Source organism: Moschus berezovskii, chromosome 16 (assembly GCF_049115385.1).
Source record: "Moschus berezovskii isolate FMDL1 chromosome 16, NW_MosBer_1.0, whole genome shotgun sequence".
NCBI lineage: Eukaryota > Metazoa > Chordata > Mammalia > Artiodactyla > Moschidae > Moschus > Moschus berezovskii.
This window is the reverse complement of record NC_142475.1, coordinates 60,124,571-60,268,749: the sequence shown is the minus strand read 5'-3', so window position 1 is coordinate 60,268,749 and position 144,179 is coordinate 60,124,571. Positions and strand designations below refer to the sequence as shown.

General features: G+C 43.9%; 1 pseudogene; it reads left to right on the top strand.

The window, feature by feature from the left end:
* The first annotated feature begins 78,809 nt into the window (after window positions 1-78,809).
* LOC129560019 (centromere protein O pseudogene) lies at window positions 78,810-133,523 on the top strand (annotated as a pseudogene).
* The last annotated feature ends 10,656 nt before the right edge of the window (window positions 133,524-144,179 follow it).

The following is a 144,179-nucleotide window of genomic DNA, read 5'->3' as shown; positions in this document are numbered from 1 at the left end:
CACTGCTAAAATGTGTTCAGCCTAAGTTTTGAGAGTCGAAATGAATCGCAATGTGGTTTTAAGAATTGTGCAGGGCTAAGAAACCATCCAGACTGACAAAAATAAAAGCTTAATCCTGCTCGTTTGAAGAATACCTTAGATGAGCCCATTCAGCTGGAACCTTCTAACAGCTTAGAGAAATAAAATGCCTTTGTGGCCTTCCTAATCCATTTTTAAATTTTTGAATAAAATTAATAACATAAATACCTAGGAGTTTCCAGCTGCGTTCCTTCCTAAGGATATAAGATTCTCATATATTAATATATTCCCCATCTGTTTTTGCCAAATCCAGGTGTAATTTATAAACATAAGAATGACTATGTCTGTTTTGCAGATGGAGGATTTGAGACCCAGAGTAGGTACAGTTACTTGGCCAAGGACAGGAAGCTGTCAAGATTACTGTTACTTTTTCATTTGTCCATTGTTATTAGCCCCCTTCCCAACCCAATACTTTGGCCACCTGATGAGAAGAACCGACTTATTTAAAAAGACCCTGAAGCTGGGAAAGATTGAAGGTGGGAGGAGAAGGGACGACAGAGGATGAGATGGCTGGATGGCATCACCAACTCAATGGACGTGAGTATGTGTGAACTCCAGGAGTTTGTGAGGGACAGGGAGGCCTGGTGTGCTGCAGCCCATGGGATCACAGAGTCAGACACCACTGAGCAACTGAACGGAACTGAACAACCGGAGAAAACTCTTACTGACTGAGTGGTGTCTGGCCGTGTGGGGTCTTGACTGCTGCACGTGCACTGTGTCCAGTCGCAGTGAGTGAGGGTCCCTCTTTGTGGTGGTGCCTCCTGTCAGCCAGGACTCTAGGCACATAGGCTCAGTAGTTGTGGCTCGTGGGCTTAACTGCTCTGAGGCATGTGGGATCTTCCCAGGCCAGGAATTGAACCCATGTCCCCTGCATTGGCGGGCGGATTCTTAACCACTGGACCACCAGGGAAGTTCTCTGGGAGAACTCTTGATGTATTTACTCCAAGCTCTCTCTTTCTTAGCAACTTGCCTGGTGCTGTTCCCATATGCAAAATTCACAAGAGAGTTCACATCGTAAGCAGTAATACCTGGCCAAGACCCCCATGTTTGAGTTTGATCATGGGCAAACTACTGACATGGTTCCGTCAGCTCAATTCTCCCCAACTGAAACAAATATTTTACAGACTTGATTCTTTTTCTCAAGGTTTCACTCACTGTAAGGAGTTTTGTATCATTTGAGGAGCACTAAGAGTAGTACAAATGTCCTCTACCTGAAAAGGCAGAGGCTTTGACCTAGTTCAGTGGAAGTAGGGACATTGGAAAGAAGAGCTCTGCCCACTCGCCTCATTTGTCATGTGAGTCTACTTGCCATAGCAGAGCGCAGAGAGATATGTTTAGGAAGTGGGCAAGTCTGAGTTCAAGTCCTCACCCTTGCTAGCTATGGAATGAAACCCGAACTGAGATGCTTAATCTCCTGGAGTGTCTGTTGCCACATCTTTGAAAGCATGAGTGGTAAGACTCACAGGGAGGTATTATAAAGTGAAAGTGTTGGTCGCTCAGTTGTAGTCCACTCTTTGAAACCCCATGGACTGTAGCCCTCCAGGCTCCTCTGTCCATAGAATTTTCCAAGCAAGGATACTAGAGTGGGTTGCCATTTCCTTCTCCAAGGGATCTTCCTGACCCAGGGAGCGAACCCACGTCTCCTGTGTCTCCTGCATTGCAAGCAGATTCTTTACAGGGAAGCCTGAAGTATTATAAAGATTACCTGAGATCAAGGGTAAATGGCCTAGTAGGCATGTAAAGCATTTGTCAGTATTCTGTGCAACAGTGAGATGCAACTGCCATATTATCTGATGACTTTTCTCCGTGGAGGCTGAGAGAAAGCCAAGCTCCAGGCAAAGGATGCCCTGTACTTTGGGCCTGAGGCTCTCCAGGCAGGATGCACTGAAATAGGCACTGGTTAGAATACGTTCTACTAGAGGAGGATGGAGCGTCGAGCCTGGAGAAAAATAAATGATGGGCACAGAGTGAACTCATCTCTGGAAGGAGATGGTCAGGTTCCAAAGAAAAGGTTGGGATTTAAAGTTGTTCAGAAACTCCTCTCTTTCCACTTTCCTCCTCTAATACCCTCTCTGCCACCTTCCTCCTGTTCCCCTTAACAGAGCCTCATCCTCTCTCATTGAAAACAGCCCCATCAAGACCTGCTAGATGGTGGACTTCCCTGCTGGTCCAGTGGTTAAGACTCCATACTCCCAATGCAGGGGGCCTGGAGTCTGATCTCTGGTCAGGGAACCAGATCTCTCACGCCACAGCTAAAAGATATTACGTGTCACAACTAAGAGCTGGTGCAGCCAAATAAATATTTTTCTTTTAAAAAAAGATATTTATAAAAAAAGACCTGCTTGATGAAGCAGATCTGGTTCCCAGGAAAACACAAAGAACTAAAAATCACCAAAAAACAGTCTCCATCTCATGAAGAGGCTTCCTTGGTGGCACAGATGGTAAAGAATCTGCCTGCAAGGTGGGAGACCTGGAGTTGATCCCTAGTTGGGAAGATCCCCTGGAGAAGGGAAAGGCTACCCAATCCAGTATTCTTGTCTGGAAAACCCTATGGACAGAGGAGCCCAGCAGGCTACATACGGTCCATGGGGTTGCAAAGAGTCAGACACGACTGAACAACGGACACACACACATCTCACGAAGAACCCGGGAAATAGCAATTCAAACATGAATAAGATGCCTGAAGAAGGCTTAAAATGGGGAGGAAGGCAGCCAGAATGCTTTCTACACAAATATAACTTCACTTGCTTAAACTTTTAATATTGAATTCGGGTATGCCTCAAGACATAAATAATTCAAATCACAGGTTTTTTTCTCTTTCAAAACTGAAATAAACTTAGGTACAAACAAATATACCTATAGCTCTTTAGCAGAGAGGGACTTCCCTGGCAGTCCTGTGGTTAAGACTCTGCACTTCCACCGTAGAGGACATGGGTTCGATCCCTGGTTGGGGAGCTAAGCTACACACCACACAGCCAAAATAAATAAATAAATAAAAAGATAGAAGAGGATACCAATGTAACAAAAACACAAGCAAGGATCAGATTCCTAGTGTGGGAGATCAAACGTTAAGGCTGGAAACAACTTGCTTGAAGTCTCTCCCAGTTAGCCAGAATGAAACTGGAGCAAATCTCCAAGGACATGGGGCTCCTCTCCACTCTGATTTTCCACTGTGCTAACAAAAGACTGCATCTTGCAGGGTACTAGCTGGTCCTCCTCCTTCCTTACTCCTGCTACACAAACAGATCCAAATGAAAATGTCATTTGGATCAAAATATTCGAGATACACTAAGACATCTAAAATTGCACACAGATCAAAGTATATGAAGTCATAGATTTCCTGGCTTCCCCTCAAGACTGTCATCAGAATAATAAAGAAGCCATTTGCCACCTCCCACACTAATTCCACCATAATCAGAACATAGTCATATATTTGCCTTTGCCAAATTGGGATTTGTGAATTATGAGCATAAGTGGGAGCAGTAGTGGCTGCCAGGGGTTCAGAGATTGAGGCTTATATCATTTTGCTGTGATGGGTTGGGGACTCCTAGGCTTTAACCTAACTGGAAAATGACCAAAGGTCAAAACTCTTTCCTTTGCCATCTAAAACCAGGTAGCCTTCAGCCTGCTGGAAAAGTCTTCCCTAATCCTACCAGCTAAAGAAATCTCTTCTCTGTTCCAGACATACACACTGAGGTCTTGCAAGGGACTTCTCAATAACAGGAGATGCTTTAGAATAATGAAAAGGCATTGTTCATTGAAATTAGAAAACCTAAGTGTAGATTCCTGGTCCTTCGTTCACTCATCCGGACTGAGCAGTCTTACTGTCTCTGAGATCCAGACATGATGCAAATGTCACTCCCTGTGAATGTTTACATTCAGTGGTTAATTTCTGCTCCCTATAATGAAACAAACGCTACCCCTCCATGTTTATGTCAACACATCATTTGATGGCCATTTGAGGACAGAATGTGATTTCCAGGCTGTTGTCTGAAAGCAACCGAGTACTGTAGTTGAATCAAGGAAGAACCAGGAAATTAAGCCACACACAGAAGTCCATGACCACAGCAGGTGGGGGCACAGCAGGAGGAAGACAGAACCTGGGTCTGGACTGCCATGGAGGAGACTACAGACCAAGGATGCGGATGTGACTATGGCTTCCACTGGAGCATCGACAGTCTGGAGGAGCCACTGAACAACCGCAGCAACCCAGTACTGAGGAAGCGACTCCTGCCTTGCAGAGAGACACGGTGCAGGTGAGTGGTGTCGCGCAAGCAGAGCAAGGAGTCTAAAGGCCTTACCTTCATCAAGTTCTCGGACAGCCTGAAGGTTTACAACCAGCACTTCAGCCCCAGTGATACCAAGACCGTAAGGATTTCATTAAGCAAGCTAGATCACTTGGTGACCAATGACATGTTGAAGAGAAATAATTTATATGAATATGTATCATGTTCTATTCTCTTCTCATTCCACTATAAAACCAACCTTTGTTGAATATCTCTGTATTACATATATGGGTTGCTTTTTTTTTTTCTTGGTGAATCTTTTTTAAATGATAGACCTCATTATTTCTTTTTTTTTTACTTACCAGAAAGGATATAATCTCAGATATGTGTGAGATAAGCTTTGATGTAAGAAAAATGAACAGATGAATAAACCATGATGCCACAAAAACTGTGGATTGAATCCCAGCTGAGTCTTTAGCTGGCTTTATGGCCTTGGGACAATGATTGATCTCTGTGAATCTGACTTTCCCTTATCTATGAAAAGTAATAATGGCTACTTGTGCTTGTCTCTCAATTAAAAATCACTAATATGTGCTAGGGTTTCCCAGTTGGCACAGTGGTAAAGAATCTGCCTGCTAGTGCAGGAGGTGTGAGCTCAATCCCTGAATCAGGAAAATCCCCTGGAAGAGGAAATGGCAACCCACTCCAGTATTCTTGCCTGGAAAATTCCATGGACAGGGGAGCCTGGTGGGCTATAGTCCATGGGTTCTCAAAGAGTCGGACATGACTGAGCACACACACACAACAATATTTGTGAAGTTTACCTCCCATAAAGAGAAGCTTAGAAAAACAAGGTAGGGGAAGGAAGCTTTACTCTGAAGCCAATGATGGCTCTCAGAGCCTCTTTAAGACCAGAATGGAAAAGACATTTAAGAATCCATGGATGCTCTATTCTTCCTAATTCTCTAGGGTCTAGGTGGCTATTGTCCATCCCAGAGAAAGGGCTCATGGCACTTACCTCCAGAGGCACAATAACATGGCAGTTACACTTGGCTTCTCCTTGCCCGTGTTTCATGTCTGCCCTTTTCCCCGTGAACAACTGCTGATTAGCCCTCAACTTTCCTGTATAAATTCTTGGAAAATTTCCAGTGTAAATTCCTGCAAGAGAGTATCTGTTTATCCTGATAAGAATCTGATTATCTGATAAGCCACCTGGAGCTTCCCAGGTGGTGCAGTGGTAAAGAATTCGCCTGAGACATGGGTTCGATCTCTGAGTCAAGAAGATCCCCTGGAGTCGGAAATGGCAACCCACTCCAGTATTCTTGCCTGGAAAAGTTCCATGGACAGAGGAGCCTGGAGGGCTACAGTCCATGGGGTCAAAAAATCAGATATGACTGAGCACACACAACACACACACACACACAACTCCCATCATCTCCAGTGTAGTCAAGGAAGGGGAAACAGGGCTCCAGAATTCGCTTCCTCTTGCTCAAGGAACAACTAAGGATCAATTTCTTCATTGGGGAATGTGGGTGTTGCAGGATCACAATCTATTTGTCAAGTACACCGGTGAATAGGCTGTTATAATGGACCACATAAAGTGCCTGGCTCCTAATGGGAACACTATAAAATGGAATTATTACTATTTTGAACAGACTCAAAATTAGATTCCAGCTCTCAGAAAACTAATAATCATGTGATTGATAGCTAACACTTAATTGAGTACACTATATGCCCCTGACTTTTCTCACATCTCTTTTAACCTGCACAATAACTTGATCCTATTAGTGTCCTTCCTCTAAAGAAAAGGAAATTCAGGCTCAAATGATTTATGTAACTGACTTAAGGACAAGAAGCTAATGACCTTGAATCCAGAGCTCTTCCATTAGAGCCCACATCTAAGAACACTGCCTGAAAGTAATCAGAAACACCTCTCTGGAACCTGAGTTCCAGGCCTTCAGCCTTACCTAAGTCACTGAAACTCTGGTCCTTGGTGTCCCAGGTAATCAATAAAAAAATGACCCTCAATGTTAATAGACATTGGGCTTACAGTGAGAAAACCTGGCCTCCAGTTTATGACCCCACGCTTCTGGGTTGTGTAACTCACACTAACCTCAAACTTTTTGAGCCTTACTTTCCTGAGCTGTAGGTTGGAAACGATATTACATGCTCTGTCGGCCTCACATCAAGCAGTGAGAATAAAGATGAAATACTACTTGGAGGAAATTGCCTAGGAACCATTTAAGCAGTATATGAACGTGAGTTGTTATTATTATCAGAAGTCCATTTGGACTCACATTTTATCACTTGAAATCCTGCAGTAGTATTCTGTTTAATGATATTGTTCAGCTAACTTTCAATTATTCATTCTCTCTCATATAAAACCTATTGACCACCTACGGTAGCCAGGGATTGTGAGAGGAATAGGAACATAACGCTGAAAAGGGCAAGAGCTCTCTTCTCAAAATGCTCACAGTGTGGGCGGAGGCTGAGGGTGGGAAGTGGGCAGGAAACAGGTGATTTCTGGAGCAGTTTGGAAAATGCTGTATCAGGCGGTAGAAACAGAGCAATGTGGAAACACAGATGAAGCAGGGCGGTCTGCCTGGGGAGAACGCTTAATTTAATCAGCGTAGCATCTCAGCAGGTTGGATGGCAAGTGAGAAAGGTGGATGAAGACAATTAGAAGGTGACAGATCGGCCCGAATTCGCCCCCTCCCAACCACCTGAGCGTCTGTTCTCTTCTTTTTCTAAACCTCGTGAGTTTTAGCTGGAATCGTGGCTGCCTGGCAGTCTCCACTCGCCACCTCCCTTGCAACTGAGTGTGGCCGTGTTAACAGTGAGAGGGGAGCCCAAGCCACGAGCACAACCTCTAGTTCATCTCCTTAAAAAAAACCAGGTGGGCACTTCCCACACTCCCAAAGGAGGGGCCCAGGTTGGATCCCTAGTCAGGGAACTAGATTCCACACGCCACAACTAAGGGCTAGCACAGCAAAATTGTTTTTTTTCAATTTTTTGTTTAAATAAAACCACTTGGACTGGAATGTGAATGTGGAAGAGGAGTCAACTTCAACCACACAGCAAGGACAACAGGGAGGAAACATCAGAGCAAAAAGATGAAAGAGCCCAGGGAGCTGGTGTCCTTGTGAAGCAGAGCTGCCCCCACAGCAGCTCAGGACCACTCACTTCTGTCTGTTTCATAAGAGAAAAACTAGCATCTTTCTTGTTTAAAAGACCTTATTTTTTAGTCTTTTGTTTTTTTTTAAAGATACCTTAACTGGTTACCCAACAGGAACATGTGAAAAGTTCTGGAATCATGAAGAGATAAGGCAGCTGTGTTTAGGAAGTGATCAAAAATGTAGTTTGGTAGCCACATGGGGACCCAAAAGTGTAGGTAGGTTTCTCTGGGAACGTGAGGTGATCCTGGAGATGTAGATTTGACTTGAGATTTCAGGACAATTATTGGTCAAACTTGGGCTTTTCAACTTAGTCCCTGGGACACATGGGAGCCAAAGAGTGCCCTAATGTCTCCTAAATATCGTCTCTCTTTAAAAAAAAAAAAATATGATTATTTATTTGGCTGCACTGGGTCTTAGTTGCAGCATGGGGGATATTTAGTTGCTGAATGTGGGATCTAGTTCCCTGATCAGGGATCAAACTCGGGTCCCCCACATTGGGAGCATGAAGTCTTAGCCACAGGACCACCACAGAAGTCCCCTAAGCATCTTCTCTTGAAAAGCCAACAAAAGAGAGAGTACATTATGGGAAAAGGGGGAAAGGAAGGTAGGAAAGGAGAGGAGGGAGGAAGAGAGAGAGGAAGTAAAAGAAAAAGAATACTTTATAGAGGCAGAAATCAGAACTGCTAAATCTTAGGCATATGGACTTCTGTAAATTCCTCTGAACCTCGACTTTTTCAACTTTAAAATGGAAACAGTAACAGGCTTGCAGAATTATTTTAAGGACAAAATAAATCCGGTAAATAAAGTATGTGACAGATGTTAGAAACCCCAAAATTATTCTATTATCAATAATCCTAGTCTTCTATTTCTGGAAGTTCTTCCTATTGTCCCACAGAGCTTTCTGGGTCTGATGTCAGGGCCTCACAGTAGCTGCTGATTCCACTTTGTAGGACACACTTCCCCCATCAAAGTTTGCCTCACCCTTGTTTTCTTTTAAAGATTTTTTATGTGGACCTTTTTTGCACTAGTGGTAAAGAACCCGCCTGCAATTGAAGGAGACGTTAAGAGATGTGGGTTCCATCCCTGGGTCGCGAAGACCCCCTGGAGGAGGGCACGGCAACCACTCCAGTATTCTTGCCTGGGGAATCCCACGGACAGAGGAGCCTGACGGTCTACAGTCCATGGGGTCACAAAGAGTCAGACAGGACTGAAGTGACTCAGCATTTTTAAAGTTTGTATTGAATTTGTTACAATATTGCTTCTGTTTTATATTTTGGTTTTTTGGCCATAATCCATGTGGAATCTTAGCTCCCTGACCAGGAATTGAACTGCACCCCTTGCATTGGAAGCTGAAGTCTTAACCACTGGACCACCCATAAGTTCCAGTTTGCCTCACTCATTTTATAGACATCTCTCCCTTGACCACCCAAAGCCACTGCAGCCGCTCAGCCAAACTCAGCATCATTTGCTCGTTTACTCTTCCCTCGTGAATGGATCTCTTCAACCCCATAACCATCCTGTTTACTCTCCCTTGGATGAGTTCTAAGTTGACTCCTTTCGGCTGGTACTGAGATTTGCATGTGGTGAAAAGTGAACACAGAGGTGCCGTCACCCAAGGACAAGTGTATGGGAGGAACACCTCTAACCATCTCCCTCCCTCTGGCTCCTGCTCTCCAGGTGGGATTTCTCTGGATAGGAAGATGCAGATGATTGGTCCCATCCTGCTACAGCCTTCATTCAAATGACAGAATCCTGGGTAACAGGGAAGGTGTTTACGTATACACAGTTGACTCACAAATTCAGGGGTTTCAGTGGAGACCTCAGTGTAACTGCTTGCAAGGGATGCCTAAGACCTGCTTTGGCAAATGGTGATGAAGATCCTAGACTAGCAGATCAGGTCTCTGAAACATAGGTATTTCAGGCACCAAATTAAGCAAGGAGGACCCTCCAATGCATTGGGCCAGCATAGGAATGCCCCAGAATGGCCCTGAATTGGATGTGCCCTGAGGGAGCTTGATGAATAGAGAGCGCCCTTGGAGAAGCTCTGCTGATGTCCCCAAATGCTCCAAGCCTTGGTGCTGGGAAATTTCATCCAAATTCCTTTGTGGGAAAAGCAGTAAAACTAAAAGATTAAGCTATTTTGGGAACCTGAAAAGCTTTAGTATTTTTTGAGAGGCCAGGTGGTATGAAGCTGACCGAGCAAAACATAATCCCCATAAAAACAAAACTCTGGGCAGAAAAAGACTTGACCCAGGCCTTCTGACTCATGTGCCTCCTCTTTTACTGCTAGTGAAATGAGAGGATCCTAGGGACTCCCCTGGTGGTCTGGTGGTTAAGAATCCAGCTTCCAACACAGGGGATGTGGACTCAGCCCCTGAGAGCCCATAAGCTGCGCGGCAACTAAGATGGAATGCCACAGCTGGAGAGTCTGAGCTCTCAACGAGGGGAGCCCACACACCCCAGCCTGAGAGAAGGTGCAGACCACAGCAGAGTCCCAGAGCAGCCGAGATCCGGGGGTGAGAGGGCCCCGTAACTGTCTTTGGAACCGTTCTGGTTTTCTCAAAGATAGGAGGATATCGGCCCCTGATATGTACCTCAGCACTAAATACACCTAGACAGCATACTGAACAGTAGAAACTTCACTTTGTTAATAAGGGTGCATATAGTCAAAGCTATAGTTTTTGTACCCCATGTGAGAGTTGGACTATAAAGAAAACCGGGCACTGGAAAACGGATGCTTCTAAACTATGGTGCTGGAGAAGACTCTTGAGAGTCCCTTGGACTGCAAGGAGATCAAACTAGTCAATCCTAAAGAAAATCAACCCTGAATATTCATTGGAAGGAATCAATATTCATTGACGCTGAAGCTTAAGTTCCAATGCTTTGGCCACCTGCTGCAAAGAACTGACTCATTGGAAAAGACCCTGATGCTGGGAAAGATTGAGGGCAAGAGGAGAAGGGGATGACAGAGCATGAGATGGCTGGATGGCATCACCGACTCAGTGGAAGAGGGAATTCAATACAGCTAGAATGAAGATGGTGTGGGGTGATGGGGAAATACGTGAGATGACCTAGGGCTTGGGAAAGAGATAGGACGCCTGCCGTGACAGCACTGATGCTAAGCTAAGGACATGTTTAGAAAGAAGCATATAAGGATTTTGAGGGAATAGCAAGGCAACTTATATTTTCAAAATCGCACACCAGAGACTTATTTAAGGAGAAAAAAAGGCTGGAGGCAGAGACCTCTCAGGAGTTAGTACAACTGTTCAGGTGAGATAGGATGCGTGCTGATCCAAGCTAACTCTTATTCATGCTCCAAAAGTTTGGTGTCTTCTCTTCCAAGAAGTCTTCCCTCTTGCTTGAGTCATCCTCATTCTCAAGACACATGGCACATAGCTATCTCATACGAGGGCAATTATCTGTTTCAGAGTCAGTCTTCTCCAAGAGACTGAGTGGCCCGTAAGGGCAGGGGCTGCATTTTATTATTCTGTACATTCCCAGTTCCTTGTAAAATGCCCAGCACAGAGTGGAAACAATGCATGCTTGATGAATTGACTACAGTCTCTTGGGGTAGAAACAAGGGCAGGACAAGTCCCAGTACTAAAGGAGCGGGTGTAGGATGACTATCAAAGCAACACCTCAACAATTCAGGCACAACTGCAAAAACAAGATACTTCATAACTGAATTGGAAGATGATATTGGAAGGGCTTGGTTCCAAGGCAGAAAACTCAAGCGGGAGGTTTGATAGTCAAGGTCAAAGTGATATGCGAAGTATGTGATCTGAGCCCCAGATTCTCACCTTGAGCTTTGAAACGCCCTCCTGCAAACCCCTAAGACTGCAAGTAGGAGTCAAGGAAACCCACTGACTTGGGAGAAGGAGACAGAAGCAGGGAATAGGAGAGGGCGGACTTCTGGTGGCCAAGTCCTTCCTGCATTGTCATCAAGGCTGTACTCATTAGTGTTGGGAGGAACAGTGGAGACATTTCAGAGAGAAGTTCAAAAGGTGTCATGGGGCCCCTGAGAAAGTGGGTGGGGTGTGGGGAGGAGAAGTGGAGCTGGTATTTCTCCCCTTTCTTTTTTCCCTGGAGTGAGACACTGTCCAAGCTGTTTGTCACCCAGCATGTGTCAGAACAGGCCCCTCAGTTACAGCTCACACCACCCTGACCTTCAAACACTGCTTCTCCTCCCCTCAGTATAATGGTGATTATAGTACAAACAATTAGTGGTGAACATTCAGGATGGATCCTATTTGTAAAAAATATTTATTTGGCTGTGCCGGGTCTTAGTTGCAGCATGTAAGATCTTTAATAACAGCATGAGAAATTTTAGTTGGGGCATAGGGGATCTAGTTCTCTGGCAAGTGTTCAAACCCAGGTCCCCTGCATTGGGAGTGCAGAGTCTTGGCCACTGGACCAGCCAGGAAGTCCCCAGGATGGATCCTTTCAATGTACTTAGAGCCTGGGCTCACGTGGAAGCTTATTAGAGCCTGAACTAGGGCTAAGGTTCCCATAGTCTAGAGAAACAGGTAAAAATCCAGCTGACAGCCCCTAGAAACAAACATCTCTGAATTAAAGGACTGGTCACATGTGCAACTATCTCCTCTCCTTTTATCTCCGCCAAGAGCCTCACAGCTACTTCTTCATGAGTTGCAGAAGAACGGGGGAAACGGAGCTGTGCAGACTGAGCTCTGTGGAGAAGGATGTGGTCCTCATAAGACACTTTTAAGCACCCACTTCTCTGAGCCTGTTGTTCAGTCGCCAAGTTGTTTCTGACTCTGCGATCCCATGGACTGCGGCATACCAGGCGTCCCTGTCCTTCACCTTCTCCCAGAATTGGCTCAAATTCATGTCCTCTGAGTCAGTGATGCCATCCAACCATCTTCTCCTCTGTTGTCCCATTCTGCTCTTGCCTTCAATCTTTCCCAGAATCTTGGTCTTCTCCAACGAGTCAGCTCTTTGCATCAGGTGGCCAAAGTATTGGAGCTTCAGCTTCAGCATCAGTCGTTCCAATGAATATTCAGGTTTGATTTCCTTTAGAATTCAAGGTTGAATCCTATATGCTAGAGAGCATTGAGAGATAGTTAAATTTTCCTAGCTTCTGTAAGCCAGATCTGTTCTACTCTGCCACCAAGTAACAAAGGGCTATCACTGATTCTAAAAAGGACCAAGTCCAGGTAGTGAGAAAACTAGAGCCAGAACATCTTATTTATCTGACAAATATATATCAGTCAACTTTTGCCTCACCCCAGCCAATCCTATGAATTCTAATTCCCAGTCAGCTAGCTAAGCATCTTTTAATAGCAACAGTGCAAAAGGATCCTTCGAAAAAAGTCACTTTTTATGAAAACCAAATAAGATGTGAGTAATAAAAGAGGAGTTGATTCAAACTCTCTGCCAGCTGCTGTGAGATTTCAATACACTCCTGACCAATGCCTCTGATGTCCAAGCATAAGGACACTGCACTGATTATTGGGCCTGATTTCTATTCTGAGAGGAGCTGTTAATTTCTTTCTGTTTCCTCCAGTACTTTTCCATTTCTCCGTCAATTACTGGAGGCCAGCCTGCCACTGTTATTGTATCAAAGAATTTCTGACCACCGTCCTGCATTCAGAACTTTTCTGAGAATGAGAAAGCTTTTTATTATTTGTCTGGATTTTTTTAATGATTGTCATAGTGTTGGCTTTGTTAGTAAAGGGGGTGATGGTGGTTCAACTGTTCAATAATGACTGATGACTGAGCAGCAGCAGTGTGGCATGAACCATGCTGTAGAATGGATGCAGAGCCAGCCTTGCGGTGAGGCAGCGAGGGTAAGAATATAATGGAACTGAACAGAGGTGTTGGCACTGGTGTGCATGGCGGAGCTCGTGGCGCAGATGGAGTTGGGATGATTGCGGCATAGCTGTGCTATCAGTTGTGATGATGGAGATGACAGTTGCAGAAGAGACTGCTTGTGAGGCAGATGTGATGTGATGGTGGTGACCTTGAGCGTCAACACTGGTGGAGCTACCATGTTATACAGATGATGGTTATAAATGTAGCGATGTCAGCAAGCGTAACAGGAAGAAATATATAGAAAAATATATCTGTATCTATAATATATACACATAATATATATACAGAACATATAATATGTTGTTTCTCAAATAATATTGTTCCCCAAATGTTTTCCCATTTGTCTTCTCGGCCAAACTAAAGCCAGAGACAAAGAGTAGCTTCTGTTTCCTCAGAAAGATATTCCCTCCACTGGATCATAAAAATAGAAAACGCACGTCAAAGTAACCAAGCCCTGGATGCATCATTAGCTAGAACAGCTAACAAGTTAGAAGTTGTCAGATGCCATCTGTACTGATGGAATTCTAGCTTAAGCCATCTTCTCCTCAAAGTTCTTCCAGAAAGAGAGAGCACTGGGGAGGGAGAAGAAATTCTTATAGGGATTAGAGGGTGTGGGACTGAAAAGACCTTGTATGGGAGTCCCAAGACTACTTACTCCCAGGTTCAGGGATTGGCTGGAAGGACTCAGAAGACTCAGAAACAGCTGAACTTGTGCCTAAGATTTATCACAGTGAAAGGATACCATAAAAAAACAACAAAAGGAAAAAATGCATCAGGCAAAGTCTAGAGGAAATAAGATGCAAGCTTCCAAGAGATCTTTCCAGTGAAATCATACCGGACATGCCTAACTTCTCCTGGAACAAGTTGTGCCATCTCATGTGAAGTATTGTCTTCAGGAAACTCTTTAGAAAGTCAGAACCCAGCGTTTTTAGCAGATGGTCATGTAAGCGCCCTCTGACTGCTGTTATTGCTGCTGTTCAGTCACTAAGTCATTTCCGACTCTTTGTGATTTCATGAACTGCAGAGCACCAGGCTCCTCTGTGTGTTGTGTCTCCTGGAGTTTGCTCAAATTCATGTCCTTTAAGTCAGTGACTCTATCCAACCATCTTATCCTCTGTTTCCCACTTCTCTTCTTGCCCTCAATCTTTCCCAGCATTAGGGTCTTTTCCAATGAATTGGCTCTTCGCATTAGGTTGCCAAAGCATTGGAGCTTCAGCTTCAGCATCAGTCCTTCCAAGGAATATTCAGGAATTGATTTCCAGACTCCAGGGGGAAAAAAAACCCCAGATGTTCAAAATAAACTACATTGTTTGTCCAAATTGTTTAGACACAATAAGCCATACTAACACAGAAAAAATTTTATGTCAATATAAGAAACTGTGTAAGTTCTGGCAGCTCTATGGTGGGGTTAATGATGACCTCCTCCAAGAGGGTTTATGCCATATCCAGGTCTGCTGCGCCCAGAGCCCCTGCCCCTGCAGCAGGCCACTGCTGACCCTGACCTCCACATTCAAACACTCAAAGGCAGGTCTGGTTCAGTCTCTGTGGGGTCTCCTGGTATGCACAAGATTTTGTTTGAGCCCTCTGAGTGTCTCTGGCAGGTATGGGGTTTGATTCTAAACGTAATTTCACCCCTCCTACCATCTTGCTGGGGCTTCTCCTTTGCCCTTGGACATGGGGTATCTTTTTTAGTGGGATCCAACATTCTCCTGCCAATGGTTGCTCAGCAGCAAGTATTAAACATATTAAAAACAGCATATTAAGAAGCAGAGACATTATTTCACTGATAAAGGTCTGTCTATTCAAAGCTAGGGGTTTTCCAGTAGTCATGTTTGGATGTGAGAGTTGGACTATAAAGAAAGCTGAGCACTGAAGAATTGATGCTTTTGAAGTGTAGTGTTGGAGAAGACTCTTGGGAGTCCCGTAGACTGGAAGGATATCAAACCAGTCAATTCTAAAGGAAGTCAGTCCTCAATATTCATTGGAAGGACTGATAATGAAGCTGAAGCTCCAATACTTTGGCCACCTAACGTGAAGAACTGACTCACTGGAAAAGACCCTGATGCTGGGAAAGATTGAAGGTGGGAGGAGAAGGGGACGACAGAGGATGAGATGATTGGATGGTGTCACCCACTCGATGGACATGATTTTGAGTAAGCTCCAGGAGTTGATAAAGGACAGGGAAGCCTGGCGTGCTGCAGTCTATGGTGTTGCAAAGAGTCTGACACGACTGAGTGACTGAACTGAACTGGTAAGAAACTTTATCAACCATGTTCCAAGACACCAACCTAGGGTCAGCTATGCAAGCAGCTTTCTATGAATAGATGTCTCATCTACAATGTACAGAAGAGATGTAGATGGCAATGGCTGAGAACCAGCATCACCCATACACAGAAGGCTGGTCTCACAACCTCACAAGACCTTTGCAAGCAAAAATGCAGATGCAGCAGCAGTGTCCTTGACCTCGTTGGGTTGGTGGATAATTACATAGCCCTGGGGATCTATTTCCACTGATTAAGAAGAGTCCAGCTGCATCACAAGCAGATGTGTTGCTCATTGGGGTGACTATAAAGTGATGAGTCCTCTAACAAAAACAAATCTAATTACCTCAGAATTGCATCTCATAAAAGAAGTGTTTGCAAATCCAGTCTGGTTTTGTCATTAATTCATATTTGAGTTGCAAAATTTAGAGTGGTAAAATAGAAATTTTACATCAAAATCTGGTTTTTACTATTTATTAGCTAGTTGACTTTAGATAAATCACTCTGGGTCTCAGAAAGTTGCGTGGTTTCTTTGGGGGCTTGGCATTCAAGGTCAGAGAATTGGGGTAATCTGTCTTCAGGTCTTGCTACACTCTTTTCATTAGTGCCATCAAGGACCCTCTCTTCTGTCACTTTAAAATAAACTTCAGTTCTTTTCTCTCTTTCCAGTTCTACCCACCAGCAGCCCCATGTATAAATGTGCTTGAAAGAAGTGTATGTATCTAAACGTTCTCATTTGTAAAATGGAATATATTGATAATAATACAAGCATTACTGACCTTGTTATGTTTTTGCAAAGGTCAAAAAAAGATGCCTAAAAACACTCATCATCAGAAGCATCATGTAAATATTAATAGTGATTGTTTTTCACTCACAAATGGCTCCTGACCTTTTTGTTTTAGGTTTCTGTATCTTCTCTTCTGGGCTTCCCTGGTGGCTCAGTGATGAAGAATCCACCTGCCAATGCAGGAGATACAGGTTTGATCCCTGGGCTGGGAAGATCCACTGGAGAAGGAAATGGCAATGCACTCCAGTATTCATGCCTGGAAAATCCCATGGACAGAGGAGCTTGGCAGTCTATAGTCCATGGGGTCACAAAAGAGTCAGAATACAACTTAGTGACTAAAACAGCAACAAAAATCATCTTTTTCATCCCTCTTGGCCCAACACAAACATTGGGACAGGACTGCTGTGTTCTCATCTACTACAAGTTAAACTGTGCCACCCCCTAAAAAAAGACATGCTCAAGTCCTAAGCCCCAGTACTCGTGAATGTGAACTTACTTGAAAATGCATAGAGTCTTGCCAAAGTGAAAAATTAAAGTGAGATCACACTGGATGAGGATGGGCCCTATTGCAATCACTGGCACCCCTACAAAAGAAGGAAATTTGGACAGAAAGACACAGAGAAGACACACATGGACAAAGCCATAGAGGAAGAAATTGAAGTGATGCATCTGCAAACCAAGGAATGCCAAAGACTGCTGGCCACCACCAGAAGCCAGGAAGAGGGCGTAAGGACCCTCCCCTAGAGTCTTTGGAGAGAACATGGCCTTCCCATCAATTAGATTTTATACATTTAGCCTCAAGAAATGTGAGAGAATACATTTCTTCTGTTTTAACTCCCACTGTTTTGTGGTAATGTGTTATAGCAGCCTTAGAAAATTCCATCCCATCTCACCACCATAGCACTAAGTGGTCTTGGCCAAGACACTTCATTGGGCTAACATATGCTGTGGTCCAGAGGAGAGACAGTATGGATTAGCTTTGAGTCTGTGGGCTATGGAAATATTGAGTTGGCCAAAAAAGTTCATTCAGGATAACAAGGAAAAACCCAAAGGAACTTTTTGGCCAACCCAATAGTAGGACCAGAGCCATGCCTTGGAAAAGCCAAAAGAGAAACTCCAAGAGTGCCCTCTTTAGTGTGCAGAAATGTGGCTTCAGGCCTGTGCTTCTAGGTTTATGAATGAGAACCAAGGCAGCAGGTGATGAAATCCCTCAGCTCTGGTTATATAGTAAGTTAGTGGCAGAGCAAGGGAAGAACCTGGTGTTTGGCCTCCCTAAGTCTGGGCTTTCTCCATGATACACAGGGTGCCCTTTTCTGTTTGGCCCCCAACATCAGGAAGATGCAAGAACAAGGATGGCAAAACAGCCCGTTCTGTGCTGGAGCAAGGAAGCCTGCTGCTAGGGGAGCGATGTGTGGGAATTCTTAGTGGCAATAAATCATCTCTCCAAAGTCAGCGCCAGCAATAAAGGGAGGGAGGTTTTGGCAGTGGTCAGACCGGTTGACTCACTGTGGTTTAAGACCAGACCCGGCTCTCCCATTCATTTTAACTCCAACTCAGTTTGGAGGGATTTACGACCACGTTGTATGAACCTGATCTGAGTTACAGCTTGGCCTGGTCATGTTCGGGAGTCAAGGGCAGAACGTTTCATTTTCCAGACTGTTGAGTTTCTTTTTAACTCTCCTTCCTTGAAAACATAAATAAAAGCATGACATTGAAAAATGATCCTGCATTTCCTGATGGTTGAATCCTATTCAGAACTTCAAAAAGAAAAACTGAACAATCAGAGAAATAACCTGAGAAGGCCTGCGTGTGTGCATGCGTGCTAAGTCACTTCAGTCGTGTCCAACTCTGCAACGCTATGGACCATAGCCGACCAGGCTCTCCTGTCCATTGGATTCTCCAGGCAAGAATACTGGAGTGGGTTAGTTACCATGCCCTCCTCCAAGGGATCTTCCCAAACCAGGGATCAAAGCCACATTTCCTGTGTCTCCTGCACTGCATGGAAAAATGAACCAAACTCTTGTGATATAAGTTTTAGATTAATGTCATCTGAGATTGAAATTAGAATTCCTGGCTGAAGTATTCCAGGCTAGTGATGGTACACCAAAGAAATGAAAAAGGAAATGTTTGAATGCAATGGAAAGATGCCTCTATCAGCCTATTCAGTATTAGTGGAAATGTAGAAATAATTCAAGTGCCAAGCAATAATATATCTACGTGGCCACTTGTTCATTAATAATTAAGACCACTGCGAAAGGGTCAACTATCTGAATTTTCCACAGTGTGTCCATTGCTGCCCATTCCAGCTTCTTTATTTATTCAGTGTTTTCATCACCCACGTATATTTTTTGATATATTTATTTATTTGGCTGCACCAAGTCTTAGTTGCCGCATGTGGGATCTAGTTCCCTGACCAGGGATCAAACCCAGGGCCTCTACATTGGGAGCACAGAGTCTTAGCCACTGGAGCACCAGCAAAGTCCCAGAAGTGGCTAGCCTCTCACTCTAGCTCCTGGGAGCAGTGTTCAATATAGGATTGTTTGTTTGTTCTTTGATGTTTTGAAATATTTACTTTTGATGAAGAATGTTAGACCTAAAATGATTCTAGGAAAACTCATTTTCAAAAAGTAATTTTAAAAACAAATATAAACTAATGGATATCTATGTCCATTAAAAAATGTTTTTGCTATATAAATATTAAAAAATTAATAGAATAAATAGAAAAAATTAATAGAATAAATATTTTATAAGTAGTTGTGTATTTTAATGCTTTTCCAAAGAATGTATTATTTTTCAATTTAAATGTTACTTTTTAAACATTTCAACATCAAAAACTATGCAATTTTTTTCAAGGCAATATTTTTTAATTAAAAATAATTGATATATACACAGGCAGAATGACCAAAATACTGTGTGTGTGTGTGTGTGTGTGTGTGTGTGTGTGTGACAGAGAGTTAATAAGAATATACAAGGGAAATAATTTAGTAGGATTATTATTTCTTTCTTTGTTCCTGTCATCAATTTGGTTTTATACCATTTAGAAAGGCTTTTAAATTTTGGTTGCATTTTGTTCAAAATAAGCTGGCACTATTCAACCAACCTATTAACAAATGGATCACAAAAGCTTCCCTATTTTAAGATGCTAAGAAGACAATTATTGAAAATAAAGCTTGCAAGCATTAAGACATTGATATTTATACATAATAAAGAAGGAACTGAGCAAAAAACATAAGATGAGAACTTCAATGACATACAAAACTTAATTTTGGAATTCTCTGAATGTTTTAGGGCAATTTTGTGCATGTGAAGTTTTGTTTTTGAAACACAAATTTCTAGAATTAAAATTATTTAGTTTTGAAAAAGATGCACCTTTTTTTTAGATTTAAATTGCCCTCTAGGAGCTTCATGTCGGTTTTCACCAGTAAATACTGCTTAAGAAATGTCTCTTCACTGACGTAGAGAACAGACTTGTGGATACAGTTGGGGGAAGAAGCGGGCGAGACAAACCGAGAGAGGAACACTCACATATGCACATCACTCTGTGTAAACTAGTAGCTACTGGGACGCTGCATTCAGCACAGGGAGCTCAGCTTGGCGCTCTGTGATGACCTAGCCTAGTTGGGTGGACTGGGAGGGAGGGAAGGAGGCTCAAGAGGAAAGAAATGTATGTATACACAGAGCAGAGTCACCTTGTCGTACAAGAGAAACTAGCACAACATTGTAAAGCAGTTATACTCCAATTTAAAAAAAAAAAGGGAAAAAGGAAGTCATCTCTTGAGTTCAAATTTATCCTCAGTGTAGGACTCCCTTTGCCCAATAGTTTCCCCAAGCTACCAGTCACATGGCTCAGTACAGCTTCTTCGAACACAAGGAGTCAAGGGTAGAGAAAGGCCAAACGGATGTTTAGGGGAAGTCCCTTCTTCATAGCGACAGAGTGGAGAAAATGACCTTCCCCTCCGACACGCTCTGCACCCAGCTTCCTCCACATGGTGGAAATGTGGCACCAGGAGCCCCAGACTTCTACCTGCCGAGTTTGGCAACTCCAGGAGAACGAAACGTCTTCCTCCCAGGGTCCATGCCACAGCCTTCGTGCTTCCCCTCTGAACCGCCCTGCTTCCCTCCGTGTCTTTCTGCTCCCTCTGACGTCTGCCTCTCAGCTTGCACTGAATCTGTGTCTCACAGGCTTTGTTTCTCTTTGCCCTCCTAAATTTCTCTAACGCTGTCCCTCTTCCTGTCCCTCAGTCTACCTCTGTCTGCCTGTATCTTCTCACAGTGTGGGAACAAATAAAAAGTCAAAACCGGCACAGGGTGTCTCAGCAGCCCAGCAGCTGATGGAAAATTTTTCCATCCAGCCAGATCCAGCTCCATCAACTGGGTTTATGCATCCAGATTCCCAGACCATAGCCTCCTCCGCCCACCTAGCAGGTGATGTAAGACCTTGGAGGCCAAGGATACTAAAAAAAACTGTCACTGTTCCAACAGCTAATGGTCTATGAAATGAAAGTGCTTGGCCCACCTGCTCCACGCGGCCACCTCACAGTGAGAACCCTCTACTGGCTCAAGCCAACCCTGAGGAAAAGTAGGAGGAGACTTGTCCCAGATCTGAGTCAACAGAGATCAGGAGAGTCTGCTGAATGCAAATAGCTCAAGCCAAGATTTTTCCTTCACCAGTGCCATTGTTCTTGCTATTGTTTAGTTGCTCAGTCATGTCCGACTCCTTGAGACCCCACGGACTGTAGCCTGCCAGGCCCCATCATCCTTGGGATTTCCCAAGCAAGAATACTGGAGTAGGTTGTCATTTCCTTCTCCAGGGGATCTTCCCAACCCAGGGATACAACTCCCATCTCCAGCATTGGCAGGCAGGTTCTTTATTGTTGAGTCAATGGTGACGCCCCTCACCAGTGCCAGGCGACATTCCAAATATGCCCAGAGTATGAGGTTCAAAGAACTCTAAACTGTCAGAAGACCTGGGTTTGACTCACAGCTTTGCTACCAAGTGACTGCAACCTTGGGTTGGCCACTTGCCCTTTCCGGACCACCATGTTCCCATCTGTAAAAGGAAGTACACAAATGTGATCAACTAGTTCTACAGTCGGAGAAGGCGATGGCACCCCACTCCAGTACTCTTGCCTGGAAAATCCCATGGGTGGAGAAGCCTGGTAGGCTGCAGTCCGTGGAGTCACGAAGAGTCAGACACGACTGAGTGACTTCACTTTCACTTTTCACTTTCATGCTTTGGAGAAGGAAATGGCAACCCACTCCAGTTGTCTTGCCTGGAGAATCCCAGGGACCGGGGAGCCTGGTGGGCTGCCGTCTATGGGGTCGCACAGAGTCAGACACAACTGAAGTGACTTAGCAGCAGCAGCAGTTCTACAGTGGCTTTAATTTGCAAGATTGTTGCAAAGAGATTAGGCCCATTCTGATTCCCTGTAAATTAGGTATCTGTTGCCTATACACAAGCATCTATAGTGCCTTTTCATAGGATGAAGGAACCAAGCAAGAAATAATAAGGGCGGGAGAGTAAAGTTATGAAAAGGTATGTACTTCTCCATTCTTAAATAAGTATGGGACTTCCCTGGCGATCCAGTAGCTAAGACTCCAACTTGAAACACAGGGGGAGACACTTAGGAGGCAGACACTCCAGGTTCCTTCTATGTGCAACACAAATACCTGTTCTTGAGGACACGTCCCCAGACTCCTGTTTTATCTCTATTTTGGTGGATTAAATGCATAGTTCATGATGACAGCCCCTTTTGGCTCAAACTCCTGGTTGGCCCAAAATTCCCTTCTCAGGGAATCAGCATTACCAACGTCTTTGTTCAAGGGAGGCTTCTGATTAAACCAAGAAGGAAATATGACCCAAGAGATCCCATCACAGACTTCCCTGGTAGCATAGTGGATAAGAATCCTGCTGCCAGTGCAGGGGACATGGGTTCAGTCCCTGGTCTGGGAAGATTCCACATGACAGGGAGCATAAGCCCGTGCACCTCAAGTGCTGAGCCCATGTGCTGCAACCACTGAAGCCTGCAGCCTAGAGCCTGTGCTCTGCCGCAAGAGAAGCCACCATGATGAGAAGCCTGAGAACCGCATTGAAGAGTAGCTCCCGCCACCCCACCCCCCACCCCCAGCTGCAATTAGGGAAAGCCTGAACAAAGCATCAAAGACCCAGCACAACCAAAAAAAAAAAAAACTAGTTAATGATTTTTAAAAAAGAGATCCCGTCAGTAGTTTGGCCAGTGATTGTTGAGGTCGCCTGGAGTAAAGGACTGAAAGAAGGAAAAGATTAGCAAAGTCATCATGGAAGTCCCATCTGAAATTTATGGCAGAAGTTATTAACAGAGCTGATTCACCAGCCACAAAGGAAAAGAGGATGGGGCAGAGACATGAGAGAACTGGAGGTACTTAGAGACACAGACCATCTAATTCAAGAGGAAGACAGAAAACAGTGGTCCCTGCATCCAAGTGGTTCCTGGCAGCATCCCAGGTCAGCAAAATTCCAACCTTCAGGAGTCCATGCAGTGATCTCTCTCTTTCCTTTAGTGGCCTGAGGAATAGTGTCCCTGGCAACCCGCAGAATGTCATCAACACACATAAATGAGGACATCATGCTGTAAGCACTGGCATCAAATTCTTTTGATGTTAAGCATACAGGCAGCCAGTGATGGCAACGGTATGACCTCTATGTATGTGAAACCACACTTTTGGGCAACATAAAAACCTTTGTATTAATTATTTCCCCCAAACCTATAAAATCTTGCTTCAGCAAATTTAAAGAAAAACATATAGACCATTAATTAGTCCAACTCTTCATTTTACAGTGAATTTTTTGTAATTTAAAGAAAATGTAAATAAAACGCTGAATTTCAAATAACTTAAGCAGAGAAATATCTATCCTGTTTTTCATAAATAGCTCTTCTGTAAGCCCTCCAATCACATTCCTCCTCTTTGAGGGGATAGGGTACATGAGATAAAGCATGGTACACTTGTGTTCTGGAATCAGAAAAACTCAGTTTTGTTACCACTGACCAACAATTGTTTCTGTCCCTCTTAGAGTAGCCCTACTTCTTTTAACATATTGCTCTCCCCACTCTTCCAGGCTTATAATCTCAATTGAAATCCTCTAGCGCCCTGAAGAATGGGAAGGTAAAAGGGAGGACACAAGACCTTTGTCTAGCCAAACATAGGACCCAGTTTTCCTGACCACAGTTTTTGGTCCAAAGGTAAGCATATAACCTGAGCAAAGCCAATCAGAATCATTTCTTAGAATGGTTTAGATTGGAACATGAAGAAAAGGTCCCTAGATTTTCAGGTCACAGAGCTGGAAGTATATGAAATGAGGTTTTGCAATGGATGTCTTTCCTCCAAGTGAGGATAAATGGAGCAGAGAAGAGAAATGAGGGAGTAAGCAAACTATCTTACTCGAGTCTCTAAAGCATGGGACCATAATCCAATGCATGCTTAAGTGTTGTCACATATAGATTTCTCTTTCCTCTGTTAATTCCATATCATTCTGTAAAGTTAGGAACTTTATCTATGTCCATAAATGTTCTGCTTCAGGTAGACAGATGATAGATAATTGACAGATAAAAATATATAGATGTATAAATATGAAATATTTATGTGCTCCTCTGTGTAAGTGTGAAAGGATAGATGTAGGGAGTTATGGGTCAATTAGCAGCTGTGTCATAAAGGACTGATCATCAACACCCGTGGTCAAACACATAAACTGGGTAGAAAACAGATTCCAAAAAGGTTTAGAAGGTGATACACTGGTCTGTAGCATTTCCAGAGGAAAGTTGATTTGCTGATGGAGTCTCCTTTCTCCAGGAAGATGAAGCCTGTGAATAATGAGTCTAATTATCATGAAATGGTACAATAAAGTAAATGGCAAAAAGAAGTAGGATATCCTGTGAATAAGACTTGATGGTCGTGGGAGGCAGAAAGGAAAAAAGGGAAAAGGGAGTTCTCTGTCTGCATTGCTGGGCCAGCAGTGCTGTTCACTGAAGTTATAGACCATGAGCTCCCTGGAGAGGCAAAGGCCACAAGTGGGAATAAAGAGAAGATATCTTCTGATCCACTGATTCTCACTAGTTACCAGGGAGGCTAGGAGACCACCTGTGGATAGACTGGGAAAATCAGCTTCTGAGAGAGTTTGATTTGCACCTAGTAGTTTGAGGCCTCATGGCACTGTGCTGCATGACTTAATTCACTAGCAGGAGTCTAGGTCAGATGAGACAGCCCAGAACGTCCCAACTATCCAGGCTCATTTGATTGTTAACAGTTAACAGTGTGTACATGCTCAGTCGCGTCCGATTCCTTGCTACCCCATGGACTGCAGCCCACCAGGCTGTCCATGGGATTTCCCAGGCAAGAACACTGGAGTGGGTTGCCATTTCCTTCTCCAGGGGATCTTCTCAAACCGGGGAATAAACCCATGGCTCCTGAGTCTCCTGCATTGTCAGGTGGATTCTTTGCTATTGCGCCACCAGGGGGGCTGTGTGATATGTAAATGATGTACTTTGAATCCCAACACTTCTGTTTTTTTAGATTTGTGATCTCAAACAAATAAATTCATCTCTTCAACTGTGTTAGGGCAATAATGTGAGAGAGCTCTGGTAAAAAGTGAATATTGCACATAACTCAGACCTAGCACAGAGCAGCCAAACAGTGGCCCTTTGTTCCCTTCTTCAAGTGTTTCTTCCACTCCAGAAGGCAATGTCTTAGTCACTTACCACTCCCATTTCCTTCTCAAAGTAGATGGCAGTTCTCCCTTTCAGTACAGAATTATTGGCAGTTTAGCCTCTCTCTTCCTCCTGTTTCAGGTTGTCAATGGTAGTGTCTGAATTTTTCACTGTGAGTCAAAGCTCTAATATTGGAAAGGCAGTGGCCATGGCTTTATTACCACTCTCTCTCCCATTAGAAGATGACAGCGAAGGTTTTACGAATAAGTTCCTAGCTAATTCCACGCCAGCCGCACATGCACCTGTGATGAGTTCAAAAGCTAAAAGGCTCATGAAGGAAAGATAGGACAAGATGGCAGCATTGCCCAGCGAGCAATCAGTTCAGTCGCCCAGTCATGTCTGACTCTTTGTGACCCCATGGACTGCAGCACGCCAGGCCTCCCTGTCCATCACCAACTCCCGGAGCTTGCTCAAACTCATGTCCATTGAGTTGGTGGTGCCATCCAGCCATCTCATCCTCTGTCGTTCCCTTCTCCTCCTGCGTTCAGTTTTTCCCGCATCAGGATCTTTTCCAGTGAGTCAGTTCTTCGCATCATGTGGCCAAAGTATTGGAGTTTCAGCTTCAGCATCAGTCCTTCCAATGAACATTCAGGACTGATTTCCTTTAGGACCCAGAGACCCCACAGAGACTGAGGCAGACCTATCTTTGAGTGTTTGTGTCTCCTGCAGAGGTACAGGTCAGCAGTGGCCTGCCGCAGGGGCAGGGCCTCTGGGTGCAGCAGACCTGGATCACACTGCATGTGGCATAAACTGTCTTGTAAGAGGTCACCATTAACCCCACCATAGAGCTGCCAAGCAAACGACCCACAAACTGCAGAACAATTATACCAAATAAATTCTCCCACTGTTAAGAAAGTTCTAGGACCCACAACAGATTTCCCAACCTGGGGATCTGGCAAAGGGACTGAGAACCTCAAAGGAATTTGACTTTGGAGGTCAGTGGAATTGGATTATAGAACTTACACAGGACTGGGGAAACAGACTCTTGGAGGGCACAAATAAAACCTTGTGTACACCAGGACCCAGGAGAAAGGAGCAGTGACCCCACAAGAGACTGACCCAAACTTCCCTGTGAGTATCCAGGAGTCTGTGGCAGAGGCATGGGCTGGCAGCGGCCTGATGCAGGATTGGGGCACTTAGTGGGGCAGTGCGTGCATGTGATCTTTTGAAGGAGGTCACCTTTATCTTCATCACCTCTACCATGGTTTGGTCTCAGGTCAAACAACAGGGAGGGAACACAGTCCCACCCATCAACAAAAAATTGGATTAAAGATTTACTGAGCATGGCCCTGCCCATCAGAACAAGACCCCATTTCTCCCACAGTCAGTTTCTCCCATCAGGAAGCTTCCATAAGCCTCTTATCCTTATCCATCAGAAGGAAGAAAGAAAGAAAAGCATGATCACAGAAAACAAGCATTATAGGGTGACCTTTGGGTTTGTCTGATAGGGAAAGTCTGTCATAAGGAACAGCTTCCTTCCACAGACAACTGGTAGAGTGTCACCATCCAGAAGGGGAAGAGCATGAGGGGACCCCCAAAGGAGAGAGGAATTAGAGAATGGACTTAAGTGTCAAGGTGAGGTTGTTCTACAGTTGGGAGAAGAGTCTCTGGGTCAGAGAGCTCCGAAGCCCACAGTGGATAAGGGGCTTTTAAATACTTAAGTTCTTACTTATGGCTAGAGATGTTGGGTGCAGTTTCACGTGGCAGGCAGACCAGACAGGCTCCAAATGGCTAAAAACATGCATCTGCACCGTATTAAAACCAATTGAATGGAATTTCCTGGCAGTCCAGATATTAGGATTCAATGTTTTCGTTGCCATGGCCTGGGCTCAATCCCCAGTTGAAGAACTAAGATCCCACAAGCCATTCAATATGGCCATAAATAAATAAAGTAATTGGATGTGCAAGAATTTTAATTCGGTTCTAGCAGGCTTTGAGTTGAGGCATTCCTAATAGGACTAACTTGCTGTGAAGTGAACATAGGGGTGAATACCCCAGGGCCATCTTTATCACATTATTGTTTTCAGTGGTTCATAGTCCAAGTTTTAGATTCAGAGCATTGTCCCTATTGATAAGAAGAAAACTTCTTGGAAATGTCTATTCCTTTAGGCCAAGAAAGGTCAATCAGAGATTGTAACCCATGTTCCGTACCTTCCTGCCATGCCCCAGAGACTGCTTTGAAATATCACATGTCCTTTTTTGGCATTCCCTGGTGGCTCAGAAGGTAAAGCACTCACCTGCCAATGCAGGAGACTTGGGTTTGATCCCTGGGTCAGGAAGAGCCCCTGGAGAAGGGAATAGCCACCCACGCCAGTATTCTTGCCTGAGAAATCCCACGGACAGAGGAGCCTAAAGGGCTACAGTCCATGCAGTTGCAAAGAGTCGGACACAACTGAGCGACTGACACTTAACCTTAACTTATATGCTTTTTTGCTGTGAGGATTCTGTTTGCTCTTTATCAAATTCAACTTTATTCCAGTGTTTCTAAATCTGGGGATATTACTTTGTAATGCCCAGGGCCCAACCTGGACCAGCTAAATGAGAACCTCTGAGAGTGGGGCCTAGATGTCAGTATTTAATCATCAATTTTCTGATTGGCTGATGGTGAGGGAACAGGGTGGTGTCATGAGAGTCATGGTTTTTCCAGTAATCATGTATGAATGTGAGAGTTGGACCATAAAGAAAGCTGAGCGCCCATGAATTGATGCTTTTGAACTGTGGTATTGGAGAAGACTCTGGAGAGTCCCTTGGACGGCAAGGAGATCCAACCAGTTAGTCCTAAAGGAAATCAAGTCTGAATATTCTTTGGAAGGACTGATGCTGAAGCTGAAACTCCAATACTTTGGCCACATGATACGAAGAACTGACTCACTGGAAAAGACCCTGATGCTGGGAAAGATTGAAGGCAGGAGGAGAAGGGGATGACAGAGGATGAGATGGTTGGATGGCATCACCAACTCGATGAACATGAGTTTAAGCAAGCTCCAGGAGTTGGTGATGGAGAGGAGAGCCTTGCGTGTTGCAGTCCATGGGGTCGCAAAGAGTCGATTACCGTTTAGTTCACTGAATTCTCTCTGAAAGAAGACAAATATAGTCAAATTCGTATCATGGTATCTTATTCATTTGTTTATCTCAATGGAAGTGAAAACACTTTGACGTTATCTTGCTCCATAGCAAAGTTAAGGGCATCTTCTGAGTTAGTGGCTATTTCTTGAAGGAGTTGAAATGCAGAGGGAGCCATTCAGAGCACCGGCCAATGCTCCATTCCCCTTTTTTTCATTCTCCATCTCATTTCCTGTTACAGCTTCTCCTGGGAACAATGGCACAGACCCAAGGCCAAGGCTGACCTCAGCTAATGCCTCCCAGCTAATTTCCTTCCCCTCAAGAGTGCTATACCTGAAGGAATGATACAGGAACACTTGCAGAGGTACATAAACAGACTTGGGACTTCCCACTAAGAAAGGCTGTTATTTCTTGGCCATTCCCAAGTTCAGTAGATCATTAATTCATAGGCAATACTCAACACTGGGGCTGACAGTGAAACTTTTTTCTGAGTTGTAGCAAAAAAAATGGAAAAATAAAAAGCAATCACATACTGTTTCTGTCATAGAGATACCACCTACCAGATCTTTCTTCAGTACCAGGATACGGAGATGAATAAAATCAGAGCCTGCCTTCAAAAATCTATGTGGAATCTAGAAAAGTGGTATGAGTGATTTTATCTGAAAAACAGAAATAGAGACACAGATGTAGAGAGCAAACATACGGACATCAAGCAGGGAAAGAGGGTTGGTGGGATGAAAAAGGAGATTGGGATTGACATATATACACTATCGATACTATATATAAAATAGGTAACTAGTGAGAACCTACTGTATAGCTCAGGAAAACCTTCTCAGTACTCTGTGGTGACCTAAATGGGAAGGAAATCCAAAAAAACACATGTTTATGTACATGTGTAGCTGATTTACTTTCTTAGTACAGTGGAAACTAGCACAGCATTGCAAAGCAATTATATTCTAATAAAAATTAATTTTTAAAAATCTACAGCCCTCAAAAATCTACGGGGAAGATTGTGGTTTGGAGCTAAACCTTCAACATCTAGTAGAGAGGGTGGGTTGCCGCCCGTGGTGGGTCACAAAGAGTCGGACACAACTTGGCTACTGAATAACAGAGAGGGTGCGGGCAGAGTGTGTTCTCTTTTGTAGAATTTGCCAATTTCTATGATCTAAATGGGGCCTCCCTAGTGGCTCAGCCGGAGAAGGCAATGGCAACCCACTCCAGTGTTCTTGCCTGGAGAATCCCAGGGACAGGGGAGCCTGGTGGGTTTCTTTCTATGGGGTCTCACAGAGTCGGACATGACTGAAGCAACTTAGCAGCAGCAGCAGCAGCAGTGGCTCAGCAGTAAACAATCTGTTTGCAATGCAGGAGACAAGTTCAAACCCTGGGTCAGGAAGATCCCCTGGGGAAAGAAATGGCAAAGTAACCCACCTCAGTACACTTGCCTGGGAAATCCCATGGACAGAGGAACCTGGAGGGCTACAGTCCATGGGGTTGCAAAAGAGTCAGATATGATTTAGAAATGAAACAACATGATCTAAATATTCGTGCCATTTCATTCGTCCTCTAGTTTCCATTACCTTCATCCAATTTTCATCCATCCCCAATCAGTGCTGTTCATGCAATGTTGGTTTCTCCTACAACAGGCCTCAGGATCAGTCTCCATGTTTGATTTTTGCTTACATCAGCCATGTGACTAAAAGCAATAAAGTATTTTTAAGAGTAGTCATAGGAAGTCCTGAACAGAAAAGTTAAAACTTGGAGCCTGAGGCAGTTTTTTGTGATGCTAATAAAATATAAGCTTCTGGGTACCTCCCTTGCCTGTGCTTCTAAATATACGTATATTTGCATACCTAATTTTGTATTCAGAACTCTGTATGCTTGTTTTTAAAAGACCAGACTAAATTATATAAACTTTAAGCTCAATCTCTGTTTGATCTTGTCAATCTGTTTCTTTAAGGTGTACAGCATATGCACAGGAGCTAGCCCACTGTTCTTTCTCATAAAACACTGTGGATCGTGTTAAAATGCAGGGTCTGACTCAGGAGGGAAGTGCAGGTCCTGTGACTTTGCATTTTTAATAAGTTCCCAGGTGGTGCTAAGGCCGTGGTTGCATGGACCACACTTTTCATAGCAAAGTCTTACAATAGAGTCTATACAACATTGGCCACAGAATCTAGCAAAGCTGTTAACAGGCCCTTCATTTGAGATGACACCACGAAGGGTAATTTCACTATCTGTTTTTTCACTGGGCAAAGTAAACTATCAGTGTTCCATTGTCTAATCTTAACCATGTCTTCTCTGCTTTCTAATTCAATGTGTTCAGATTCCCAGATTTCCTTTTCTGAGAAGGTCTCTTGACTGCAGTCACGCCCTATACTAATTCAGAAGTGAGTCAGAGTAAGTGGATGAAATACCAGAATTCCCTTCAGGGAAAGCAGGAGGGAACTTTTTTAAATATTTATTTATTTGCTTATTGAGCTGTACCGGATCTTTAGTTGAGACATGCAAGATCTTTTAATGCAGCATTCAGGATCTAGTTCCCTGAACAGGGATCGAACCTGAGTCCCCTGCATTGGGAGCACAGACTCTTAGCCACTGGACCACAGGAAAGCCCCAGAAGGGAACTTTTTATAGGGCCAGGCCAAACAAAAATCACTCAGTTGTGTCTGAATCTTTGTGACCCCATGGACTAGAGCCTGCCTGGTGCCTCTGTCCATGCAATTCTCCAGGCAAGAATACTGGAGTGGATAGCCATTCCCTTCTCCAGGGGATCTTCCCAACCCAGGGATCAAAGCAGGGTCTCCCACATTGCTGCTAGATTCTTTACTATCTGAGCCACCAGGGAAGTCCTATTATAGCACACAAAGTAATTTACTGAAGCCCTAGACTTAAGCACGTATGTATTCTAACAGAAACAACCAAGCCAAATGAATGTTTGCATTGGAGATCCTCACATCTCAGCTGCCCATCACTCAGCATTTATGATGCTAGAGACCAGAAGGCATGTCAGTCCTCAGATCCTGGAGGACCAGACACCCCTATCGCCACATGAGCCAAAAGTTGTACTCTCCCATGTCTGACTGACACCTCATCACTGTCCCTTCCAAGTCTCAGCCCATCTCATTCACTCAACAGAACCAAAGTCAGATGCAGAACCTGGCCCACAGGTGTTCCAGAAACATAGTGTCCAGCTTAGTAGTCCCTTTAGAACAGAAAGACGTGGTAGAAAGGAGTGAGAGTGAATGTTGAATGAGCCAGTCTTCAGAATCAGACAAGCAACCAATGGGCTTGAGTAAATTAATGGATGTAATCTGATTTGAATTACTTACTTGTGATTCCTGATCTCCATAGTAATGTCAGCTGAGAGATGCTGACTCCAGCGTTACTTTTGCGTGACTGTTCATCTCTGTAAGGTATAGTACAGGCTGAGGCAGAAGAGAAGAGACGACCTCAACGGAGGTAGGTTACCTTTATTCAGGCAAGGAGGTGCAACAGTCGGCCTGATGACCAGGCTGAGCATGAGAGGGATCAGGGAGGCTTCATATTTAAAGGGAAGTTTGTGGAAGCAGTAACGGAAACATTAGTCAGGCGGGACGTTTTGGGTATTCTTTAGTTGAGATGGCATTTGTAGTTGAACAGGGGGTGGGAGTTTTTGGGCAGGGGGTGATAAGTCCCAGGTTGATAAAACCGGCCTGGAGCATCAAGGTGGGACCTAAAATTCAGTTTTGTTTTCTCTGAAGTTAGATGATTAAGCAAGGGCCTTTGAGACTGTTTTTTTTTTTTCTTTTCTAGGCCCAAAGATTCTTTTAATCTCTAATCTCCATTACCCATGGGTTACAGTCTGAGTCCCCTTACTTCAAAATCCCAGGAGACAGAAAGATTTTTCACTAGCTAGACAATAAATTGATTCTTCATGGGTCAGGTGTCCAGCTCAGCTTTAATTTGCTGTAGCTATGGAGGTTGAACTGGTCAAAATCTGACTGCCTAACCCTGCTCCTTCTCCTGGGAAGGGGAATTTTCTTAAATAAAGAGACCTTGAAATAAGAAAACTACCCTAGAGTCTGTCAGCTCTACGTCTGAGGTAGGTTTTAAAGGAAAAATAGGCATTCTCAGTAGTCATGTGTGGATGTGAGAGCTGGACCATAGAGAAAGCTGAACACCCAAGAATTGATGCTTTTAAACTGTGGTGTTTGAGAAGACTGAGGGTCCCTTGGACTGCAAGGAGATCAAGCCAGTCAATCATAAAGGAAATCAACTCTTAATATTCGTTGGAAGGACTGATGCTGAAGCTGAAGCTCCAATATTTAGCCACCTGATGTGAAGAACTGACTCAGTGGAAAAGACCCTGATGCTGGGAAAGATTGAAGGCAGGAGGAGATGGGGATGACAGAGGATGAGATGGTTGGATGGCACCACCGATTCAATGGACATGAGTTTGAGCATGTTCTGGGAATTGGTGATGGACAGGGAAACCTGGCATGCTGCAGTCCATGGGGTCACAAAAAGTCAAACAGGACTGAGAGACTGAACTGAGCTAAACTGAGGCATTCTCAAGATGGACAAAGAAGCAGACCATTGGGGTAGAGCAGTGTGTGCATAGTTAGTCGTGTCCATCTCTTTGCAACCCCATGGACTGTAGCCTATCAGGCTCCTCTGTCCATGGAATTTTCCAGATGCAAGAATACTGGAGTGAGTTGCCATTTCCTTCTCCAGGGGATCTTCCCAACCCAAGGATCAAACCCGTGTCTCTTGTGTCTCCTGCCTTGACAGGGGTAAACCTACCACTGTTCCACCTATAGAGCAGACAGATATGCAAAAACACAACAGTTTAAACTATTTTATTGAGTTGGTCAAAACATTTGTTCAAGGTTTTCCATAAGACATAGTGGAAAAACCCAAATGGACATCTTGGCCAACCCAGTACAAGTGTTTTGTGATGACCTGGTCTTTTCTTCCTTCCGTATATTTGCTGACGTGTGCCCCAAAACTCTACAGGCAAGTATCAGTCCTCTTTCCACTGCCTGCACTCAAAAAAATAATTAACTCGTCTCAACCACATTCTCTTCATCTCGCTAGTTCTTCATTAGCCTCGGATTATTCTTAGGCATATTATATAATTTCATTGAGCTTCCCTCCTATAAAATGGGGAAAACAGAACCTACTTCTGCTAAGTTATAGTGAGAAGCAAATGGCATGATATATGTGAAAATGCCAACACTAAACCTTAACAACACTGCATAAATAGAATTTATTAAAATGGTGATAGTCTCTCTAGCGCAGATATTTTCCCACAGCATTAAAGATTCCTTTTGGCATCTCCTAATTAATTCCTGTGTTCCCCTCAGGCAGCAAAGGACACGATGTGAGATGTGGCCCCAGAGAGCTCCTGTCTTCACTGGCTCAGCAAGTTGGCTGCAAAGCTTGGCCTGGGTGCCAAGGTTTTCACCTTCCCACCCTCTGCAGGGCCTCACCCACACTCAAGTTTTGCTCCTGTGATCACTACAGCTGCTCACCAAAGAATAACCTGAAAAGCAGGCTAAGCTTGGGGCCAGCCTTGCACCTGCCTTGGGTTTCTACTGAGAGTCAAGGAGAGTTAAAACTGGTTGCAGGGAGAAGTCAACTCTGATTCCATGTTGGAACTGTTTCTTTGACTTGCTTTCCATTGCTTCTGTTATTATAATCATACATAATGTCCTGCCTCAGTGAATCCTGCCCCTCTACCTGACTGTTAAAGTATCTTTGTTCAGAACCCTATCCACCTATAGATGGCAGGAAGGAAATAATTAACACATTCCCCTGCCTGAGGCTTACCATTCTAAGAGATGTTTGCAAGCTTATTGGCCTTTTTGCTTTGTTTCCTCATTTCCCCCCATCTCTGATCTATAAAAGAAGCTGGCATCCAGACCCCTGATAAGATGGTTACTTAGAGACATTAGTCTGCCATCTTCTTAGCTATATTCCATACCTCTGCCTCCTGTCTCTGATTCCTAGGCCTATCATGTGGCGAGCAAAGTGAGCTTGGACTCAGTAACAGAAGGACCTTAGATTCTTTAATCTTGCCTTCACCCCACCTTTTCCATTTCTCACATGATGGCACCCACAGTCTCTCAGTTACTGAAGCCAGAAGTCTGATCTCTTTCTTCCTTTCTTTGTCCATCCACCCCTTGCCCATCAGCAGGTCCTGTTAGCTTTACTTGCAAAGTGAAGTTGCTTATTCGTGTCCAACTCTCTGTGACCCCATGGACTATAGCCCACCAGGCTTCTCCATCCATGGAATTTTCCAGGCATGAATACTGGAGTGGGTTGCCATTTCCTTCTCCAGAGGATCTTCCCAACCCAGGGATTGAACCCGGGTCTCCTGCATTGTAGGCAGACACTTTACCATCTGAGCCACCAGGGAATTTCGCCTGCAAAGGATATCCCAAATAGAATCAATTATGTCAAGCTCCCTGGCTGCCCGCTGGTTCAAATCGAGTCATCATCTTGTCTGGGCTTCTGCAATGCCTTTCTAGCTAGGCTCTCTGTCGATGCTTACTCCTGCCATCTATTCTCCAAAAGAAGCTAGGGTAGCTTCTTAAAAATTGTTTCAAAGCATCCTGTTGAAAGCGGCAATGCATCCTATCATAATAAAATTAAAATCTATAATCCTCACCATGGTGGCCCCTGCTTCTCTCTGTGGTTTCTCTCTATCCACACCTTTCAACCACAGTCTCTTTCCTGTTTCTCAACCTTAGGCCATTGCACTTTGAGTTTTGCATGGCTCCAACTTGCACAGAGTAGGCAGTCAAGGAGGCTGGGATGGGTGGGTGGATGGATAGATGGATGGATGGATGGGAAATAAAATAGCCTCCTGTGACCTCTGTGATTTTGTTCTCACAAACACCACTATCGGTGAATGGGAAGCTCGAGGCACTTGGATCAATAAAGTCAAGGGAAGTCGGATGATTGGGGAATCCAATTTTTAACAATGCTGACAATGAGAGGCCAGATCTCAGGCAGCCCCTCATTTTTCCTGGCAACTAGAGCAGAAATATTGAGATCTTCCAAACCAGAAGCCAGAGCCTCTTGTTCAAGGAAAAAAATTGTTAAAGCCGAGGTAAGTCAAGATGAGCTCGGGAACATAGACTTTTTCCACCAGCAGCACTTCTGGTCCCTCTTAATAAACCACTAGATTGCAGGCTTGACAATGATAGAGCTTTGGAGGCTCCAAGAAGCCATTATTCACTTATCAATAAAATAGGTAGAGAACACTGATCTCATTTCTCAGCTGCAGAAACAGTTCAAAATGAAGAATCATCTGAGTTTGAGCTTCTACTTGCTGTTTTTTCTTTCCTGAAGCAGAATTTATTTCAAATTGGAACATTTAATTGCCTTCTAGCAACATGTTGACTCATGTCATGGATCAGAGAGAAGAGTCCAGAATCATAGCAATTACGAGTTTCTGTAACAACTAGTCACAATTTCACAAGAACCCCTACCCCTACGGCCTCTCACTGTCCCTCCCCAAGCCCTCATGAGCCAGGATTGGACACCAGAGGAGTCCTTCAAATGGCAAAGCATCAGAGTCTCATATTAACAAATCAACTTCCTTTTTCTCCTTCAGCAAAGGATATTCTTTGCTCACTTCCTGGAGTGGAAAGGCAGACTGAATGGGCTTTGAATTCTAACTCTACTAATGTCTGGCTGTGTGGCTTTAGAAGAGTCAATTTTCCTTCCAGGGATCATGTATGAGAAGGGGATGATAGTGGAGCTAGGAGGAAGAAATATGAGAATCTATATATAAAAGCACTTAACACGGTTCCTATGGAGAAGGAAATGGCAACCCACTCCAGTGTTCTTGCCTGGAGAATCCCAGGGACGGGGGAGCCTGGTGGGCTTCCGTCTGTGGGGTCACACAGAGTCGACACGACTGAAGTGACTTAGCAGCAGCAGCAGCGTATAGCAGGTACTTTATTAATGTAGCCTTCTCTCCCACACCCTAATATCAAGCCCTCCTTTCAAAACCCAAGCAAAAGCTTGGCCAGGCACGTTGTGGTCCAGTGGTTAAGAGTCCACCTGCCAATTCAGGGCACAGGGTTTGATCCCCAGTCCTGGAAGACTGCTACTAAGTCCGTGCGCCCCAACTACCAAGCCCACACTCTAGAGTTCGTGCTCCTCAACAAGAGAAGCCACCACAGTGAGAACCCTTCTCATGGCGACTAAAGAGCAACACCCACTCACCACAACTAGAGCGAGCCCACACACAGCAGCCAGGACCCAGTGCAGCCAGCAATAAATAAAATAACACAGCTCTTCCACTCCTAGTAAAGCATCCCTGTGAAATGAGCTACCATCCCAGCTGGGTCTTTCTGTCCTTATGAACGTAAGGCTAATGAGCAGTCATGTGACAGCAGCATCGCTCAGGAGCCAGTCTGCCCATAGACTCACATCGCCACTTACATTCTGTATAACCTGCGACAAGCCCCGTGAAGTCTACATGCCTCAGTGTCCCTTCTGTAATAATAGCGCAAACATCCACATAGGATCGTTGTGAGTATCCCAGAGTTATATGCCATGTGCTTAGAACAGTGCCCAGGGCATAGCAAGCCCCATACAAGTGTGGATTGAGTTTGTATGGCAACTTGCTCTAAAGGTCTGCTTTATTGAAATGCCCCAAACCCTGCTGCTGTCTTTCATCTTTCTTTGGGACGATGATCACCTTTCTGTAGCCCAGGGGTAGTAGCACACCCCTGAGGAGAGGTGTGGCACAGGATCGGGGTGGGTAGGGGTAGGGGTGGGGTACAGCTTAACGATACAGAGGGCACATGGCCAAGTGCTGGAAGTTAACCTTAATAGGAGAAGGAATGTTCTTTTCTCCATCGGTCTCAGGCTTTCCTGGAATCAGATTTCAGAGAGGCCTGAGGTCTGAGCTCTGCCCCGGGGCTTAGATGAGCTGAGATGGTACCCATCACAGAGAACAGGCAAGAGTAGAGCCTCAGAAAGCACACCATAGTTTAGCACTCAGATTATCTAGTTTGTGCTGTTCTATCCTTGTGTCTCTTGTGTCTCTCTTTTGTGTGTTTGCACCTCCTCTTTTGTTTGTTTTCCATAGCAAATGAATTCTGACTTAACATGCCAACTCCACTCTTCAGGTAGAAGCTGCAGAGGATTGAGAAAAAAATCTGAGGCTCCCTCTGGAGGCAAGAGAAAATGTAGCCATGCTTAATTTGCATCCTTTTCCAGGTATTAAAGGTTGGAGCGTGAAGGTCCACAGGTCCATGGGTCTTCCTGGATCTGTCCAGTCCTGCTTCAGTGTCCCTGCCCCACCCCAACTGCAGCGTCAGAAGCAAAGAAATAGCCAAATAACTCATGTGACCCAGTCTGACCTGATAGGATCCTGTCTCTCCATAAAGCAGTGGTTTTCTCTTACCATGCTTTTCAAGTTGATTTCTCAAAATTGTGATGTATTAAGTCACTAGATAATACATAAAGAGGAATCTTTTCCCAGCCAGCTTCCACATGCACCTCAAACTCCATGATCTTCATCATTCAGACCAAAATCCAACCTGAGAAAACTGTCTTGGGAAGAATCCGGAATGTCAAATTCTTCTCTCCTGAGTTTTAAAGAGCCGCCGTGCAGGACTAGAACGGGAAGATGGGGACCTCCTGAGCAGCCTGTGCTCTGCAGTTATTTCAACTGCCTGGCTTCAAATACCAGGCACAGGGGCAAGTTCCTGACCTCTCCGTACCTCGATTTTCTCAGATATCAAGCGTGTGATATCACGAGCACCTCCCTGGGAAAGTGAGCATCATATGAAACATATGAAGCACTTGGCACTGTGCCTGGTGCATAGAAACCACTCCATCAGTGACAGCTGCTATTATGCCGGGGAAGGATGTGAGCTGAAAGACTTTCCTTGCCTGCCATGACATGATTAAAAAAGCTATATATAGAACTATATATATATATATATATGACTATAGTTAAATTATAGCCACAACTTGATTTTTAAAAAACTGTATATGTAACTATGTGTATAGTTATATATATAGCTACCACTTCATTAAAAATTATATATAACTATATAAAACTACATATAACTATAGTTTTATATATACTCACAACTTGATTTTTAAAAAACTATATATATATATATAACTATATGTATAGTTTATATATATAGCCATAACTTGATTAAAAATTATATGTAATAAACTACATATAATCATAGTTATATATAGTCACAACTCAATTTCAAAAAACTATGTATGTAACTAACTACATACTTTATATAAAGCCACGAATTGATTTTAAAACTATATATATATAACTATAACCAATGCAGGAGGCACAAGAGACTCAGGGTCAATCCCTGGGTCGGGAAGATCCCCTAGAGGAGGAAATGGGAACCTGCTCCAGTATACTTGCCTGGACAATTCTACGGACAAAGGAGTCTGGTGGGCTACAGTCCACAGGGGCGCAAAAGAGTCAGACATGACTGAGTATATGCACACACATATAAAACTACATATATAAATACACAAAACTATATATATAAGTACATATGTTTATGTAACTGGAAAAAAGCAAAGCATCAGTGTTTGAGAAGCTGCAGCAGAGTTAGATGCTGGGAGTATCTTGGAGAAGGAAATGGCAACCCATTCCAATGTTCTTGCCTGGAGAATCCCAGGGACGGGGGAGCCTGGTGGGCTGCCGTCTATGGGGTCACACAGAGTCGGACACGACTGAAGTGACTTAGCAGCAGCAGTATCTTGAAGAAAGGCCTCTTCATCCTACCTCCCCCAACCCCACCCCACACACAGCCCTGGAGTTGTCACCACCTTCTCCCACCTTTGGGTCTGGCAGTGTGTAATGAGGGAGGGGCTTCACAGGAGAACACAGAGCGCGGGGTGGCGGGGGTTGGGGGCTGGGGCAAGAGCTCAGAGGACATTCTGTTCCCTTCCAGACGTTTGTGCTCCCATCCCAAGCAGGCACCCAAGAAAGGAAGGGTGTCCCCAGAGTTACCATCCTTACCGAGCCCGAGTGGGGCGGGACAACGCTGGCGGAGGGCCTGAGAGATCCTGCGGGTCTCCTGCAAACCCCTATCCCCAGAGAGCAACCGAGGGAGGGTTCCCTCCTGGTTTTCCCAGGATCCCACAGAAGGCAAAGTGAGGACAGAAGAAAGAGCCCTTTGGTCTGAAAAGTCAGTTTGTCATCACCAGATTCTGGACAGCCCCTCAAAGTCATTTGGTGGGAGAGTCGTAGGTTTCTGGGAGGTGGGTGGTTGGGATGTGAATGGGGTTGGGGGCAGTTGAAAGAATTAAGGGGTTTGAACATTTGTCAGGGAGGTTAGAGTTTGAGTTGTTTGGTTTAGTTTGGTGTTTAGTTTTCTGGTTGCTCATATGGTAAAGAATCTGCCCACAGTGCAGGAGACTCGGGTTCAATCCCTGGATTGGGAAGATCCTCTGGAGAAGGGCATGGCAACCCACTCCAGTATTCTTGCCTGGGAAATCCCACAGATTAAGGAGCCTGGTGGGCTAAAGTCCATGGGGTTGCAAAGAGTTGGACATGACTGAGTGACTACACTTTGTTTCCAACACTCGGTCTGGAAAACATTGTGCTTAGACCTGGGGGCGGAGAAGGCAATGGCAAGCCACTCCAGTACTCTTGCCTAGAAAATCCCATGGATGGAGGAGCCTGGTGGGCTGCAGTCCGTGGGGTCGCTAAGGGTTGGACACGACTGAGCAACTTCACTTTCACTTTTCACTTTCACACACTGGAGAAGGAAATGGCAACCCACTCCAGTGTTCTTGCCTGGAGAATCCCAGGGACAGAGGAGTCTGGTGGGCTTCCATCTATGGGGTCACACAGAGTCAGACACAACTGAAGCTACTTAGCAGCAGCAGCAGCAGACCTGGGGGACTTCAAGATGGTGGCCATTATCGCTGAGGGGAGGGGGCTCCTTCACATCTGTCTTTGCAACGTGGAAGAGCTGCTTCATTCAGGCTTCCTTGCCCCTTCACACTCATTCTTCCTTATTCACTGGCTAGTCTCTCAGGGGCAAAAACCACAACCCTCCGTGCCTCTATGGCATTTGCTTCTGGGCTCTGCACTCCAAGTGTCCGTTCCATCCACCAGAAGGCAGCCAGGCAGAGAGGTCCCACCTGTGAGCAGAGTGGTCCCCGGCCTCCCTCAGGCACCTCCGCCTCCTCCACTGCTTCATCCAGGAGCTGGGACACAAGGAAATGCGAAAGAGAAAGCCTACTGGCAATGGCAGTGTTCCCATTTCCAGCTGTGTGTTCTTAAGCAGATCAGGCCTGGGTTTGCAGACATCATTTTCTCTGCACCTCGGACATACATTGTAGACAAGGATCTGGGGGCCTAATAGTCCATGACTCACTGAGTCATCCGTTCAACTGTCCCTTCGCCTATCCTAGCAGGACCCTCTGGGGCTCCTGGGCACAAAAGCCTTTCTGTGTCCCCTTCGCTGAGTTCCAAAGGGCAGGTTCAAACCATTGCTAATTAGGGAAGGGAGGGGATACAGAGAGAGGGATGAACAATCAAAAGAAGCAATAGTGCAGCCTTGGGCCTGGATCCTGGCTTCTCCTCAAGGAATACACATAACAATATCTTCGAGCTGTTTTGCAGATCCTGAAACCCCCACCAGGTGGGAGACGTGAACCTTATGGTGCCCACAATCACATAGGCCCCAAAACCATTGGAACCAGAAGATTGGTGATGCTGACTCCCACTTACCTCCTCACCAACCAATCAGAAGAGTGTCCATGAGCTGATCACACCCTGTCTGAACCATTACCAGAAAACTCCTCACTACCCTCTCAAGGGGGAACATAGTTTTGAGGGCAATACCCTTCTGTGGCCTCCTTTGCCTGTCAAAGCAATAAAGCTATTCTTTTCGATGTTACCCAAAACTCCGAGATTTAATTCAGTGTCGGGGTACAGAGGCCAGATCAGCTTCACCCTCCACTGCCTCCCTGCACCCTCTCTCTTTAATTCCTGCTCTAGTCCCTGCTGTTGGGGTTAGGAGTGACCCACAGTCCATCCCAGACAAAGCACTTTGCCAAACTAGACTCAGGAGAAGAGCTCCTACCATCTCCCGCTGTCTTCTGGTGCCAATCAGCCAAGCAGAGGCATTTGCAGAGGAACATTTTTAGAATGAACCCTGGGCAGAGGAATAGGATTGCATAATTGCTCTGTTTTAATGAAGGAGAGAGGAAGAAAGGAAGCAAGGGAGATCTTGGCACAGATGCAGGGATTTAATGAATTGTTGAAGTGAGAACACTCAGTGTGGAAAGTTGAAGCAAGATGCTGAGCCTGGCTCATGTTTCACTTGCCACAGAAATACAGTCAGGAGCGATGGTACCCAAACAAGATTGATTATTTGATTGCATCAGCTAGACAGTGAAATTAGAGAACTGGTTGATTCAGTTGACTATTACTTACATTATTTTTTAATCTAACCCATTTGCACACTGAATGGCTGGTGTATTGTTGTTGTTCAGTCGCTCAGTGGTGTCCAACACTTTGCAACCCCATGGACTGCAGCAGGCTAGGCTTCCCTGTCCTTCACCATCTCCCAGAGCTTGCTCAAACTCATGCCCATCGAGTCGGTGATGTCATCCAACCATCTCATCCTCTGTTGTCCCCTTCTCCTCCTGCCCTCAATCTTTCCCAACATTGGAGTCTTTTCAAATCTGTCAGTTCTTCAAATCAGGTGGCCAAAGTATTGGAGTTTCAGCTTCAACATCAGTCCTTCCAATGAATATTCAGGACTGATTTCCTTTAGGATGGACTGGTTGGATCTCCTTGCAGTCCAAGGAACTCTCAAGAGTCTTCTCCAACACCACAGTTCAAAAGCATCAGTTCTTCGTCACTCAGCCTTCTTTATGGTCCAACTCTCACATCCATAAATAACTACTAGAAAAACCATAGCTTAACTATATGGACCTTTGTCAGCAAAGTAATGTCTCTGCTTTTAATATGCTGTCTAGGTTTGGTTTCCTAAATTGTTGGGGTAAACAACAATTTCAAGGGTCTGTTCAAATGTTGTTAATATTACCACCCTGGTTCCACCAGATAAAAGACATTTTTCCTTCCTGATAACTTGCATAACATTATCTAAGTATCTCTCTGGTCGTTTGTCATTTCCCCCTTGAAATTTACCTCCCTTCTTGGTCCAGAATCTGATCCAGGACAGGACCCATGCACAGTGTCTATCTGTCCCCTCCATAGTGCTGTGCTGTAACGCCAGGAACAAGGTGCCTGTGTTTCAGATATTTGCAAGTGAGCAGATGGAAAGTAGCATGTTGGCACGGTGTGTCTCTCTTTAGTAAATTATTGAATGTCTACCATTCATTCATTCATTCAGTAATAAATGCTGAGAAATTACTCTGTGCCAGGTATTGTTTTAGGCTCTGGAAATACAAGCAGTGAATAAAAGAGGCAAGAGCCCTATCCCAGAGGACTTACAATGTGGTCATCTGATCAGTTTTAAACACCCAGACCCCTAACGGCAAGTCAGTAGGTATCTGGAAAGGAATCAGTTTATGATTCCAACAAACATCTTGACTCCTCAACCTTCTTAAGAAAGTGGGAAGAGCACGAATCTTGGCATCATAAAATAAATAGTCCTGGGGCTCAGTTTTCTTACCTGTATCATTGGAATAGCATGTCTATTTCTTGGGATGATAAAAGTGCCCTGGCACTACACCTGGCACATTTGGGGTACACCTGGTATCTCTTTCCTCCAAGCCAGCATCACCACATCTTCGGTAAAGAACAGTGAGAGGCACATCTTACTTGCCACGTCTTCCTGATTCTTTTGTGGAAATTTCTGCCTCCAGCAGGCTGTGGGGGAAAGAGAAGCAGTGCTTTCTGGGAGAATGTGGCCCAGCACTGTGCTCACAACACCGGAGAACTCCCATCGCTTAAAACAAAAGGGGGGTGACGCCAGCTCCTTCTCTTCCAAGGCAGAAGTACAAGGGCTCTCAGCATGATGCATCCAGCACTTCAGACCTTGCAAAGTGACTTTTGGGGAGAATTTCTGAAAAAAAAAAACAACAACCATAGAGCCACTTACTTCTTTGACCTTAAAAGATGAAGTTTAGCAGTATTTTATAGGTTCAAAAGAGTCTCATTTCTGCTCTGGCACTTTGCCCATTTCTTTAGAAAATACAAATGCCTGTAAAGGATTTCAAGTAACATTTCTCACCTGGCCTTTCTGTGAACCCCTGTGAAAAGTGAAAGTGTTAGTCACTCAATCATGTCTGACTTTTTGTGATGCCATGGACAGAGGAGCCTGGTGGGTTCCTGTAGCCCTCCAGGCTCCTCAGTCCATGGAATTCTCCAGGTAAGAATACTATAGTGGGTAACCATTCTCTTCTCCAGGGGATTTTCCCAACCCAGAGATCAAACCTGTGTCTCCTGCATTGCAGGCAGATTCTTTACCATCCGAGCCACCAGGAAACCCTGTGATGTTCCACAAAAGAACAAGGCTCTTCTGTCCCAAGTGGTAGAAGCCAGGGACCCAGATATGATACCTAACTGAGAGCAGCATAACAGCCAGAGAAACAAGCTTCTATAGCAGCAAGAACACTTTCTCCAAAGATCCAAATTCTTGTTCCTGCCAAGACAATGCCTGGTAAATATCCCTGTCCTGGGCCAGCCTTCCTCCCAAACATACCTCTCCCTTTGCACTTTATCCAATAAGAAAGCCTCCCTCCTCTTGGCTCCCCTCATATTCCAGACTCAGAACACACTGGACATGTTGCTATTACCCAAACAAGATGAACGCTCACATCTACAATCCTGCCCAGAAAACTTTCTTTCTCTTCCTAATAAACACCAGCTCATTTTTCAAGATCCACTCATCCATTTCCACTTTTGTGAAAACCTTCTCCAAACCCTCAGACCAAATTAATGATTCCCCACTCTAGGCTCTCACAACTGTTTGTCTTCTTATTTGAATTCTCATTCTCATTATGCACTGTTCAGTTTAGAGAAGAGAGGAGTAAGGGAGTATGACAGCATTCAGGCTGCTGTGGTGGGAAACCTTCTGTTCTTTTGAAATATTCTAGTGTGTGGAAGGTTATGCCTGAAGATTGGCCATTTGCCTCTGTTCCTCCCCACAGTGGTGGAGTCAATTACATGGTTGGTGGACAAACCTATTGTCCAACGTCTAAAGAAGCTGGAGTAGCCCATCAAAGACCGTGAGCACCATTCATCTGTCCCCTTCTTCCATCTCCAGTGAGAAGCAGAGATCTGACTGTGTCCTTTGATCACTCAAATTTCCCCTTGGATGGGTTCTTCCTAGATCTAGGCTGGAGGAACTTGCTGTTCAGTCACTAAGTCATATCCGACTCTTTACAACCCCGTGGACTGCAGGATGCCAGGCTCCTCTGTCCTCCACTATCTCCCAGAGTTTGCTCAAATTCATGTCCATTCAGCCGGTGATGCTATCTAACCACTTCATTCTCTGTTACCTGCTTCTCCTTTTGCCGTCAATCTTTCCCAGCATCAGGGGCTGGAGGAACTAGCAAGTTCATTCTGCCTCTTAACCTAAGCAACAGCTTCCAACCTTTATTTATTATTAATAAAGCGATGCTCTGTTTCTCCATATGCTGCCTATTTTGTTTCATTTCCCCTTGGTTAAGCTCTCAAGTGGAGACATAGGAGGGCTCTGTTTTTCACTACCTAAATGAACCCTAACAATTGCAGAAGTAAATTGAGGCTACAGGATATATGACTGGACTTACGAAGAGTTTCTGTTGTGTTTCCCTATCTAGCATGTGTCCTATTGTGTGGTATCTACTTGTGGTGAGACCCACAGAAGAGAGGATTAGGAGTAAAGGGGGGTGACCCCAGGTTGGACAGGATGCATCTGGATAAGCAGCCCTTGAGCTCTGGAGAGAGGTGTGTGCCGTGAGCATAGGACACACTGGTGTGAGGATGGGAGCCAAAGTCTGAACAGGAAATAGCGTCTCCTGTATGGAAGGTGAAGCAGACCTTTCCTCTGGGTCTAGGAGCATCTTGGTTTCAACCTGGAGGTTCCCTGGAGTAGCGGCTGCTTTTCTGTGACTTGTCACGTAATCTGATCCTGTTTGCAGAATGCTCTATGTGAGCCAACTTATCTTTCCTCACAAGGTAGATGCACTTTCCCCATGTGTCCTTCTCTCTTTCCAGTTCCCTGATGAGATCCAATGCCACATTGGATCCAATGTGATCTGGGACGTCTCTGCAAACATCCTCAGCAAGTCACTGGTGAATTGGCAAGGCTATGGCTGGCCTGTGCACAGAAGCAGCCGTCACCCCATCATCACTCCCTCCTCCCAAGCAGAGACACACCTACAATCCTATGCACCTCTCACACTCCTGATGGAGCTAGCCAGCGTTTCCAAGTTATACAAGCCCCAATCAGCTACAGTTGCCTGGCATGAGGATGACGCTTAAAGAGAAAGAAATTAGGAGCGCGAGGAAGGAATTCAGAGAACAAAGGTAGAGCAATAGAGAAAAATCTGAAAGAAAAAAAAATTGAGAGAATGCAATTAGTAGGGAACCATTCAGTCAAATCAGCTAAAATCAAGTGTCTCCTCTGTGAGCATCTGGGAATGTTTCTGACCTTACTCCCTCCTGGAACACCTTGCCTTAACTCATGGTGTCTTCCAAATCTCCCTTTCTTAGGAGGAGCCATGCTCCTCAGGGGCTTCCCAGGTGGTATTAGTGGTAAAGGAATCCTCTTGCCAATGCAGAAGACATGGGTTTGATCCCTGGGTCAGGAAGATCCCCTGGAAGAGGGCATGACAACCTACTCCAGTATTCTTTCCTGGAGAAACCCATGGACAGAGGAACCTCACAGTCTACAGTCCATAGAGTCACAAAGAGTCGGACCCAACTGAAGAGACTTGGCGTGCACACATGCTCCTCAGCCCTGTCCTTTATCTCTGTTGCAAATGAGATCTCTCCTTTCCTGCAAAAATGGAGAGGATGATCAAGCTTCTTCGTTCCACTTGCTTTCTGCTCGCTCTTCCTCTCCCAGAAGGAACAACTCATATAATTGGTGGCAATCTGATGCCATGCGTGTTTCACTGAAGGATGGGACCAAGGTGTGAGAAGTTGCTGTTTAATTTGTGGTACAGCCTGCTCTGGTGCTCAGTCACTGCCTGACTCTGGGTTATAGGAAAGGTGTCCCTTCTATTGCCACTCCCCTGCAGTGAGCCCACCTGCTCAGGTCTTCCTTTGGGCAGAGAGGGAAGGCCTGAAATTCCCTGTTTAGAGGACATATGAACAAGGCTGCATAGAGCCAGCTGGGAGTCACCTGAGTTAGAAGACCCCCACCCCGAGGGCAGGCTCCAAAGTCTGGATGCGTGGGAAAAGCAGTCAGCCTGCTCTGACCTCAAGGCCACATTCCCCAGCACAGTTTACTATGAAGCTTGAGCTCTGGGGCTTACTGAGTTTTGAGGGGTTTCTTTTGGCCACACTGCATAGCACGTGGAATCTTAGATCCCCAAGCAGGGACTGAACCTGCACCCCCCACAGAGGAAATGCAGAGTCTTAACCACTGGACCCTCAGGGAAGTCCCCTGAGCATTTTCATAACTCTAGAATAATGTGCTTCTTTGATCCACATTCAGCTAGCATGGGTTTATTCTTCACTGGGCCAAAATAGAGCTTCTCAACAACCTTGAGCACGTGTCAACGCTTGCTGAGGCTTGTTGAAACACTGATATCCGGACTGCCTGAGTCAGCTGAGCATGAGTGGGCCTGAGAATATGCATTTCCAACAAATTCCCTGGTGAGGCTGCAGCTGCCATTCTGGGGACCCCACTTTGAGAACCATTGGATTAAACACCAGAAGGCAGGAACGTAAGCAAGATCTTTTCATAATACTCAACGTATTTGTTATTCCTTGTGATGGTGTTTTTCCCCCAAATTCCAGTGACTTTGTTTATCTTGTTTACATTTATGTCCCCAGTGCCAGGCACAAACTAGGTGCTCAAGGATCATTTGCTAATGAGTTAGACCGAACATCTGTCCTTATTAATGGGATATCTCTGTCCCATAAGAACATGGGGCCCTGCCACAAGGCAGTGAGCGCTTATTATTTTTGGCCACATCACAGGGGCATGTGGGATCTTGGTTCTCTGATCAGGGATTGAACACAGGGGCAGGTGGAAGCACGGAGTATTTACCACTAGACCACCAGGGAAGTCCCAGTGCACTGTGATTACATACTCTTCTGATGGAAGGTGCAGAGGTTATAAGTTGTAAATTTCAGAGAACACCCCTCCCCAAAGCTGCAACTTGTGTTCCTGGGCACCATTGCCCCAGGGTTTTCTTTTCTATGAAGACCTGTCCTGGGTAGAAACTGGAAGATGGTCAGAAGTACAGAAGGAGGTATTTATTTGTTTAACCAGTCACGTAGGGGAGACTGAGCAGTCCTTCCAGCCTCCAACCCTTGGTGAGAAAACAGTGCTCTGCGGTAATTGTTATTAAAGCCATTGGCACTAATACACCTTGTAAATTGTCTGCAGGGTTGCGAACAATCAGGAATGCCCTGATTGCTCATCTGGCTTGCTCAGAATACATTGGAATGCAGCTCAAGCTGTGATGAAGGAATGATCTCAGAAATAAATCAAATTTGGTGCAGGAAGCCACATCTATATTTCATGTGCCTGCTTCTGCAGGAATGCTTCAGTAATTGGTTTAAATATATCCATGACATCTGTTGATTCTTCTACTTTTAAGTGTGCATCTTTATCTTTGTCTTTTTTGCAAAAGATTATGCTGCAAAACAGAGTCGAGAAAATGTTGCAGCAGCTACATTTACAAAGCCTTTGTCCCTCCCAGCTCTCAGAGTTCACATCCATCTGCCGGTTACCTGGCCTGATACAAAGATCACAGCTCCCTCAGACCTGTGTGGGAATGAAACAGCCTATAAATACAAGGCATGTCCATAGGTGAGCACTCACTTGGGACCCATCAATAACTTCACAGCGTTGAAATAAGGAAAGTTGGTAATTCCAAATTTTTATTTATATATCCCAGAAGTTAGAGCTCCCGTTGGAAACTACAAACAAAGCCACATCTGCATTTAGCCTTTGCAGTCAGGTAAGTCTTCTGGGAGAGTTTACTATTGCTCTCTGGCCTCAGTTAAGTCAGATGCAAAACGGGGGGAAATGACAGAACTTACTTCATGAAAATTCTTATGAGAATTAAGGGTGAAAATGTGGGAAATAGTTGCATGTGTAAATAAAGACTCTGGGGCTTCCCCAATGGCTCAGTAGTAAAGAATTAGCCTGCAATGCACAAGAGATGGGGATTCGAGTCCTGGGTCAGGAAGATCCCCTGGAGAAGGAAATGGCAACCAACACCAGTATTCTTGCCTGGGAAATCCCATGGCCAGAGGAACGTGGTAGGCTACAGTCCATGGGATAGCAAGAGTCAGACACAACTAAACCACCACTATTATTAGTGTTATTGTTCTCACTGCTCACGTGGTTGGGTAATATTCAAGGCCCATAGCATCAGTGAGACTTGTCAGGGAAGGAAGTTTGGATACCCAAGGTTCAGTCCCTCTGGGTGAAGCTGCAGCCCTGCGGCAGTCCAGGCTGCTCTCCTTTGTATGCTCACTACCTCCATCTGGAATGCCTTTTCTCCTCCCCACTCCTTACCTATTTTCCCTTTGTCTCAAGTAAAACAGGGGGGTTGCCATCTCCCATGCACTATCCCAATCCAGAGTGGATGCCCTGCTTGAGCTTCATCACCACCCAGGAGCTTCCCGTCTGAGTAGTTCACAGGCGGTGATCCTTTTCTGTTTACTGGTCTGTCTTTCCTCTGGATTTGTGAGCATCCCTGAGTGTGAAACTGATATGCTTGGATATCTAATTTGGAACAAATGCATGGGATGAGTAAGAATTAAAGGGAAGGCTGTCACTTTTCTCTTTCGTTAATTTCTTAAAGGGAGTTGGTAGGAAAATTAAATGCCAGACAGGTAGAATTCACACCGACAGAGAGTGAAGGTCTGAATAAACAACAAGCGAGGACTGGGGACAGAGTGAGGAGTGCGTGTGCTCTGAAGTCGATCTGGATTCTAAATCCGGCTGTGTCCCTTACTAGCTGTGCGGCTTTGGTCATGTTGCTTCAATTCTCTAGACCTCTTTTCTCATTTAAAAAAGGTAAATAAGTCACAGCGTGGCAGAAAAAGATAAAATTGGTGCTACGACTGAACTGAGTCCTTCCAAACTTCTGACCTCGCCTCCTCTCCCCTCTTCCCCTTCTTCCTCCCTCTTCCTCCCTCCCACTGTCTCCCTCTCCCCACAACCAATGCGACAGACCACAAACCACGTGAAGACACAGCAGGAAGACCGCTGTCTGCCGGACTCAGGCCATTGGCAGCTGCGTCAGATCTAGCCTTGAGCATCCACACCTGCCAGGGCTGCCAAAGGCTTCAAGAAAGCCCTGAAATATCCGGAGATGTCTACACATCCATACATGCTGCTTTTCTTTCTCATGTAGGAGCAGATGAATGGACCCCGAGCAACAGGGGAAATGCTTTGCCACTAAGGATAGCTAAAAGAAAAAGAGAAAACTATGTCTGTATTATAGGAACATTGTTATAAAAATATAGTGAAGAACATTATTACAAAGCTACCTTGTTATAGAATAAATACCACATGTATACGGATTAGAGTAGGCAGGGGAACGGGCATAAAAGGAAGCTGCCTTACTGGGGTGGCAGGACAGTCAGGGGAGATTTTCATTTTTGTTAATGTGACCATAATGCTGTTTGTGTCATAAGTAATAAAATAATCATTTTTTTCTGGTTATAAAAGAGAGAGCATCAATGTACCAAGAATCTCTTCTCTGCAATTGCATCGGAAACCAGAAGCAGAGTGGAAAGTGGTAGAAACGGGCTGGTACCCAAACCCAGTAAGTCAAGAACGGTCCATTCTTTCATCTCTTTTTCTCTAGTCTTCCTATTCATTGTAGAAAACTTGGAAAATATATGTTAAAAGTGCATTTTTCAGAGATAGATTTTTTTTATAAAATTAAAGTAATGCTATACACTGTTATAAAATGAAGAAGAAATACAGGATTCAGGCATTTGGAAGTCAAAATATGAATTTCATTCCTGATAAAGCTGCCTAGAGCAGTGGTCCCCAACCTTTTTGGCACCAGGGAAAGAGTCTTTCATAGAAGACAGTTTTTCCACAGACCAGGGCTAGGGGGTAGTTTCAGGATGACTCAAGTGCATCACATCTATTGTGCATTTTATTTCTAATCTAATGCTACCACTGATCCGACAGGAGGTACCGGTCCGTGGCCCGGAAATTGAAGACCCTTAGTTTAGAGAATATAGCTTAGCTCTGTAGGCAGGTAAGCTTACCAACCCTCAGTCCCTGAGTGGGATTGTTTATGCACCCCGTCTATCATACCTGGACGATGCAGGTCACCCTGCATGGGGGCAGGGCCTTTAGACTAAGACGACTGCCCAGGCAGAAGGGGTGAGTGAACCCTCGTTGCTGGAGGGCAGAACCCAAGGAGGCAAGAAGAAGGGGCTGAGCCAAGCTCAGGACTGGGAGCCTCATACCTGCTCTCATGGGCAAGAGGAAGTCATGAATGGAGAGAGTGGCCAGCAAGTCCCCCCCAAGAACCCATGAGGAGTGAGAAAAATTACAATTCCCAGGGATGCATATGGTGGCACATCCTGTTAGAGTGCCTTCCTGGCTTGCAGACTAGCTAAGCACTATGCTTTCCAGACGCTAGTGTAGGTGGAAGACTTGGGTTAGGTACACTTGACAGAAATTTGAAAGGTGGATACAGAACCATTTCTGCCGTGGTTGCTTCTATTTCAGTGAGTTTGGTGGGCAAGCACAGTTCTGGATGGTGTCTGATTTTTCTCTGGTGACTTCTTGACCATGCAGTGGCATGAGCTTCAAAGCCAATAAAGTCAATGTCTGTACAAGCAGCTTACCAGTTTAGCAGATGTCTTTCTGGTTTTTCTGGCCTCCAATTTATAAAAAAAGTAAGTGGCCCTAGAGGCAGACTTGGAGTAGAAGCTTCCAAATTTAGTCAGAGACTTTCAGACCAGAAAAGAGACTGTGGTCTCTGGGGTGACTCCGTTCTCTAGGGTCTTCCTGGGAGCTCAGCCAGCACGCAGTTACTTAGTCCCTCTGGTGATTCCTGAATCTGTTTAATAACTGGTCCATTTCTACTAATGTGAGGCAGAGTGAATCCTGATCTCTGCAACGGAGCCCTAACTTTCATCTCCCAAGTTAGTTACCGATAATAATTTTAAAGAATTATGATGCTTTAGGTTGAATGTTTGCGCCCCCTTCTCCCAGTCCTTCAAATCCATATGTTGAAGACTTAATGCCCGAGGGATGGTATTTGGGAGATAATCAAGTTTAAATGTGAAGAGTTTCCCCAGTGGCTCAGATGGTAAAGAATCTTGCCTATAATACAGGAGACTTGGGTTCAGTCCTTTGGTGGGGAAGATCCCCTGGAGAAGAGAATGGCTACCCACTCCAGTAATCTTGCCTGGAGGATTCCATAGACAGAGGAGCCTAGCGGGCTACAGTCTATGGGGTCACAAAAGAGCTGGACAGGACTTAGTGACTAACACTTTTTACTTCTCACGCTTTTTCTGGTTTAAATGTGATCATGAAGGTACAGCCCACACTGATGGCATTTGTGTCCTTTCAAGAAGGTGGGGAGAGCAGAGTTCTTTCTCTGTGTGTGAGGACACAGCAAGAAGACAGTCATCCACAAAGCAGGATGAGGGCTCCTACAGACATGGTTTCTTGATCTTGGACTTTCCAGCCTCCAGAACTTTAATAAATAGATGTGTGATGTTTAAGCACTCAAACTATGGGATTTTCCTGACAGCATTTCATACTGAGACATATAATAATATTAGGACCACTAGTAAATTTTTTCTGTATGCCGTGTATTCTGTAATACGTATTATTTTGTGTAATTTTCACAAGAACTCTCTGGGATTAATATTTTTATTACTTCTATTACTAATACACAGAGAGGTTAAGTCAGCTGGTCAGCGCCCAATGTCTGTGAGGAGGAGATCTTCATGGGAACCTGGAGCAGCATCCTGATCTGTCTGCACCTCTAGACCCAACTAGACCCATTGCTATATCAGGCCCATCTTCTCATCTCAGTGTTTGCTTTTTCCCTGGTTGATTTTTAAACACACCCAGATGTCCTTTAAAATACATTTCACATATTTGCAAATATTTAGGGAGCCCCTCCCCCCATCAAATGCATGTTATTGTCAAGCCAAACCTTTACCATTCTACCCAAGCCAGGTCTCCAATTAAACAGACAATAAAGTGCCTAATCAACCAAATGTCCAGTAAGGATGGAAAGAGAGAAAAAGATGGGAGGAGAGAAGAAAGACACAAGACAGGCTTGTAGAAGAAAATGTAGATAGAATCCAGTACACCTGCTATACCAGAATGTCTCTTAGCAACTCAACACCTTTTCTGCTCACTCCTAAGCTCCCCTCTGTTCCCCAGGGCTGGAATTCTCTGCCATTTGGGTTATGGTTTAGCTTCTGGCAAGGTGTAGAAGAGGCTGAAGCCATATCCCTGCTCTACGTTTTCTGAGGATATGCATGGACTTCAGCAGATGAGAGACCTTCCAAAACTCTCCAGCTTTGCTCTTACAGACTGCTTGCCTGCTTGCTGCAAGGGACCATAATCATTGGTGGCAGTTTCCTGCAATTCCAGATTGTTTGACAGCTAAGCAGCAAAACTCTGTGTCAGCAGCTTTTGCTAACCTTTGTTGCTCTAGCCCTTTCAATAATTTTATAGGCCATTAATCCCCACTATTAAACCATTTCATACTTACAAGACCTAGAGTAGTGTCCATTTCCAAGATGGACAGAGCAGCTCTGCCACCAGAATGGGTTCCCCTGGACTGGTTCCTTCCCTTCTCCAGGCCTCAGTTTCCTCCTGTATCAGATGAGCGGAATCAGACTGTGTCAATCAAAGGTCCCTTCCAGCTCTAGTACGCTGTGAGTCAACAAAAAAGAAAATCATACACACTAGGGAAGTATCTTCTGGCCTCTCTTTCTTACCCCTCACATAAGGCCAAAGGGGTTTTGTTTACCTGGCAATGGCAGCATCAACACTGAGAAACAATTTTTACTGGTGAAACTGTGTTGAGAACCAAGAAAATAAGTGAACGTCAGGTACACTCAAAGGTGCCAATTCATTCAGATTCCATTTCCCCTAGAAACTAACTTAATGTCCAAAAACGTTTCAATTAATGGCTACATGTCTATTATTTTCTCCCCAGCAAAAGCAAATAACTTTCCCTAGATTTGTTCTTAACCTATTCCAGAAAGATCTGTGTGGGCCGGGGAAAAACATTTGAATAACTTGGAAAACTGTGCTTGACTAATAATTCTGACTTCACTGGCTGATGGAGGAAACAGATCCTCTGACTTCCTGGAATCAGGTTTGAGTTCCTCTGTATCACTCTGGAATAAATATCATAGACAAGGTGGATTACACAGCAAACATTTTTTTCCTTTTTTTTTTTTTCCAGGATGCACCAAGTAACATGAGGGATCTTAATCCCCCAACCAGGGATCAAACACATGACCTGCATTGGGAGCACAGTGTCTTAACCACTGGACCACCAGGGAAGTCCTTATGCAGCAAACATTTATGTCTCACAGTTTTGGAGGCTAGAAGTTCAAAATCAAGTTGCCGGCAGATTCAGTTCCTTGTGAGAGCCTTCTTCCAGGCTTGAAAATAACCAGTTCTTGCTGAGTCTTCACATAGCAGAGGGAGATGGCCCTGGTCTTTCTTCCTCTTCTTATAATTCCATCATGGGGTCCCACCACCACGACCTCATCTGACCCTAACTACCTCCCAAAATCCCAACTTCCAAATACCATCATTTTGGGGATAAGAGAGGGCTTCCCAGGTGGCAGAGTGGTAAGGAATCCACCTGCCAATGCAGAAGTTGTAGAAGATAGAGATGTGGGTTTGATCCCAGGGTGAGGAAAGATCCCCTGGAGATGGAAATGGCAACCAGCTCAGTATTGTTGCCTAGAGAATCCCCTGGACAGAGGAAGGAGCCTGGTGGGCTATGGTCCATGGGGTGGCAAGGAGTCAGACATGACTGAGCATGCAGCAGCACAGGGATTTGGGTCTCAACATGAATTTTAGGGGAACACGAATGTTCACCCCAGCACACCTGCTTTCTCCCCTCATAACTGTGGCCCAGCTTACAGGTCACTTCTTGAAGAGGTCCTTCGCTAACACCTGCCTCACTCTAACGTCAAAACACTACATGCTTTCCTTTTGTGTTACGCACTACAGCATGACTGATTCTTATCTTCTGCTGTAAGCTCTGTGAAGGCAAGAACACTGGCGTTTCATCACAGCTGTAACCCAGAACCCAGTGCAATATAACACGGGGCACTGATCAAATGGAAGAGGAAGAAACGCAAGGCGCCATGAGTCTGGTGCTTTGCGTAACTCAATCAACCTCGTTGAGCCTTGATTTCCTTGCTAACAGCTGCCTTACGCTGCTTTTACCAAAGTCAAATGTAGTTGTACATGGAAGCGCTGAACTTGTAATTGGGAGGGTCAGCCTCTTATGGAGTAGGGGCTTGATCATTGAAGATAAACAAATCTGGTTTTCATCCCATTGCCAAGCAGTGTGAGGTCATTTAATACTTCTGAGGAGGTATACTATTTTTTATATAAAATGGGAATATAAGTGCTTAATTCACATGGCCAATGTCAGAATTTGAGGAAATCTCTAGGACAGTGCCTGGTCCATAGGTGATGTGTGCAGTAAAGCTTTGCTCATGCTGATGGAGGCAAGGGAAGCAGGTTTTGTGGCACCCATCTAGGAAGGGAGAACAAGGGTGGCCCCTTACAGACTCAGAAGGTCCGGGTAGCCCAGCTTGGCTTCCTGCCTGAATAGAACCCTCCACCAGCACCCCAGCTGCCCCTATTGGCTGGTAATGTTCTGGCTTCATCAAGAAAATGAAAAGGCCAGATGGGCCTCCATCAATCCGTTGCATCATCACGCTCCCAGGACCAGCAGAGTGATTCATGTGTCAGCACCAGTGACAGGATTAAATCCAGCAGTAATAGAAATGTGACTAGCTCTCCCACCTGCAGCAAGGGGTATTTGGAAACAAAACTCCTACATGTTTTCCTGAGGTGCAGGCACAGCTCTTTCCTCATGTATGTGGCAGACAGAGAAGCTCTCAGGTGGAGGAAGGAAGGAACACGCTGGACTTCAGGATTTGTTCATGTGACCTTGAAGGTCTCCTTGATCTTGAAGTTGTTTGAACCCAATAGTACTGTGTGTGAGTGTGTGTTAGCTGCTCAGTCGTGTCCAGCTCTTTGTAACCCCATGGACTGTAACCCTCCAGGCTCCTTTGTCCATGGGATTGTCGTAAGAATACTGGAGTGGGTTGCCATTTCCTCCCCCATGGGATCTTCCCCACCGAGGAATTGAAACTTGTCTCCTGTGTCCCTCCCTTGGAGGTGGATTCTTTACCCACTGAGCCATCAGGGAAGCCCTAAGAGAATATATTTGTTTATTGTCCCGTTTTCACCTCCTGCCCAACAGTCACCAGCGTGGAACCCGTTACTGCGACATCACCCTCGCCATCTACGTAGCATCCCTCAGTTCACTACCCTCCCAGGCCTGCTGCCTCAGGCAGTGCCATGCCAAGTTCTATCCATATAAATCCCTTCTGCGTGTTTATGGAAATGCGGACCTGTGTGAATTCTAAAAGCTCAAGCAGACCTTAGAGGACATTTGTTGGCCATCTTAATTGCAGGTAAGGAAGTTAATGGCTAGTCATGTAGAGCTACTTTCCCAAGGCCCACTGTTTGTGGGGGTCCAGCTGCATAGTGGATCCAAGCCTTAAATGGAAGGGGTCTTTACATGGCAGAAATTCTGGAAAAATGGCAGGACACTCCTGAACGCTATTGCACTCATGTCACAAAATGAAGGATTTCTCAATGCATTGTCCTTGGTAGGCGTGGAAATTCTTACTCTTAGATCTCTCCCAGGAGAACATGGTCATAGACGAATTGTTCTGAGATCCTATAAGCTCATTCTCAGGAATAAGCCATGGATTCTGATTGCCCTTCAATTTTGGAAGTGGGCAGTTTGTCAGATTTCCCAGTTTCAGAATTTTTTGAAGTTCATCACTTTCACACACTGTCAGGCTCCCCTGTATAGCATCCCTGATGCATGGACATCCAGCCCTTGTTTGAATACCTCTAAAAAGAAAGACTGTGCTACTTTATCAGTCACTGGTACATCCATCAGAGAGCTCAGCTGGCTAGAGATAACTTCCTACCGTAGCACTCCCTCCACGAATGTCACAGAGCCTCAGACCTGCCTCTTCTTCCTGGAAGCTAGTGGTCCAACTGCTCTCTGAAGACCTTCTGTCCAAATCCCACCTCTTTCTCCTTAGATCTCCTCAATCCACATCCCTCTCGTAGACCAGCTCCTGTGTGAAAGCATACCTACCCTTCTCAGCCTCCTTCTCAACTCATTTGTTTTCCTCCAGGGAAGAAAACAGACATCAGAAAATTAGCTTTGGGTTGTGAATTAGCATCTCTTGGGTTGTGGAAAGAGCCCAGTTTATCATTTTCTCCTCAAGGTAAATGAGTAACATTTACTCTTCTGGACCAGAGAAGGCAATGGCACCCCACTCCAGTGTTCTTGCCTGGAGAATCCCATGGACAGAGGAGCCTGGTGGGCTGCAGTCCATGGGGTCGCTAAGAGTTAGACACAACTGAGTGACTTCACTTTCACTTTTCACTTTCATGCATTGGAGAAGGCAATGGCAACCCACTCCAGTGTTCTTGCCTGGAGAATCCCAGGGACGGGGGAGCCTGGTGGGCTGCCGTCTGTGGGGTCGCACAGAGTCGGACACGACTGAAGTGACTTAGCAGCAGCAGCAACTCTTCCGGACATTACATCCTTTACCTGAATCTTCTTAATTAATTGACTACATCTACAATCCTGGTTCTTAAAGAAATCTGTGTGTTTGCCTCGGCTGCTCTTCATAGCACTACTTAGATTAGTGTTTGACTGAATAACTGGGAAATGGAAATCTTGGGAACATCTTCAGAATTCTTACCAAAGCAAGATCCCTCACCCAGACTGGGGGAGTCATGGAAGGCTGCCTAGAGGAGCTGAGTTATAAAGAAGTAGTAGGAATTAGAAAAAAAATAGTCATAATAGGGAGAGCAGACTTCCCAGCAAAGAATCAAGGAAAATCCAGGCCCTTAGGAGAATGGGGGGAGAATTCAGGATGGCTGGAGTAAACAATTCAGAAGGGGAAGAAAGCAGTGAATGATGAGCTGGAGGGGAGAAGAAAGGGACTAGCAAGCCTTGCTCCTTCTCCCAAATCTCATTCAAGCGCATTTTGTTGGATGGATCTATGTTGTGCTTCTTGCGAAGTCGCCTCAGTCATGTCTGACTCTTTTCAACCCCATGGACTGTAGACTGACATCTCCTCTGGCCATGGGATTCTCCAGGCAAGAATACTGGAGTTGGCTACCACGCCCTCCTCCAAGGGATTTTCCCTACCCAGGGATCGAACCCATGTCTCTTTTGTCCCCTGCATTGGGAGACGGGTTCTTTACCACTAATGCCATCTGGAAAGCCTGTGTCTGATAGCTGCAGCTTTTTAGCTTTCTAGCCTCTGGAAGAACAGGGAGTCTCCTAGAATGAAGCTGGATTATGGACGTAACGTGCCTCCCAGCCCGACATACACAAGGCATTCAAAAAAAAGTCTCTCTTCATTTTTTTATGTTTTCTTTCTCTTGAACCTAACACAGGTATTCATCCTTTCAAAATAAACTGATGGAGTGACTTTCCTGCCTGGAGCTGTTAAGCACAAAAGATACCAAGATAAAGAGATTAACATGCTCCTGCGTCAGAGGAGCCCATGGTCCACAGGGAGAAGCTGACATGGAAAGCCAACAAATAGATTAGAGCGCACACAGGCAATAGAGTAATGGAGGCCATGGGGATTCGGAAGCATTCCTCCATAATTTAAAACCCGACTTGTGGTGTGGATGTGGAATCTAAAATAGTCAAACTCTCAGAAGCAGAGGATAGAATGGTGGTTGCCAGGGGCTGGAGGGGAGAGGAGGGAGGGTGAAGGGTAAAAAGATCCAGTTATGCAAGATAAAGGTTCTGAAGACCAACTATACCACTCGGCTCTAGCTGACAGTAATGTATAACTTGAAATTTGCTAAAAAGGAAGATCTTCTTTTGTTTTCCAACCAGCAATAATAATAGTAATAATAATAAAGGCAGGAGGAAACTTTGGGAGACGATGGTTATATTTATGACCTTGATGGTGATGCTTGTTTTACAAGCACATACTTATCTTCAAACTCAAGTTACATACATCAAATATGTATGAATCTTTACATGTCATTCATTCCCTGGTAGCTCAGCTGGTAAAGCTCAGCCTGCAATTCAGGAGGCCCCAGTTCAATTCCTGGGTCAGGAAAGATCCCCTGGAGAAGGGATAGGCTACCCACTCCAGTATTCTTGGGCTTTCCTGGTGACTCAGATAGTAAAGAATCCGCCTGCAATGCGGGAGACCTGGGTTTGATCCCGGGGTCAGGAAGGTCCCCTGGAGGAGGGCGTGGCAACCCATTCCAGTATTCTTGCCTGGAGATTTCCATGGACAGAGGAACTGGTGGGTTACAGTCCATGGAGTCACAGAGAATCAGGCACAACTCACTGACTCACACTTGTACACTTTCACTTCACTGGTGGTCTAGTGGCTAAAAATCCACCCTGCAATGCAGGTTCAATCCCTAGTCAGGGAACTAAGATCTCACTTGCCACAGAGCAACTGGGCCCACATGCCACAACTGGAGAGTTTATGCACTGCAATGAGTGATCCCGCATGAGGCAATGAAGAGCCCCATGCTACAGCTGAGACCCAATGCAACCAAATAAAGAAATACTTTTTTAAATACCAATTTAAAATGTTTTAATTAAAACACAACTACTGGACTCTGCTATCTGGTCCTTGGGCCTCTGAGTTGGAGTCTATTCTCCCTACAAAGAGAGGAAGACAATGATTTTCCAGGGTTTCTTGGCAGATAATACATGTATTACAAGAAAAGTGCTCAGCTCATGGTTTGATACATGGTTCAGGCTTTCTGTTGTTGATAATATTCCCAGAACCAATGGACGCCCTCAATGCTACATATTTATAAAGATGGATTTCATGGAAGAAACTGCGCATGTATTAGGATCCCCTGTGTTCTCTCTGTTCTATAGAGGTGCTTTTCCCAATGTCTTTAACATTTCTTTGAATGTCTATCTTTTTGAATGTCTGTCTCCTTGGGCTTCCCTGGTGGCTCAGAGGGTAAAGCGTCTGCCTGCAATGAGGGAGACCTGGGTTCAGTCCCTGGGTCAGGAAGAACCCCTGCAGAAGGAAAAGGCACCCCACTCCAGTGCCCTTGACTAAAAAATTCCATGGACGGAGGAGCCTGGTGGGCTACAGTCCACGGGGTCGCAAAGAGTTGGACATGACTGAGTGCCTTCACTTTTCACTTTCACTTCTAGAATAAGTGCGCTTCCATTGGTGGCTCACCTGGTAAAGATTCTGCTTGCAGTGCAGGAGACCCAGGTTCCATCCCTGGGTTGGAAAGATCCCCTGGAGAAGGGAATGGCAACCCACTCCAATATTCTTGCCTGGAGAATTCCATGGACATAGGAGCCTGGCAGGTCACAGTTCATGGGGTTACGAAGAGTCAGACATGACTGAGAGATTAACACCTTTTCCTCTAGAACAAATGCTCTTCATTTTAGGTAACATCTGCTTCCTTGCCACTTGTATAAATTGATCCTAAGCAACATCTCACTTCCTTTAGAGCAACTCTTCAAATGTGAGAAGACAGCACTCATGGTCAGCTTTACCATCCTTCCTTCCATCCTTCCTGTCCGTCTTTTTTCTCCATCCTTCCTTCTCTTTTCTTTCTCTTATGTCTTCTAGTTCGTTCAATTATTTTCTTCTTAGTAATGATTTCTAGCATTGACAAAGGGCTGGCTCCATGTGCAAAGCACTTTATATCCATAATGTCAAGGTTTTCCTCATGACAACCAGTTAGAAGGGCATTATAATCCTTTTTGTTTGTTTGTTATTTACAGATCATGAAAAAGAGACTTAGAGAGGTGGAGAGAGAACCCCATGGTCACACAGTTAATGCAGACAAACCTGGAATTTCAGCACGGACTCCTAAGGCATGTTTGTATTCACATCTTTATTCCATTTCCTGATCTTAATATTTCAAAACAACACTACAGTGATCTGTATACTGTATCTGTGTACTGAATAGTTTGGGTCACTTCCTAAACCCTACATGCTCAGAAGTGACTTTTAGCTGCAAAAATCAATCAAGGAAGAATTTAACCAAGCGATCACAAAACTCCATGACCTGAATGTGTTAGGTTCTTCCCAGACTTGTCTGGAACAAGCCCATCTACCTTGGCAGACAAGGGTCAAGTCGTGAGGGGCTGTGAACGTCCCATTCAGGGCTCCCTTCTGAGCTGAGCTGTGGTTCTGGTTCCTCCTCATCCATGCTCATCTCTGCTGTTTCTAACTCTGGTGAATTTATGGGATACACAAAGTATTAGAACCTCCTACACACCAAGCAAGGCACTGAGCATGTTCCCATAGGCTGTTTTATAACAATAAAAAATGGGTCTTTTGATTCCCCACTCAGATCAGCACGCTGAGGCTTCATCAGGTCAGGGGGCTTCCCCAGTGCACAAAGCTCTTGCTGAGCGACCAATAAAGTTTGACAGTCGCTGAGTCGTGTCTGACTCTTTTGTGATTCCATAGACTGTAGCCCGCCACGTTCCTCTATCCATGTGATTTTTCAGGCAAGAATACTGGAGTGGGTTGCCATTTCCATCACCAGGGAATCTTCCCCACCCAGGCATTGAACTTAAGTCTTAGTAGGCAGATTCTTTACCACTGACTTCCCAGGGAAGCCCCACCTTTAGGTACATGTATTTAATTAGGCAGAGGCTCCTTCACGGCTGAAGACTGTATCTTATTCTTCTCTGAGTCTCCAGAGCCTATCCCGGCATACAGCAGGTGCTCAATACATTTGTGCTATGATGAAACTGGGCAGACCTCTTCTCTACTAGCTTGCATAACAGCTGCCTTAAGGCAGAAATGAACAGGAATGGGTTTCATCTATAACATCTCAAAAGATGGCTGTGTCTGTTGTGTATATTTCCTGTGGTATAACGTTGTAGCCCTTCATCACGGAGGGGTGGGGTGGAGGGAGTTATTACAAGAAGCTGGCTCAGGTCAGGTTATTTGGTTCAGTGTGTATTTCAGTTCTTGAGATTGATGGGCTGTCCTCTTAAAGGCATAGAGGGGAAGGAGGGAGCCCTATTAAGCTGTTTGAGATTGAGTGCGGTAGGGACAAGAGAGAGAGATGAGAATTTGACAAAAGCTTGCTCTTGAAATCCAGGACCCTGCCTCCAATACATAAAGTCCCTCAGAGTAATCGCAGCTAGCACTAAGCCTGCCTGGAAGGAACCAAGGACAGGGAAAGGGTCAAGTTTGGAAAACTTAAAGGTCAAATGAAACAAAGTAGCTGCCATTTACCATTTAAGAGCCCTGGCGGCTCAGAGGTTAAAGCGCGTCTGCCTCCAATGAGGGAGACCCAGGTTCGATCCCTGGGTCGGGAAGATCCCCTGGAGAAGGAAACGGTAACCCACTCCAGTATTCTTGCCTGGAGAATCCCATGGACGGAGAAGCCTGGTAGGCTACAGTCCACGGGGTCGCAAAGAGTCGGACACGACTGAGCGACGGAACGGAACGGAGTGTCCTTGCTGCTGCTAAGTCACTTTAGTCGTGTCTGACTGCGTGTGACCCCATCGACGGAAGCCCACCAGGCTCCCCTGTCCCTGGGATTCTCCAGGCAAGAACACTGGAGTGGGTTGCCTTGGAATTATATTAATCGCTCCCAGATACCTTCTCTTATAGCTGAATTCTCACAGCAACTCTGTGAGATGGGTAATATGATACTCTTTTCATGTTTGAGGGAACAGGCTCAGAGAGGTTAAGTGACTTTCCCGAGATCACAAAGATAACAACTAGAGAAGCTGGGGAAAGATGCTGCTCTTTGCATTACCCCACAGCTTTTTCAATATTGTGGGAGCTGAGTAACGACCTCCGCATCCACGGGGCCTCCCTGATGGCTCAGTGATACAGAAACCGCCAGCAGTGCAGGAGACTTAGGTTCCATCCCTGGGTCAGGAAGATCGCTGGAGAAGGAAATGGCAACCCACACCAGTGTTCTTGCCTGAAGAATCCCAGGGACAGAGGAGCCTAGTGGGCTACAGTCCATGGGGTCACAAAGAGTCAAACACGACTGAGCCACTAAACATACACACTGCTGAGTCCAAATTCAACTTTGTGAATTTGGTAGAACTGGGATTATAATTAACCACATTTTTCAGATGGGGAAAGTGGGACTCAGGGAAATCTATTGCCTTGCTTAGATGTTACACAGAGGAGATAGGATTTAAATCCTAGATCTGCTGTTACACCACAGACTGAGCGGTTTAATTAATAGAAATTAATTTTCTCATGAGGGAGGCTAGAAGTGTGAGGTCAAGGTGTCCACAGAGTTAGTTTCTTCTGAGGCCTCCCTCCTTGCCTTGCGATGGCCATCTTCTCTCTGTGTTTTTACCAGGACTTCCCTACATACAGCTGTGTCCTTCTCACAGGACACAGATCAGACAGGATTAGGGCCACCCGAACGAGCTTATTTTGATTTAATCTCCCCTGAAAGACCCTGAAAGTAGAGGACTAGAATTCCAGCCTAGGCATCTTAGGGGAACCTCATTCAGCCCTTCACAGTCTAAAGGTTCTAGATCAACGCTGCTTTCTGTCTCTATCAGGCATCTCAGGAAATGGCTGAGTTACTCCTCTTTATATTTCTTGTAATTGTTTTAATTGAAGGATGATTGTTTTGCAATGTTGTATTGGTCTCTGCCATATATCAACATGAATCAGCCACAGGTATACATCTGTCCTCTCCCTCTCGGACTCCCTCCCACCTCCCACCCCATCTCATGCCTCTAGGTTGTCACAGCACCAGGTTGAGTTCCCAGAGCCAAGTTACTTCTCTTTAAATAACATAAATAGCAGGAGACTTCCTAGTATGATCACCCCAGAGTTCTGGATTTCTGCTTTGCACAGTCCAGCTTCAAGAAGGAGAGATGGAGGAAAAGTTTGGGCAATCAGAGCCAGACACAATGAAAATTATTAGGTAACCAGAACAGGAAGAGCTGTCTCCAGAAGCAGAGAAACTTCCATTGCCCAACAAGCAATTTGAGTTCTCAGAAAGCAGAGTTTCTGGGGTGAAGTCAAAAGGGACCTATCTGGGGGCCTCCTCAGTAAAGGATTGCACTCTGCTTCTCTGAAAGATGATCTTTAAGAAAACACAGTGCAGCCAGTTGGGGGAGGATGCCTCCCAGTAGGGACAGTGAGTGATGTGACAGACACACCAGCCGTCCCCACGTGTGCCTGCTAAAGATCCCACCACGGTGGAGGACAAACAAATATCCCTTTGTGACTGTGACCCTGGTTTGCCAAGAGATTTTTCAGTTCAATCACATTTTCAATTAAGTTTTATTCAGAACAATATTTGGAAGTAATACTTGTGGTCCCTGTAAATGAAAAAACAAATTGCTTTGGCAGATTCATATATTTCCTATAAGGACCAAAAAAATGACAAAACAACCCAGTATTCACATCCTGGATGTTATCACCATTATACCTTTGGGCAAAGACATTTTATAGTTCTTTCCACACATTCCCCATGCTCTTATTCCCCCAAATACACACTGACATGTGCACACTTTCCATGAAATTAAATTTCTATTTCTGATGGTGTCAAGCAATTACTTTTCTCTCTTGAAAAACTGACCCACAAGAATTTCAGCTTTTCCTTCTTCCTCAAAACACGCAGTCAAATAATCCAGATTCTTTCTGCAATCCATCCTCAACCTAAGGCCAGTCTGAGCTTGCAGACAAATAGACCAGTGCTGTTCAAAGACAGTCCATATGGTAAGGAACTGAGAGTCAATATTTACAAACTTTTAAATCAATCCGATATCATCAGCATATTCTAGTGTAAGGTTATTTCCCTAGTGATTGATTTTTTATTGCCAAGTATGGAAGTATTAGTCCACAGAAAATGGAAACTTATATAAAAAAAAATTCACTCGTTCACTGCAAGAAGTTTGGAAAGCACCGAGTAGAGGATGCCCATTCATAACTGGGAGATAATGGGATAGTTGTCACAATGCACAGTGCATTCACTCAACGTGTTTACTGGTCATATTACAGTGGAGAGGATGCTGGGTCACAGTTAGAAGCACAAGCTCTGAAGTCTGATACAGGGGTTCAAATCCTGGCTCTCATACTTACCGGCTAGGTTCCCTGGTGGCTCAGAGGTTAAAGCATCTGCCTCCAATGTGGGAGACCCGGGTTCGATCCCTGGGTCGGGAAGATCCCCTGGAGAAGGAAATGGTAACCCACTCCAGTATTCTTGCCTGGAGAATCCCATGGACGGAGAAGCCTGGTAGGCTATAGTCCACGGGGTCGCAAAGAGTCGGAGAGCGATGGAACGGAAACGGAAACCTTGGACAAATTCTTTATGCTCAGATTCAGTTTTCTCATCTGTAAAATAGGTATATTAACAGGACTTATGGGCTTTCCCAGGTGGTTCAGTGGTAAAGAATCCTCCTGCAATGAGGAGACGGAGGTTCAATCCCTGGATCAGGAAGATCCCCTGGAGAAGGAAATGGCAACTCACTGCAGTATTCTTGCTGGGAAATCCCATGGAGAGAAGAGCCTGGCAGGCTACAGTCCATGGGGCTGCAAAGAGTTGGACAAGACTGAGTGACCAAACAACAGGATGTATACAAAGTCTCTGAAGATTGAATGATACTTGGCCCACGTAAGCAACAATGGCTGATAGAAAGGAGGAGGTGTGGAGCAGTCTGCCAGGTGCTAGCTTAGCTTGGCGATTGAATAAACCATAGCCCCTGTTCTCTACATGCAGACAGTGTAAACCAAGTAATGCTGTAAGTAGGAGTGAGCTGGAAGAGCTGTAAAGGGCAGCTGGAGGAGTAAGGGAGAGAAGAGAAGGATACATACACCATGGAATATTATTCAGCCATAAAAGGAATAAAATCTTGCCATTTGCAATAACACAGGTGGACCTGGACAGTATTATTATATTAAGTGAAACAAATCCGAGAAAGATAAGTGCTCTATCATTTGACTTACACATGGAATCTGAAACAGAAAACAAATGAACAAATCAAACCAAAGGAAAAGAGACTCATAGTTGTGGAGAATAAACAAGTAGTTTCCAGGGAGAAGGAGGTGAGGGTGGGCAAAATACATTAAGGGAGTTGAAAGGCACAAACTTCCATTTATAAAATAAATAAGTCCTCGGGATGTATTATGCAGCACAGGGAACAGCGTCAGTGGCACTGTAATAGCTCTGTATGGGAACAGATGGTAACTAGACTCACTGGGATGCTCTTTTTATAATGTATTTAAATGTTGAATCACTATGTTGTACACCTGAAATGAACATAAGATTATAATCAACTCTGTTTAGATTTTTAAAAAGAAATACAGAAAGCAGAGAATGGCTGGACTCTATAGGAGCAAAGGGTGTGTGCTGAGAAGGACTCAGCAAACAGAGAGAGGAAGCAGGGCAGACCGGGTGACAGGCAGCATCAGCGCGGACAGCCAGAGATGTTTAGCACCGCGGTGCTTAACTCCGCGTGCAGCATCTGCATTGCGGGCTGTGGACACCCTGTGCACGCAACACAAGGCAGCGGCAGAAGCCGCTTCTGAAGAGGCCCGAGGAGAGCCTTAGAGGTCCCTGCGGCTTCACTGAGCACCTGCTGCGCACAGCATCCCGCACTGGGCACCCGCCCCAGGACGTGGGAGAGTTCAGGCGCGTGCGGCTGTGCTCAGATATGGCTTCTCTTCCCCAGAAAGCTTGCCCTGACGCACAGGCTGGGTGGATTCATTCATTTAACAGACTTTGGTTGCACTCCTGAGCCCCAAGAACTGTCCCCCCCGGAATGATCGTGTTTATCACACTGCATCACAGCAGTGTGTCTACTGCTCTGTCTCCTCTACTGGGCTGTGAGCTCCCTGAGACCAAGGACTCTATTCTGTTCTATTCTGCCTTTCGAGAACATCACCTGACGTGTAGTAGCAGTTTATTAAATGTTACCCAAAATGACTAGAGACGACTAAGGAATGAGGGGATGGGTGAATAAAGGAATGACAGATGAGCATACAGTCTACCAAGGGACCTGGTGCGCTCAGCTAACGCTGGACTGGCTGAAGGAAGAAAGAGAAGGCAAGGCGCAGAAGCTGACATACGGTCACCCCGGTCACCCCGCAGCAGGAGCTCCAGCTGTGAACATCTGTGCTGTTGTGGGGAAGGACCATTTTGACAGCCCATGCCTCACATGACTCCCAAGGTGCAAACAAGCCCAAGTCTCAATACAAGGCAGTCCTCAGTCTGTGTTGGGGAATAAAGTTCTTGGCTATAGGTATGGGGGAGGAATTGTGTGTGTGAATCTCAACACTTCATGGCAAATAGATGGGGAAACAATGAAAACAGTGACAGATTTTAATTTAGGGAGGGGGCTCCAAAATCACTGCAGATGGTGACTCCATGAAATTAAAAGACGCTTGCTCCTTGGAAAAAAGTTATGACCAACCTAGACAGCATATTAAAAAACAGAGACATTACTTTGCCAACAAACCTCTGTCTAGTCAAATCTATGGCTTTTCCAGTGGTCATGTGCAGATGTGAGAGTTGGACTCTGAAGAAAGCTGAGAGCTGAAGAATTGATGCTTTTGAACTGTGGTGTTGGAGAAGACTCTTGAGAGTCCCTTGGACTGCAAGGAGATCCAACCAGTCCATTCTAAAGGAAATCAGTCCTGAATATTCATTGGAAGGACTGATGCTTAAGCTGAAACTCCAATACTTTGGTCACCTGATGGGAAGAACTGACTGATTTGAAAAGACCCTGATGCTGGGAAAGATTGAAGGCAGGAGGAGAAGGGGAAGACAGAAAATGAGATGGTTGGATGGCATCACCGACTTGATAGACATGAGTTTGAATAAGTTCCGGGAGTTGGAGAAGAACAGAGAAGCTTTGCGTGCTGCAGTCCATGGGGTCGCAAAAAGTCGGACACGACTGAGTGACTGAACTGAACTGAACTGACGGAGGAGGAATTGTGTGTGTGAATTTGACCTATGAAAAATAAATAACATGCTTTAACAGAAAAGGCAGGGCCTTACTGTTGAGGAAGGCTAAACCAGTGCCAGAGTTTTTCTCTACCATTTATTACCGTGTGATCTTGAAAAATGACTGTCTCAATCTGAAGCGTCATGTGCTTATCTGCAAAAAGAAAACAATAATGGAACCTAGCAAAGGTTGAAGATGAATTCACGCCTGAGAGGGCTCACATTGGTGCCTGGCTCCTAGAAAGTCCTCAGTGGATGCTGGCTGCGATGGTGAGGATGTAAATTAACATGGAAAGGGAGGGAGGGGGGAGCAGAAGAAGAAGGAGGAGGAGGAACAGGAATGGAGGGGAGGAGAGAGAGCCTGGAGGCCACGTGCAGCCTAAGACTCCATATTTCACCCTTTCCCAGCATTTTCCTTAAGATGCTGCAAGGAAAATCATCTCAGTACCTGTTAGTCATATTTCCCTTCTTTCCTCCTTACATAGGTTACAAAATATCACTCCTGAGGCTGAGATCCCCAAGAGCAAAGGAGACAAATCTGTCAAATGGTTCTTCAACCTCACAAGTTCTGAGACTGAGACAATGCTGCCACCTACTGCCCAACAGGGGCACTGCCCTTGCTTCCCCCGGAGCTGACAAGACCTCCAAGAGCAGGGCTGGGGCTGTGGATGGAAAGATGCCGCTCCATCACCTCCGAAACACTCAGCCTGTAGCCCATCTCACCACCCTTCCTCTGTCCTGGAAACATGAGTGAGGCTGACAAATGTTCCAACAGGTCAGTCATCTCTGCAGAATCCCACTTTCCAGATTAACTTCTGCAAGGGGACGTTAGGGAAAGGAGGGAAGCCGCATCCAGTGAGATTCTGAGCCATGTCTCCACTCCCGTCTCCATGTTCACTAGCCCGCAGGCATGCTAACCACAAGCTGTCTGGATTTTAGGGGCTTTCAGGCTGTTCTCTTTTCCCGGAAAGTTGCTCACTCCCTGCTCCTGTCTTCCCTGTTAAGATGTCTTTCTACTCATCTTTCCATCCCTCATTGGCTTTCCTTCCTTTAAGACAAAGTTTCAGTGTCTTAATACAGCCCAGGAGGCCCCGAAAGAACTTTACACTTGCTGTTTCCCCAGTTCCTCTTTCCCCACTTACTGATGAACTTACAGTCCCTTGAGGGGGTTCATAGTCGACACCACAGCCGAAAAGCCTTACCTGGACCACTCGCCCTGACACGGTTAGTACCCCTATTGTTCTTCCACAGTCACCAAGATTTGGAGTGATTTACGCTATTTCTCTTCCAAGAGCCCATGACCATGAGTTGCATGTGGTAGAGTCGATATATCATCCATTCTTCTGTGCCCCGTGGTGCCTAGAAGCCCTTCCATTATTATTTGTTGAAAAGCAGAAGAATTAATCAATTAATTAGTCAACAAGCCGCTGAATGAGTAGAACGCCTGGTATAAGGATGTCTCTGACACTTACTAACACGTGACTCTTGGCCAGTCTCTCCATACCTCTTGCCTTAGTTTTCGCATCCGGGCAACTGTGGTAATGAAACTGATGACCTGGGATACAATGGTGAACCAAGCAAAGTTCCTGCCCTTGGGAACTTACATTGTAGAATATTGGAGAGGGACCAAAAATTAACAAGCGATGGCCACAAGATAACTTAGCAAGCCCACGGAAGAAGCTTCTAAACCAATCTGGGATTAGGGGTGTCATCCTAGAGGATATGACAAGTAAATATATAAAATGACAAATAGTGAGTGAAAGCAGAGCAAGAAAATAGAGGAGGAAAATGACCATGGTGACTACCACACGGGAAGGGGTGTTGCATCATGTCAGAAGTGGTCTCACGTGTAAGGATGCAATAATGCAATTAATTCCCTGGGGACAAGATGTGCCAGGCACAGGGCAGTACAAGTGCAGAGTATTAAACCAGTCCTGGCTATAGTATCCACTGCATTCCTTTTAGTCACTTGCCCTTTCTCTTGCGTTCAGTTTCCCAGGAAAGGATACAAGATGCTCCTGCCAAAGACATAAACTGCACCCAAAAGCAACTTCTGCTCTCAGACTCTCAACATCTTCTACATGGCCAGAGGGGCTGAAAATCAAGAGGATAACCTGCAAGCGCTCTCTGCCTCTTTGTCAGCTAGAAGCCTGGGCAGCACTTGCCTGCTTCCTCCTTCCTGCTCTCCATGGTCTTCATCCTTGATGGTTCCTTGAGACATTGATCTCCGAACAGACAATGATGCCAAGGCAATGATTTTCATTGATGACAGAGAGGGATCTTCATATTTCCATTTTGGTTTTTTTTTTTTAAGTCACTTTGCTTGCAGCATGAAAAAAAACATATTGGAGGAAGCAAGCCAAGCATAAGGAAACCAGCTAGAAGGATGTTGCAGCCATTTGGCAAGCAATGATGGAGACCTAAATTCAGGTAACCACAGTAGGAGAACCTACTGTACAGCCCTGGAAAGTACTCAGTGCTCTGTGGCATCCTACATGGGAAGGAAATCCAGAAAAAAGAGAGGATACACGTATTCATACAGCTGAAGAAGGAAATAGCAACCCACTCCAGCATTCTTTCCTGGAGAACTCCATGGGAGAGGAGTCTGGCAGTCTACAGTCTGTGGGGTCGCAGAGTCGTACACGACTGAGTGACTGACATAGCTGGTTTACTTTGCTGTGCAGTCAAAACTAACATAACATTGTAAAGCAATGTTTCTGTTGTTTATTTGCTAAGTCTTGTCGGACTTTTTAGGACCCCAGGGACTGTAGCCCACCAGGCTCCTCTCTGTCCATGGGATTTCCCAGGCAAGAATACTGGAGCAGGTTGCCATTTCCTTCTCCAGGGGATCTTCTCAACCCAGGGACCAAATTCGAGCCTCCTGAATTGGCAGGCAGATTCTTTACCACTGAGCTACCTGGGAAGCCCATTAAAGCAACTATATGCCAATAAAAATTAATTTAAAAATAAAGAAAATAAAGTTTAAAAGATGCTTTTTTTAAAAAAGTAGCAGCAGTAGATAGAGACATGCTAGGGCAGTCAGTGGAGCTGATGGGACCTAGAAACTGATTAAATCTGGACCCATGTGGAAGCGGAGTGGAGGTTCAAGCATAACTCCTGGCTATTGCCCTGGCAACCAGAAGGCTAAGGGCTGGCAGCTCAGGGCTTGGTGATGCCTCTGAGATGGGGAAGGGGAGAAGCAGCAGAGTGGAGAAAGACTATGAGTCCTTTTCACCCACATAGATTGTCTTAGGGTTTGTTAGAGATCAATCGATAAGGATATGAAGGAATTCATTTTTGTATAGTTGAAACAATAAACCTTACATGTATAAATAATTAGAGGACATGTTGAAACAGGACATCAATTGCAATAAGATATGCTTACTATTGAAGATGGATACAAGGGATGCAAAAAACCTTGAAGTTGTCAAGCAGGGGAAGTAAAGTAACTCACCACGAGTGAGCACTGAAGATTCTGTCGAGTGGAGAAAATGAAGGAGATGAGAAAATTGTGACCAAGTTCACTATCTAAGGAGCCACTGCTGGCTCAGTGGCAAAGGATCCACCTCCAGTGCAGGAGACACAAGAGATGAGGGTTCAGTCCCTGGGCTGGGCAGATCCACTGGAGGAGGAAGTGGCAATCCACTCCAGCATTCTTGCCTGGGAAATCCCATGGACAGAGGAGCCTGGCAGGCTGTAGTCCATGGGGTCACAAAGAGCAGGACACGACCGGGTGACTGAACACACATGTCATTATTTAAACAAAGCCACAGCAGCAAGAATGAGGCAGATGTGCTTGAGAAGCAGACTCAAAGAAATGTATAAAAATTGCCACAGCTGTGGTTCAGGATACACTGAAATTAGTGAAGAAATCCCAATAGTGAGTGAACATAAATTCTGGAAATAGAAGTAGTACAAGATGGGCAACCTTATTTTTCCTGCAGGATTTAGTAGAAAGAACGTGTCTTCTGGAGTCAGATAAGCTTGTTTTCCTATCCCGGGATCATCGCTAAAGAGCTTTATGGTGCTGGGCAAATGCAAGTCTCACATTCCCAGTGTGAAAATAGAAAACTTACAATTTTTCCTGAAATAAATGAGATGGCACAGAGTAAACACTCCATATATGTGCTTTCCTTTCTGGAGCTCTTTTTGAGTCTCGCTCATCTAACTTATCCAAATGAAATGTTTGAAAAGGGTCCCTGGAGTCTATGCTATATGGAGATGATCCCAATGTCCGTGGATACTGAAGGAACTCTTCAAGTGCAGGGGTTGTAGAAAGAACAGGGTTAATATACATAAGTGTGTGTGTGTGTTTAACTGTAATCTTGAACATGAACATATTGGATACGCTTGAAAAATTGCAAATAGCATATGAGCATGTGAACACGCAGCACTCACCTGGTGGCTCAGCGGTAAAGACTCTGCCTGCAGCTCAGGAGACGCAGATTTGATCCGTGATTTGGAAGACTTCCCAGGAGAAGGAAATGGCAACGCACTCCAGTAGTCTTGCCTGGGAAATCCCATGGACAGAGGATCCTGGTGGGCTACAGTCCATGAGGTCACAAGAGTCAGACACGACTGAGCAACTAAACAATATGAACATCCTACTGCCGGTTTCTCCTTGTGAACCTGTACCTTTAGCCAGTACAAGGAGGGTATGATCTGCCAGGGTCACATCCATTTCTGCAGCTGCTGCCCTACCTCTCCCCAACCTGCTTCCATATCCAGGTGTCAGCACCGACTCCAACGGCCTCAGAGTCAGCCCTGAAATTTACAAGCTTTCTGTAACTGCAGAAGGAAATTATATTTTATTGCTCTTGCTTCAGTTGTTACATTTAAGTGAAACAGCTTTGCTTTCCATTTTTTCTTCTTCCTAAATTTATTGCTGTGTTTATTTAATGTATTCCCTTTGATCACCATTCCTACTCATATTCACCCAACCATCCCTTTGACGGGCTACTATATTTTTTTATGTTTAAAAAAGTTTAGACATATCCCTTAGAATATATGTTTTTCATTAATGACTTACGTGATGATGCATTTGATCATTTTGATCTTCTGCCTCCTTCTTGACTTTCACCACTTGGCTATAAGCATCTCAGAAATGGCCCAGAACCTATTTATCTTTGTCTCTCCAGGATTTAGAACAGTATCCATACAGTAATTATCAAAAAATATATGATTTTCAGATGCTACAGATTCTACAATATTTAGGATTCATCCATATTTTCAGATTCATCCAGATTCTATAATATTTCAGAAACGTAAGGATTACACACGTATGAAATATTTACAGCACAATTCAAGATGATTAATTATGCCTGCCAACACAATTTGTCAATGCATTACCAGACACATTAATGCAATTTGTGAATGTATTATTCAGAACCAATCTGGAGTCCAACAGAGGACCTCAATAGAGGACCTTGGGACAGTGCAATGATTGCTATTCTTATCGTAAATGATGCTACTGGAGGAATTCACTCCAAGTTTTGCTTCACATTGAGTCACCTAGGGTTCCAAGGCAAAAATGCTGGAGTCCTAGGATCCATGAATAAATCCCACCAACCAAACCTACTGGGCTTCCTAGGTGACACTAGTGGTAAAGAACCCATCTGCCAACATAAGAGACATAATAGTTTCAGGTTTGATCCCTGGGTCAGGAAGATCCCCTGGAGGATGCATGGCAACCCACTCCAGTATTCTTGCCTGGAGAATCCCCATGGACAGAGGAGCCTGGTGGGCTACAGTTCATAGGGTCACAAAATTGGACATGACTGAAGTGACGTAGCACCCACTCACCATCTCTATCAGGCACTTTTTTAAAGTTTTTTTAGGTGGCCAGACCTTAAATAGGGATGAGCAGGAAAAGAGACAGTATTATTATTATAAGAGTTTGTATACAACAAAGCTGGAACGTCAAAGTAAAAGTTTATTAGGGATCCCTAGATTAGGGTGTTACTACTTTTTTCAACTCTCAAGGATGGCATTATGAATGTGTGTGTTTCTGGGAGTGTGCATGGAAGGAAGTGGGTGTAAGATGTAATGGGGCTGATATTCTGCCAGTGCACACTGCTATGACCTTGCAGGTTATAAATACTGAAAATTTTTCCAGATTGTTAGATACATAGCCTCCATCCCACCCTCACGCTCCCAGTCCAAAGTCCCCTCTCCGCCCCCTGGGGTCTTCAAAGGTTTTCAGACCTTCTTGCAGTTCAGCAGTGAAGTTCTCCAGGACCTGTGCAGGTGCCGGGCTTCCTGGTTCTGTTCCAGTTAATCATGTCCCCGCTGAGTTGACTGGTGGCTCCTGTAGACACATGTGTCTGCAAGCGTGTGTACACATATCTCATGGTGTCTCTGCTTCTTTCTGCATAAGGACTGCACTCTCCTCTAGCACAAGGCTTCCTGTGCTGCCTCTGGGTTGTTCCCCACTTCCACCCTCAGCTTGGCCATCAACATCATTCCTGCCCTCTCCATGTCCTTGTCACATTCTGACCCATCATTTCAGCTCCTGTATCTAACTGCCAGGTTCAAGTTCCAGGTGCCAGGTGCCCACACTGCCCCAGTCAGCCTTCCCATTCAAAATCACTTCACCAACTCCCAGAAACCCAGATGTGGCCACCAGGATAGCAGGGGGGCGAGAAGACAATGGTTGAGGCTCCTTTGGAAGGGTGTGGTGTAGTTTTTGATCTGCACAGAATGGATAGTTTTGTAGGCATTGATTCTTAATGGATTCATACGCATTCACTTGATCGAGTCTGGAACATGGTGGAAAAGCCAATAAATATGAATCTGATTCTCTAAGAAGCTAGAGGTTAAGTCAAAGACCAGTTACACCACCTACCCCTTGAGACGTTGAACTACATGGAGTCTCTGGGCTTTGGGATCCAACACAGCAAAGAGGAGAGGAGGAGGAGGATTTCTGCTTAATGGGACTGTTGTGGGATTGAAATAAGACATGGGGTATGTGTGTGTGTGTGTTTAGTGGTGAAGGGTTGGGGGCAAATCACTCAATAAATTACATCAAAGACTTCCCCACAAAAATGGAGTGGGGGTTATTGGAAAACAGAAGTAACTTATAGAAGCTAAAGCAAGACCATGCCTTACATGAGTTGGAGAGGGAGCTTCAGCTGATGATGTGGGTAAGGCTTTCTCTTTTTAACTCCAGTATAGTTGATTTCAACAGTGTGTTCAGTCAGTCAGTTCAGTCGCTCAGTTGTGTCCAGCTCTTTGAGACCCCATGGACTGCAGCATGGCAGGCTTCCCTATCCATCACCAACTCCCAGAGCTTATTCAAACTCATGTCTATCAAGTTGGTGATGCCATCCAACCATCTCATCCTTTCTTGTCCCCTTCTCCTCCCGCCTTCAATCTTTTCCAGCATCAGGGTCTTTTCAAATGAGTCAGTTCTTCACATCAGGTGGCCAAATTATTGGACCTTCAGCTTGAGCATCAGTCCTTCCAATGAATATTCAGGACTGATTTCCTTTAGGAGGGACTGGTTAGATCTCCTTGCAGTCCAAGGGACTCTCAAGAGTCTTCTCCAGCACCACAGTTCAAAAGCATCAATTCTTCAGTGATCAGCTTTCTTCAGAGTCTAACTCTCACATCTGCACATAACCACTGGAAAAACCATGGCCTTGACTAGACAGAACTTTGTTGGCAAAGTAATGTCTCTGCTTTTAATATGCTGTCTAGGTTGGTCATAGTTTCTCTTCCAAGGAGCAAGCGTCTTTTAATTTCATGGCTGCAATCACCATCTGCAGTGATTGTAGAGCCCAAAAAATAAAGTCTGTCACTGTTTCCATTGTTTCCCTATCTATTTGCCATGAAGTGATGGGACAAGATGCCATGATCTTTGAATGTTGAGTTTTAAGACAACTTTTTCACTCTCCTCTTTCATTTTCATCAAGAGGCTCTTTAGTCACTTTCTGCCATAAGATGGTGTCGTCTGCATATCTGAGATTTTTTATATTTCTCCCAGCAATCTTGATTCCAGCTTGTACTTCATCCAGCCCAGCGTTTCTCATGATGTACTCTGCATATAAGTTAAATAAGCAGGTTGACAATATACAGCCTTGTTGTACTCCTTTCCCGATTTGGAAGCAGTCTGTTGTTCCATGTCCAGTTCTAACTGTTGCTTCTTAACCTGCATACAGATTTCTCAAGAGGTAGGTCAGGTGGTCTGGTATTCCCTTCTCTTAAAGAATTTTCCACAGTTTGTGGTGATCCACATAGTCAAAAGCTTTGGCATAGTCAATAAAGTAAAAGTAGATGTTTTTCTGCAATTCTGTTGCTTTTTCAATGAAACAGCAGATGTTGGCAATTTGATCTCTGGTCCCTCTGCCTTTTCTAAAACCAGCTTGAACATCTGGAAGTTCATGGTTCACTTACTGTTGAAGCCTGCCTTGGCGAATTTTGAGCATTACTTTGCTAGCGTATGAGTGCAATGGTGTGGTAGTTTGAACATTCTTTGACGTTGCCTTTCTTTGGGTTTGGAATGAAAACTGACCTTTTCCAGTCCTGTGGCCACTGCTGGGTTTTCCAGATTTGCTGGCATATTGAGTGCAGCACTTTCACAGCATCATCTTAACAAAATTGTGTTAGCTTCGGTGGCAAAGTGATTCACTTACACTTGTATATATTCATTTTCAGCTTCTTTTCCATGATAGGTTATTACAGATGCTGAATATACTTGCTTGTGCGCTACAGTAGGACCTTGTCGTTTACCCACTTTATAAACTTTATGTATAGTAGTGCATATCTGCTCATCTCAGACTCCTGATGTGTCCCTCCCCCCATCTTTGCTCTTTGGTAACTATAAGTTTGTTTTCTATATATGTGAGTCTATTTCTGTTTTCTAAGTAAATTGACTGGTATCATTTTTTTAGATTCCTAAAACATGTAACTCATATCATATGATACTTGTCTTCCTCAGTCTGACTTATTTTACTTAGTATGATAATCTCTAGGTCCATCCATGTGACTGCAAATAGCATTATTTCACTCTTTTTGTGGTTGAGTAGTATTCCATTGTATATGTGTACCACATTTTCTTTATCCATTCCTCTGTCAATGAACACTTTGGAGGTCTTCTTTCAGAGCAATATCAAAAAATGTGGGTTCCACCCTAGTTTCAGATTCCTCTAGGAAGCACATGATTGGCTCATCTTTGTCTCTTTCCCTAAACCAGTCTTCCACTGGCCCAGGGACAGAAGTTTGGGAGGAAAGGATTAGGAAGATGCAGCTTGATAATGAGGCAGTTGCTTTGGATGCAGATCAAATGACATAAAATCAGCTCACTCCCTGACACATAAAACACATTGAATATATTATTGTGTGATAAGGCTTCACAAAGAGTGAGGAGCTCAGTATTTTCCTATATGTCTATTACATTGCTGAATCCATGCTTCATTATGTAGGGGAAAGAGAAATAGGAGATATGCCCTGCCTTCAGGGATCTTACAGGAATGATGAGAAAAATGACAATACATATCTAAAAGTTTGGTTTTATAATACAGATCACAAGTGTCAAAAGAGATAGTGAAAAACCTTTGAAAAAGAGACAGTTGTTCAGTCACTAAGTCATGTCTGCCTCTGTGACCTCATGAACTGAAGCACACCAGGCTTCCCTGTCCTTTACTATTCCCTGGAGTTTGCCCAAATTCATATCCATTGAGTCAGTGATGTCATTCAACCATCTCATCTTCTATCATCCCTTTCTCCTCTTAGCCTCAGTCTTTCCCAGCATCAGGGTCTTTTCCAACAAGTCAGCTCTTCGCATCAGGTGGCCAAAGTATTGGAGCTTCAGCTTCAGCATTAGTCCTTCCAATGAATATTCAGGGTTGATTTCCTTTAGGGTTGACTGGTTGGCTTTCCTTGCAGTTCAAGGGACTCTCAAGAGTCTACTCCAGCATCACAATTTGAAAGAATCAGTTCTTCAGTGCTCAGCCTTCTTTATGGCCCAACTCTCACATCCAAATATGACTATTAGAAAAAACATAGCTTTGACTGTTGGACCTTTGTTGGCAAAGTGATGTCTCTTCTTTCCAATACTCTGTCTTTGTCATAACTGTTCTTCCAAGGAGATGCGTGTGTGCCAAGTCGCTTCAGTCATGGCCTACTCTTTGCGACCCCATGGACATAGCCCACCAAGTTCCTCTGTCCATTGGATTCTTCAGGCAAGAATACTGGAGTGGGTTGCCATTTCCTTCTCGAGAGGATCTTCCTGACCCAGAGATGGAACCTGTGTCTCTTAAGTCCCCTGCACTGGCAGTGGCTTCCTTACCACGAGCGCCACCTGGGAAGCCTCTCCAAGGAGATGGCGTCTTTTCATTCTCTGGCTGTAGTCACCATCTACAGTGATTTTGGAGCCCAAGGAAATAAAACCAGTCACTAGTCCCACTTTTTCCCCATTTATTTGCCAGTAAGTGATGGGACCAGATGCCATGATCTTCACTTTTTGAATGTTGAGTTTAAATACAGCCTTTTCACTGAACAAGGCAAAAAAAGAGAGAGAGAGAGAGACAGGAGTAGTGGTAAATGAAAGAAAATTCCAAGATACAAATAGAAGTTTTGCAAGAAAAATAATTTGGAAACAATTGATTTTGAGACTAGACTGGAAAGTGATTTTCTGTTCCATTTCCTGAGCTGTCTCATACCCATAACAAAAATAGACTTTATTTATAAAGCCATTGATTGCTTTGTATATACAGCTAAGAATATAAAATAGGAGAGGGGGAAGTTCCTTTCTGACAAATGCAGAAATAATAAGGAAAATGTACTGAACACTCCCCCACCGCTCCCTCTAGATCTTTTCTGTTCTCTCTGACTCCCTGCCTGGCCAAGCAGTTTAGCTTTATCTCCATGAGTGAAGCAATTTGCTTGATTTGAGTTTGGCTTTGTTTGTGTGTTCCTGAGAAATCTCCTATCCTTTCACCGTCAATTGTCTCAGACAATATTATAAGGATATTTGAAGATAAGTTTAAGAAAACCGCATCACAAGCACAGAGAAAGAGAAACAAATATGCACACCCAAGGTCAGACCGGCATTAGGAGATACATCCACATCCCACTGCTCTAATTCAGGCTCTTCACCTGTTTATAAAACGGGAATAGGAACATCTTTAATATGATGAAAGGACTGTACTTTGATTATGCATCTGCCTGTGGATTTTGCCAGGGCTCTGCCTCTGACCTCCGCTTTTTATTCTATCTCGTGCAGGCATTTTAATATTGCTGCATCCTGATTTCCTGCAGCAAGAGACAATTTTGTAAAGAATGGCCCTGCAGTACAGCAAGACCAAGAATGTCTTGGGCATGAAATCTCGGAAGAGGTGGCTGTTCTATAGCTCAGAGGCTGGAGGGGTGAGTGTGAGTGTGTGTGTGTGCACGCCTGCGCATACATAAGCACGTGTGTTTTACACTGAGACTTATTTAAAGCTCTTCATTCAGAGCTGGTTGGATCAGGAACAGAAATTCTGACTCTATCTTTCCTTTATTTTACTAAAAGAAATACCAATTTTTTCACGCCTTATCCTAGGTATTTTATACTATGAACTCATTCAATCCTTAAATCAACTCAACAAAGCATCTATTTTTTGCTATCACCGTTTTACAGATGAGAAAACTAAGACACAGAAGAGTTAAGGACATTGTCCACATAAAACAGCCGGCTTAGAGGATGAGCTTATGGTTACCAGAGGGGGAGGATCAAAGGCAAGAGACAATTAGGGAGCCTGGGCTAGACAGGTCCACACTGCTCTATTTAAAATGGGTAGCCAACGTGGACCTACTGTATGGCACGGGGAACTCTGCTCAGTGTCGTGCAGCAGCCTGGATGGGAGGGGGGGTTGGGGAGAATGGATGCACATGATACATGGCTTAGCTGCTTTGCTGTGCGTCTGAAACTATCACAACATTGTTAATCAGCTATAGTTCTCCCTAAAAGGTTAAAAAATAAATAAATGAGAAAACTTTTTAAGAAAACAGCTGGTATGGGCTGAATTGAGTTCAACAGAATTTGAACTCAGGTCATTTGACTCCAGAGCTCATGTTCTTAATCCCTTCACTCCACTGAAAGAAGAGATATGGGCAGCCTGTCTACACAGACATCAGAAACCAGCAGCTTATTCTGGAAAAAAAAATTCAAATACAATCACAAGTTAAAATACTCAGCTTCAGATCCTTGGCGTCAGATAGAATGGATATGCCGTTCAGCCTGATCTGGAGTTACAACTCTATGCTCTTCTTACCTCTCTGCCCCACGTGCTACAAAGGCACTTGACGCCCATTTGCACCTGTGAACTCCCTGCCATATTGGTGGAAGAGCTGTGATTCCACTGCATTCTGCAGAGAAGTGACCTCATTTAGCGTATAATGGCCCTTTGAGGGTGCCGTAGTTATCATCATTATTATATCTTTATGAAGTGTTCATTGTGTGCCAGGCTCTATTCTCAGTATTTTGCATGCTTTCTGTTATTTAAATCATACCACAACTCCATGTGGATGACTATTATTGTCTTCACAATACAGTGGAGAAATCAAAACTCAGTATCTGATGATGAAAGGAGATCTTGCAAATAAAGTCCATTGCTCAGTGCCTGGTGCCTAATATACACCCCCAAACTGTAGCTCTTGTTATTCTCAGCATTATCATCCTTTATCATTATTGTGTTTCTTTTACTATTGCTTTAACTGGTTTTCACATTGCTCATGAGAGAACTAGTCCAGGTTAGAACTCAAATCCACGTGCTTCCCAAACCCGTGCCCTTCATCATCCTGTAAAGTCTCTGTCCAGAAACCAGGAACCGAGGCATTAGAGAACAGAGAGCCAGCCCGTCTAAAGAGAGCTTAACGGTAGGATGTGTGCAGCCGGGGGTAGATGAGAAGCTCAGGGAATCATCTTTTGTGTTTTCTCTTTGGCACTGGAGGACCCAAATGTGACTGGTGGTCAAAATGTGGGAGAGGCAGATGTTTAACTCTACTTACGGGGCATTGCTGGGCTTCCCTGGTGGCTCAGTTGGTAAAGAAACCACCTGCAGTGTGGGAGCCCTGGGTTTGATCCCTGGGTTGGGGAGGTCCTCTGGAGAAGGGCATGTCAACCCACTCCAGTATTCTTGCCTGGAGAATTCCATGCACAGAGGAGCCTGGTGGGCTACAGTTCATGGGGTCACAAACAATCGGACACGACTGAGCAAGTAAGCACAGCAGCACAGGGGCGTTTTCACATCCATTCTGACCGATAATGGAAGGAGATTTCCTGCAAAATAGCCTGAGTTCCTGTCCTTGGAAGTCCTGAAGCAGAAGACTTGCAGCCATTGTGAGAGGTTCTGGGAAGGATTTCTGGAAGCTAATGCTGTGCAAATAGTGAAGCTCAACTCCCTTCACAAATTTGAAATTCCACAATTCTTAAAGACCTCTGGGCAGCCTAGGAAATTCCTCTTCCTTGTCCCAGCTTGGGCTTCAAGTCTAAAGCCTTTTCCTTTGCTCTTCTATTCTTGCTTTTTAAGTCTCAGAACCTTGGAAATGAATAAACTAGTGGTAATTAATGTGTCTGGTTTCCAGTGGATCAATGCTACTCCTTCTAGTGAAAATAAACAGAACAACCCAAAATCTTAACTGAATGGATAAAATATATTTATTAAAGAAAATGAGAAAATAGAAGGAATGGAGGGGATAATTCACCCATAATTCTTGTTAATATGTTGATACATATTTTTCCAGATCTTTGTGTAATTTCATAAAAGTCAAATTATTGAGATAACATGTCTCTAAATATAGGAATATTCTGCACAGTGACAGACTGAAGATTCTCCATACTTTCATTGCAGTACACCAAATATTGAGCTATTAATTCTCTGCCTACAGACTGGTTCCAAATAGGAAAAGGAGTATGTCAAGGTTGTATATTGTCACCCTGCTTATTTAACTTATATGCAACGTACATCATGAGGAACACTGAGCTGGAAGAAGCACAAGCTGGAATCAAGATTGCTGGGAGAAATATCAATAACCTCAGATATGCAGATGACACCACCCTTAGGGCAGAAAGTGAAGAGGAACTAAAAAGCCTCTTGATGAAAGTGAAAGAGGAGAGTGAAAAAAAGTTGGCTTGAAGATCAACATTCAGAAAACTAAGATCATGGCATCTGGTCCCATCACTTCATGGGAAATAGATGGGAAAACAGTGGGAAAAGTGTCAGGCTTTATTTTGGGGGGCTTCAAAATCACTGTGGATGATGATTGCAGCCATGAAATTAAAAGACGCTTACTCCTTGGAAGGAAAGTTATGACCAACCTAGATAGTATATTAAAAAGCAGAGACACTACTTTGCCAACAAAGGTCCGTCTAGTCAAGGCTATGGTTTTTCCCGTGGTCATGTATGGATGTGAGAGTTGGACTGTGAAGAAAGCTGAGTGCCAAAGAATTGATGCTTTTGAACGGTGGTGTTGGAGAAGACTCTTGAGAGTCCCTTGGACTGCAAGGAGATCCAACCAATCCATTCTAAAGGAGATCAATCCTGGGTGTTCATTGGAAGGACTGATGCTAAAGCTGAAACTCCAATACTTTGGCCACCTCATGCAAAGAGTTGACTCACTGGAAAAGACTCTGATGCTGGGAAGGATTGGGGGTGGGAGGAGACGGGGACGACAGAGAATGAGATGGCTGGATGGCATCACCGACTCGATGGACATGAGTTTGAGTGAACTCCGGGAGTTGGTGATGGACAGGGAGGCCTGGCGTGCTGTGATTCATGGGGTCACAAAGAGTCAGACACTACTGAGCGACTGAACTGAACTGAGCATTGTATCAGAGATTAGCAACATACACCCAAATAGGCCAAGAGCCCTTCTCTCAAGATGTTCAGAGTCTAGTGTTGGAGACGAATAAGTAAAGAGTCCAACAAATGTACATGTGTAATAAAAGTTAAAACAATATGCATATATAGTTTTACTCATGCTCATAGAAAATGGCCATTATAAAATAAATAGTGTTCCTAATCATAGTAACTAACAGATTTCAAAATGTTTACATTTATTTTAGCTTTTTTCAACCTTAAAACAACCTTTGGAGTTGGTAAGTGTCAGAAAACATCTAACAGGAGGTTTCCTGTGTGCTGTTTTGGATCTGTCAGGAATTCTCTGTTCCTTATTAATTCCTGAATATTCAGGAATTAAGAGGAGAGGCAAGCCTCTCCCAGGGGCTGAGGAATCCAAGCATTTCCTTTGTTAGTTTTTCTACATGGTGATAAGTACCCTCTTCCTTTTTATGAACCATATGGTAAAAGTGATCATTTACAACTCTCTCTCTTTAATATGGATCACCTATGTTTTGTAAGTCTGGAATTTTAATCTTTATCTTTGCTGAGAGTAACTACAGTATGTACACCCACACCATGTTGATTAAAACGCCTTTGCTCCATCAGAGCTTTGGTCCCCGTGTCTTGCTTTCTCTCTCTCTCTCTCTCCCTCTCTCTCTTTTTCAGGCTAATTCCTGGAGCGCAGAGGCTCTCTGTGTTCACTTTCCTGCCAGGGCTTCTAAGACCCTCTCAAGAAGGCGCTCTCTGCCTTCACCCCATTGAGAGGGCGCCTGAGGCCTTCATGAACAGAGCAAGCCCCGTGCCAGGGGCTTTATTGGCTTTCTGCAATAAACCACCAGGTTCTGGTCCATTAAAGGACCTCAACAGGTAAGCATTTTTATTTTTAATATCCATTTTAAAAAGAAAACATGACATATGCACCCCTATGTTCAGTGCAAACTTATTGACAATAGCCAAGACATGGAAACAACCTAAGTGTCCATCTATAGATGAGTGGATAAAGTTGTGATATATACATACAATACACACACACACACTCACACACACAATGGAATACTGTGGATGTGCTCAGTCACTAAGGTGTGTTTTGGCTCTTTGTGACTCCATGAACCAGAGTCCACCAGGCTTTTCCACCTGTTGGATTTCCCAGGCAAGAATATTGGATTAGGTTGCCGTTTCCTCCTCCAGGGGATCTGCACAGCCCAGTGATGGAACCAGCATCTCCAGCATTGGCAGATGGATTCTTTACCACTGAGACACCAGGGAAGGCCAGTGGAAAATTACTCAACCATAAAAATGAAATATTGCCATCTGTGACTACATAGGTGGATCTAGAGAGCATCAGGCTAAGTGAAATAAATCAAACAATGGAAGACAAATACTGTATGATTTCACATATATGTAGAATCTAAAAAACAAATGAAAACAGACTCATCAGTACAGGCAGCAAACATGTGGTCATCAAAGGGGAGGGATATTGTGGGGGAAGAATGGTTGAAGGGCATTAAAAGGTACAAACCTCTGCTGCTAAGTCACTTCAGTCGTGTCGGACTCTGTGCGACCCCATAGACAGCAGCCCACCAGGCTTCCCCGTCCCTGGGATTCTCCAGGCAAGAACACTGGAGTGGGTTGCCATTTCCTTCTCCAATGCGTGAAAGTGAAGTCGCTCAGTTGTGTCCGACTCTTAGCGACCCCATGGACTGCAGCCTACCAGGCTCCTCTGCCCATGGGATTTTCCAGGCAAGAGTACTGGAGTGGGATGCCATTGCCTTCTCCGACAAACCTCTAGTTATAAAATAAATAAACCATAAGGACGTAGTAAACAGCATAAGGAATATGGTCAATAATACTGTAATAACTTCATGTGTGGACAGATGGTTACTAGACTTATCGTGGTGATCAGTTCATAATATGTGCAAATATCCAATCATCAAGTAGTCCATCTGAAACTAACATAATATTATACATCAACTGTATGTCAATTATAAAAAGATAATAACTTATAATGGAAAATATTCTGAAATACACAGATATATCAGATTATTTTCTATGTATATGTATATAACAATCACATTGCAGTACACCTGAAACTAACATAATTTTGTAAATCGACAGTTGTTGTTATTCTGTCGCTAAGTCATGTCTGACTCGTTGCAACCCCATGGACTGCAGCACAACAGGCTTCCCCGTCCATCACCATCTCCCAGAGTTTGCTCAAACTCATGTCCATTGAGTCAGTGATGCCATCCAACCATCTCGTCCTCTGTTGCCCCATTCTCCTCCTGCCCTCAATTATACTTGAATTTTAAAAAGGAAAGGAAGGAAGGAATGGAAGAGGGAGGGGGGAAAGGAAGAAGAAGACTGAAAAATAAAATGGGAAGACTGTGGGCTTTTGAGGCAAGCAGACTACATTCAGCTCTAGATTCTGGCTCTGGCTAGCAATGTGGCCCTAAGCTGGCCTCGTAGAGTATCCAACTACCACTCAGGGTTGCTCTCAAGTTTTTAAGTGATATCTGTAATGTGCCTGGCACATGGTATTCCCTAAAATGCAGCTTTTTTTTTTTTTTGACCAAAGCTCAGAATAGGTCAGTGACTCACCCAAGGTCACCCAAGCAGGAACTCTAAATTTTCTAATTTTTAATCCTGGCTTCCTCTGACTGTGCCAATTATAGCTTTCAGACAATCATCTATTGTTGGCTGTGGACAGTACCAAAAATAGAACAGGTACTGCATGTTTATCTATATCTATATAGATGCATTTTGCATGTTCTTTGTTTATTCTTCTTTCACTCAACAACAAAAAAGTTACATAAAAATTGTCTGATTTTTTCCCAGTAAAAATCTACTGCCCTCCTTCACATTCCATGGTGTCAACACTAGAGATGACAATTAGATCAGGGAATTAAAGGGACTCATTACACCTGTGGAAATTTCCATCCTGAGACTACAAAACCTGCTAAGTTATTCTGCTCCCAGGACACGGTCTATTTCCTTCCAGGCTATGAGTCCACTCTTCCATGAACTGAGCTGGAGGGCCCCCTGGAGACCTCTTACGACTCTAGTTTAATATCCATTTCATTTAGTGGGCAACCCATAAGATGCCCAACTTCCTTGGCTCCTTTAAAAAACCAAACAGGGCTGATGTAGAAAACAAAGGGCAGTGAGGAAGAGAAAACTCTCACTGGAGCAGAGAACTGCCTGATGACCATGAGTCAGCAGGGTACCAGTGTTGTGTAACATGAAGACATGATGCTGAAATAAGCCACAGCCTCTCAGAACAACCACAGAATCTTGAGCTGCAAGGGACCTTAAAGCAGCTTTTTTCCAGAAAAAAAAAAAAGCACAATTTTTTTAATGCAATCCACAATCAGAAATACCTTTTACAATTGCAATCCGATACATGTATATAAATAAATATATAAATAAAACTTCGATGAAACAATTATTATCCTAACCATGTGATACATTCTAATGCTGCCTATTCTAACCCATTCTGTTCTTTCCTGCTTCCCCCCAAATTAAATTTCTCCCAATGCTCATGGATCACAACATGTAGTTTGGGGGGAAAAACTGATTTGGAGAGTTTCTCATTCAACCCCCGATGCAATGCCCATGAAAATTCTGACTCAAATCAGCCTGGGGTACTCTTTAATAATGTCAAAGTTGTTCAAGAAACTTGAGTTTACAACAATAATACAGCAATAAGAGTATTCACCTGCCATTTTGAGTACTCTCTAGTGATACATACTAGGTCCTATACTTGTACTCCCAATCTGTACACTATTGAATCCTCACAGATGGTTCTTCAAATGAGTCTATTATCACTTCCATTTTACACTTGAAGAAACCAAGGGCTCCACCAAAAGCTAATGACTTCTCCCAAAGGCCCATCTAATCCATCTGGAGCTCAGTTGCTGACGGTTGAGAGGATATTGGGTAGTAAAGCTTTTGCAGCATTCACTTTTTCCTTGTTGTTCAGTTGCTCAGTCACGTCTGATTCTTTGTTATCCCATGGACTGCAACACCCTAGGCTTCCATGCCCTTCACTATCTCCCTGAGTTTTCTCAAACTCATGTCCACTGAGTCAGTGATGCCATGCAACCATCTCATCCTCTGTCATCCCCTTCTCCTCCTGCCCTCAATCTTTCCCAGCATCAGGGTCTTTTCCAATGAGTCAGCTCTTTGCATCAGGTGGCCAAAATATTGGAGTTTCAGCTTCAGCATCAGTCCTTCCAATGAATATTCAGGACTGATTTCCTTTAGGATGGACTGGTTGGATCTCCTTGCAGTCCAAGGGACTCTCAAGAGTCTTCTCCAACACCACAGTTCAAAAGCAAAAATTCCTCGGTGCTCAGCTTTCTTTATAGTCCAACTCTCACATCTATACATGACTACTGGAAAAACCATAGCTTTGACTATACAGACTTTTGTCAGTGAAGTAATGTCTCTTCTTTTTAATATGCTGTCTAGGTTTATCATAGCTTTTCTTCCAAGGAGCAAGCACCTTTTAATTTCATGGCTTTACCCTTAGATTTCATTTTACCCTGGCACTTAACCCATTTTGGTCTTGCCCCAGTTTCTGTATCAGGAGTTCATAAGTATGCAGACCCAGGCCTGGTCCTAGATGACAGCCCAGATCCAACCAGACGTCTCTGGAACTGTGTCTTCACACACTTCACGCCTCCATTTCCAGCCTGTCAGCTTTTGTTGTCATCAAAAGCACAACAGATAATCTGACTCACCTTGCATCTAAAGCAGAAAAGAGGAAAGGGAAAGTAAAGGCTTTTCTCATCACTATTCTTGAGCTGGAAGACTTTGTTCTGAAAGACCTCAGAATTCATCATTGCCTCTCATTGGTCAGATCCCAGGCACCAGCTCACCTGGGACCTGTCAGGTGGGCATATTGCCCCTTGTCCAAAATCATGATTCTGTTAGTAAGGAAGGGGCCATAGTTGTTGGGGAGGCAGCTGACAATGTCTACTATCATGGCTTTTGGGGGCATGGATCTTGTTCACCTCATCTATCTCCCACTTTCTCCCAAGGTTGAAGTCCCACTCAAATGCTATTAAGCTTTTTTAGTTCTTCCTGTCTACCACATCTTGCTGATTTTAAGTCCTTTACTCTAGTTCTTCCCTTTGTCTGGAACACTCCTTACCTCACCCCCATCCTCTTCTGCCTTGCTCATCCCTACTGTTCTTGAGGATTCAGGTCAATATCCTCTTCAACAGGAAACCACGCTTGACCAGGGTCTGGGTGAAGGGTCTTGCCTTACCTGCTCTCTGCTCAACTGAAATTTACTGAGTTCAGAGGTCTCTGCCTTTACCTATCCAGTGCCCTCAGTCCCTGCCAAGGTGCCTGGCTTTTTATAAATATTTATTGAATAAATGAGCAAAAGTCACACTTATTAAGCAGAAAGGGCACTGCATTTTAATATCATCTATTTTGAGTATGAGTATGAAATATTCATAAACCACATAATGCAATTACCAGAGTATTTATCCAAGTTTTATTCCACTAGAAAACAAGATTAAGAGGGATCAAGTTACATGTTCAAGGCCACATAGTTGTGAAAGATAGACAGGATTCAGATCCTGCTCTGATTCTAGAACCCAGGGATTTTCCACTGCACCACACGGCTGCCCAGTAAGAGACACATTGACTCTCGTCCTATTGGTAGTTGGACTTAGGGTAGGAGTTGATGTATATTTTCTGTAGAGGACCAGATAATAAATATTTTAGGCTCTGAGTGACATACAGTCTTTGTGGTAACTAACCTACTGTGTTGTTATAGCTTGAAAGTAGTCATGGGCATTATGAATAAGTATAGTTGCGTCTCAATAACAATTCATTTGCAAAAACAAGTAACAAGTAAGATTTGATTCCTAGACTATAGTTTGGAGAGCCCCGATCTAGAGTAATTCAGTTTCCTTGACTTAGCTTTGAATTCTTCATCAATAAATTGATGGTTTGAACTTGATGCAGCTTAGGTAATTTTCTACTCTGAAATTCAATTATTAGTTATCATTCTGAAGCCCAGAAAGCATCTTGTTTTACTCATTTTATTAGCAATAGGAAGGACAGAATATAAGACTTGATTTAACTAGATTATAAACACAAAAATTAATATATATGCCCTAAAAAATGTTAAAAAGAAATATGCAAAGAGTGAAGAGTTTAGCTAAAATAAACCAAAAGTTCTAAGAAAGGAAAAGTTTAGCTCCCTATATATTTTTATGTGAGACTTTTTTGCTTGGGCATTTTTAATCTATTGGATAATCTAATATTTCTTTAAAATATAGTCTTTCTATTTTCAGCTCCTGCCATCTCTTAGAATATAATAAGTTCCATAATTCTCATCTTTAAACATGGATTCTTGCTTTTAGAAGTTTGAAATTCACATGTGAAGAAATGGTTGTGAATATTCATTATAAATCTTTAGAAATCCATAAATAAATACTTGCTCACATCATAGGATTGTTGTACTAAATAAGATGACATAGCTGGCACAAAACCTGACAGAAAGGAGATATTCCATACATTGTGATTTTTGTTGTGGTTATTAATGTTACTAAAATGACTTTTATTTGATATCAGTGGGAGGGGCAAGCTCTTGTTCACTAGAGCCTTAACTGGGGGACTTAACAACAGGGGGACAGTTTTGCTTCTTGGGATTATTCAGTAATATTTAAATATTTGGTTGTGACAATCAGGAGTGTTTCTGGCATCCAGTGGGTAGACACTAGGGATGCTGCTAAACATTCCCCAATGCTCAGAACTACCGCCCCACAACAAAGAATCACCATCATTTTCACTAGTGATAGGGAACAGAAACTTTGCACTACAGTAACCCCTGTGCGTGGCACAGTTCGGGTTGTCAGTAAATGTTTGCTACTGAGTGCATGGGTAACTGGATGGGTGAAACCAACACGATCAAGATATTATTTCCCTTCTGCCTTATACTTTGCTAGGGAAAACTGACTCTATTGAATCCAGACTATTTAACTGATAAATGTACACTGGATTATTTGCTTCATGTCGGCTGAGACCCTTTATCTACGGTTCAAAGTTAAGTCTCTGATGCATAGCATAGTGATGACACAATAGAGGCTCGCTAGACAGGGAATGAATAAATGAATAATCAAAGAATCATTGAGGGTAGCTCCCTTTGCCTATTATACTAAATTTATACATTTCAACATTACTTACTTTTTTTTTTTTTAATTTTACACTGGAGCAGAGTTGATTAACAATGTTGTGTTAGCTTCAAGCATACAGCAATTGACCATTACTCATTGAACTTGGCCATGTCCCGCATCTATGCTTAGAGCTGAAATGACGGTATTTCTTTCTCACCCTCCGTCCCTACCCCACCCCTATCCCCACCCTCCAAAAGTATATTTGCGTGTCCACATAAAATTTCATGTCATTTGCTGTTTTTCCACAAAAAGGAAAAATATCTGTGCAGAAAATCCCAGGAGCAAAGTACGGCATGGCTTGCTTGACACTGACAGGCTGTGTGCATTTCTATGGGGAAGAAATAAGTACAGAGATAATTATGCTGAAGGAGCTGAGGCAGAAGAGGCAGGAATGTCTGCTGAACATGTCAGCACACAAGAACCGGAGAATTTCACTGAGCTCCAGGCAGCAAAGGAGACTTCTGGCCCCTGAGGGATGAAATGAGTGTTGTTTGTTGATGGAAGAGGCAGTGACTACACGAGAATTTTTTTCTGGATTTTGTTTTTGTTTTAAGCCATTGCCTTCAAGGAAGGAAGAGAAACATTTTGAGAAGCATCCATTCTAAAATCTCTCCTCTGAGAGATTCTTTCCCAGGAAATATTATCCTTGGATTTATTAACCCTTGGTTACCTGCAGCTATACTGGAATCCATAATTGTTATATAAGGCTGTTTTTTCAGATCTCTATTTTCCTCTGGACATCTGTTACTAGATTCGTGACAAAACAAAGAAGAGTTAGTAACCACATAACCACTGCTCTAGAACACTTTAATTATATCAACTAATGTTTCTGACTACTTGCATGCTCAGTTGCTCAGTCATGTCCGACTCTCTGAGATCCCATGGACTGTAGCCCACTAGGCTCCTCTGTCCATGGGATTTTCCAGCCAAGTATACTGGAGTGGGTTGCCATTTTCTTCTCCAGGGGATATTCCCGACCCAGGGATTGAACCTGTGTCTCCTGCTCTGACAGGTGGATTCTTTACTACTGCACCACCTGGGAAGCCCTGTTGATTACTTAATGTGTGTTAAGTACTGTACTTAAGAATTGGGCCTCTATTTCCTCCTTCAATTGGAAAAGCAACCCTATAAGGCAGACATTTTTATTGACCCCATTTTCCAGGTGAAAGACTGAGGCTTAAGGAGGTTATTGGACTTGACTGAGTGTGGAGGCTGGAACCTCAGCAGTTGGAATCTCACCTCCATGTCTACTTCAACCACAACTCAATGGGACCACTGAAAACATGGGTGCATTTCATCTAGACAACTACCCATGTGGCTTCGGGAGAATTATTAATATTTAGCTACTCCAGTGCTCAGGCTTCCCAGGTGGTGCTAGTGGTAAAGAATCAGGCTGCAAATGCAGGAGACGTAAGATATGCAGGTTCGATCCCTGGGTCAGGAAAATCCCCTGGAGTAGGAAATGGCAACAGTATTCTTGCCTGGGGAATCCCATACACAGAGGAGCCTGGTGGGATACAGATTATAGGATTGCACAGAGTCGGATACTACTGAAGCGACTTCACAGGCACACACACACTCCAATCCCCAGATGCTTCGTCTATAAAATGGAGTTAGGAATGATAACCATCCCCTCGAGTTACCATGGAGGTTACATATAAAGAGTTTAGCAGTGTGTGTCACATGTAGAGTAGGAAATATATGGTCACTCCAGTAATGCAATCCCACTCCTGAATTTCCTACTATTTCACTTTATAGATGAGAAAACCAAAGCCAGAAGTGGGATGTGACTTTCCAGTGAAGACCACTCAAGGACTGAATCTCAAGTCTCCCACCTAACATTTAGGGGTGCTTTCTGCTGCACTTCATCTCATCCAATCAGGGAGAAATGCTTTGCCCTCACATGACAGGGGCCACGTGGAGGTAAGCAAATCTAAACGCAATTGGAAAAAGTGGTCCTCAGCCCAACCATCACTACAGATATTGGCAAGCCATTTAAATGACATTAAGCAGTTACACTCCATTTTTTAAAAAATTCATTCACTGGAGATTGATCTGAGTGTAATAATAAAAGGGGGGAGAAGTTGGTAAGGCACAGATTGAATTGGAGTTCTGTCTCTTTATCAGAAAAATTCTGACAATATCACTACCTAAATCATTCTCTTAGTCTCACTGGTGAAAGTGAAAGTTGCTCAGTCGTGTCCAACTCTTTGTGACCCCACGGACTATACAGTCCTTTGAATTCTCCAGGCCAGAATACTGGAGTGGGTAGCCATTCCCTTCTCCAGGGGATCTTCCCAACCCAGGGATCAAACTGGGGTCTCCTGCATTGCAGACGGATTCTTCACCAACTGAGCTACCAAAAAGGTGGCTAAAATTCATCATTCATAAAACTAAGATCATGGCATCCCATCACTTCATGGCAAATAGATGGGGAAACAATGGAAACAGTGACAGACTTTATTTTCTCGGGCTCCAAAATCACTGCAGATGGTGACTGAAGCCTTGAAATTAAAAGACGCTTGCTCTTTGGAAGAAAAGCTATGAGACCAACCTAGACAACATATTTAAAAGCAGAGACGTTACTTTGACAACAAAGGTCCTTCTTATCAAAGCTATGGTTTTTCCAGTATTCATGTATGGATGTGAGTTGGACCATTAAGAAAGCTGAGTGCCCAAGAGTTGATGCTTTTGAACTGTGGTGTTGGAGAAGAGTATTGAGAGTTCTTGGACAGCAAGGAGATCAAACAAGTCAATCCTAAAGGAAATCAGTCCTGAATATTCATTGGAAGGACTGATGCTGAAGGTCCAATAATTTGGCCACCTTATGCAAATAACTGACTCATTGGAAAAGATCCTGATGTTGGGAAAGATTGAAGGCAGGAGAAGAAAACAACAGAGGATGAGATGGTTGGATGGCATCACCAACTTGATGGACATGAGTTTGAGCAAGCTCCAGGAGTTGGTGATGGACAGGTAAGCCTGGCATGCTGCAGTTCACAGAGTCACAAACAGTTGTAGACAACTAAGCGTCTGAACTGAATTGAAATCATTCCGCAGGATAATGTGGAAGGATCAAGCAGTCAGGAATTTTGAAAGCAGACAAATCCTTGCACCATACCGAGCAGGTTGTGTGACTTTGAGCTAGTGTCTTAGGTCCTCTGACTCTCTACACGCCAGTGTAAAATGAGGGGAAATGCCCTAAAATGAGGGGAACTGCCCACTTGACAGTGTTGGCAAAGGAGTCAGATGAGAGTCTAAAACACTTTGAAAGCAGTAAAAGTCAGGCTCTGAAGATGAACAGGCATGAGTTTGAATCCTGACTCACCACTTCTTCGGTATGTGGCTGAGAAAGGCACTTCACCCCTTAAACCTCTTAAGCCTCATCTCTAAATTACCATATTAGTATCCACATCATAGAGTAGCTGTGACGATCAAGTGCACTGATAGAGAGCTCGGTAAGTTGAGTGTAAAGAACTTGGTAAGTTGCCTGGCCAAAATTTAGGTGTTTGATAAATCCTAACAAATAAGTATTGTAAATTATTTACCATCATAATTTTTTACTGAGCAGAAAGGCTGCTGGCAACCTCTGAATTGATCTGCACACTCATCCATCAAATGTGCATTGAGTAACTGCTACCCACTAGATTTTGTGCAAGATTTTGCACATCGCCTTCAAAAAAAAGATCGGCACTCACATTTGAAAAAGAAAAGAAACAATATAGAATTCAGGAAGACATAAGAAGTGTCATACATTCTTGAAGAAAGAGTTTAGTTTTCATTTCCACATTTCCAGAGAGAAAATGAGGACCAAGTCATGAAAAATTAGAAGATAGAACATTTTCATTCATAGAAGAAAGATTTTTCTACTGATTAGACCCATCTAAAAACAGGACTATCAAATCTTGAAAAATAAAGAGCTTCCTATCATTGGAAATAATATATTATTCATAGTATAAATAATAATTTATATTTAATACAAATAATGAAAGTGAGAGTCACTCAGTCATGTCCGACTCTTTGTGACTCCATGGACTACACAGTCCATGGAATTCTCCAGGCCAGAATACTGGAGTGGGTAGCCTTTCCCTTCTCCAGGAGATCTCCCCAACTCAGGGATCAAACCCAGGTCTCCCAAATTGCAGGCAGATTCTTTACGAGCTGAGCCACAAAGGAAGCCCAAGAATACTGGAGTGGGTAGCCTATGTAATTATGATATAATATATAAATAATATAATATAATACTTCATTGTCCTCCGTCCCCTGTTGATGGGCATATTGGGTTTCTAAACATGTCATGCCATTTCACAGGCATCCCTGGGACTTACACATGTCCCTCTGCCTGAAAAGATCTTCCCCCATCACGTACACCTGGTCACCTCCAAGCCAAGGTTTGAAATTCTTGGGACCCTTCCCCAAAGTTATCCTATTTCCTGTGATTTTGTTAAAAATTGTACATCTTCAACTAGAATACTTTCATAGTTTTAATTTTTGCACTCTATGCCATCCTCATTTGACTATGTATGGGGGAGTAGGATTATATTTCTTTCCATTTTATGTCACTTTAAGTGCCGATACTCTGTGTACACACAAGATCCTCAATCAGTTAAAGTGCTGAATGATAAGTGGTAAATTGCTCTACCTTGATAACATCAGAGAAGAATCACCTTAGATCATTTCTACATAGGATCTATGTCAGTGAGGATAGACTAGCCCTTTGCTGAGAAACAAACAATCCAAGATCTGGAATATTAACCCCTATTAGTTTATTTCTCTTTCACCCAGGATCTTCTGTAGGTCGGATACCTCTCCAGGTAACCCCTCTGTGCTGTGATTCAGGGATCGAGGATGCTTCCTCTTGTGTCTTCAACATCCCAAAACAAGGTCTCCATGGTCTTTATGGCAAGAAAACAAAGATGGGGAAATCTCAAAGGTGTGTTTTGTTTGTTTGTTTTTTCCTGTCTACATCATTTAGAAGTAACAAACTTCACTTCTACTCACGTTTCTGTCCAAAACTAGCTCCATGGCCTCATCTAATCCCAAGGGGAACTGAGAAATACAGACCTAAAAGGGAAGAATAAGACACAGGGTTTGTTGAATTCAAAAGCATAATCTCTGCACATGGTCATTGGGAGAGAGTAAAAAATATTTTTAGATATTAATGTTTGCCATTCTTCAAAAATAATGTCTTTGAGCATTAAAGTATGCACTGAATTTATTCAAATTTCAGTTTATCCATGTACTAAATATTATGCAGTAATTAAAAAAAGGTTGATATAATTTTAACACAAAAGTATTATAAAATAATATATACAGCACGTCTTCAGTTTTCTCAAAGAGTAATATATATGTGCACATATATCAAAAAAGCAGAAAGGATCCATACTAATGACTCTAGTCTGGTTATCTCCAGAAGGTGGTCTTACATATGTTTCCATTTTCTTCCTTGTGCTTTTCTGTATTTCCTATTTTTTTATAAGAAAGAATTACTTTTGTTATCAAAAAAAAGTAATTTTTCTTCCCAATTTACCAAAATAAGGTACCTGCTGAGCCAAGAAACTATTAAATCACTCAAGAGTGGAATTATCTTTTAGGGCTTTTTGTTTCTATACTCCTGTGGACTCAAAATCCACGCAAAGAGAGCAGGGTTTTTGCCTTCTCCTAAAATGATCAGTCTAAAAATAATACCCTGTGGAATTCAGACTTCACATGTGAGAAATGCCAACCTTAATTTAAGAGGAAAAATCACCAGGTTGCAAAAAATGGTACAAGCACAAGCCAGCTGCTGGACAAGGGACCAGGGACCCAGGGTTCAGCTGCCATCAAACCCACCCAGGAAGGCATGTCTGGAGACCTGCAGAAAGGTCAGAATCTCAGGTGTACTTTGAGACAAGGGAAAAGAATACAGAGAAAAGCTGAGTCTATCCTCAACACCCAGCTGAGGTTCTACCAAGAGAGAAGAGACTCATAGTCTATCTGCTGCAGCTCCTTCAAAATGTAGATCCAAAATAGCAGACTCAGAGAGGTGCTGTGACCTGCCCAGGGTCACACAGCAAGTTAGTACCTCAACCAGAACTAGAATCTGCTTCTTAGCTCCCAGTTTTCGATTTGCTTTTGTTTGTTTGTATTTTCCCGTTACGTTTCACTACTTTCAATAGCAGCCAAAAGTTAGATGACCTGGTCCTTGCGCAGACTGCCACAGTCATCTCTGAGACTTTGGACAGAAGTCCAGTCTCTCTTGGCCAGTCTGGGAATAATAACATCTGCCGACTGACCTGAGTTTACTGAAGGTGAATTGAAATAATGGATCAGAAAGTACTTCTAGACATTGAAAGAGAGACAGACAGAAAGAAGGAGAGAAAGAGGAAAGGAAAAAAGTCAGGGGAGGAGTGAGAAAGGGAGAAGCAAGGAGAGCGGGTTATTATTATCAGAAATATGCCTGTTTTCTTTTTTTTTTTTTTATTCGTTTAGTGCCAGCTGGTCAGGGTGGTACGGATGCCTGAAATAACAGAATTAACAGCTTCGTGACCTGAGTATGCTGGTAAGCCAAAGAGGTCAAAGAATTCGACTCAAAGTAATGAGATGCTGCCAAACTGAAATGCTTCCTCATTGTTTCGGACTTAAATTCTCATCACCTCTTGCCTCCTGTCACCACTAGAGCTATTCAGCAAATACAGAGCTCTCCCTCTGAGTGTGTGGTTGTCCTGCACAAGCTTCCCAGAAACTCTGGTTATCATTCCACCATTTCATTTCTCAGAATGCCCCACCCACCTTCTGTTCCATGTAAAGTACCCTGTCCTCATCAGCCATAGTGGGAGCTCAGCTAAGTTCCGATTCACTGGGCAAGGGATAGAACATCATCTTGTCAAATATTTAGGGTCATCTAACCTTCTCTTCATTCTAGGCTTTTAAAAGAAATCATTTATTTTTGGCTGTACCGGATCTTCATTGCAGTGCCTGGGCTTCTCATTGCAATGGCCTCTCGTTATAGAGCAAGGGCTTCAGTAGTTGCGTCATAGGGGTTTAGTTGTGGAATCTTCCTGGACCAGGGATTGAAACCATGCCCTATCCTCTGCATTGGCAGGGAGATTCCTATTCACTATGCCACCAGGGAAGTCCTAGGGTTGTATAAATTTATTTTCTGAATTCTAGTCCCAAATATTGTTCCATATACTCTTTCTATAATTTAATTTTCATATGCATGCTTCATACAATTTGTTTTATTTATGATGAAATAATCTCATGCATTTCTTTAAGAATGCAGTTTAAGTGACATTTTGGCAACATAATAGCTACAGGAATGCAGTAGCAGTCTCTTTTGAGCAGTATTACAACACCATGCATAATTTACTTAAAGAATATTATTTTAGCAGCCAATGAATGTTCTTAGGTCCAGAGCCACAAACCCCACAGTTAAGAAGATTTAAAACTAAGTTTCTAACTTACAGATGTGTTGGTTTGATCCTCCAGGAAACATGATAACCTCAAATCACTGAAGAGAAGAAAATACCTGGAGAGGTTACTACTGGATCAAGATTTTCAGGCCAAATCCTCACCCAAAGCCTGATCTCCAAAGACAGGATCATCTCTAAGATGAAGATTCAGGACCAGATAACAGGTGACTTCCTGAGAAGAATCCAGGTTTCTTCCCTGATCAGTACACAATTCTAATCTTGTTTCCCTGGAGACTTTATCTAATCTGACTTTTATATTTATCTTTTTCATTTAAAACTGTGGGCTGAATGGTGGCCCCAAAACTGATATGTCCTTGCCCTTGTGACTACAAATGTGACTTTATTTGGGGAAAGGGTCTTTATAGATGTAATTACATCAAGAATCTTGAGGGCTTCCCTACTGGCTCACTCGCCGCAACTAGAGAAAGCTCATGCAGCAATGAAGACCCAGTACAGCCAAAAATAAATAAATAATTAAAAAGGACCTTGGCATGAGCTCTTCCTAGGCTACCCAGGCAGGTCCTAAATCCAACGACAAGCGTCCTTAGAAGAGACAGCGGGGGAGAAGACACCGAGGGGAAGAGGGAGGCCATGTGAAGACAGAAGACATTAGAGGGGTGCTGTCCCAAGTAAAGGAACACCTGGAACCACCAGAAGCTGGAAGAAGCAAGGAGGGACTTTTCCGTAGAGACTTTGGAGGGAGGCTGGCCTGCTGACCCCTTGATTCTGGAGTTCTGGCCTCCAGAACTGTGATGGGATATATTTCTGTTGTTTTAAACCATGCAGCCCATGGTAACTTGTGATGGCAGCCACAGGAAACTTAACACAGCGTGGGACCCCAGATCTGGCAGAAAACAGATTGAGTGGTAAAGTCTTGTACTTGAATTAGAAAAACAGAATTGGGTAGCCTCTCTCCAAAAGCTCCTAAAATATGTCTCAAAGGTTTTTACCTCTGAATCCAGCATCCAGGATTCAGCAAGGAGCATTTAATTCCACGGTCCTGAGAATGAACATAGTCACTCTGAGTCAAAGCGCCAGACTATGGTTCCTATCCCTCTGGAAACAAGGCAGAGGAAAATGTCTGCTACCTCTTTGCCTAGGGAGAAGAGATTCCTAGCAGCCAGGAGACACAGAGATTCATGAAATATACATTTCTCTCAAGTTCTTGGTGAAGGTAAAATAAAAGCCCCAAATCTGGCTTTGGAATGAGCAGCCAAATGGGCAGTTATATTAGAAGGAATGTGCTTTTTCTCTGAAACAACAGATAAATAAATCCCTTAGCAAGAGCCCCAGGAAAGCTTATTACGTTCATAAAATATTTTTCTTTCCATTTCAGTGCTTGGCAAAGATGAAAAATAGAAGACAAATGGTACTTTACTGCTTGATTTTATGTGTGTGAACCCCCAAAAAATTCTGTAAAGGTACAATTTTAAAAAGTCTATAAAGTTTCTGAAAGAACTTTGTAGTTTGAAGTTCCCTGGTAAAAAAAAAATCATAATTTGGGGTGATACACAGAAGGCTTGTAGAATTGCTAATTAAAGAAATCGGCTAAAAAGGAATCATGCTTCCCTGAAATGGTTCTGAATCATCAAGTCTGGGGGCTGAAGAAGGGACACAAGAGATCATTTTGTCATCTCCCAAATCAAACAGTAAACCAGAAAGATCCTCATCTGTTCTTTCCATAAGCCTCCAGAAAAGAATTCTCATTCTCCCTTGGTAGTACAGCCAGTGAGTCACTGAGTCAATATTGAGCATTTATTTAGCACCCAGTTCGAATTAATTGGAAAGAATAAAATTGCTCTTGGCATGACTTGGGTCGGCAGGAGAGATGAGACATTCTGGGAATTTGGCTTGGTAAAATTTCTCAAGCCTTAGTCCTAGCCATTCCCAACTCTCATTGTTTCATTAGCCTCCATTCCTTCATCCGTTAAATGCAGATAAAACATTGCTCACTTCACACGGTCAATGAGAAGCTTACAGGAAAAATATGGGCTTTGAAGTCAGACAGCCTTGACCAGGATTTAGATCCTAGCCTGGTTCTTTTGTTATCTGTGTGAAGTGGTCACATCTCTGACTACCTCTCAGCCTGATTCCTGCATCTGGAAAATGCATGAGTGAAGTCTTATGAAGGGCTGTTCTGAAAATCAGAGGTATTTTACACAATATGGAGCATACACATCTATTACATGAGTTACAGTTGTTAATGAGAATGTTGCTGCAAGATCAGTAAACAAAGAATGTTTCAGCGCATTCATTACCAGCTGAGCCACCAGAGAAGCCCAAGAATACTGGAGTGGGTAGCCTATCCCTTCTCCAGTGGATCTTCCAAACCCGGGAATCGAACCAGGGTCTCCTGCACTGCAGGTGGATTCTTTATCAACTGAGCTACTAGGGAAGCCCCAAACAAAGGCTGTTTCAGCCATCAAGGCATTGTGGCTGCCCCAAACTGTGCACCCTGAGGGGACTCAGGATGGAGAAAAGCAGGATACTGACTCTAGAGAGCTAAGGAAGAATCAAAGGAATGATTCCAGTGAGCTCAGACTCTTCTATCCTTACCTAGAAAGTACTAAATTCATTAATCTGAGATATCTGGGTTTCTTTTAACTAACAGTAATCTTTTGATGCTCTGACTCCCCCATCTTTGTTGCAAAAGCTCCTAAATATGCAGACTCCTCTTAGAAGCAGTCCCTCAGCGCTATATGAGACGCTGTGTCCCGGGCCCGAGTTCTCAGTTTTGTCCGTCAAGTGAAACAACTCTGAACTTTTAGGTTGTGCTTTTTTTTTTAGGTGACACAGCTGCTGTTGAAAGCACTTCATTAACTGTGAATTCGGAATACATTTTAGGAATAGCTGGCTCCACCCAAAGCCCCCATTGGTACCCCATGCAAATGTTGCAGTGACAGTCCCCACTTGGTTGGATAGAAAGGTGAGTTTTCTTTTCTCCCATCACTGCCCATACCCCTCCTCAGTTCTCAACCCCAGTGGACACCTTGAAGCCTCATATGGCTGGCATCCTCCTGCCTACCTGATGAAGCATCAGATGGGGCAGTGGTAGTCTGGCTCTGTGCAAAGGAAACACACGTCTTTCGAAGCCAAACAGTAGGAGGATAACTCAGCTGTATCACCAATCCCACATCACCAAGCCTAGAAGTTCTTTCCTGCTCTCTTTCATCTGGTCTCATAGACTCAGGCCAGATCAACAGGCCCACTGTTTAAGCAGATAGCCAACCAGGGCATAAGATGCCAGGCTCTTCCTCTCTTGCCAACATCTCTGCTTCTATGAAGATCCTCCGGAGCCCTGTACCACTAGGAGCAGGGAGAAGGGGTGGGGTGCAAACATTCCAGTCCTTTCAAAGCAAAACTTGATTCACCTTTAGCATTGTCTTCTTAAAGATGCCAAGGGCTCCTTCCTCTTGCCCCCATTTTTTATTTATAAAGTGGGAAAATGGTGGGCGTGGCAAAGACAATGGCAGGTGTGGCAGGTCCGGTTGAGCAACCTCGTTTCTTCTTTTTTATAGTTAATTTACCGTGTTGTGTGAGCTACCTCTTACTAAGCCTGAAAGAGATGCCCAGGCCCCCAGTTCTGCTGGAAACTTGGTGCTTTTCTCTCTTTGTGTTTTTTTTGTTATCAGATTTGGATCTTAGCCACCAATCTTCTCAGCATCCTTTGATACCTGACTCATTCTTAATGCTGTCAAGAGATGTCACTTATGTAGACTGGACCCAAGCTCAAGTCCTAAATATTGTGGCAATATCGATATTCTGCTTTGGAAATGGAAGAGGGATAAACATGAAGGGAAACTGATCAAAGCAGTTCCTTAGATGTTCCGACTTTCCTGTTTTTTAATAAAGATTCTTACATTTGATATTCCTATTTCTTATAGGATTAACATTACAAAGCAATGGTTTTTTTTGTCCAGATAAATAATACATTCAGGGCTAATGTATTTGGTCCCAAGTACACAGAGACACTTGGATTCTTTTCCATTGTCTACTTCTTGGGTCGGCTTTAACAAATTTGGGTTGAGAAGCTGATGCTAAGTCACTTCAGTCGTGTCCGACTCTGTGCGACCCCATAGACGGCAGCCCACCAGGTTTCCCCGTCCCTGGGATTCTTCAAGCAAGACACTGGAGTGGGTTGCCATTTCCTTCTCCAATGTATGAAAGTGAAAAGTGAAAGTGAAATCGCTCAGTCGTGTCAGACCCTCAGCGACCCCATGGACTGTAGCCTTTCAGGCTCCTCGTCCATGGGATTTTCCAGGCAAGAGTACTGGAGTGGGGTGCCATAGACTTATCCGGGGTTGAGAAGCTATTTGTGGGCAATTCTTTTTACTAGTCAATAGATTGCCTGGTTTACCAAATTTAACTTGCTTACTTTCTCTCTCCTAACTTTCAAGACCTTATCTCTTGCTCTCAGATCAAACTGCTAACAATTATTCAAACTTTTCCTTATTTGAAGGCATTTTCCTAGACCATCTCAGAAAGTTCTAGAAACCTAGATTTGTGCTACTGTACAGGGAACTCTGCTCAATGTTACATGGCAGCCTGTTTGGGAGGCAAGTTTGGGGGAGAATGGATACATGTACATGTATGGCTGAATCCCTTTGCTGTCCACCTGGAACTATCACAGCATTGTTAATCAGCTATATCCCAATATAAAATAAAAGGTTACAAAATAGATTTGTGCAACTATAGTACTTTGCAAATAATTGAATTAAAGTCTGTTTACCTTGATTTTTAGCTACCTGCCCATGTAGCTCTCTGACGCCACAAGAATGGCGACTGGTTACCAGAATATATACCTGTTACCTAGCATACGCACTAGGGCTTCTAAAAATATCTGTTGAATGGTCCTCCTTGTTGAAGAGAAATTCTCATCAAGAAAAATCAAAGCCTTAGCGAAATCAAAATACACTGAGTTTCAATTTCTCTATCACTCTGTCACAGAAAGAAAATAGAGTACTTTGATGATATTGATTCTCTACAAAGGCCTGCTGTTTTTTACCCAAAGCCCTGTGCTTTTATGGCTGCTTAGACATTGATTTCTGGTGAGATATTCAGTTTGTTGGTTTGTTTCCCAGCATGACATGCTGATGGATCCGTATTAGGCCACACTGTCCTGTCTCTCCTTTCGTGAGAATGGACTTTCAATTGCTTCTTTCGATCACTTTGACCACCTCTCCCAATCTTCATGAATCATTTACAGTCACTGCTAGTGGCTGTCCCAGCTGGACCTTAGGGAAACTGAACCGAGCCGATTAAAATGCTTCCCACTTGAAACGCACCAAGATTTCCCCAGGCCACACTAACACGGTGATTAAGGCATGGTCATCCTAACACTAGGAGGATATTTCTGCTCCACAGTCTCTTACGAGACTCCCATCTGATTCACATTCCTCCCCACCCAGTTCTCCTGCGCATCACTTAAGAAGTCTCAGATGTTTGCAGACACATCCTCTGGGTTACCAGGAGGACCCCCGCCCCTCCTGCTTTGATGTGTCCTGTTGCTGCTGGTCATGAAACCATCATGAAGCTGCCGCACGTCCTCTGTGGTTCTGCTGACACCCACTAAAGAGTGGCATGGGGGACCACTCTTCCATGTGAGAGGACAGCTAATTCAGCAGGTCCCAGGTGACTGAGTCTGCAACATGCTTGAGAGTAACGCGTGATGTGAACGTGCCCCGCCCCTGTGCGGTTCTGTCACGGCAGCCACCCAGCCTTAGAGACTCCACAGTTTATGACGTTTGGGCTCAAACAACTCTTTCAGGTTTTATCCTCCATTCCCTTCCCCCTAGGGTCGGGTGAGAGTGTGGTAGTGAGGCCATGGACAGGGTGAGTGGCAGACATGGGCACTATTCAGAATGACCTTGAACTTCTTTATGAACCATTTATTCCAGGCAAAATCCTTTGTTCAAACTCTGTCTTTGCTTAGAATGGTCTCGGCCCTAAGAGACCTCTAGTCTGTTTTGACAATACAAGCAAGGCTCATGGGTCCATTCAAATGGCCTTCAGACATGGCCATATAAATCTGCATCATAGAGTTAGTATAGTCTGAGATCAAGCTAATGTCCTCTTCACATTAAAAAAGCAGACAACTAGCAGATACACTTCTATGTTGTGGCTTCCTATTCTCCTATTTCTGCACATTGCCCTGTTCACAGATTATAGATGACATTTAAAAGTGTCTGTTTCTGGGACCGTTGTCACCTGTTTTAATCCACAGATGAGGAAACTGTGGATACCAAAGGCAGACTGTGGTCTTCCTTGATGCCCAGGATAAAGGTGAAACAGTTTAGGTTAAATTTGCTGTTGTCCAGTTGATAAGTTGTGTCTGACTCTTTGTGACCCCATGGACTAAAGCACACCAGGCTTCCCTGTCCTTCACCATCTCCCAGAGCTTTCTCAAATTCATGTCCATCGAGTCAGTGATGCCATCCAACCATCTCATCCCCTGTCATCCTCTTCTCTTCCTGCCCTCAATCTCTCCCAGCATCAGGGTCTTTTCCAATGAGTCGACTCTTTGATCAGGTAGCCGAAGTTTTGGAGCGTTAGCTTCAGCATCAGTCCTTCCAATGAATGTTCAGGGTTGATTTCCTTTAGGATTGACTGGTTTGATCTCCTTGCAGTCCAAGGGACTCTCAAGAGTCTTCTCCAGTACCACAATTCAAAAGCATCAACATAAGCACTATTTTAGACACATTAAGGAAGAAGGAAAAACTAGGTCTGACCACTGTCTTTCATAAAATTGATTACTGACACAAGGGAGCAAAGAGAAACATGGAGTTATTGCTGCACTGTATCCTTATATGGAACACAAGGCCAGTTCCATGTGCTAAAATCAGAGTGGACACACCATCCTAGGTATGGAGAATAGTGGATGACAAACCTGCATACTTTGCGCTTCAGTTTTTATGTATATGAGCTAAACATCTGAAAGGGATCTTGAAAACTATCTAATACTGAGGAAAACTAGAAAATAGAGCATGAAACTTTCTAAGCTCTAAGAGTGTGTGAGTCTGACTAACAAATGCTGTAGGCTAAGAAATGGCCTTTCATAGTTTCCCTTTTGAATCTGTACTTACAAGACTGTTAGCAATTTTTTCCATATAATAAGATGTCAGATTCCTAAGAGCACTTGACAACATCCATCTCAAAGGACTGTTCCTCACTGACCACGGTTGCAACTGAATCAAATTAAATTGGGGAGGAAAACATACCTTTTTTATCATCTGTGAGCAAATATCTACCTAATGACAGAGCCCATGTAACATTTACACACAGATCTAAAACACCAGCATCTTGGGGGAAATGATAGAAAATGAAGAAGGTCATTTTGGTTCATTACATCAGATTCTTGCAAAGCTTCAGAGACTTTTGAGCTAATTCTACATTTTTTACATTTACCATTTCACTGCCTAGCTGCATTCTGTATAGCCATATGTCTTTACTTTAAGACCCATTTAAAAATTGCAAAACATCTTCTTATGAAGCATTAGATGTTTTACAGAAATATAAAGCAATTGAATAGCTTGTAGAAAGGCATCATATTTCAAGAAAAACCCCTACAATGCTGCCTTAAGAGTGCTACAAAACTCACCTTATGGTGGTCATTTTGCATAGGAATCTTGAGTCCCAATATTCTTATTTTTTTCTGCCTTTCACCTTCCAACCTTTCATAATATAATCACTGATACTATTATTTCGGCAAACAGGTAATACAAGTCCCTTTCTTCAGTTCAGTTCAATTCAGTCGCTCAGTCATGTCCGACTCTCTGTGACCCCATGAATAACAGCACGCCAGGCCTCCCTGTCCAACACCAACTCCCAGAGTTCACTCAAACTCATGTCCATCCAGTTGGTGATGCCATCCAGCCATCTCATTCTCTGTCGTCCCCTTCTCCTCCTGCCCCCAATCCCTCCCAGCATCAGAGTCTTTTCTAGTGAGTAAACTCGTCGCATGAGGTGGCCAAAGTACTGGAGTTTCAGCTTTAGCATCAGTCCTTCCAATGAACACCCAGGACTGATCTCCTTTAGAATGGACTGGTTGGATCTCCTTGCAGTCCAAAGGACTCTCAAGAGTCTTCTCCAACACCACAGTTCAAAAGCATCAATTCTTCGGCACTTAGCTTGCTTCACAGTCCAACTCTCACATCCATACATGACCACTGGAAAAACCATAGCCTTGATTAGATGGACTTTGGTTGGCAAAGTAATGTCTCTGCTTTTAAATATGCTGTCTAGGTTGGACGTAACATTCTTTCCAAGCAGTAAGCGTCTTTTAATTTCATGGCTGCAATGACCATCTGCAGTGATTTTGGAGCCCAGACAAATAGAGTCTGTCACTGTTTCCCCATCTATTTCCCATGAAGTGATGGGACCAGATGCCATGATCTTCGTTTTCTGAATGTTGAGCTTCAAGCCAACATTTTCACTCTCCTCTTTCACTTTCATCAAGAGGCTTTTGAGTTCCTCTTCACTTTCTACCTTAAGGGTGGTGTCATCTGCATATCTGAGGTTATTGATGTTTCTCCCAGCAATCTTGATTCCAGCTTGTGCTTCTTCCAGCCCAGCATTCCTCGTGATGTACTCTGCATATGTTAAATAAGCAGGGTGACAATATACAACCTTGACGTACTCCTTTTCCTATTTGGAACCAGTCTGTTGTTCCATGTCCAGTCCTAACTGTTGCTTCCTGACCTGCATACAGCTTTCTCAGGAGGCATGTCAGGTGGTCTGGTATTCCCATCTCTTGAAGAATTTTCCACAGCTTATTGTGATCCACACAGTCAAAGGCTTTGGCATAGTCAAGAAAGCAGAAATAGATGTTTTTCTGGAAATCTCTTGCTTTTTCCATGATCCGGCAGGTGTTGGCAATTTGATCTCTGGTTCTTCTGCCTTTTCTAAAACCAGCTTGAACATCTGGAAGTTCACGGTTCACGTAATTGCTGAAGCCTGGCTTGGAGAATTTTGAGCATGACTTTAATAGCGTGTGAGATGAGTGCAATTGTGCGGTAGTTTGAGCATTCTTTGGCATTGCCTTTCTTTGGGGTTGGAATGAAAACTGACCTCTTCCAGTCCTGTGGCCACTGCTGAGTTTTCCAAATTTGCTGGCATATTGAGTGCAGCACTTTCACAGCATCATCTTTCAAGATTTGAAATAGCTCAACTGGAATTCCATCACCTCCACTAGCTTTGTTCGTAGTGATGCTTTCTAAGGACCACTTGACTTCACATTCCAGGAAGTCTGGCTCTAGGTGAGTGATCACACCATCGTGATTATCTTGGTCATGAAGATCTTTTTTGTACAGTTCTTCTGGGTATTCTTGCCACCTCTTCTTAATATCTTCTGCCTCTGTTAGGTCCATCCCATTTCTGTCCTTTATCGAGCCCATCTTTGCATGAAATGTTCCCTTGGAATCTCTAATTTTCTTGAAGAGATCTCTTGTTTTTCCTATTCTGTTGTTTTCCTTTATTTCTTTGCATTGATCGCTGAGGAAGGCTTTCTTATCTCTCCTTGCTATTCTTTGGAACTCTGAATTCAGATGCTTATATCTTTCCTTTTCTCCTTTGCTTTTCACTTCTCTTCTTTTAACAGCTATTTGTAAGGCCTCCTCAGACAGCCATTTCACTTTTTTTGCATTTTTTTCCATGGGGATGGTCTTGGTCCCTGTCTCCTGTACAATGTCACGAACCTCCGTCCAGAGTTCATCAGGCACTCTATCTATCAGATCTAGTCCCTTAAATCTATTCCTCACTTTCACTGTATAATCATAAAGGATTTGATTTAGGTCATATCTGAATGGTCTAGTGGTTTTCCCTACTTTCTTCAATTTAAGTCTGAATTTGGCAATAAGGAGTTCATGATCTGAGCCACAATCAGCTCCTGGTCTTGTTTTTGCTAACTGTATAGAGCTTCTCCATCTTTGGCTGCAAAGAATATAATCAATCTGATTTCGGTGTTGACCACCTGGTGATGTCCATGTGTAGAGTCTTCTCTTGTGTTGTTGCAAGAGGGTGTTTGCTATGACCAGTGCATTCTCTTGGCAAAACTCTATTAGCCTTTGCCCTGCTTCATTCCGTGCTCCAAGGCCAAATTTGCCTGTTACTCCAGGTGTTTCTTGACTTCCTACTTTTGCATTCCAGTCCCCTATAATGAAAAGGACATCTTTTTTGGGTGTTAGTTCTAAAAGGTCTTGTAGGTCTTCATAGAACCGTTCAACTTCGGCTTCTTCAGTGTTACTGGTTGGGGCATAGGCTTGGATTACTGTAATATTGAATGGTTTGCCTTGGAAACGAACAGAAATCATTCTGTCATTTTTGAGATTGCATCCAAGTACTGCATTTTGGACTCTTTGTTGACCATGATGGCTACTCCATTTCTTCTAAGGGATTCCTGCCCACAGTAGTAGATATAATGGTCATCTGAGTCACTATCTTACTGGGGTCAAATAAGATACATACATGATCATTTTTGAAGAGGGAAAATGTTGCAAGTTTATGCTGCTTGGCCTAGGACAGGAAGGAGCAGCCATCTATCCAGTGTCCTGTGGGCATTTCTCTGGGGCAATCTTATCTTCTGGGACTGTGATTATCTATCATATAGTCTGGACTTGGTGACTGAAATGTGGTTGGTCAGCAAGGGCAACAGTGATAACGAGGAGGCCTTCATGTGAGGTGGGCTAAGCACCATACATGCATGCATGCTAAGCTGCTTCAGTCATGTCTGAGTCTTTGTGACCCTGTGGACTGTAGCCCACAGGTCCTTCTGTTCCAGAGATTCTCCAGGCAAGAATACTGAAGTGGGTTCCCATGCCCTCCTCCAGGGGATCTTCCCAACCCAGGGATCCCACCCGACTCTCTTATGTCTTCTGCACTTCCAGGTGTGTTCTTTACCACTAGCACCACCTGGGAAGCCCGGGCTAGGCACCAATATGGCATCAAAACCAACACGCACACAACCTGGAAATGAAAGAGGAATGTTCAATGTCTCCCATTCTTAGGCAGGAAGACATTGAATACCTACCAGCCAACTTTCCCATCTAGGTCCATCGGTTGACACTGAGAATTTCACATCTACCCCAGTTCTAGAAGCACTGGAGAGAATACATCTGATTTGGCCTCTCTATTTACCTGTTACCACAGGAGCCCATGAGATTAGAAAGAGCATCATACGTTTTAGACTATAGCTACCCAGATGGCAATAGTAGCCTCCTAACTCATCTTCTGCTTTACTTGTCTCCATACAATCGGTTCTCAACATCCAGAAAGATGTTTTTAAATATTAAGGTATTAAATCTCAACTCTGTTCAAAATCAGTGATCAGTGCAAAGAAATAGAGGAAAGCAGTAGATTGGGAAAGACTAGAGATCTCTTCAAGAAAATTAGAGATACCAAGGGAGCATTTCATGCAAAGATGGGCTCGATAAAGGACAGAAATGGTATGGGCCTAACAGAAGCAGAAGATATAAAGAAGAAGTGACAAGAATACACAGAAGAACTGTACAAAAAAGATCTTCACAACCCAGATAATCATGATGGTATAATCACTCACTTAGAGCCAAACATCCTGGAATACAAAGTCAAGTGGGCCTTAGAAAGCATCATTATGAACAGAGCTAGTGGAGGTGATAGAATTCCAGTTGAGCTATTTAAAATACTGAAAGATCATGCTCTGAAAGTGATGCATTCAATATGCAAGCAAATCTGGAAAACCCAGCAGTGGCCACAGGACTGGAAGAGGTCAGTTTTCATTCCAATCCCAAAGAAAGGCAATGCCAAAAAATGCTCAAACTATCACACAATTGCATTCACCTCACATGCTAGTAAAGTCATGCTCAAAATTCTCCAAGCCAGGCTTCAACAGTACATGAACCGTGAACTTCCAGATGTTCAAGCTGATTTTAGAAAAAGCAGAGGAACCAGAGATCAAATTGCCAATATCCACTGGATCATCAAAACAGCAACAGAGTTTCAGAAAAACATCTATTTCTGCTTTATTGACTATGCCAAAACCTTTGTCTGTGTGGATCACCACAAACTGTGGAAAATTCTTCAAGAGATGGGAATTCCAGACCACCTGACCTGCCTCTTGAGAAATCTGTATGCAGTTCAGGAAGCAACAGTTAGGACTGGACATGGAACAACAGACTGGTTCCAAACAGGGAAAGGAGTACGTCAAGACTGTATACACTGGTTCAGGGTCAATGCATGTTATAGGATGCTCGGAGCTGGCATGCTGGGATGACCCAGAGGGAGGATAAAGGGAGGAGGGAGGTGGGAGGGGGGTTCAGGAGGGGGAACTTATGTAAACCCGGGGCGAGTTCATGTCAATGTATGGCAAAACCAACCAGTATAATATTGTAAAATAATTTGCCTCCAATAAAAAATAAATTAATTACCAAAAAAAAAAAAAGACTGTATACTGTCACCCTGCTTATTTAAATTATATGCAGAGTACATCATAAGAAACGCTGGACTGGATGAAGTACAAGCTGGAATCAAGACTGCTGGGAGAAACATCAATAACCTCAGATATGTAGATGACACCACCCTTATGGCAGAAAGTGAAGAAGAACCTCTTGATGAAAATGAAAGAAAAGAGTGAAAAAGTTGGCTTAAAGCTCAACATTCAGAAAACGAAGATCATGGCATCTGGTCCCATCACTTCATGGGAAATAGATGGGAAAACAGTGACAGACTCTATTTGTCTGGGCTCCCAAATCACTGCAGATGGTGACTGCAGCCATTAAATTAAGACACTTGCTCCTTGGAAGAAAAGTTATGACCAACCTAGACAGCATATTTAAAAGCAGAGACATTACTTGCCAACAAAGGTCCATCTAGTCAAAGCTATGGTTTTTCTAGTAGTCATGTATGGATGCGAGAGTTGGACTATAAAGAAAGCTAAGCGCAGAAGAATTGATGCTTTTGAACTGTGGTGTTAGAGAAGACTCTTGAGAGTCCCTTGGACTGCAAGGAGATCCAACCAGTCCATCCTAAAGGAAATCAGTTCCGAATATTCATTGGAAGGACGGATGTTGAAGCTGAAACTTCAATACTTTGGCCACCTGATGATAAGAACTGACTCATTTGAAAGACCGTGATGCTCGGAAAGATTGAAGGTGGGAGGAGAAGGGGACGACAGAGAATGAGATGGCTGGATGGCATCACCAACTCAATGGACATGAGTTTGAGTGAACTCTGGGATTTGGTGATGGACAGGGGGGCCTGGTGTGCTGTAGTCCATGAGGTCGCAAAGAGTCAGAACTGACTGAGTGACTGAATGGAACTGAACTGAACTGAATAACATGTGCTCATCGGTAAAGAATCCGCCTGCAGTGCAGGAGACCGCAGTTTGATTCCTGGTTGGGAAGATCCACTGGAGGTGGATAGGCTACCCAATCCAGTATTCTTGGGTTTCCCTTGTGGCTCAGCTGGTAAAGAATTCACCTGCAATGCAGGAGACCTGAATTTGATCCCTGGGTTGGGAAGATCCCCTGGAGAAGGGAAAGGCTACCCATTCCAGTATTCTGACCTGGAGAATTCCATGGACTGTATTGTTCACAGGATCGCAAAGAGTCGGGTACAACTGAGTGACTTTCACTCCATTTTCATGACATGTGGGATCTTAGTTCCCTGGCCAGGGATTGAAACCGCACCCCTGCATTGGAAGCACAGAGTCTTCACTGCTGAACCACCAGGGGAGTCCCTAGAGTTCCTCCTAATTTCTTTCAGTAGCCTCTACAAAGTCCTCCGTGAGCTGGGCCTTTGTTATTTCCCTGGTTTTGTTTGCTCTCTCTTTTCCAGCTACCATGACATCCTTGTTCTTTTTTAAATATTATATACCTGGGACTTCCTTTGTGTCCCAGTGATAAGACTTTGCTTTCCCACGTAGGAAATGCATGTTGAATCCCCGGGCAGGGAGCTAAGATTCCACATGCCATGGGGTCACAAATTGAACAACTGAGCACTTATTATCTTTATTATTCATTTTGTTTCCATTTTCCTGGAATATAAACTCCTACAGTAAAATAATTTTAGAGTCATTTATTCACTGATAAATCCTAAGCACTTGAAACTGCACCCAGCACACTTGTTGAATGTGAGAATGAAGTCACAGATGCAGGAATGAAAGTAAATAGGAATTTGTGGATAACGGGAATATCAGTGAGGCAGGAAGAAGCCTCAGGAGAGAAGTGTCCAGTGAGAAATGCCTGGGAGTAGAGAAGTCAAAAGATTTTTTTTTAAAAAAAGGGGGACACATAAAATTAAATGTCCTATTGACAGCAGCACTGAACTACAGCCCTCTGTTTGGTGGCTAAAAAAAAAAATGAATGAGTCTTGAGAGTCCCTTGGACTGCAAAGAGATCAAACCAGTCAATCCTAAAGGAAATCAAACCTGAATATTCATTGGAAGGACTGATGCTGAAGCTGGAGCTCCAATAATTTGGCCACATGATGCAAAGAGCTGACTCCTTGGAAAAGACCCTGATGCTGGGAAAGACTGAAGGCAAAAGGAGAAGGGGCGACAGAGGATGAGATGGTTGGATAGGATCACTGACTCAACGGACGTGAATTTGAGCGAACACCAGGAGATAGTGGAGGACAGAGGAGACTGGCGTGCTGCAGTCCACGGGGTTGCAGAGTCAGACACAACTTAGCAACTGGACAACAGCAAATAGTTACTGGAACAGCCTTCAGCTCTCAAAGTCCACCAGTGAAACCAGTGTGGCCAGATACACACCTGGGAGATCCAAGTCAGCATAGGCAGAGAGTAAAAGGACAAACAGAAAGGAAAACTGTAGTTCAGAGGCCAAGAGTCCTCCAGGAACAAAACCTCAGAGGCAGGAGTGACTGGGCAGATTACAGATCTCTAGAAATCAGCTGAAATTGGTGGGCATGGAGGGAAGCAGAGGAACTGCCCACAGGGTGTGAGGTAGGGGCTGGAGATAACTGATGGCACTGGACCTCACCCTGGGTGTGGGCAGGAAAGTCCAGGGCCTTTGTATGTTAATACTAGTTACATTACAGTTCTCAACTGGGATAGAATGCATAGAATGTTTAGAAAAGTATAGAAGGGCACGTGATCACCCCAGTAATCTAGAACTGGGTCTACTGGTGGACCTCCTGTCCCACACTGGGAATCTGGGAATCCTTCCTACCTTCTTCTTCCCCCCACATCTACTACTGTAGGGGACAAACGAGCAGAAACAGCCAAATAAGAAGCTTTGGGACCCAGTTTATAGAGCTTCCCAGGTAGCTCAGTGGGTAAAGAAACTGCCCGCAAACCCAGGAGACGGGTTCGATCCCTGGGTTGGGAAGATCCCCTGGAGGAGGGTACGGCAACCCACTCCAGTATCCTTGTCTGGAGAATTCCATGGACAGAGGAGTCTGGTGGGCTGCAGTCCACGGACACGACTGAAGGGACTGAGCATGCATGCTCAACACTGTGGGTTTGCGTCACAGCTACCCCACTTTGCCGCTGGGAATCCACAGACAAGTTATTTCACTTTCCTGAAACTCTCTTTTCACATCTGTAAGTGGGAATTATAAGAGTGGCTATTTTATAGGATTGTTCTAAGGATGACAGTTAGCATATGGAAGGCACTCTAAGCCAGGGCACAGGTAATTCCTTAATAACTGAGAGCTGGTCATCTCATCAGTGATAAAACCCTGCTAGCCATCCTCCTTTTTCAGATATTCATTCAATCATTTATTTGTCTGTGCCTGGCCTTAGTTGCGGCATGGGGGATCTAGTTCTCTGACCAGGGATCAGACGCAGGCCCTCTGCACTGGGAACTTGAAGTTTTAGCCACTGGACCACCAGGGAAGTCTCTAAACATGCTTTTCAATAACCTTCTTTTCCAGGTTTATCAAGGTATACTTGAAAAATGAAAATTGTATGTGTTAGCACACTCACATGCTTTTCCTTTATAAAATGATCACAATCAAGTGAACTAACATGTATATCACCTCACACAGTTTTAAGATGAGTAAGTTCTGGGACTCCAACGCACAGCATGTTAATATATACTAGTATCATAGCTAATAATACTGTGTTGTATACTTGCAGTTTGCTAAAAGAGTAGATCTTTAAGTATTCTCACTATACACATAAAAAAAAGATCTCCAGGGGATCTTCCCAACCCAGGGATTGAACCCAGGTGTCCCGCACTGCAGGCAGATTCTTTACTGTCTGAGCCACCAGGGAAGCCCATGATAACTGGGGTGGATAGCCTATCCTGTCTCCAGGGGATCTTCCTGACCCAGGGACTGAACCAGGGTCTCCTGCATTGCAGGTGGATTCTTTACCAGCTGAGCTACCAGGGAAGCCCAGACACATAAAAAAGGTAATTTAATTGTTTTACAGAATGTGTCCCCTCCACTCCATCCAGACCATCTTATTTCCCTTCTTCTCACTCTACTGCAATTCGCCCTTCATAACAACTCTGTATCATTTATCTGTAGAACACGTCCCCAGCCAAATTATAAACAACCGAGGATTCCACGTTGCCTGAAAAGGCCACAAAGCTTTCGCAATTTCATGGCCCCAGCACTACCAGTTTTCTCTTCTACCACAGCCTGTCTTCTAAAGATACTGACTTTTTTCCACGTATTTGTTTTCTGCGCCAGCCATGCCCTCTGCCCCCACTTCCCTCACTCGGTAAGGCAGTCATCTATGAAGGCGTGTTCCCAGGAACGCGTGTTCTCGGGAAGGCATGCTGAAATCTTAATGAGAACTCACTGGCAAAAACCTCAATTCTAAGAACTGTTTTCTGCTTCATTCTGAAGTAGAAGAGGAGAAAAGGCTGGAAGCAAATGCACATTCAGGAGATTGCTTTTAACTTGTGATTTCCAGGTTCTAAGAGCTGTTTACTGCCTACTGCAGGGCAGCCCTGACCAACCTCTGTCTAACCTCCCCATCTCACGTTTACCTGCCAGCCTGCAGCTCCGGAGATGTCCCTCCACGGCTCAGCAACTGCACAGCTGCCTCTGATCCTGAGGGGAGGGGCTAGGCAGGAGCCAGGAAAGCAGTTGAACAAAACGAATCAGGACAATGAGGAAAATGCCGATATTATGATTGCTGGTGCACATCCGTGTCTTTCCTGCTCTCACCTCTTTGACGCCTGCCCGGATAATGCGCGCACCACAGGAGAGCACACACAGAGCACAAGCGCACAGGTGGGACACTGTCATTCCATGACCCCCTGTGCACTGGTTGCTGTCGTCTACTGTCTGCCCCTAATCTCTCTCTCATGAAAATGGAAATTCCCTGGGACTTGGTCTTTTGTTCTCTATTATATATTGATCCCTGGGTCAGGAAGATCCCCTGGAGGAGGGCATGGATACCCATTCCAGTATTCCTGCCTGGAGAATCCTGCAGAAGGAGGAGCCTGGTGGGCTAGAGTTTACAGAGTTGCAAAGAGTCCAACATGACCGAAGCGACGTGGCACACGCACGTTGCACGCTCAGTGCACAGTACAGGAGTAAGACACAGCAGACTCTGGACAAATATTTAATAGATGGATGGATGACTGAATGGTGGAAACAACTCATTAACACCTAACAGAAATTTCCTACCCCTTAATTGCACTAGCTTGAGTCAGGACTTAAACCTTTTAATGAATGAGTGATGGATGGATGGATGGATGGATGGATGGTGGAAGACCTCACTAAACAAAATCAGTAGAAGTTTTGCTACTTCCTAACTTCACACTCTTAAATCAGGACTTAAGCCTTTCTGGATCTCAGTATTCTCATCTGTGAAAACCTCACAAAAGCATCTTAAAAGAAAAAAATTTACAAAAGAAAGAATTAAATCTCTTCATACCTCCATGCCCAGTTCTACACCATCATCTCTCTGGACACTTGAGTTGTTCCTCTAGACAGCATCCGATGGGCCTCCAGTTTCCATCTCTATTTCCTATATATCATTATCACGAATGATTACTGTGGTCCAAGAGTGTGCTGCGAAGAACAGAATTTAAAGATTGAGAGGCAACCAACCTCATTGGTAGACCAATGAGGGCCAGAAGAGAACACGAGAAACACATCAAGGAGGCATTAGGGGCACTTTATGACAAAATCAAGAAAATTCACAGGAAAAAAGGAATACAAAGAGATAAAAAATAAAGTGGTAAATACAGCAAAACGTCCACACTTCTAAGGTGAACAAACCATGCAGGATGCCAGAGGAGAGTCTCAGAACTCAGCACAGTGAAGCAGAGGGATCTAGAGTTGCTCACTCATATCCTAGTTGAAGGGGAACAGCACCACCCAGTGTTCTGAAGCCCGAACCCACTCAGCTTTTCAACATTTCTCACGACTAGAAGAATTTGAGAATCTCTCAGCTAAAACATATTTGGGATGAAGTATAAACAGTTGATTCATTGCCAAGTGCAAATGACGCCAACATTCATTTAATTCATTTTATGCTTTGAGAGAGGGAGGATGGATTGGGAAATAGAAAAGAAGATAAGAGGGGCTTGAAAGTGAAATGTGAAGTCGCTCAGTCGTGTCTGACTCTTTGCGACCCCATGGACTGTAGCCTACCAGGCTCCTCCATCCATGGGATTTTCCAGGAAAGAGTACTGGAGTGGGGTGCCATTTCCTTCTCCAGGGAGAGGGACTTCAAGGTTCCAGTTAATACAGCCCTGCAGAGATGGCAGAGTGGGCAGTCAACACAGACAGCAGGGCTCAGAGGCTTCTGGTTTTGCAGAGGTCTTCCATTCCGCTGGGGGAGGATAGACAGGAAGCATGTATTAACCTACCAATCGTGCTCAGGTGTAGGGAGCACAGGGGACCTATGCAGCAATCCTCACAGGCTCAGTCCTCAGTGGTGCTGGACTCTGTGACCCCATGGACGGTAGCCCACCAGGCTCCTCTGTCCACGGGATTTTCTAGCCAAGAATACAGGAGTGGATGGCCATTCCCTTGTTCAGGGGATCTTCCCAACCCAGGGATGAAACCCATATCTCCTGCATTAGCAGGCAGACTCTTTAACACTTAGCCACCTGGCAAGCTCAACAATCCCCTCAATAGAAGCAAATGTGACGGTCGTGGGAACAGAGAAGGGAGCAATTAACTAGACACCAGAAAAAAATGCCAGATAGCCAGAGTCCTCATCCCAGTTTGACTCTTCGCTGTGAGTCCAAGACACATTACCTTAAATCTGAATCTCAGCTTCCTCTGTGAAAACAGGGACGGTTATAAGGACCACAGCACACTGCAAGGATTACACAGCTTGATGTGTCCAAGAGAGCCTAATGTGGGGCCTAATGTCTATAAACATTTCCTACGTGTGATTTATTACAGAAGAAACCGCAGACACGGTTTCATTGGAAAAGCAACCTCCGCAAAAAGAGAAACACAAATACCATATGATATCACTTATATGTGGAATCTAAAATATGACACACATGGACTTATCTATGAAACAGAAACAAACTCACAGACACAGAGAACAGACTTGTAGTTGCCAAAGGTGATGAGGGTGGGGGAGGAATGGATTGGGTAAGGATTAACAGGGACAAACTATTATATATAAGCTGGATAAACAACAAGGTCTTACTATATAGCACAGGGGAAAATATTCAATATCCTATGATTTAAAAATTATGAAGAAGAATGTATGAGGACTTTTCTGGTGATTAAGACCGTGCTTCCAATGCAGGGGGCATGGATTCGATCCCTGGTCAGGGAGCAAGGATCCCACATACCATGTGTCATGGCTTAAAGAGAAAAAAAAAGAATGTATATATCTGTGTAACTGAATCTACTGGGGTACATAGTAGTCAACATTGTAAATTAACTATACATCAGTAAAATAAATTTTTTTAAAAAGTGACCTTTGAGATACATTCCAAAGAAGCAGATGTTCCATTTTCTAGGGTGAAGAACTCTTATCCTCCTTAATTAAGGGAATAGTTCAAGAACAGTGAGAACTGAAGTAGCCATTCTTCCGGCCAGCCAGACAAGAGGTCAGTGGGTGACAGCTGTCACAGGCAGGTCACCCAGCATCCCAAAGAATCAGCAGGTTACCCCCAGGTGGAGAGAGCAAACACCCTTCCCTGAAGATCCCCAGATTGAAGCCTCCAGTCTGAGGTTGTGTCCCAGAGGCTGTCTCACAGAATGTGGCCGAAAACTGCAGGTCAGGACTGTATGTATCACAGACCGCAATAAAAACCGTGCTTTGTGAGGGCGGTCTGCTGCTTTTCAGCCTCTAATAGACTCAGAAAGCATTGTTACTGGAGAAGGGGAGGCTTATCCCCTTCCAGAGACATGGCTTCTCAAAAGCACCGGTGTTTTCCTTGCTGGTGGGAGACACAGAACAGATCTCTCAGCTCTCACATTGGAATTTGCAGATTCTTCTAAGTCCTGATCAACGATCACAGCAGCGCTTCAGGTGAGAGGAAATAGATACCTGCTGTGAAAATGGAAAGCTTTCTTTCCCTCCTCCACTCTGCTCAGAGGAATGAAAAGCTTCGGCTCATCTCTATGCCTCGCTTACAGCGCCACCTAGCGTCCCACGCGAGTGCTTTCCTACACGGGAGATATTTTCCCTTTGGGAATCTTGTGGAATCCGTGCTCGTCACTTAGTATGATAATCTCTAGGTCCACCCATGTTGCTACAAACAATATTATTTCATTTTTATGGCTGAGTAGTATCCCACCGTATAACCATACCACATCTTTATCCATTTATCTGTCGTGGGACATTTAGGTTGCTGCCATGTCTTGGCTGCTGTAAATTGTGCTGCTGTGAACACTGGGGCATGTGTATCTTTTCAAATTACGGTTTTCTCCAGATGTACGCCCCTTAATGAAGTATCAGTATAGTATGGTAGCTCTATTACATGTGTAATCTAAAAAATGTGATACAAATGAACTTATATACAAAGTAGAAATAGATCCACAGATGGAGAAAACAAACTTATAGTTTCCGAAGGGGAAAGAGGGTTCAGTTCAGTTGAGTTCAGTTCAGTCGCCCCATGAATCACAGCACGCCAGGCCTCCCTGTCCATCACCAACTCCCGGAGTTCACTCAAACTCATGTCCATAGAGTCGGTGATGCCATCCAGCCATCTCATTCTCTGTCGTCCCTGTCTCTTCCCGCCCCCAACCTTTCCCAGCATCAGTCTTTTCCAGTGAGTCAACTCGTCGCATGAGGTGGCCAAAGTATTGCAGTTTCAGCTTTAGCATCAGTCCCTCCAATGAACATCCAGGATTGATCTCCTTTAGAATGGACTGGTTGGATCTCCTTGCAGTACAAGGGACTCTCAAGAGTCTTCTCCAGCACCGCAATTCAAAAGCATCAGTTCTTCGGTGATTAGCTTTCTTCAGAGTCCAACTCTCACATCTATACATGACCACGGGAAAAACCACAGCCTTGACTAGACGGACCTTGGTTGGCAAAGTAATGTCTCTGCTTTTTAATATACTATCTAGGTTGGTCATAACTTTCCTTCCAAGGAGTAAGCAGGTTTTAATTTCATGGCTGCAATCAGCATCTGCAGTGATTTTGGAGCCCAAAAAAATAAAGTCTGACACTGTTTCCACTGTTTTTCCATCTATTTCCCATGAAGTGATGGGACCAGATGCCATGATCTTTGTTTTCTGAATGTTGAGCTTCAAGCCAAACTTTTCATTCTCCTCTTTCACTTTCATCAAGAGGCCTTTTAGTTCCTCTTCACTTTCTGCCATAAGGGTAACTGTGGTGAATTCCTAACCCCCAGTATCTCTGATATGACTGTCTTTGGAGACAGACTCTACAAAGAGGTAACTAATTTAGAATGAGGTCACATGGGTGGACCCTAATCCAGTGTGCCTGATGTCCTAACGCATGAGACAGGGTCAGGGCTGGTGCACAGGGATGACCCTGAGGGATGGGATGGGGAGGGAGCTGGGAGTGGGGTTCAGGATGGGGAACACATGTACACCCGGGGCGGATTCATGTCAACGTATGTCAAAACCACTGCAATATTGTAAAGTAATTAGCCTCAAATTAAAATAAATGAATTTTTTAAAAAAGAGATTAGGACACAGAGAGGAGGCCCTGTGAAGACACAGGGAGAAGACAACCATCTGTAAGTTACAGACAGAGGCCTCAGAAGAAGCTGACACTGCTGACACCTTGATCTTGAGCTTCTCATTTTACATAAACGTGATCGTGTGCATACTGGGTTTGGGGAGGCTTCTTTGGTTGGTTGGTTGGCTTTTTGGTGTGTTCTCTTTTCTTCCATTTTTATCTGAGGCTTGTTTCACCTTCTCTTCCTTCATACTCAGGAGAAACCAAATTAGCAACCTCAAGCGGGTCCTTGTTCCCATACTTTTCTCTGGGCCGTGTCATCTTCTTAGTGCTTAAGTTTGTCACACAGGAGTCCTAGGAGTTGACGGCTGTCACACACGGTTGTGGCTTCACCCCAGTCAAGTAATTCCCATCACACAGTTCGCAGTGGGTGCTGTCTATTCCCATGGCCTCAGGGACTGAAGGGAAATTCCCCTCCCAACCTCCCCCTCCCACATGGACACTGCCCAAAATCTGGAGTGGAAGAAACATGGCTGACCGAACACGGACTGAGATATGATTGCATTTGTGTGCACACAAGACACCTCCTGGAGAGTCTCAAGTTTGGCTGGAAAAGTCAAATTGTGCAGTGGCCACTGGACACCCTTAATAGTAAGTCCAATGAGAACCATTTTCATCCCCCTTATTTCACCCTCCCTGCCCCACACAAGCATTTAGATGACAATATAAGAACTAGGCAACTAGAATGGAAGGCCTTAAAAACAGCTCAGTGTGCTGATAGCAATCAGTATTGTTTTTGTGTACAATAGTAGCTTATCTCCAATGACAGCAAAATTGCAGACCCCAGGGTCTGTGCCCTCATCAATCAGCAAAATATAAAGATGGGATGCTGCTGCTGCTGCTGCTAAGTCGCTTCAGTCGTGTCCGACTCTGTGCAGCCCCATAGACAGCAGCCCACCAGGCTCCCCCGTCCCTGGGATTCTCCGGGCAAGAACACTGGAGTGGGTTGCCATTTCCTTCTCCAATGAATGAAAGTGAAAAGTGAAAGTGAAGTCGCTCGGCCGTGTCCGACTCTTCGTGACCCCACGGACTGCAGCCTACCAGGCTGCTCCATCCCTGGGATTCTCCAGGCAAGAGTACTGGAGTGGGCTGCCATTGCCTTCTCCGAAAGATAGGATGAGTGGCTCCCATTTATCTCCCCTTCAAAGAATCCAGTTATTGAACCACCTGTGTTGACCTTCAAGGTGACCCGCCTTCAGCAGAAAGAGGCAGTACGATCAGAGAGATTCCAGATTCACCTCAAGAAGGGAGCAGGGGCATCCCACAGAGGCGGCCCCAGACGCATGGCATTCAGAAGACGACCCTGTGGTTCCTGTGCTCACGCTCTTCGGTGCCACACAGCAGCATGTCGTCAGCATGTCTGTGCCCTACCCTCGGGGTTTATTTTATTTCCAGAAACTCTGATCTCACCTCTTTTCCCAGCTGTTAGACACAGGTTCATTTGGGCTCAGACATGCTAGAAATATCTCGTATTTTCAACTAGATAAGCCTCAAGGTTTTTATCTTTCAAAGGAGGTTCTTGCAAGGCTTAACTGAAAGCAAGCACATAAAGTGCTTTGCGTAGTGCCTGGCTCAAAGGGGTAAAGGTGCAACGAAAGATCCCTGTGTTTACAGAGGTGGAGACAGACAGGACAGCAGGGGGTTTCTTGAGCCTGTGGTCAAGGGGCTAACGTCCCCATCCCCTGGTGAATCAAGAGTACGATGAGTCGGCATTCTCATGCAAGTAGTCAAATTCTGTTTCTAGTGCATCCTTTTATGTCTTTTTAGCAGTACTGATGAATTATAGCCATTCATGTCTTGACAGAAAACCTGGATTGCACAAATCTGACAATCTGTTCACCTGTGCTTCAGTCTTTTGCTAAGAGAGACAGTGTGTGTGTGTGTGTGTGTATTCTTCCACTGTGTCCAGGCGCTTTACCTACCTTACCTCACTGAAGTGGGTAGTAAATCCTCATTCTACAAATGAGGATAAAATGTTACGTAAAATGTGTTAAGGAAATGCTTCTTTCTTTCTTTTGCTCTAGTTTATTAGTATCTAAAATTGCCTTTTTGGTTTATATGCTTAATTATTTACAGTTTTTCTCACCTACTAGACCATGATCTCTTGCATCTCTAGCACTTAGAACTGGTGTTCAGTAAATTCCTATCAAAAGAGAAATGCACAAGGAGAATACACCTTTCTGAAAAGATTTGACCAGCCTGAACCATAGGGAGCAACCCAGGAGTCCTAGGTGATTAAAAAAAAAATCACTAGGTTATTAGACATCTATTAAAATCTTGAACATGTGCTTTCCTGGAAAATTACTTGACTCCTAGGAAAATATTAAAATCCTAACTTTTTTTTAATTGGAGGCTAATTACTTTACAATATTGTATTGGTTTTGCCATATACTGACATGAATCCACCCCGGGTGTACACGTGTTCCCCATCCTGAACCCCCCTCCCACCTCCCTCCCTATATCATCCCTTAACTTTTACTGTAAGCAGTTGATACCACTTCTAGGTGATGTAGACTCCTTCCTCCTACACATTTTATCCCTACTACCAAGTCTCTAACTAGAGAACAGAAACAAATATTTAAAAACCATCCCTGAACCCCAACATACTCAGAAAATTCCCTTTATTATTTTACTAAATTCTTGGAGATTTTCATTGTTGAACTGTAGCCCAATTTCATATTTGTTGTTTATGGTGCAATAATATCACAGTAAGATCTACAAATATATGTATGTGTGCGTGTGTGCTCAGTTGTGTCCAGCTCTTTGTGATCCTATGGACTGTAGCCCACCAGGCTCCTCTGTCCATGGGATTTTCCTGGCAAGAATACTGGAGTGGGTTGTCATGCCCTTCTCCAGGGGACCTTCCTGACCCAGGGATGGAACCCATGTCTCTTGCATTTTCTGCATCGGCAGGTGGGTTCTTTACCAGCTGAGCCACCGGGGAAGTCCTACATACGTACGTATAGGCAACCTAAAACTATGCGTGTGCCTGGTTTGGAAAGGTACGTTCACAAGTATCCTTTGAGATATCTTTCCAAGTAGAGTTGCTGCAGGGCTATGCTCTCTTTATTGTGGTCTGATTCCTTATTCTTACTCACACGAAGGTGAGAACATATTGACGATCCAGATGATCTTAGGCCTTTGTACTTGTACAGAGATGCTCCCATTGAGTGCAGCAGTGCTCAGGGAATCACTATAACATATTTGGTTGTTGAACTTCCTGCAGCAGACGAGGGCAATAATTTTCGGCATCTTTCTAATATTCTAACCGTCTCTCCTAACACTTGCAAACTGCCTTTTAAGGAATGCAGGAAAAGATAGCTCTAAACCCAGCTACAATTTTTAAGAAGAAAAACATAGTTAAATGTCAGTGGTGACAAAAATTACACTAAAGGCTCCCTTTACTTCCTATGACATTTTAATCACACTCAAGTTTTATTGAGCCTGAAATTGGAAGCCTGGTAATTAGCAATACTGATTTACTGCAAGGCACAAGAAATCCTTGGCCTATGACTGTCCAATCTATAGGGACCCAGGCAGAGTTTCTGGTTTTTTGTTTTTTTTCCTTTCCTCATCTTCTTTGGTGTTTCAAAAAAAATCTGCTTATTAATACAATGGGGAAGAATCTCAGAGGACATACAATTGATATCCTTCTTTTAACCAATGAGGATGCTGGGGCAAAGAAGGATCTTCTTAAGTTCAAGAAGCAGGATGGACTCACAAGATGACAAGAAATCTTTTTCACTTCTAGTTGTTAAAATGATAAAATAAATTATGATAAAGTAACTCATATTCTCCTTCTTACTCAGTATACTAGTTTCATTCATACCTGCATAAAGATTTGTGTAATCAGCATGAGAGGGATGGCTATTTTCTTTTTTATTCGTTTTTACTGAAGTATAGTTGATTTACAGTGCTGTACTGGTACAGCAAAGGCATCAGCTATGTGTTTACATTTGTTCTCTTTTGTGGATTTCCTTCTCATTAAGGTCACCACAGAGCATGAAGGGGACTTCCCTGAGCTCTACAGTAGGTCTTTACCCGTCGGTTATTTTCAAGAGAATTGATATGACTTGATCTTGAGATTAGATGTGGGGACAGAGGAAGTCAAAGGTTGCAGATTTCTGGGACTCTGGAAGGGTAACCTGACACAGGTAAACACCTGAAGAGTTCCATCAGCCCAGGAAAGGATGCAGTCTGATTTGCACAGCCTCCGTTTCTGTAAGACTCAGCCCATGACTCTGCTCCACCAATCAGACTCACCAGTACATCATGTCTATTCTATTCTAGATAAATGGGCATTTATTGTCTTTAGAAAGCAGTGGTGATATGAATCAATTTTAATCCCTGAAAGAGAGAGAGAGATGTGGTTCAGTATAACGGCTCCCTAAAATTTGTAAATTCTTCAGGCAAAAATATTGGAGTGGGAAGCCATTCCCTTCTCCAGGGGATCTTCCTAACTCAGGGACTGAACTTGGGTCTCCGGTATAACAGGCAGATTCTTAGCTATCTGAGCCACCAGGGAAGCCCTACATTACAGACATCAGCATCAATAAAACAATGACAAAAAAAAAAAAAAGAAAGAAGAGGCCACCATGGAATTTATTTTTCCAGAGAGCTCTGGGAGTCAGGTAGTGGAGTTTCAAGCATGTAGAGGCTAGCACCTTGCATCCATGCCCAGGCATGACAGTAAGGGGTTCTACTGTAAAAGCTTTGCCTTGTGCTTTGAGTGCTGTTCCTGAATGTATAGCTTCCAAGCCTGATTCTTGTGTTTTCCTGGGCTATCCCAGGGTCACCTGTTACTTTCACACACTTTCCTGCTCACATCTGCAGCAGTCGCGTGGTAACTGGCCTCTGGAGGTAACTCCCCTAGGAGCTGGTGTTGTCTGTCCCCTGATTCTGGTTATCCTTGTGTCTCCCCCAGAACAGTATGACTGGGGAGAATATGACTCCCATATTCTCCCCATAGAGAATATGACTTCTAAATCTGAGTTATAAGAATCCTTGTAGCTCTTGCCTACCCCGCTGGGAATGCTTGCACACTAAAAGGTCTGGTTTGGAAAATAGCTGCCATGCTATGAGAAGCTTAAGCCACATGGAGAAGGTCTGTAGAGTGAGGATTGTTGTTTAGTTGCTCAGTCGTGTCCGACTCTTTGTGACCCCATGGACTGAAGCCCACCAGGCTCCTCTGTCCTTGGGATTCTCCAGGCAGGAATACTGGAGTGGGTTGCCGTTCCCTTCTCCAGGGATCTTCCCGACCCAGGGATCAAACCCACTTCTCCTTCACTGGCAGGTGGATTCTTTACTGCTGAGCCACCAGGAAAGCTCATAATCAAATTTAAAAGAGGAGACTTCATTGTCCCTGTTGAAAAGTAGAGATTTCCACTCACCCCTTCTTTTCCTTACAGCATTTACTTTTTGGAAAACTAGATAAGTCTTTTTGTCAGCTTTACAACCCAAGAACGCCTTTCTTAAGGACCTGGGAGCTGTTTTTCTCAACATAAACATCAAGCTAAACAGCCCCTCTCCTCCCACGCCCTCAGTTTCTGTGAGAGGGTGAGATCCCGCCTTGACTAGACACCTTGCTCCAAGCTGCAAAGCAATCTCCTACCATAAAGATATCAGAAATTTGTTATTTCTGTGGATAAAACCAATTGGCTAATCCAGACAGTCACCCCAACCACCAAGTAAAGTTAGGAAGAACTATGTGTGACAAATGGTGCCTTGAAGTCCTCTGGCCTGAGGACTTGCTATAGTTTACAATAAGAACGTGGATATACTCGGCTGTATCTGCTTGATTATCTACAAGGGTGAGATTTCTTTGTGTCTCCGCAGTCTCTAGCAGACTGCCTCTGATGTGTCCATCACATTCCGGTCTTTTAATGTTTATTTGATAATGAAACTTTTCTTTCTCTGCTACCTCTGTGGAGCAGTTTTCCTGGTGGGGAGAAGATTCTGGTTTGAATTCTATTTCCCAGGAGTAAGCCCTTTGTCAGTCTCTGAGGTCCCAGATGACAGCCAGCACCAAGGGTCAACCATGGAATTGAGCCATCCTCAACATCCAGCCCCATAAACCCACGAATCATCGTAGCCCATCCAATATCCGACCATGAGTACACAATAGACTTCAAGCCAGAGCCTCCTGGCTCAGCTCAGTCAATCGAACCATGAGTGATAACAATGAATTCAGCCACTACATTTTGGAATAATTCCTTAGACAGCAAGAGATAGGCAAAACACTTAACTCTTGCTGTTGTGACTAAGGACTCTGACTGATACACGTAACCTCGTCTCTTCTTCTGCGTGGTGAGTATATTGGGAGAGGGGGATCCATCCATCTCTGAACCCTCCTTCCTTGAAACTGGTGCTATTTTTTGCACAGAGGAGATACCAATACACTTCCCTGCTTAAATTGCTTTTTGGACAGATTGAGGTTTAAATAAAATAAAAACAACAAATTGGATGCAATACGTGTCAGTCAGATTGAACTGAATATTTTGATGTAACAACTGCTTCTAAAAAGCATTTGCTTCTGTTTGTTTACACACTCCACTAAATATGTGATGTTGATAATTTCCCTACAGTTTAAAGCCAATACACATAAAATTATGTTTAGGGAATATTGAGATTGTTTTTTTCCTTCCAAAACCACTTCTGAGCTCTTCCCTTGGTTCACTGGGCATTTTGCTCTTCTGTTCGGCTTCAGGCGACACCATTCTGGGTTCTGTGCCTGCTTTTTTCCTGTTTTAATGGTCTGATTAAAAGCTATTTGTTGTCCATAGGGGCCTTTCACAAACATCCATAGAATATTGTCGAGACTGAAAGCAAATGATTGGGGACAAAAAAATGCCGTCAGCAGGGAAACCCATTGTTCCGTTTCTCTGGAGCATCAGCCTGTTTATACTACAATTACTCGATTATGTGTCTGCAGATACGTGCCGTCTCTTGTGATTTGACATCCCCACTCTCTTGACAGATTACTGACTCTCCGGTTTCAAAATAAAGGCAATCCCAGACACTGTCTTAATGCTCTTTCTGGGATTGGTAAGTGCCTGCTAGTTGCGATGTAAGCTGATCTTTGGAAACTTAAAGATTCTTTCCTTAGTTGTTCTGGATCCTTCCTGACATGATTAGCCCTCGACAGAGAGGTTCAGACTATGCAGGCTCACAGCATCCCCTCCCTGTCCCTTCCCCCATCCATGTGTAAGAACCTCAGATGGCTGGAGTCAGCATGCCATCTACCTGCAGAGAAAGCATTGTCAGAAAGGAGGGAAAATGAGGGAAACCAAACAACAAACTCTGTTCCTAGCAACCACTGCGCGTCTGTTGTGCTGAAATCACCGATTTCCCTGTTTTTCTTAGAACCTGTGATAACCCCTGATGACTGGGGTTGGGGTGTCAAAAGCACTTGAACAACTTGGAGAAGTATAGTAAAAGAGGGAGGTCCAGGAGGATTCTTCCACAGACTCAACAATTTCTCCTGTAAAAAGAGAAAATCTTAGCATGCATCTCCCAGGGTTACTGGGAAGCCTAAAAATGTAAGTCAACTGAAGAATTTGAGCAACTCCCCAAGCACCGTGCCAGGCTCCTTGTGCAATCAGCGTCCGCTTGGATACTGTCACGCCCAGAGCAATGCCGGAGGTGAGGCGTTCCGTCTGCATCACTATGCTTTAACGGGGGAACTGCCAAGAGCTACAAGAGACAAAGGAGTGGGAAAGAAGCAGAAGGGAAGGGAAAGGAGAAGGTACAGGAGGGAGAGAAAGAGAAGGGAGAGGAAGGGGACCAGGACAAGGAAGGCCTCGAAACAACATCCTCTGCGGGAACACAAAGCACGAAAGTCATGAGAACTGACGTGCATCCTGATTAAGGAAACAGACTTTGTTCATGCAGCCTCACATTTAACGCTTATCTTGTGACCAGCATGGTCCTTGCCCTCTTAGCATTTACGGTAGAGCAGAGGTGACAGCTAATTTAAAATGTCCCTGCTGTACAGTGAGTTACGATACAGTGACAGTGGAAGAAGAAATGGCTATGATGGAATAGAGCAGGGGCAGGGAAATAGTTTTTGGTGGGTTAGAGGGATGTGAGGGCTGTCTGGAAAGGTTTCCACTTACCAGGTACCAGGAATAAGATACAGGGGAAACTATTTAGTATTGCCAAGTCTCAGTTGCTCATCTCTCAAATAGGAGCTACGACACTACTTACATCACAGGAATGCTATAAAGGAGAAATATGACAATCTGTGTAAAGTACTTCATCAGGATGTCTCTCGGTCAAGCAAGGGATTCAACCTGGTGGCTGCAGGGCAAACTTAACCTCAGTCCATGTTTAGTCAGTGATTCAAAAAGAAATGAGGTGGCCATATTCAAAAATTGGGAAATTTCACAGGAATCTGTATCTCCAGCTTCTCATGAAAAATACGACAACCCAGCAACTCTATTCTCAAATTCCGTGTGGCAGAAGTTGACTGGAATTGAGAAACAGCTGCCCTTCTGGGCACGGGGTCTGGCCTCAGGTTGGCTGCGCCCCAGGCTCCCTTCTCTCACATGTGTTCCCTGCCCACCCTGCACTCTTCTGAAGTGACCACTCAGATTACTAACTACAACACAGACCACTCACCCCAGCTTTGCCCCTCTTCCTGCCTTTGCCCTCGTCATTTCAGCAAACCTGAATAAGCTACAGATATCTCCCCCATGACCTCCGGGCAGAAGTGCCCTTGTTCCTGCTGCTCTTTCTGCCCAGAAGAAGCATCAGTTAACTCTTACTGAAGCGGATTTGAATTCTGTTTTCAGTCATGAAAAAACTTGCTTAGACAAAGCCATGGGACAAATGGCACATCATCCTTGGGGTAGTTTTAGGCTATACGTTCAATAGAGAAGCATTGGACTGACCTTATTACCAAAGGGGGAACATTTCTGCCCAACACCTGTTGTTTCCTTCCAAGTGAAGGGAGCTCCTTCACAGTGTGACATCTGGACTCTTCCAGCTTTCACTTACTCTTCCCAAGGAAAGAATGAATTTGGGTGAGTTTGGAAAGAAATGGAAAGGCACTACCCGGCCCTTTTTTCAATCCTTTTCTTCTACTTGCTGTGTGCCTACAGAAGGCGTGTGTCTTGCTCTGCCTCTGTCCTGCGGGAAAAGAACCTTTCCCAGCAAGGATGAGTTCTAACTTCAGCTGAGTCTAGATGGGTAAGCCTGGATGGTAGATTATTTGCAGAAACGGCTGAAAGTACTCCTTGTCCTGTACCCAGCCCTGTTAAGTAGTTCACACAACTTGCAGGATAAAGAGAGCTTTCAGGGCAAGGTGAGAGGAAACCTGGGAGGTGGCGGGTTCAGGAGATGGGGAAATCCACAAGCTGTCTGGACATCACCTTTCAATTCTAAACTCCTTTATTTCTCTGCCACTTTGAAATTTTAAAGTCCCAGTTCTGCAAAGGACAATCTTCAGTCTTTGCTCACCTAGCATTTGACCTCTCCACATAGGAGACAAAATCCTGGACATGGCCTTTGCCACCCTCGCTTGCAGTAAGAGGACCCTCTCCACTCCAGAAACGCTGTTTCTGAAGATTCAATGTGGAATCTGAAAATAAAAGATTATCCTGACCACAAAGCTTCTGCCAGCAGGACTTCTCAATGATTTATTTATCATCAACATTGATGATATAATACATTCAATATCATTTCTTTTTTTTTTTTAACAAGAAACTTTTCTTTTTTTACAGTTAGAGAAGAAGAACTTAAGCCCATGGGATTTACTGCGCTTGTCATATACCCCATCACCTAAGGATTCCTGACCTTCTAAAAGAGTGGGAAGACTTCTTGGAAACTCAATCTTCATGCCAATTGGACTGCCTTGCATGGCTGAGTTTTCACATATAAAATGTAGGATATGCTCTGAGCCAGACAGTAATTCAATGGGTGTTTTTTTCATAGACCAAATACATTGCACTCCACACCACAACTCGACTTTTAAACTCCGCATCCAAGAGAATGTTTCCTTTAGGAGACACAGAAAGATTTCTTCGGATGGGGCACTGACCCACTGCCTACACCTTCTGGCACCTCTGTTAGAAGAATAGGGGGACGTGAGAGGTAAGGTGTTGGTTAGGATCATGAATTCTGATCAGCTAGGAAAGCTAGGGAGGTGGAAGGCTGTGTTTTGATCTTGGGTGGTCTCCTGTGATGGCTTTTAGTAGTCCTTCCCTGTCTGGTGACACAAATGAGTGGAAGATAATAGCAACCCCAGGCAGGTAGCATACAAAGGACCCCTACTCTGCAGGGATGAGCATGTGGATCAACCCGCCAGGTAGAAGACTTCAAGCACCTGATAAGTCAAAGAAGTCAGAGACAACAGGAACTGGATAGAAGAGCGGTCTTAAACTGACAAATGCTGACTGTAGCCTTATGAACAATCACTATAGTTAGGGCTCAGTATGTCCTGGCATTTTTTTCCTCCTTGACTTGCACGTACACAGACGTATTGACTAATTTTCTTCTTTCTTCTGTCTCCCGCCATGTCAACTTCACAATTTATTTTCCTAGAATACAGAAAGATTGAGATGGGATGGTGACTTTACTAAAATAAAAATGGAAAATAGATGCCCCAGACCTGGAGCTGTAGCTAGAAATGACTTAATGTTGGTTTCTTTGAAGGAGGAGATGCAAAGTACTTTGTATTTTATGAAGGCTATCTGCATTATATGAGATTTTGTTTGGTTATGTGCATGTGTTGATACTGTAAATTTGGGGAAAACAAAACAGACATATTGGTGCAGAACATTTAAATGACAGACATTTGCCCTGATTTTTGGCTGCCCAGCATCTAAACCCCGCTTCCTACATGTGGTGGGTCCTCCCCTGGTAAAGCCAAACCCTTCTCCCACTAGAATCTGAAAATGCCTTCTATTTGTTTATCCATTTTTCTTCTTGCAATTGGGCATGTGATCTCCACCTTTCCTACCGAGTATACCTGCACAAAACTTTGAACCGGAAGGTATCGGGGTCCAGCCCCGATATGACCCAGGGTATCCTCGGGATGAACGGCGTCGGCGTCAGAGAGAGAGAGAGAGAAAGAGAGAGAGAGAGAGACAGGGGCTGATGATTCCTTGGTTTACGCTGGAAACCAATAAAACCCCAGCACGGGGCTTGCTCTGTTTACGTAGGCCGCAGGCGCCCTCTCGAATCACTTGAGGCACCCCACCAGGGCACCCCCTCGAGTGGGTCTTAGAAGCCCAGGCAGATAAGTAAACTCAGAGGGCCCAGCGCTCCAAGGATCTCAACCAGAAAAAGGAGAATAGAGAAAAGGATGGAAAAAGAGAAAGAACGACACGGGGAGACCAAGCTTCAGTGAGCAAGGCCCAAAACTTTATTTTCCAGTGCTGCTTTTATACCCTAAGTTATGCGCATAAGAAACAAAGAAAGGGAGGTATAGATTCACACCAAAATCACGTGGGGTCAGCAGTCTTGACCCTTATCAGGATCAGGGCTTATTTTTGTATATCTCGTGATAAAAGTTTTTAGGTGGTTTACATCATCTTCTGGCCAGGGGGCCTGCTAACAGTTTATGGCCCTCTCTCCTAACAATAGGTTAGTTAGCAAGTAAAAGACTTTTCTTTAAGGTGACTTTCCTAAAGTTAGGTGCTAGACACATAACAAAGTTACATTCCTATAAGGCACCGGTGTAGTGAGCTGCAAGAAAGGAACTTATTAACTTAAGATCTGATGTGGTTAAGTCAAAGGATTAATATATTTCCAAGGATACAATAGATAGAGGAAACTGCAGCAAGCATTGATTCAACAATGAAATCTTTTCTAGTACTATTCTAGTGATTTTAACTTCTTCAACAGATTCCTACATTTTAGGAGCACGGACAAACTTGTCATGCAAGTTAGAAAGCTATCAGAGGGGCTTGGATTGGAATACTCCTATTAAGCCGAGGAGAACTTTTAAACTACAGCTCAGAATTAATGTTTTCAGAGAAAGGTGGTTGGGGGGAAACCCCCGTAAGTATTAGAGGACTTGGTAAGAGGCGTAAGATAGTAAATCAGTCAGATTCCGGTTTTCTTTGGGGTAGATGCTCAGGTAAGTCCAGGGGGCTCCTCGAGTCCTGATTAGCCTTTGCCCGTCAGGCCTCTTCCCCAGTTGACCTTTGCCATGGGTAGGATTTCCCTCGCTGGCTCCCGGCAGGAAGGTGGTGATAGGAAAGAAGCTTCCCTTGTAACTCAGCTGATAAAGAATCTGCCTGCAATGAGGGAGATCTGGGTTCAATCCCTGGGTTGGGAAGATCTCCTGGAGAAGGGAAAGGCTACCCATTTCAGTGTTCTGGCCTGGAGAATTCTATGGACTATATAGTCCATGGGGTCACAAAGAGTTGGATACGACTGAGCGACTAAAACTTTCACTGAATCTATGCTTGGATGGGTAGTGACAGCAAAGGCAAAAACAGCAAGGGTCAAAGTAGTGCCAGTGAGGATAGTGACCAGCATTGCCAGCAGCAGCCCAGGATTGCTTTAGGCTAGTTCCTGTGCTTTGGGTATTGCCCCTGGCTGCAAATTCTAAGCTGAAACCTCAGGCTTTCCTCCCCATTCTGAGAGCTACTCTATTATCTTTTTTTTTTTTTAAATTATGCATTCGGCTACTCTGGGTTTTAGTTGTGGCATCTGGAATCTTTAGTTGAAGCATGCGAGATCTAGTTCCCGGACCAGGATTGAACCTGGGCCCCCTGCATCGGGAGCTTGGAGTCTTAGCCACTGGATCACCAGAGAAATCCCTCAATTATCTTTCAATGAATTTGCTTTATGCCTAAGTCAGTCAGATGGAGTTGCTGTTGACTGAAACTCTAAGCCCTAACTTGATAAATGTCACTCTTTCAGTGACTGTTCACTGGACTCTTGCCACACAGCAGACCCTGAAGTGCTGCGCTACTGCCCACCAGTAGAGAGCAAACGCAGATGTGGCTCCTGCTCGCAGAGAGCTCCGTCCAGAGAGGCAGGTGTTCATCAGCAACACTGAGGACACACTTGAGGCCGACTCGCAATCGGAACATGTCTTTCCCACGTGTATAGCTCCTCAAAGTCCATGACCCTGTCCTCTCCTCACGCTAACTGCTGCTGCTAAGTCACTTCACTCGTGTCCGACTCTGTGCGACCCCACAGATGGCAGCCCACCAGGCTCCGCCGTCCCTGGGATTCTCCAGGCACTAACACTGGAGTGGGTTGCCATTTCCTTCTCCAATGCGTGAAAGTGAAAAGTGAAAGTGAAGTCGCTCAGTCGTGTCCGACTCTGTGCGACCCCATGGACTGCTGCCCACCTAGGCAAGAGTTCTGGAGTGGCTTGCCATTGCCTTCTCCTCTCCTCACACTAAAGCGAGCTGTTGTTTCTGAGTAAGAGGGAGGTGAATGAGGACAACAGGCGTTTTCTTCTTTACGCTTTTTGACATTTTCTAGATTCTTTAGAATTGGTAAATACGTCTTTTAAAAATCTGTCTTTGAGCTCCCGGAGGATAACTCAATTACTGGTGCCAGGACAACTTTTCTAGGAAGGCCTTTGAAAATCTGAGGAGGAGATGGAGCTGGCGAGTCTCGCGGAGGTGTTTTAGCTCACTTGGAAAGACTAGAGACTCAAGTGAGCAAATCCCGTAAAAAAATTGGAAGAGCCACAGGATGCACAGGCTCTTGAAGCCAGGATTCATGAACTGAAACGTCTGCGAGATAAGCTGAGGGCTGAAGTGAAACATCATCAAGCTAGAGTTAAAGCATCTACTGCCAGTGTAGAACCTGACCAAACATTAAAGATTAATGAGCAAGAAATTTTGGAAAGAAAACAGGAAAAGGTGAAAGCCATTCTGCAGGCATATCGTTTTACAGGGATCAGTGGGAAGCTGACCAGCCGAGGAGTCTGTGTCTGCATAAGCACTGCTTTCGAGGGGAACCTGCTGGATTCCTACTTTGTGGACCTTGTCATGGAGAAACCACTTTGGATACATCACCATTCGGTTCCAGTCTTCATTCCCCTAGAAGAGATACCTGCAAAATACCTACAGACTAATACTCAGCACTTCCTGTTTGTTCCCTGCGAATACCTAAATGCGTACTCAGGGAGGAAGTACCAGGCAGATCGACTTCAGAGTGACTTTGCAGCCTTTCTTGTGGGGCCATTGCAGAGAAACTCATTGTGCAACTTGCTGTCATTTACTTACAAAGTGAAGCCAGAAGGTCAGTCCCTCCCCTTTTGTGCTAGACTGCTGTATAAGGACCTCACAACAACCCTTCCAACTGACGTCACTGTTACTTCTCAAGGGACAGAAGCATTACCCAGCACATGAGAAGAACAGCGAGCAGTCCATGAAAACCTGTTTTTTACGAAGCCACTACATCAGGTGTTTACTTCATTTGCAAAAAAAGGGGAAAAGCTGGATATGAGCCTGGTCTCCTAGAATATTTTCTTTGGGAACACATTAGAAGTGAGTGAACGAGTACTGACCACACTCTCGGGCAAGGCCCTGGGGACTGAAAACTGCTGAAAGGCTCAGACTCCTCCTGGGGACCGTCCCTGGAGTGAGCACAGACAACCACCTTATCAGGATGGTCAGGGGCAAGTTTGAGTCGATTGACCTTGGCATTTTTGGACAGGTCTCCAAAATTGCCTGGTCACTTGCTGCAGTGCTCAAAATCATCTCTTCTTTTTGAGATATTAATCACACATTTTAGCTGATAATGAGAATTTTTTATAGAAGGCATTTTGTGGGAGAGGGTGTATTACCATTTAATCGAAGAGTTATGTAGCTTTTATGAAACCTTTAGCTAACTTTGTCTCACTTTCCTGTCTGTGACTTTTGAGAAGAAAGTTCTTAGAACTCTCAGGTTTCATGATACGACATGAATCATATAGTTAAGAAGGGAAGTGTGGTTAATCTTTGGTTTGGAGTGGAATATTCTCAGCCACTGCTTCACAAGGAATGTGGAGTGAGTACTACGGATAGAGTAATTGGGGTTGCATGTATCTAATGTTGTTTCCTAAAAATGTTGGGAGAGCACTGAATGTATTGAGTCAGCTCATGATCAGAAGTCTATTCAGACCTTGATCATTGCAAAGGAAGTGGACCTCTCTCCCTTATCTGTTTCCTTTTCTGTAAGCTCCAGGCCCTGGCCGTGCAATTGTCTTCATCCTCTCCTAGTCCAGTTAGTGAACCACTTCTCCACATAACTATGGCCTCTGCTCTGCTGGCTCTTTTTTGTTCCTTGCCTTGGGAGTATGTGCAAGGCCAGTGCATGGATGTGAAAATCTGTCACTTGCCAGGTCACAAATAGGAGTTGTCACTACCCTTACTGTCCAAAGCCCTGAGCTGTATTCTGGCCTCACTCTAAAATGGTCCCGTCATAAAGCTGATGGCCAAGCAGCAACCTGCAGGTGTGGATGCCACAGGTACCTCTGGGAGGAGCACAGGGGGATGGTTGAGCCAGCTTGAACCACCATCTAGAAGGAAGCAGCCTAAGAGGGAGGTGTTAGTTTGTTCTTGCCTTCCAGGCACACGGTAAGGACCAGTGTATTAGGATCAGTTCAGTCACTCAGTCGTGTCCAACTCTTTGCGACCCCATGAACTGCAGCATGCCAGGCCTCCCTGTCCATCACCAACTCCCAGAGTCCACCCAAACCCATGTCCATCCAACCAACTCATCCTCTGTTGTCCCCTTCTCCTCCTGCCCTCAATCTTTCCCAGCATCAGCGTCTTCAAATGAATGTGGGAGAGAGCAAAGCACTTCTCAGATGAGGGCTGTTAACAGAATTGGCACAAATGATCATATTCAAGTTGAATAAAACTTTTAATAAAAATAAAAATTAAAAAAAAAATCTGTCTTTTCCATTAGACAGACTATACTTCATTCTCCAACAGGAGTCATTAAAATCTGCAAAGATTTTTGGTTAATGCAATCGAAACTATTTTCCACTTCTCTGGATCATTAAAACAGCATTTAGAAACTGTATCCTGTTTATGGAAAATTACACCAAATGAATTAAGTAAATATATCTTAATGTGACTGGAAAGATGTGCTTTATTTTACTATGAGCACACTTATAAACCAAGAAAAGCAGGTCAGGTTATGGTAAGAACAATGTTAATGCACATTAGAATAAATAACCACGGAGGGAAACTTTCTCCAAAAATTTGCAAATAAGTTTGGTAATTTAAAAACTGACTTATTAAATGTCTGAGCTGTGGAACCTGCTAGTTATGTAAAATGGTGTCACTTTGCCAGCACGCTGAATGAACAGTTTATGTCAACAGAAACTGACGTCATTTCTGTCTCTTCTCCTCCCCCGCCAGCTCATTCTTCATGCTGTGTTTGTTTACCTGAGTCATGTGACGGTCCCTTATGTTCAGACTTCTGCGTCCCACCAAGCTTTCCCTCTCTGAAGCCATTTAAAAGAGTATAAATTTTAGAATGTTTTTGGACAATTAGCTTGAAAGTTTAATAGCAAAAGGGGAATTCTACTTGCCACATTTCATGAATCACTGAAATTTCATGTTTTCTTTGGCCAACAAATCCCTTCTTTGGGAAAGTAGATTCCCTCTTCATTTGCTTCCTCTATTCCTGTAGCCTTCTTTCCTCCCCACTTAATTTCTCCTTCGTCTGTATATAAACTGCTCAATCCGCTGGAGAAGGGATAGGCTACCCACTCCAGTATTCTTGGCCTTTTCTGGTGGCTCAGCTGGTAAAGAATCTGTCTGCAATGTGGGAGACCTGGGTTTGATCCCTGCCTTGGGAAGATCCCCTGGAGGAGGGAATGGCTGCCAGTATTCTGGCCTGGAGAATTCCAGGGACTGTATAGTCCATGGGATTGCAAAGAAACCAACACAACTGAGAGACTTTCACTTTCACTGTTACTAGTGATCAGTCGCTCATCATCAAACTCAAGGACCTACTCCTTTCCCCACTGGAGATTTTCATAAATTAGTAAGATTGCCTTCTTCCTTAAAAAGGCAAAACCCAAATCCTCTGAAGCCAACAATGGGAGGGAAATTTTCACATGAAAAGGGAAGCTAGGTTTGGAAGCCCTCACCATTGCCCTCTGAAGCGCCCCTTCCTCTTTGTAAGATTCTTGTCAAAACCACCACAAAGCTGGCAGGATTGAGGGGGGATGTTACTCAGCTCTAAGCTTTAATACTTGGTCCTTTCCTCATCTTCCCATGACATCTCATACAAGCTGCTCATTTATGCTTAAGGAGCTAACTTTTTTTTTCCCCATTATCAACAGTTAAATTTCTGGATGAAAAGATTGACCAACCTAGGACACAGTGTTCCCAGGGTCCTTATCTGGATGGAGGTGTTGGACTGCCCACAGATTGACTGTTATTGGGCAGATGGGTTCAAGAAACCCAGTGGTACCTCATATGTTGGCCACCTGAAACAAATCCTTTTAAAACAATCTTTTCCTCTATACATCAAAAACATTTTTAGTAACCACGTCATAATCAACAAAAATTAAACACAATATTGAGTATTTACTTTTACAGCAAATAATTTAAAGAAAAGATTTTTCAGATTGTTGTTTGAAACCCATAAACCAGTTTATTTATGAACTAAAATCTGTACTTCTTGGCAATAATATGTATTGCAGCTCACTGTCTTGAAATTTAAACAAATAAAAACTCCAAGTCACCTCATAAAACTAAAGTAGTTCAAGTTTGTTTCCCATTTTGTTTTTTTTACAATCATGGGACTATCATTGTTAATTTCAATTCAACTATTTAATTGCAGGGTTATCTTGTGCCATAGAATCTGGAGACAGGAATTGAAGCAGAAGAGAGCTGAGACAAGTCAGAACTACTTTCATCTGACAGTGAGTTCAGAATGAGTCTGCATTTTTAAAAAATTTAAAACAGCTATATCCATATGCATCAAGGCTCAGTTTTATGATTGGGAGTTCTTCAAAGTGACTTTCACAGAGAATATTACACTTGTTAGATGATAAATAATACAAATTACATCACCTGTAAATGATTAAAGCTCACAGTAACCACAGAAATTGAACAGAACTTAGACCAACAGAAGACTTTTTCATACCATTTTATCACTGACATTGTTTACAACAGTGATAATAGAAACCTTGATTTGATTCTCATCTATATTTACATGGTGATAATGAAAAGCATTTGGTCTTGGAGTACAGAATGAAGCAGGGCAAAGGCTAATAGAGTTTTGCCAAGAGAATGCACTGGTCATAGCAAACACCCTTTACCAGCAACACAAGAGAAGCCTCTACACGTGGACATCACCAGATGGTCAATACCGAAATCAGATTGATGATATTCTTTGCCGCCAAAGATGGAGAAGCTCTATACGGTCAGCAAAAACAAGACCAGGAGCTGACTGTGGCTCAGATCATGAACTCCTTATTGCCAAATTCAGACTGAAATTGAAGAAAGTAGGGAAAACCACTAGACCATTCAGGTATGACCTAAGTCAAATCCCTTATGATTATACAGTGGAAGTGACAAATAGATTCAAGGGATTAGATCTGATAGACAGAGTACCTGAAGAACTACGGACGGAGGTTCATGACATTGTACAGGAGGCAGTGATCAAGAAAATCCCCAAGAAAAAGAAATGCAAAAAAGGCAAAATGGTTGTCAGAGGAGGCTTTACAAATAGCTGTGAAAAGAAGAGAAATGAAAGGCAAAGAACAAAAGGAAAGATACACTCAGTTGAATGCAGAGTTCCAAAGAATAGCAAGGAGAGATAAGAAAGCCTTCCTCAGTGATCAATGCAAAGAAATAGAGGAAAACAATAGAATGGGAAAGACTAGAGATCTCTTCAAGAAAATTAGAGACACCAAGGGAACATTTCACTCAAAGATGGGCTCAATAAAGGACAGAAATGGTAGGGACCTAACAGAAGCAGAAGATACTAAGAAGAGGTGGCAACAATACACAGAAGAACTGTACAAAAAAGATCTTCATGACCTAGACACTCACGATGGTGTGATCACTCACCTAGAGCCAGATATCCTGAAATGTGAAGTCAAATGGGCCTTAGGAAGCATCACCACAAACAAAGTTAGTGGATGTGATGGAATTCCAGTTGAGCTATTTCAAATCCTAAAAGATCATGCTGCACTCAATATGCCAGCGAATTTGGAAAACTCAGTAGTGGCCACAGTACTGGAAAAGGTCAGTTTTCATTCCAATCCCAAAGATGGACAATGCCAAAGAATGTTCAAACTACTGCACAATTGCACTCATCTCACATGCTAGCAAAGTAATGCTCAAAATTCTTCAAGCCAGGCTTCAACAGTACATGAACCATGAACTTCCAGATGTTCAAACTGGATTTAGAAAAGGCAGAGGAACCAGAGATCAAATTACCAACATCCACTGGATTATCAAAAAAGCAAGAAAGTTCCAGAAAAAACATCTATTTCTTCTTTATTGACTATGCCAAAGCCTTTAACTTTGTGGATCACAACAAACTGTGGAAAATTCTTCAAGAGATGGGAATACCAGACCACCTGACTGGCCTCCTGAGAAATCTGTAGGCAGGTCAAGAAGCAACAGTTAGAACTGAACATGGAGAAATAGACTGTTTCCAAATTGTGAAAGGAGTACATCAAGGCTGTATATTGTCACCCTGCTTATTTAACTTGTATGCAGAATACATCATGTGAAATGCCAGCCTGGATGAAGCACAAGCTGGAATCAAGATTGCCAGGAGAAACATCAATAACCTCAGATATGCAGATGACACCACCCTTAAGGCAGAAAGCGAAGAACTAAAGAGCCTCTTGATGAAAGTGAAAGAAGAAAGTGAAAAAGTTGACTTAAAACTTAACATTCAGAAAACTAAGATAATGACATCTGGTCCCATCTCTTCATGGCAAATAGATGGGGAAACTGAAAACAGTGACAGACTATTTTGTTGGGCTCCAGAATCACTGCAGATGGTGACTGCAGCCATGAAATTAAAAGACACTTGCTCCTTGGAAGAAAAGTTATGACCAACCTAGACAGCGTATTAAAAAGCAGAGACATTACTTTACCAATAAAGGTCCATCTAGTCAAGGCTGTGGTTTTTCCAGTAGTCATGTATGGATGTGAGAGTTGGACTCTGGAGAAAGCTGACTGCCAAAGAATTGATGCTTTTAAACTGTGGTGTTGGAGAAGACTCTTGAGAGTCCCTTGTACCGCAAGAAGATCCAACGAGTCCATTCTAAAGGAGATCAATCCTGGGTGTTCATTGGAAGGACTGATGCTGAAGCTGAAACTCCAATACTTTGGCCACCTCGTGCGACGAGTTGACTAACTGGAAAAGACTCTGATGCTGGGAGGGATTGGGGGCGGGAGGAGAAGGGGACGACAGAGAATGAGATGGCTGGATGGCATCACCGACTCGATGGACATGAGTTTGAGTGAACTCCGGGAGTTGGTGATGGATAGGGATGCCCAGCATGCTGTGTCTCATGGGGTCACAAAGAGTTGGACACAACTGAGTGACTGAACTGAAGTGAACTAATGGAAAGCAGGCACACTTTTAATTGTTTTTATTATTGCTGTTAAGTTCTGTGTAAAGAATGCATCCCTTGGAGTTTGCATCTGCAATGGAGCACAGCCTGGAGGTTTGGTAAACCAATGGAGAGAACTTCTCCAATCCTTCTATCTATTAAGTAAATATAACCTCTACTCTTATCACCAGAACTCTGTTCATTTCCTTCACAGCACTTATAATGTGTAATGATGTATTTGTTTATGTACTTATTTCCTGTCTCCCCGACCACACTGCAGTCATCATTAGTTGGTGATCATGGCCCAGCACTTTCTGGATATCTGACATGTAGTAAGTACTCACATAATATAGTCAGCATATAATAAGTCACTAAACTGTGGAACATTTTGAAAGAGATGGGAATCCCAGACCACCTGACCTGCCTCTTGAGAATCCTGTATGCAGGTCAGGAAGCAACAGTTAGAACTGGACATGGAACAACAGACTGGTTCCAAATAGGAAAAGGTGTACGTCAAGGTTGTATATTGTCACCTTGCTTATTTAACTTATATGCAGAGTACATCATGAGGAAGGCTGGGCTGGAAGAAGCACAAGCTGGAATCAAGATTGCTGGGAGAAATATCAATAACCTCAGATATGCAGATGACACCACCCTTATGGCAGAAAGTGAAGAGGAGCTCAAAGGCCTCTTGATGAAAGTGAAAGAGGAGAGTGAAAAGGTTGGCTTGAAGCTCAACATTCAGAAAACAAAGATCATGGCATCTGATCCCAGCACTTCATGGGAAATAGATGGAAAAACAGTGGAAACAGTGTCAGACTTTATTTTTTTGGGCTCCAAAATCACTGCAGATGCTGATTGCAGCCATGAAATTAAAAGACGCTTGCTCCTTGGAAGGAAAGTTATGACCAACCTTGATAGTATATTAAAAAGCAGAGACATTACTTTGCCAACCAAGATCCATCTAGTCAAGGCAATGGTTTTTCCCGTGGTCATGTATGGATGTGAGAGTTGGACTGTGAAGAAAGCTGATCGCCGAAGAATCGATGCTTTTGAACTGTGGTGTTGGAGAAGACTCTTGAGAGTCCCTTATACTGCAAGGAGATCCAACCAGTCCATTCTAAAGGAGATCAATCCTGGATGTTCATTGGAGGGACTGATGCTAAAGCTGAAACTGCAATACTTTGGCCACCTCATGCGACGAGTTGACTCACTGGAAAAGACTCTGATGCTGGGAAAGGTTGGGGGCGGGAGGAGAAGGGGACGACGGAGAATGAGATGGCTGGATGGCATCACCGACTCTGTGGACATGAGTTTGAGTGAACTCCGGGAGTTGGTGATGGACAGGGAGGCCTGGCGTGCTGTGATTCATGGGGTCGCGGAGAGTCAGACACGACTGAGCGACTGAACTGAACTGATGCTGATATTTAACAGAATAGTGATTTATTTCCCCCTAACGGTTGGGGAAAAGGAGGGAACAAGACAGCGATCCAAAGCCTAAAATGCTGTGCATGCTCAGTCCCTTCAGTCATGTCCTACCTTTTGAGACCCCATGGACTGTAGCCTGCCAAGCTCCTCTGTCCATGGGATTATCCCAGCAAGAATACTGTACTGGGTTGTCATTTCCTCCTCCAGGGGATCTTCCCAACCCAGGGACTGAACCCACATCTCTTGCTCCTCTATTGGCAGGCAGATTCTTTAGTAGTTAGCCACCTGGGAAGCCCTCTAAAATGCTGGGTTAGGTCTAATTCTTCTTCTTTTAAACTAAATGTTGGAGTAGAAAATTCAAGACACAAAGAGACCTAACAGAACATTCAAAGTGTTATCCACAATACTGCTCCTTTATACTCTAGTAAAAACAATGTCACACATGTGACATTCAGAACTTCTGATATTGAAGAGGATAAGTTAAAATTTACATAGCCTCCTGCTCCTTCTGCCTCTGTAACTCAGTTTGCTCCTTGCAAAGTCTGGATCACGTAGGTCTCAGAAAGTGGGGACTCACAATACTAGGAACTGGAACTTATCTCATTCACCCTTGTCCTGCTCTTTACAATTGCCCAACGCCTGCAAACCTGCTTAATCATGCCTGTTGGTGTATAAAAACTCTGTAACCCCCTTGTTCAGGGTTCAGAGCTTGGAGTGTTAACTCCTCTGGGCCCACCAGCATAATAAACCTGAGTTCTCCAACTCTCCGAGTGTGGTGCTTGGTTTCTCCAGTACTGGTTTCTGCAACAATCTCACTGACACTGGTTTCAGCTCCCTGCTTGTGAGATTATTTTTTCTTTTGTCCAAGCAGATCTGCTGCTCTCTTCCCTCATTTTGCTGGATATAGTATGTTTGTTTGCAATGGAGTTTCTTCTTTAAAGGCATAAAATGTTCTGCCTTCATTTCTAATGACTAACTAACCACACCATACCACACCCCCTCCCACATTCATGATTTAAGGTAATATTAGCAGTAATAATATTTACTTTATAGTTTTTCCACTAGTCATGTGTGGATGTGAGTGAGAGTTGGACCATAAAAAGGCTGAACTCCAAAGAATTGATGCTTTTGAATTGTGGTGTTGGAGAAGACTCTTGAGAGTTCCTTGGACTGCAAGGAGATCCAACCAGTCCATCCTAAAGGAAATCAGCCCCGAATAATCATTGGAAGGACTGATGCTGAAACTGAAACCCCAATATTTTTGTCACCTGATGCAAAGAGTCAACTCATTAGAAAAGACTGGTGCAGGGGAAGACTGAAGGCAGGAGGAGAAGGGGACGACAGAGGACAAGATGGTTGGAGGGCAATACCAACTCAATGGACATACGTTTGAGCAAGCTCCCGGAGATGGTAAAGGACAGGGAAGCCTGTCATGCTGCAGTCTATGGGGGCTCAGAGTCAGACACGACTGAGCAAGTGAATAACAACAATATTATTTAACCATAATGCTATTAGCTTATTTGAAGCAAATTTGAATATTTTATATATTTATTCGACAGTGCTGGGTCTTAGTTATGGCATATGAACTCTTAGGGGTGGAAAGTAGGATCTATCTAGCTCCCTGATCTGGGCTGAACCCTGGTTCCCTGCACTGGGAGCGTGGAGTCTTAGCCATTGGCTCACCAGGGAAGTCCTTGAGGCGCATTTAATAGGCAGCTCTCTCTCTTGTCTGCACAATCTCCCCACCGCCCCACTTAGTCACTCCCTTAAAAGACCATAATGGCACAGTCTATGGATGAAGATTTCTCACAGAAACTTTATATGCATTGCATAGCCCATCGAATGCAACATTTTAAAAAAATGGGACTCTGTGGGAGAGGGTGAAGGTGGAATGATTGGAGAGAATGGAATTGTAGCATGTATATTATCATAAGTGACCAGTCCAGGTTCGACGCATAAATTTTCCTCTGTTCATTTCTTTGCATTTGTGCTTTTTTAATAAAATTCTTTTTTAGAAATAAAAAAAAATAAAAAAAAAATAAAAAAATTTTTCTGAGAAGGATGAACACCAATATCAGTTCAGTTCAGTTCAGTCGCTCAGTTGTGTCCAACTCTTTAAGGCCCCATGGACTGCAGTGCACCAGGCTTCCCTGTCCATCACCAACTCCCGGAGCCTACTCAAACTCATGTGCATCATGGCGGTGGTGCCATCCAACCATCTCATCCTTTGTTGTCCCCTTCTCCTCCTGCGTTCAATCTTTCCCAGCATCAGGGTCTTTTGCAGTGAGTCGGTTCTTTGCATCAGGTGGCCAAAGTATTGGAGTTTCAGCTTCAGCATCAGTCCTTCCAATGAATATTCAGGACCGATTTCCTTTAGGATGGACTGGTTGGATCTCCTTGCCATCCAAGGGACTCTCAAGAGTCTTCTCCAAAACCACAGTTCAAAAGCACCAATTTTTTGGCACTCAGCTTTCTTTATAGTCCAACTCTCACATCCATATATGACTCTTGGAAAAATCATAGCTTTGACTAGACAAACTTTCGTTGGCAAAGTAATGCCTCTGTTTTTTATATGCTGTCTAGGTTGGTCATAGCTTTTCTTCTAGGGAGCAAGCATCTTTTAATTTCATGGCTGAAGTCACCATCTGCAGTCATTTTGGAGCCCCCCAAAATAAAGTTTCTCACTGTTTCCATTGTTTCCCCATCTATTTGCCAATGAAGAGATGGGACCAGATGCCATTATTTTAGTTTTCTGAATGTTGAGTTTTAAGCCAACTTTTTCACTCTCCTCTTTCACTTTCATCAAGAGTCTCTTTAGCTCTTTTTCGCTTTCTGCCATAAGAGTGGTGTCATCTGCATATCTGAGGTTATCGATATTTCTCCTGGCAAGCTTGATTCCAGCTTGTGCTTCATCCAGGCTGGCATTTCACATGATGTACTCTGCATATAAGTTAAATAAGCAGGGTGATAATATACATCCCTGACGTACTCCTTTACCGATTTGGAAGCAGTCTATTGTTCCATGTCCAGTTCTAACTGTTGCTTCCTGACCTGCATACAGATTTCTCAGGAGGCAGGTCAAGTGGTCTGGTATTCCCATCTCTTGAAGAATTTTCCACAGTTTGTTGTGATCCACACAGTCAAAGGCTTTGGTATAGTCAAT